This window comes from Falco peregrinus, chromosome 2, assembly GCF_023634155.1.
Source record: "Falco peregrinus isolate bFalPer1 chromosome 2, bFalPer1.pri, whole genome shotgun sequence".
Taxonomy (NCBI): domain Eukaryota; kingdom Metazoa; phylum Chordata; class Aves; order Falconiformes; family Falconidae; genus Falco; species Falco peregrinus.
The window spans coordinates 15800871-15945049 of NC_073722.1; the positions used below are offsets into that span (position 1 = coordinate 15800871).

Consider the following 144179-nt stretch of genomic DNA (forward strand, 5'->3'; position numbering starts at 1 on the left):
GCTTACGCCTTCGAACACATTGGCAGGAGGGTGGTTAACTGATAACTTGGTAGGTCATTTTTAATCTCAGAAATGATAATCAGTTGGGTCCCTTCTACCAGATGCTTAGGCACCTTGTTTTGGCAGAAGGGATGTGAACAGCTGGGAATGGGCAGTTGGAAAGTCCTAAAGGACATCAGCTGGCAGCAGATAGACACTTTTGCCTAAGCAGCACATCTATTTTAGAGGGTCCTTGTTACCTCTCACCTACAGGTGGGCTAGATGCTGAACCAGCTGCTGGTGTGCCTGTGCGGCAATGGGGAAGAAAACTGTGAAAATAATATCCCTTAATGATTTTCTTGCATCAGTTGTTAGCTGTGCTTACAGGACAAAAGAAGTAAGCCCTGCCTGCAGTCCTCAATACTTGCCTCCATACTGCACAACAGTTTTACCCACTTTCAGGGACAGAGGTACCACTGTACCCACTGAGAAAAATCAGAAGTGCCATTTACTCTTTTAGGCCCCAAATTCTGAATTATTTACTAAATTTTTACAGAAGGATGTTGCCCCTCCATTTACAGGAGGACTGTCAGAATAAGCATTTGTCCCTTATACAGGTTAAAGAAAAATAACCTAAAAAAAGAAAACCACTGGCTTATATGCTGTCCTAGGAAGGTCACTGGTTGGTACAGTTTTACAATTTTCTATTGACTATGTTCCAGTGCTTTGATCTTCGAATCCGTTATGTACATTGCACAGTGATTGACTGTACCACGTGAAAATTGATATACATGTTTTAAGAAATGGTCTAAGATTAGGTATCCTGCTGGATTTTCACATTTACTTTTATGTCCTTGTTCAGGAGGTCTTCATCATGAAGGAGTCTTGTATCCCGCTTACTCCCAGATGTAATATTCTTTTCCTACAAAACAGCGTCTCTGCACTGCAACTTGATTTCTGAAGACTTCAACAGCTACTTTTCATGCAGTGGCACCAGAAACTCTGATCAGAGAGGTGATTTCCTTTTCCACTCTCTCACTGGAGAAGTTGCTAATGCAGCTGACACTTGAAAATCAGCTTTCTTTGACTTTGGATGGGAAAATGATGCAATAAAACATAAACATTTATTAATTAGATGTATATCAGAAGTTGAATAACTAGCAGTTTGATAACAAAGGCCAATAACATTTCAACATCAAACCCCCAAATTCTACATTCTTGGGAGAAGACTGATAAATGTCTTTTCCCAGCCCAGATTATACAGAAAACCTAGGATGAGTTTTCAGACTGTTTCAAGGAGGCCAAGCTCATATTCTAAATAAGCAAATTATTAGACAGAGCAACTTGACCTCACTCTGTTTACAGAACCATGCTGCATTTGCAAGCAAAGCTCCGTTCAAGTGTCCAAGTAAGGTGTGAAATTGCTAAATTATTCCTAGTTTCAGTTACTGGATCCCCCTAAGTCTGCAGGCCATGTAAAACTGTTTTCCATGCAATCAAAGAGAAATTACTGCTGGTTTTTCTTTATAAACTTTTTCCTTTTTAATAAATGAACCTCATCACACATCCTTAATTTGGCCATGCTATAGCATACAGTTTTTTAGTTTCAGCATTTGCTAAGTTGCTCAGTAACATTTCTTATTTTTTAGAAAAAGAAAAGTTGAGAAAAAGAAAAGTTGAGCCAGATACATAAAATGCAATCTTTACAAAAAGCAAAATAAATTTTAAATGTTTTATAAAGCAAAATAATGGAAAAGGAAGATATTTTAAACCATGTGGTCCTGTAACTCCAGGAAGCTCCCTATTTTACTTATTCTGACCTGAAATGGGCCTTGTTTTGGTGTATGGTAGTGGAATGGAAAAGTTTGTTTAAGAAATTTTTCTCATCCTGACCAAGCCAAGGAAGAAAAATATCACCGGCACATGACAAAAGGAAACACTCACTAGCACCCACCAAGAGGGAAGAAAAAAGGGACTGAAGGTACACTCCTGTACATCAGCCAGTCATACCTACAGAAGGATGTAAGAGTTGATGCAGATGCTTCTAAATTTTACCTCCCCCAGACTGAAGGCTTTTTCATAATCTTTGTGTCCCCTGGAGAAACATTCCTAAAATGCAAGTGAAAGGAGAGTGCTAGGGAGCCAGGTATGATTGCATTAGGGGCACAAGGTCATGCTTCACATGCTTCTCATGCTTCGCCAAGAGTAGAAAAATACGTATTTTTATGATTAAAAGGTATGTTGACAGTAAGGGGATGAAGAAATACTGCTTTATGTACTGCATTCACAAAACACCCCTTACCAGATCAGCTTATTGCACAGAAGTGCCTCTCACGGTAAATACTCATCTGAAAATAGGACCAACACCATCCAGAGCTATGTTCTTGGTATGTTATTTTATTTTACTTTAAAGCAAGCCAAAATACATATATTTAGCTTTAAAATGGCACGTATTTGGCACAGTTTTGATGAATAGGAGTATACCATGTGGCTATTACTTTCTACAGAAAATAGACTATTCAAAAGAAATAACAAGAGCAGGATGCTTTCTAATATGTTCCAAAAGTAGAGAAAACAAACACACACACAGAGACAAACAAACAAACAAAGGACTTCGTTCAGCAAATACTTTCACATGTGAGAAAACGGCGCTTCGCTGCCTCCACGCCAGTTGTTAGTTTTGCAGGAAGAAGGACCAATTCATTTCTGACAAGGCTAGGATTAATGCCACTGGACTATTTCTTTTTTCTTTTAAAACTCTCTGGCATTAATACAACAGAGCATTCAAATGATGCACACAGACACAGGCATGCATGCCCCTCTTTTCGTGCATTTAACCTGTATTACACCACTGGAGAAGGTGGGGTCAGCAAGTCCCACAAATCCCATTATTTCTGATGGTGAACTTGCAGGGTGAGACTGGCAGGAGGGTTTCTGTTGCAGAAAGACTTTCTTTCCTGCATCACTCTGGTCAATACAGCCAACATCATTTTGGCCACTGTGTACTCCTGCCGCATCTCCATATCGAACATGTTCCTTATGAATTCTCTCAAAAGATTTATTTGCACCTTTACATTCTGACTGAGCAATGCAGTCCTTGGTGATGGTCTGCAACTGGAAAATACAATTGAAATTGCTGGAGAATAATTACAAAGAGTACAGAAAGAAACAATTGCCAAGAACATTTATATTATGATTTCAAACTCTAACCAAGCCTCTCCTCCATCAGTAGTGAAAACAAGGAGACAGGAGGAGAATAACAACAGAAGGGATAAAAAAGAGAAGCAGCTGGAAGAAATAAGCAGGAAGCCCCAGAATGGAAACTCTCTTGGCAGTATCTGTGGAAAATAGATCCATAGCCATAGAGCTGAACTGTATAAAATAATCCATTACCAAATAAAGATTTAAATAATACACATATTTGAACTTTGCTATTAGCTATTCTGCTCAAGTAAATGAAAAAAAATGGACCTTTGATAGTTTAGACCCAAATAAGAAGGGTCAATTGAAACTGATTTTTAGCTCTGCATGGTGCACTTGGTCTCTTCAGGTTTTACACATGGAGACTGTCTTACCAAAACCCTCCTTGTTGGATAGAGTACTTGTGGCTTCCTGAAATCTCATCAGCACTGAGATGTGTCAGAAGCGGGACTGGGTAGTGGAAAGTACAGGAAACAACACCAGAAGTACTCTGTTAAAAAAAAAAAAAAAACCCAAAAAAAACAAAACCCAAAAGACAACAACAAGAAGAGCCAGCATGTTGTTAAACCAATCAAATCCTGACCACACAAAGTATCCTTCACAATTACTCCTAAAGATACTTATAGAGCAGACGATAAACAAAAAGCTGCCATAAGTCAGCTTTCCAAGACAAATCCGTGAAACCTAAAAATTAACTTGCAATGTTCACACATGAAGCTGTACAAGTACACTGCACAGCAGAAACAGCCACTTTACAGCTTCTTAATGACACATTGAGATGAGATAATGAGACCGAATATTTTTTCAGTGGGCAAAAAAATCAGGAAAGTCTAAAACAGATTGTTTAAGTGAATTGGTTTTGACATATCAATTTCTGCAACTGTTTGTTGCATTTGATAAATGCCTCGAACACACTTTGTGACTGGTAGTGCACTGTAACAGATTGTCTTGGTCATCTGCCTCAGTTGCCTCATCTTGAAAGTTAGGATAATACTGGAACTTTTTGCAACTGGTAATTATCTACTATTATTTTTAAAGCTACAGAAAAATTATATATCACTTGATGTTAAAAGTACAGCAGCAAATATACATGTTACAATGGTCATCATCAGCCGTACAGCAGCCTAACACCTTCGACAAAGTTCCTCGAACTGAATAAAGGCAGAATTTTATGACTTTATCACACAGTCAGTTGCAAATCTAACTGCAGGTTCTAGTCACAGAGGAAAAACAAAGAACTACAAACGTTTCTTAAGAGAAAGCATTTTTAGACAGTATCTCAAGTACAGGTATTCAGATTTTGCATAGCTGGCTGTTGAAAACTGCTGAAAGTGAAGATGAAATCAAGCATGACCTGGAACACTGGAAGGTAAAGCAAACAGGCTCAGCTTGGATCCTTCTGTGAGAAGGAAGCTATATAGGCTGAAACCTTGAGTGATACCTCTTAGGAGCTTCCTAGCCAATTCTTGCTAGCATGAATGAATTATATTGAAGTTGCTTTTCATTTTTAAGATATTATATCTTATATATAAGATAGAGAAGCATGTCACCTTGCCTGCGTAGATGGATGCCCTTGCATCTGTTTACTGCCATTAGGCATTAAAAATACAGTTATAGCCATTAAAAAGGACCATGAAGACATGCCATTTTATCTTTAAACCACTGGTGTTCCTGTAATTACTTAGGATCATAATTATTTATTTTTATAACCAAATTAATTTCTTGGGGGTTTGGGGTTTTTTTTTTTACTTCTTTCCTTTTTCACTTCAGCTTTTTGCAGAAGCAATGGAGCTATAAAAACATCTTCAGTCCTATGCTGGCTCAAGTTAGCAGCAATATTGTAATGTAAGTTTCTGTTGCAAAAAATTCATTAAAAGCAAAGATGACAGCTTGACTTTCAGATCACAGGCAGAGTTACAGGGCTGGCATGTAAAGAAAAAAAAATCATATTCTTATTGGATATGCAGTTCTCTGAGATAATAAATATGGAAACCTGTACTGACATTTTCGGTCACTCTCCTGAATATAACTAATAATCAGATAGTCTGCTGTTTCACAACCTTGGCTGCAATTTACAGTTATACATAAGCAGATTTCCCAATTCAACATACCAGCAGCGCAAATAAAAGTAAGATGTGCAGAGGGATGTGAACACTGGGGAAAAGCAAAGAATCCCAGCAGAAATGCAGAGATGGGCGAGCGTTAGATAGCTTAGAAATTTTGTCTACTTTTGTTATTTAAATTTGGGGTTGAGAAGAGAGGGCTGGCCCTCACCCAGGAGGAATGGCATTGCCCCACTGAGGGTCAAGGGAAAGGCTGCCAGCCCCTGGAGACACAGCCTCACCTCGGCTTCCGAGCAGCACCGATGACCAAAAGTTCAGGAATGTTCCCTGCCACCAGTGAAAAAAGTTTCTTCTACCTTCAGCATGTGTTTTAATGTTGGCAAATCCAATGTAACAGCACTTGGAAAAAGGCAATTGAGGTTGACCTGAGTCTCTGAAAGCTCCTGAGAGACAAATGCAGTAATTTTAGAAGAAGGCTACAGTTAATACTATAAACCAATTTCAAATTCACAAAGTTTGAATGCATACAGAGTTACGTATGTGATGTAAAGTCATGGGATCCTCTTAAAATATGATTCTATGATCCTCTTGAAATACATGCAGCTGAGTACCACCTCTTTCAATGTCCAGCTCCCACAATGGGTCTGGTGATTCCTATGTATATAAGACTGTGTTATGTTCTAACAGCTTGGACAACCAGTATCTCACATCATTCATTGTTATTTTAAATCCAGAAGCACAAAAGCTGGTGGAATGTCATTTCAAAATGAGTAGAAATGAAAGAAAGTAGTAAACAATAAAAGACAAACAATACTTAAATATTAGCTGAGTTACAAACTTGAAAATACTCTATCCTGTTTTCTTTACCCGTAATACGAAGCTGTTCATCATGCCTCCGTTAGCACTACCCGTACCTTAGCTATGGTGTATGTACACTGATATGGGATTGTGTTCTGTGTGTTATGGCTGGTTACATATTTCTCAAAAGTTAATCCACTTTGAAATTTATTAAGTAATAAAACTAAAATTCTATTAACCTTAATGGGATTTACACAAGGGAATTCATACTTAAATATGGATGCAACACTGATGCTAAAAACCGTTGCCAGAAAAAAAAAAAAAAAGAAAAAAGAGACAGGCTTAGTGTAGTTAAAGCAAAGCCATCACATTTTCTATTTATGTAGTCCTTCACAAGGGTAATCCTCTGTGTATTAAGGAGAGAAGAAAAACCCACGGATTGGTTAGCATTTAAGCTTCTCAGATGCCAAGCAAGATAACTGCATTTGCCAATAAAGAGTGGTCTTATTGGTGTGGGACTCATAAATATTGATAAAAGGATAGGAACGCATTATCTTGGGGTTTCTTACAGGTCCTGAAAGTGCTATTGCTCACATTTTTTACCATATAAAGCTGGACAGTAACACTGCTCTTTGAATACATTCCCTGTAATATAACAAATACAACAAATTTACATTCTCCCTGTACCAGCCACTCCTGACAACCAAACTAAAGTAAATCTCCCCAGGTTTTTCTCAAGAGAATAATCATCTCTATTGTTTCCAGGGTAAAAATTAGTTGTGGACTAGCCTCTAAACCATGTAGTTAACACATGGGATATGACAGACTTCATTTGGAAAGGTTGAGTAATCTCTGAGTATGTGATTCTGCATTCAGTTTTCCTGGAAGAAATTTATCAGATGCAAAGCACCAAAATGTAAGAACGATGAAGAGCTGAGATTTTAATATGAGAGAACAGGAGGTCCTGAGTTTTGTTCGAAGGGCAGCACTTCATGGTAGGTACATCGGAATGAGGGGTGCACAGGAAAATGGGGACCCTGGGGTTTGATGCCTGTGCCAGGGAGGAAAAGCATTTGGAGTAGACCCTGTTGCTGGAGTGATAGCCAAAGCTAGAGAGCATTTTGGCTCCTGCAGGTATAACTGTAAGATTCCCTGAGCTTTCAAGCTTTGTGGGACGACACAGAGGAGTTGTAACAAGCAGCTAACTCTTCTGAGTGGGGCCATACTTAAGAAGTGGTCTTTGAAGTAGTATCAAGGATTTCAAAGTGTCACATCAGACATATTTTGGGTACTCGTGATAGAAAGGTTGAATTATTTGTCCTGGCATGTTGTCCTAGGAGTACATTTCACTCAAAGCAAGCAATCTTACCCAGGTGGTATCTTGCCCTGGCAGCCTTACATATCAGTTACAATGAAAACACTTGTAACAAGGTCTAATCATCTGCAAAATAAAATCAAATAAAAGCCCTTGGAACAATCATGAAGGAATTAGAAAATCATATGTTAAGTGCTAGAAACATCACAGAGTTCACAAGTTTCCTAATTTGGATTCCCTGACATAAAAATAGCTTAAAACAAAACTACTGAAATAATGCTGTAGTAAAAGTATATTGCTACTTTTAGAACAAACCACATTGTTTCACTTTGAACCACTTTGATATACTGACATTAACATGCAGTCTGAAATGATGAAAAATAATCACTTCCTTTATGCTACTTTTCTTTCATTAGGAATTAAATATTCACAAAATAAAGCCTTTCTCATGCTTTTAGCATCTTTGCTGTGCTTTCACAATGCAACCCTGATACGCTAACACTAACATAAAGCTTTCCAATATGGATTTGCAGCTAGAAGTCCGGTTTATTATTCCATTCATGTCATTCTGCCTAGAAGTGTTTTGAAGACAACCATTTTAAAGTTAGTAAAGTTGAGTTCCTCGCTGCACATGATCTGCTGTGTCAACATTCTTCATTAGTTAAGATAAACAATGCAAAAAATCCAAGAATGAAATTAGATGGTGCAGAGATGAATTTAATGGTAACTATCTTCTGAACACAGAGATAATTTGATTTCAGTCTTACAGTAAGCGTTCTCATACATAGAATCAGAGCCAGGCTACATGTTGTGAATCTAAGCCCGGATCTTTTCTCTCCGTGTGTGTAGAGGGTTCATTTGCAAGGGCATTTGCATTTGAAGATTTGGGGCTTCTGTATTTTGGATTGCATTCTCATTTTCATCACATAATTGCAATAATAGCAGCATGACAGAAAGTGATTCGTCTTTACATGTGTGTGCCAGGAATCTTGAAACAGTGATTGATTTTGGTCATAGCAAGTGGTCTTCCTAGGAAAAAGAACAGGAAGCAAGTTCTGAGCCAATCTTTTAATAAAATGCCTGACGCTGGACAGTCAGGCACCCAAATCTTCATTTGAAAACCCACTCAATATAGCATGAAATAAAAGACATTTTCTTCACAAGCCCACCAAACTTAATGGAACCTTTCCCTGACCTCCAAAACCATAGGATCAAGGCTCTTATTTATAAGCAGCAGCCTGTCAGAGCAGTCCAGACTTAGAGCCTTTCAGCATCCCAGTGCACAAACGCACTAGCTACAGACCACCACAAAGAGGCAGGACCAGGCACAAGCACACGAGTAGTTTTGGTACTGGTTGCCCATGCAGAATATGCCAGCCTCTCATCAGGGTTTAACCACACTTGCTCATGGCCTAGATCATGGGGGCAGGCAAAATGCCTGTGCAGTGGGCGAGGTCTCCAGTCACTTGCTGCTCTTGCAGAGATGCATTCATGTTCCCACCAAACATTTTCAACACTAATTTTAATACCTAGTCCCACATCAGATATAAACAGCAAGTAGGTCCCCAGTGGCTGCACTCTCCAACCGAGGGTTAGAAATAGTGTCTACATACTTAACTGGTTCAGAAAAGCAGACTAACCATCCCACAGACCCTTCTCTTGAACCCTCTAACATGCAGCATGAGAAAACTGAATATTTGTGCCAGTCTCTGTTGCAGCACAAACTATCAGGCTGTAACAAGGCTTTTACCGTTGGTCAGATTCTACTGTCTGTGCTGTTTCATAGTTTGGTTTTTTTTTCCTCTCCTTCCTCAAAAGGTCAGACCACACTACTCCTCCTCCTCCATCCAACACCCTCTCCCACACTCCTCAGGGCTATTTAACCACTTAGTGGAATGAGCTACAGCTGCACATCATCCATGTCCATCAACCGAGGACATGGATTCGAGGCAAGGCCACAGCTGCATGTTATCAGTGCTAATCAGCCCACTGCCTTCATTCCTCTACAAGTCTCCTGCAGTGCCCTGAACATCACACTGAGATCACTGAAACAAATACTGCATTGCTCAAATTGTATTTACATTTTTTGTAGTGATATTGAGGGATATTTTACATTCAAATGTTAACTGTCTTGAATTAATGAGGATAAGAAGCATGAAGTACCTCGCTACATATTTTCAATAGCCCTTATGTTGTTTTCACCCTGTGAATGTTCTTGAGGGGAAATATACCACAAGAAAAGACATATACGAAAGGGGAAAAGTAGTTATACTGAGTTCTGTCTCCCTTCCTACTCATATATCTGTCTTTATTCTTTCTGTGAAATATCCACATGGCTGATGGGCCACATGAGAAAGTATAGAGAGAAATACTGAGCAAGAAAAATAAATTGAAAAGGTTTATTTCCCTTAAAAAACTGTGCAGCACATAGAGAACAGGCACCATAATTCTTTCCTAATATTTTAAATTCTTTACCATCTCTAATCATATTCAGTGAGGACACAGCTACCGCATCTGTACTTCCTTGCTAATTTATCATGCTACACCATTCCACAGCAACTAGCTTTCCCAAATGTCCAGATCAGGCATCATTCTGGATCAACACATATCCAGTCATAAGTCTGTGCTGCTAAAATCCACGTACCAGGAAATGGAGGTGTGAACAGGCTCCTGCACACGGATGCAGGAATTCTGAAGACCAGTAATCTAACAAACACAAAAAGGACATCTGTAGGCTGGGTGTCCAAGACCACTTTAATTTTTGTTTTATTTACTGGTTCACTGGTGTATTTCTATATTTGAGTGTGTGCATGAAATCCACACATAGACACACATATATGCATATATGTAAGTGTATATATATATATGATATTTTCTTTTTAAGTTTGTACCTATATTACCCTCAGATAAACAACTAATTATTATAAGCTTCACTGTACTCTTTAAAATACTACTTACAAGTTTGTATTCATTTAATCGCATCCCTTTTAAAATAAATTCATGAAATTATTTTTACATAACATTGCAATTGATTTTAGTTGAATATTCAGCCTTAATGGAATTAATATTTAACAGATTTCTGCAATCTGTCCAAGACTGTTTGCTAAAGAACAATATTATTTCTTCTGCTGTATTTGGAGGAAGAACTCCTTGAACTCTGAGAAACTGAGTAAATGAGGAGTTCACAACAGAATATTAGATCATGTCCTCACACAATGCTCCTGAAACATGTAAACATACCCACACATCTGGGAAGCCGTTGCTATAAAATCTCTCTCATACGCGTAATCCTTACTCAGCCTTTAGTCAAATTCCAACCATTCAACAAAGCTTGTAATTTCGTGAAAAGTCAACATTTTCTTTCAGAGAAAGTGGCCAGTGAGTCAGGTGATGAAATAGAAATGCTGAAATAAAAATGCAAAATCAGGAATTTAAGAGATAATGCATACTGCTCGATCAAATCCCTTTGCATTTTTTTCCATTTTGCCAATACATATTTTTCAATATTTTTTTTGTATTTTCAATAATTTTTATACCCAGGAGCAAAAAACCCTTCATCAATTGAATGCCAGCACATAGTTAGCAACAAACATGTCCTCTGTCCTATAAGGATTTACTGTTTTATCAGTTGATGAATCTTGGGGAAACATCACTTAAGTCCTCTGTCAGAATTAACTGACCTATATGAATAACTATAGATAAAAATATTTTATGCTTTTGGGGCATCTATACTTTACTGTTCCCTGCATTGTCAGCTCTCATAGATACAAAAAATTATTTAGAATAATTCTGCTCTGAGAAGCTATGAATATTAAACACTGTGATCTGTACATTCATGGTATCAGACATCCACTGTCAGAAAATGGTAAACTTCTGTGCAAACTGCAGGGACTTGTGGCAACTGCTTCTGTCTTCCCTGATCTTTCCAGAGCAAGCAAAGAAACAGCAGCACAGTACAGATTCCCTTTTGGTTTTAGGACTATTATTACTAGCTGATGGAAAGTGGTCTTCTGAATTACTGTGATGGTTATAAGCCATCCATGGATGTAAAGCAAACAACTAAAATATCTGTTAGATTGGGTTTCCTTGTTAAATCACAGTATCTCCCTCCTCTTGATACACTCTATTTGAGCTGACCTCAAATACTGTTTCATTTATGGTCTGTATTTAACCTTATAAATAGAGTAGTTAAAATAATTTCTGTATTTAGGGAAATGTAGGATCCTTCCCTGTTCACAGGAATACCAGAAGGTACTGTGATTTGAGGAAAGGGGACAGTCACCAGAAATGCAAATCGGATAGTTACTCGGATGCCCACTTCCATGAGTGAGTGTATTCTCCCCTTCTGTCGTGCCCCAGTATTTGCTGTATCCAAGGCACGTTCTCCAACCCTCAAAAAGTAGACTTGGAGTAGAAACTGGTTTTTGGTTTTTTGGGGGGTTGTTTTTTTTTTTTCACTCATCATTATTACAGAAGCCTCCTGAAACCTTTGCTTCATCCTCTCCAAAGGCACAGGAGGGAGCCTACTTCTTTCAGGCCAATCAAAATATTTTGAAGCCTTTCTTTTTCAGTCACAGAATGGTTGAGATTGGAAAGGACCTCTGAGGGCCATCCTGTCCAGCCCCCTTGCTCAAGCAGGGCTGCCTACAACAGGGTGCCCAGGACCATGTCCAAATGACTTTTGAATATCTCTGAGGATGGAGACTCCACAACCTCGCAGGGAAGCATGTGCCAGTGCTCAGTCTCCCACAGTAAAATGTTTCTGGATGTTCAGGTAGAACCTGCTCTGTTTCAGTTTGTGCCCAATGCATTTTATTCATATGACCTTCCCAGGAATCAAGGTAAGGCTGGCCAGTCAGTAGTTCCCTGAGTCCTCCTTCCTGCCCTTTTTGAAAACAGGAGTGACATTTGCTTTCCTCCAGCCCTCAGAAACCTCTTCCAATTGCTGTGATCATTCAAAGATAATTGGGAGTGGTCTTGCAATGACATTAGACACTCAGCACTTGTGGGTGCACCCCATCAGGGCCCATGGACTATGTGCCCAGTTTGCTTAACTATTCCTATACCTGATCCTCTTCCACCATGTTTTCTTTGCTCCAGACTTTCTCCGTGATCACCAGGGCCTTGCATGTCTGCAGGCCATTCTTGCTAGTAAAGACTGATGCAAAGAAGGCATTCAGTACCTCAGCCTTTTGCAGGTCTGCCTCATTCAGCAGTGGGTCTGTGTTCTTCCTAGTCTTCTTTTTGCTACTTCGGTACTTGCAGAAGCCCTTTGTGTTGCCTTTGACATCCCTCCCCAGCTCCAGGTGGCCTTTGTCTTTCCTCGCTGTAACCTGCATACTCAGATAGTGTCTCCATACTCCTGCCAGGTTAACCTGTCCCTGCTTCTACCTCCTTTATACTTCCTGTTCGTGTTTGCATTTGGCCAGGAGCTCCCTGCTCATCCATGTAGGCCTCCTGACACTTTCCCTTAACTTTCTGCTCTTTGGGATAGACTGCTCTTGACTAGGAGGAGGCAATTCTTGAATATCAACCAGCTCTGTTGGATTCCTATTTCCTCTAGCAGGCTATCCCACAGGACTCTTTCGAGCAGTTCCCTGAAGGGGCTAAAGTCTGCTCTTCTGAAGTCCAGAGTTGTGATCTCGGTTTTTCACCCTGTCCCTTCTTCTCCAGTTCCTGAACTCTGTCATTTCTTAGTCACTGCAGCCAAGACTGCCTTTGACCTTCACATCCCCAGCAAGCCCTTCCTTTTTTGTAAGTGTGAGGTCCAGCAGACCACCTCTCCTCATTGCTTCCTCTATCACTTTTGTCAAGAAGTTGCCTTCAATGGTCTCCTAGAATGTCCTTTTGCCCTGCTGTGTTATCCCTCCAGCAGATACTGGAGAGGTGAAAATCCACCACGAGGATCAGTCTGTGAAAGCAAGGCCACTTTCAGCTTTCTGTAGAAGGCCTCCTCTACTCATTCTTTCTGATGAGGCAGTCTATAGCAGACACCCACTACGACATCTCCCATCCCCATAAGCTCTCAGCTGGCTTGTCACCCATCTCCAGGCAGAGCTCCAGGCACTGCAGCTACCTTCTCACATAGAGTAACTCCTCCTGGTGCCTTCCCAGCCTGTCCTTCCTAAATAGCCTGTATCATCCCACGGCAGCACTCCAGTCATGTGAGCCGTTGTCCTTTCATTACCAGCCAGGGTTAAACCATGACAGCCATCACACCACGTCTCCACCATTCCAACAAGATCACAGCCCTGCACCTGCACACAGAACTTGAATTTGTCGCACTCATTCCCCATACTGCATGTATTTGCGCACAGGCACTTCAGAGGCACCTTGGGATGTGGATTATTTCCCAGAAAGGGTCAAAGGCATTCCCCGCAATGGTGCCTTGCAGGCACTTCCTTACTTACATGCAAACGCTTGAGGTGCCTCTGCTTAGGCCCTGTTTTGCTGTGTTCCCTTCATTCACATCACCCCAGGCCTTTGCAGAAGACCCCAGCAGCACAGCACAGCCTTGTCCTTTAGCTGCTGTGCCCTCTGTTGCACATAGATCCCGAGTAAAGAGTCACAAACCCTCTGGTAAGGACATTGCCAAACTACTTCCAAGCCTCATGCGAAAGATCTGCCTTACTGCCATGTTTCAGAGCTCTACCCTGTTCATAGTAGTCACTGAGTCTTTGCAATAAAAACTCCTAATGCCCATATGTGGTAAGCATTTGCTGTTTACACAGCCATTAGCCAATCTTTCCAGAAGATTTCTTTCTTGCATGCCATTTTCTTACTTAGGTTACAAGTGCAAAAAACAGAGGCCTGTAGTAATCTGTTTTAACAGGCAAAAACTCAAACATGAAGTCACAGCCACAACTTTTTTTCAGATGTGCTTTTTAGCATAGTCATGGGGCAACAGAAAAAGCCATTTCTATTTTTTTCCCCGCTTTCATGGCAAGATTTAGTTTAAACGATCTTTTCTTTAGGCTGATATCTACACTGAAAGCAAGATTTAATCAAGAATGACATTGCTTAATACTGTTTTGCAGATCTCTGATTGATTGATTCAGCCTTCCCTTACTCATAAGACAAATGACTGGAATAAAGGATGAACGGTCTCCCTATTCAGTCTCTCATGCTCTGTGGTGTCCACACCAGCCTTAGCAAAACTACCTTTTAAGAACTGTCTAAAAAATAGTCAGAGCCTATCATAAACGACTGTATCAAAGAGATATGCAAATCCTTTCTTGTTCCATATTCTCCTTAGCCTCCCACTACAATTATTAAATTACAGGGTATTAATAGAAACTAAATAAAGAACTCTGAAAAGATGAATTCTGAAGATGCAAAATTCACATGCCAAATAGAGAGCATGCAATTAGGTTCTTAAATAATTCTTATCACATTTCATGCTAATATTAGCACTTCCAAAAAAACAATAGAAAACTGCAGTATTCCCAGAGACACTTCATTGAAACAGCATAGTGAGGCACAGAGAAAGGATCCTGGTGAATTCTTGTATTTTGATGTTATGCACAAATAACATTTATCTCCAGTTACAATAGTAAAAATCATTCTGCACTCCAAAAAGAATTTGTAATATTTATATGGTGATACTAAGAAAAGACTATTTTTTTCTGAACCAATGCAATAGCAAAAATGAGCTTCTCTGCTTAGATTTTTTAGAGAGCACAAATTAGCACAAACTTTTACTTAATTGGGCTCTTCAAGCAAGTATGCAGCAATGAGCATTAGTCTCTCCTCATTGCTTTTTAAAACCTTTATGTCTATCAAGGTCCCATAGCCTTACAGATTTTAATGGCCTTAATGAAGAAAAAGAGCATTGTTATTCAATTTGACTCAAGCAGATCTCCATTCAGAATGACAATGTCGCCATTCACAATGCTATTGTTAGCGTTGGGTCATCCTTCCTAATTTAAATCTCCTTTTCCAGGAGTTTTTAACTTGCTGTCATTTTTTTAACTTGAATCTCAGGCTTAGCAAATGAAGTTGGTCAATCTGTCTGTCAGTCTGTCTGTCTATTATCTACATGCATAATCTACATTCCTGCAGTACCCAGTGCTGACTGACAGAATAATCAATTTGGTGAGTTACTCAGAATATCACTGGACACAGCTCAAAATCACTGTTGTTTCTAAGAAGTGAGGTTTGGCTAATGATTTACCCACCATACAGTCAAATCAACTTTGATTACCTGATAACAAAAAGTATCTAACTGAATATCTGCAGAACTGAGGTTTCAGTATTTGCTTCTTACTGCTTGTGGTTCTTAGCATGTGCTAAATCTCCCATATCTTTCTCACCCGGAATGGGTATATAACAAGGAATCACAAACTGAGTGGACATTTTTTCTTTTGATTTAATATCTTATAATATATTAAGCAATTTTATCACGTTCAGGAGCATAATTCTGTATTGGAGATGATTACATACCAGAGCAAGTTCATGAAAATAAAGTTCACTTTTTGTACAGCTGCAAATGTACAAAGGACCAAATCCTCACAATTCAGATTGCAAAGGTTACATCAAGGAAGGCAAAGAGAATACAGGTCCCATCTTTTTTGCTAAGTGAAAATAAGAGTGAAAGCTATTGCATTTCAGGAGGAAATGTCGGATCTGCAGATCCCTAAACTCTCTATCATTTCTCATAGTTCATCTTGTCCATTACACAATTCCTTTTGAGGATGGTCTTGCAGGGAGCTCCAGGAGACTGCGGCTTTGTTGCCTCATGTGCACCAGGTCTGTGCACTATCTCCTTAGACATAAATATTCAGTTTTCCCCTTTTCTTATTAGAACTGCTTTGGCCTCGGAGACAAGGGACCTTCTGTTACTGCGGATGCCTGACTACCATCCTTGAAGAACTTCAGCACATCTACGATACAGGTCAGATCTCAGACCTTCCACATCCTACATTCCCACAAGGTTTTCTTTAGCTAACCCAAACAGCCCATCTGCCTTGCATGCGGCTGGAATGTGAAGAACTTTTCTGTTTCATAAATCTGATCACTACACTGTTGCTTCTACATATTAATGGTGCTAGAACAGCTGCCTCAGATATAAATCTCCTTTGATTCTATGTGCTGTATTGGTAAAACTAAAATGGATTTTCTACTTTCTAAGTGGGCTGTGATCCAAACCAAGAATCTACCATAACCTAGAGTTAGATGCCATCTCAGCATGGTATCAAACATTCCTTTTAGGGTACACAGTTTGCAGTAACATACACCAAGAACTAGTGGGAGCAGGAATGAAAGTTGTTATTAGCTGAAGCATCCTCAGCAGAGCAGCTCTCAGAGAACAAATTATTATATCTAGAAGAAAATATTGCTTTCTAAATGCTGTACCAACTGCTGGGGAAAATTGGAAGGTGAGAGGAACAGATGGCTCTCTCTCAGACCAGAGAAAACTGAAGGGAGATGGTAGGATTGAGAGCAAGTGAAAAAACACTATTATCTGAACTCCCTTTCCCTCATCTTCCTCTCCTCCCTCACAGGAACTAAATAACCCCAATTTGGAATAACTAGTATGACTGCAGAAGACACCAAGAGTACCACAGCCTGGAGAAAAAGCTTTGAGCCCATGAGAACTGCACTCAGAGCCACACTGGATTCACTCAAAATGCTCATTGTAGATGAAAATTGGTTTACGAAAGAAAAGAATTACTGATTGCTTTAGGCTTAGATCTTTGCTCTGGAGCTGACACTCTGGAGGTCAGATTAGATACAGACTTCTTCCGTATCCTCCTTCATTTAAGAGGTGCCTACAATGGAGATTTAAATAATCTCTTCTTTCCTGAAAGTTATTTTTAATATCAGATAGCAAATAGATCAGCTGTTTCACAAAATAAGGTTTCTATACACATAGCTGTATCAATTATGTATATCTATGAAGGCAGCTGACCTGATTTTCTAATCAGAAAGTTTATTTAAACGTGATTTCTTGCTCTAAAAGGTGATGGCTTTCTGATCACCGTTGCAGGAGTGAAAGCTTTCCATTTCCTAGCTGGCAGTACAGTCAGAATACGCTTTGAGCTGACTAGATGTATTATCACCTGTCAGCTATTTAGAGCTCCTATTAAGTTAGAAGATAGACCCGCACCGAGTCGGGGAAAAATACATCTGCTTCCAGACATCAAACTGACATTTCCTGGAAAGAAAACACCCCACCTGTTCACTGTAGTCTTCGGAGCTGCCAATAGGGCAAGCAGGCATTATTTTCAGGTTAACCAACTGAGAACAGATTAGCGAATAATTAAAACTTTGCCACTACATTATTAACTCCAGTACGTTACTCAGGACTGGAAGCATTTGTATTAAATATGGCACCTGCTGGAGACTATTCCAGATACAGGAATAAGGCCAGTAACGATGACTCTGGGGGGTGGGGGGGAAATACCCTGAAATAAATGGATCCCTATTTTCCTGGTACTTTGACTAGAAACAGTATTCTCACTGCTGCTTAGCACTTTCTTATAACATGGCCAATGTTTTATTGATCTATGAGTCTATTAATCCCAAAGCCTGGTTTTATGGGATGTAGCAATGAAAATAACTGCAGGTATGCAGCTTCTCATGCCTCTGTGGAAAATTTGTCACACTCACTAGCCAGTATTGAGAAGTCATCAGGAACTCAAACAATCAGGTCACTAAAATCATTGGTTCAAATTTCTAATTTGCATTATATCTTTTGAAATGTCTTTCTTGATGGTAATGGAAGGAATTTGCTAAGCAACAGCTTTAGCATTTCTTCTTGTGACTGAAACCCTGAGAGCAGTTATAAATACTAGAAAGTGGAACGCCTGGGTCGTAGCAGATATTCAGCAATCTGATTCTTGTTTTATTAAAAATTTCCCTTGACATCAAACGAAGTAGGTGTAAGCAACGTTTTGCCTATAGTACCCAAAGCAAATGCAAGCAGGCATTTTAGAAGGATTACAAAGCATATAGTTTACATTGATTCCAAAGGCAGACAATTCATTCACTAAGCATTTTGCATATTTTAAGACAATTTAATTTTTAAACATTATAGAAAAATAACAATTATATTTGTGAAAACTGGCACACTAACTAGTTACATCAGGCAAAAATAATATAAATAGGTGTGTGGTGATAAACAGTAAATAAGTTTGAAGAGCCAAGAAAGTAGTATTTAAAGAATTTCTGGTTTCATGAAATAGAGCTCAGGTTTTAGGGGTTTGGAAATCAATCTTGCCAATGGATTTCACATTCTAAGGACTGCACGCATGAGTCACAGATTTGACTGTATCAAATTTCTTGACTGTACACATGAAGCTATACTTGTATTTGGCTAATTGAAAAAGTGTTTTTTTTTAAATGAAAAAGCACCTCTAGTACAATTACCTTTCTCCTGAACTCATCCCCACCCCTGCCACTAGCCTTGCTTTTCTTAAAATTATCAGGAAGATACTAAGCTATCTCCAGATAACTGTCTGGGAAGGGTAGGTGGTAACTGTGATGTTAAAAATCAACTGTTGTTTTGAAACCCTGTCTTCCTTACAGCTTCATCATTCTGAGTATCATGTTCTTTAACTGTAATATTGCAGTTCTAATGGATCTAATTTCAGGGTTATACTTGTATCATTCCCAACAGAATTGTGAAATACAGCTCTTCTTGCTCTGGAATTCCAAAGCTTTTAAGTTATTAAAATTGTATGTCTTTGTATTTTGCTATAGATATAATACAGTGCAATAATTTCTTTGAGGCAATTATGGTCCTCTGAAGTCAAGGCTTTGTTGCAACCACTAGACTCAAACGTGAATGTCTTTTTAGAATCTGCTCAGAAAAATGTTAGCACATCAGCTGATTTACTGATTGTATATCTATTCCAGTAATGACAAAAGATGAAGCTTAAATTTTCCTTTTGTATGTAATGTTTTAATAGAGGGACTGAAGGATAACATGGTGCTCCTACTCTACCAGTTCTTCATAAAGAACTGCATGTATTTTACTATTCTATATGAATTATGAAATTCTTTTTCAAGGGAACTCTCAAATGGTAGGCAAGAACAATAACAAAACCTACGTATTTTGTCAGCATTTCTCATGAACGGACTAGTAGTATAGGTAATAAATGGGACCATTTCAATTTATTTCCTACTCAGAAGATGAATTTAGTTCTATATTCTTGTAACTAAAAGCAGTGTTTTTAGATTAAACTAACTTTCCAGCATTCTGGTTAATTTGCAAGCAAAAATGATTTTCACTCCTTTTTTTAATAGCATAGGTTTCTGCATGGAACTATCGGGACACAAATTACCTCTAGAATATTTGCAGAGCAGGACAAATATCTCTTGTTCTGCCATGTTTCTCAGAACTTTAAATTCCTAATTCATGGGCAGAATTCCAGCTAGATTCATACTGGCATCCTTTATAATCTCTTTGTAAGATCCTTGCAGATTTTTAAGATACTTTGATTTTATAAACTCTAACAAAGGCTAACTTGACTCTGGATTTCACCTAGGATTCATATTCTTGGCCCACTAGGTTGATAAGTAACTCCATTTAATCATGTAATTAAAAAAAAAAAAAAATCTTTTTATGATACTGTTTGGTTATCACTCCTTAGAAAGGATTATATCTTGCTTCATGATAAGTAGCAAATGACAATCCAGTAATAAACAGTAGTTAAGAAAAGACCATACAAATATTTTTGGCTGTTATCTTTGATATTTTTAAAATTTGTCTTGGTTCACAATGAAATAATGATACTTCAGTTAAGTAGAACTTTAAAAAAGTGACAGCTTGATTAAAAATTTTCTCATTTATTTTGAAGGGTTTGCAATTTGTATTCCAAATACATTGAAGGAGATTTTTAAACAAAAATGTATCCCTGAAGAATACCGACATCTTTCACTCAGAGGATGTTGAAAAAAGGATGCCAACTACTTCAGTCAAAAATAAAAATATTTTTAAAATCAATAGCTGCACTTTCCTAAAACAATTTGAGGTGATCAAGTAAATAATAGTTATATGTTTAATGTTTTCGTATATTACATATTTATACATAAATGCATGCGTATACATCCATATATATACAATTATCTATCATTACTAAAGTCTTTTGGAAAGTTTGTTCTTAGCAGATGCATTGTGGTTTTTTTTCCAAAAACTGAAATTCTATGCTAATACTAGTCCTTATATGTTGCAATGAATTATGCTTGACACTTAAGAAATACCAGTTTAGTCTAGTAGACATGGATTAGAAAATATCCTAAATCTGCATTTCTAGGGTTCTAGATAATCCTAGAACACTTCAAAACAGGCCTGACACTGAATACACACCCAGAATAATTTGAGTACATAGTGGCATTTTTCTGTAATTCTACCTTAGGCGTGTCTCCGCATCTTTTGAGCAAACGTTCAGATGAACAGGCTTGAGAAATGCAAAGCCTATTTGATTCAATATGAACTCTTCATGATCCATTATCTGTGTTTCAGTGGGCTCAGTTAATCAGATTAGGAAACAGAAACAGAACTGTGAGATTTAATTGACTAGCCACAAACACACATACAGGTCGGATTTCAAACTCCAATTTTGCAAAGTGATGGATGAAATTTTAGAAAACTGCAGCCACTCCAAGAACCTCTTAAACAAAAAATTAGACAAGGGTGGACTTTTCTCAAGTTATTACATCTATTTAATTGCTAAATTATTACCAACCCGCATGGTACATTCACAGAAACACAGGAAAATAGGACTAGAAGGCTTCTTCTAAAGAAATTTCAAGCACTATTTTTCAATTTTTGTGAAATAAAATATTTCCTTTCTGAGCAGCCAAACTGACATTTCCAATATTTTAAAAGGACTTTTAGGCTTTGTAGTAGGCAGAATTTTACTTCAGATTCCTTTGATATCCAGTACAGCTCAGGAAGCTAAGGTGTGCTCTAATGTGAAAAGCCACACAGTAAAAAAGCCACAATTCTCACCTTAAGGGAGGCACTAAGGTGCCACTGCATTATCTACAACTTCTACAAATATTCATGTGGATGTGCAGCTTTTCTGTCCTGCTGCATACCCTGCAAACATTTAGAAAATAAAGGCCTTGCAGCAGAGAGCTTGAGCTTTCCTTTGTGAGTTCAAATGCTGCATTCCAATATGCTTTTCAGAGACACTTTACAATCCCCCAAACTGTAGCAAGCCATACCGCCAGACTAAGACAGAGGAAGAAACAGCTTTGCAAAAATGCAAAGGAAAAAATATAAACATACAGTAGATGTTGCTAGCTGAGCCCACTGGGCATATATTGTTGGTCACAGCATGGATCTGACACTGTGGGGTATATTTACAGCATGGGGCATGGAGAACTACACACACAAACAATCGTGAGAACAGTATATTTTTTCTTATGTGAAATGCATTGAAAATTGACCCTGTTGGGATGTAAATGGGGAATCGGATTGTTGTGGAAATTCTACTGGTTTGTGTGCTTTTTAAGTGTTGAATTTTCTTTTCAAGTGATCAAAAGTGTCGTTGAGTCATAACAGTCAAAGATGGCAAAGACCACATATTGCTCTAATTTTGGTCTTCACACATCTTGCAGAGATTAATGCTTGAAAGATATTATTAGAACTTTTTATTCCTTTATCCCAAAGTGACACCATATGAAAAGCTTGCCATGATAGTTCTTCAATATCTTCTCTTCTAATTTTCAAAGCTATACCATGTAAATTAAACTCAGAAAAATCACATCAGAGCTAAACGAAAGAGTTAATATGCACTCCATACAGACATTCAAACCCCTGCCAGATCCTCTCTTGCTCAGGTAGTAGAACAACCACGCTGCCCCTTGAAGTACAAGTGCTTCAGCCTTACATTTTACATTGCTCCCTATCTGCTTTCTTTCCCCATGGAATTGCCGAGTCCATGTTTACAAAGCTTCTTCTGACATACATGGTAAGACCAACCAATGTTACAAATCTCCTAATCAGTACAACACGGTACTTTCAGGGACTTCTTACCACAGCTTAGTCTAGCAGTGAAAGGACAGGTTGGTGGAATTGTGTCTGTTCTGAGTATCACCAGGAAACCATCTCTGTCAGAGATTCTTTACACCCATGAGATAGCTAGCGACGAGCAAACACACTGCTGGGGGCATGCACCAGCATGTCGTAAGGGACTGCTCTACATCACCACTGAACACTTCCATTGACTTCTTGAGGCTCTAGTTGTAAACTGTGGGCTTCTAAATTAGTTTCTCAAGGAAAGGCTTCTTTTCAAAAACCTCTTGTGACCTTACTTCTCCATTTTAATTAACCACACTTAGCCCATTGCTGTGCTATCAATATTGATACTTTCAAGTTATATATAAATTTCCAAATTTCCAGCAAGCACAGTAACATTAACTTTTTGTGGTATTGCTTCTTTGTTGCAGTAAAACACGGGGGGGGGGGGATGGTATTATTTTACAGCAATAAATGCCTGTATGTCCTGGTTCCATAGAGGAACAAGACTTTTGTAACAGATACAGCAAAAAAATTGTGTCCTTCTTTTAACTGTCAAAAGGAAATATTGTAACACAACCCTAACAGAGAAAAGGTGACTCTGTTATCATTGGTAGTGTTATGCAGTTTAGTATTTATTTCAAATTGCTCAAACGGCAAAATAAAAGTACGGATCAATCACCCATGCCATTATTTAAGTAAGGAAACCATGCCTTCTTTCAACCAAAAGCACTTCAAAAAAATGAATATGAAATACTGTCCCATTTTCAAATATCAAAACTGGGATATATGGGAAGTTGAAATGCTTGCAAAACTTACCACAGTGACAAAATCCAATATGAATTAAACCTTGATGTCCTGCTAATCACTAAAGCAATCTGAGTACAAGAGCTGGCAAATAAATTGAGTAGGAAGATGCATTTTCATATAGTCATTTTTCCGAGGGGAAATGAACATTATCTTCCATTTTCCAGTTAAAAAATACAGTGAAGATTACTCATCCTTAAAAGAGATGTTAGCATACTACTTACTGGTAATGCAGGAGCAATAATAGTTGATATAAGTGCAGAAGTGTTATGAAAACATGCCTTGTATATCAATAATATGAAAAAACCCTACTGTATTTCAAAAAGTTTAAAAGCTTGATTCCTGCTTATTTAAGCATATGTAGAGTTTTTATACTTAGGTTAGAAATCCATGATGCACTGCATCAGAATCTGTAATTTACATATATGGTGTAAAAACATGTCTATGGGAACTTCTGCTTTTGGACCAAATACAATCAACAGTTGAAGGGTTATTTATCTTGGCTTAGATCTTTACCAAATAGTAAAAGCCCTGCCTAGAGATGAGTTGGTAAGTGACTGTTCACTGCTTCACAGCTACCTGCTGAAAGTTCAAGGCATCTCAGAAGCCACAGAAACAGACACAGTAAGCAAAAAAGGGGTGTATGGCTCTTGCAGTGTTTATGAGTATTGATGGTGGAACACACTATAAATTTCCAGGGCTATCCAGAGCTCAAATGGTTATTGGAAGAGGAGTCTCTCAGCTACACAAAGTCCTCCTTCAATAGACTAATTTCTTCTCGATGCAACTACTGCATCTCTCTTGTCAACCAGTTTAATAACTGCTGTAACTCAACAAGATGTAATACTCTGGTCACTGAGCAAAAAAGCTCGAAAGCCCTCCAGAGGTACATCTTCCCATATACATCATAATCTCATTTGAAGATCTGTATTTGTCTCCTCCACTATTCCTGTCTATAGTATAATCAAAATCTGACAGACCAATATGCTATCAAAGATCCGAATAAGCATTTTAAATGAAAAGTCATTATCTAGAATACTGACTAGCATGAAGAGAACATTTAAATATTTCAAGTCTTGGCAGACTTCAACAATCTCACCAAGATGGCACCTGTCTACAAATGTTGCATACCAGCTTTGCTGCATTAAAATCAATGAATTTGAATATATCCAGCAGACAGGGATCCAGCTTACAGAAAGTATAATTCAGCATATCACAGTACTAGTTTGAGCACAGTTAAAGAGTGCTAGTGGTACATCAAAAACAGGGGAAAGTTTTTGTCTGTCTGTCTTTAAAATGCCTTTTATGCCTGCAGGTAAAAAAAATCCTTTTACATTTCATTTTCAGAGGCTTACAGCTGTTAGTCATTAATTATTACTTATGAAAAGATAGCCATGAAAAATTAGTTTAAAAACAGATTCTGCAACTTAAAAGTTCGAGTGAGATAGAAAGTTATTTTTTGAATAATAATTTCTTCAGTACAGCTGCTGTCATAAGGACACTTCTGAAAAGCGACAGGAGAAGGAGACTGGCTTGTTAACACACCAAGGATGACCACGATTGTCTTAATTTCAGTCCAGTGCACTTCTCATCTGAATGCAGCATAAGAACACTGAACGTTGTCTGGACAAGGGATGGCTTCCACTCTCCTGTGCCACTTATTCCTTCTTTCCACCAATCCTCTGACTTATATACACATTTGAAAAATAATCTATGCTTACAGAGACAGATGTTTGTCTTTCACTGTCCTTAAATTCCACATTTCTGTGCAACCTACAGAGTGCTGTCTTTGGGCCAACATCCTAGAAATAGCTTTAGAGTCTAAATGAACTGCAGGAAATTCCCATGAAGGTGTGGGAGTAACTCACAAGATTTGGCTGCTATTACCTGGCAAAGTAACAGTAAAGGGTATAAGAAGTGCAAATCATGGACCATCTCCCATACAGACTTTAGTTTTATGTTTTCTCTGATTCCAAGCTTGTTACACAGAAAAGTCTTCTTATTCTGACATTAAGGAATCAAAACTCCAGCCTGCTACATACTCCATAGTTTTGTGTGGGTGTTTAATATTTTTTTCCCTTTTATTTTCGCCTCTCTCCTGCTCATACAATCCCTAACTGCAGTCATCATCCCTTTCTCACTGGGATCATGCCCTGAGACATGTTAAGTATATCGGCTTAGACTTTACAGTAGCACTGTACCCTCAATGCTAGCACAACCTGGAGAGGCATCTTTATCTTCTGTACTTTTGACCTCCTCTCTTCAGCACATACACTGTGGATTCTTTCTGAACATCCAGAATCATTTGCATGTGAATGTAGAGTTCCTCTACCTACAATCCTGAGGCAAAAGTGGCAGAAAGACAGCTCTGCCACTAAATTTGAACCTTCAAGGAGATGACAACCTTCTGATAAAGAATGAGTCAAGAACTTACAGGTAAAGATTAAAGGGCAAGCTAACATGGGTGACACTGTTGTGGGTGTTAGATAGGGATAGTGTAGGGAGGTAGATAAATGGTTTCAGAACCATGTAGCAGACACCACAGAGAATGAGGAACCTTGGACCCACAAAAGCCAGACTCCACTTCAGTCTCCACCCTCCAACATCGCAACCAAAAAAAGATATGAAGCTTTAACAGCTATACACATCCACAAGCAAGGCCTGCAAGGAGAGACTGTGCTAGCAACCCACGATGGACACCATAAAAAGAAACGCTGAGTGTTTGTAAGCTGTAGGGCAGGGGTCCTCAAACTTTTTAATCAGGGGGCTGGCGCGCGGATGAAGTGGCAGGCAGTCATCTGCGGCTGCTTGGTTCCCCCCCAACCCCCGGTGGGGGGGTTCTGTAAATACCAGGGGCCGGATTGAGGACCCTGGGGGGCCATATCCGGCCCGTGGGCTGTAGTTTGAGGACCCCTGGTGTAGGGTGACTCTGTATTAAGGGACATTGAAAGAGGCTGCCCAGAGCAGTTGTGGGGTCTCCTTCTCCAGAGATATTCAAAACCCACCTGGACATGACTGTGCAACGTGCTCTGGGTGACCCTGCTTTAGCAGGGGGTTGGACTAGGTGGTCTCCAGAGGTCCCTTCCAACTCTGACCATTCTGTGATTCTCAATATCAACACACATAGAAATACCGCTGCAGGTTAAGTGTGATGCTCTGTTGTTGAATTAGTAGGTTTTGTGTTGGAAACTATTGAAAAGTAAGGATTTTATCTCATCCTATGGAAAGCCAATAGGTAAACTAATTCAATTTTTTGAAAGTATGCATCAATTCTTCAGCAGGAGGGGGGGTGGGGGTGGTGGTAAATTTGTCTGTGGAGATGTATATACCACATGTACAGATTCAAATAGATGATGTGAAAGGTACAGCACCTTCAATGCCTTCATTATGTTAATAACCTGAGGGGTTGACATTTTCACTTAATTTCTTAGATACATCTTTTCCATCCATGAAAAGGTGCACCCATGATAGCAGCGCTGTAATTAGGTTCTTCACTTTTGCACCAAGAGGACGAAATAATGTGAAAGTCATTTCAACTGCCTGGTGCTTTTTGATGCTTCTTACAGCAGCAGTGGAAGCTGAAGAAGAGAAAAAAATTTATGACAAAAGTCTTTCCTCTGATATACATCTATAAATGCAATTGACGTTCACAGTAATAACCTGTATAGATAGATTTCCTTTATTACTTAACTGAAACACATTAGGATGGAACAGTGAATTTCTGCAGGTTATATGGTTGGGATATATGTAGGCTTATAATCTCTGGAGCTGCTGGATGTGATTAAAAACTAGGACAAAGCTATCCAGTTTGGAAAGACTTAATTGATTACTGTTGTAATACTTCAGCCAGTTTGATATGCAGATGTGTTCTATAATAACACTCACGAAATAATACAGTTCAATATTTCCTGAGTCCAGTGATAAGCATGACTAAAATTTTCAAAGGTGTTAAAGATTTAGTGGGAGATGAATCTATAATTATTCTTCAGTCCCTTTGAAAATCTTAAGCCTGATACTGTTTATTGATGATAAACTGCAGCACACCTGAATTTAGACCATTTAATTACATGGTTAATAGAAATATTTGCTAACAATATCCCGTTAAAAAGCAGATAGAGCTAAAATTTCAAGTAAGAAACTATTCTCAACACACTTTCTACACTGGTCTTCAACAGAAGCTGATCATAACTTCTTTTTAAAAATGGAACAATGCCAACATGAAAAAGAAGTCCATAAAGGAGCCTGATCCTTTAAGTGTACCTCATACATGTGCTTCTACTGCACTCAGGAAACACGAGTCCTTATGAGACCAAGGAGCTTTGGCACTCACATATGGAGGGCCCACTTCCTGGGAAACCATAGCCTTGTTCCTGACTGCAGGATTGTACATTTCTGGATATGACCTTTGTGTAGCAATAATGAGAATTACCTTTCTAGAAGCATGGCAGGGGCAGGGGGTGGGGTGGGGGGGCAGGGGTTATTTTTCCCTTCTGATTAACATCCAGCTGCAACCCATGGCCATGATACTGACACTGAGGGTAAGAACACCTGTTGCATCCTTTAGAAATGGGAAATGAGCCAAATGCCTTACAGCATTGCATTGCTAACAGTCTTGGTCTTCAACAGTTTGGGCTAAATTTGAACCTACATCTGGAGGCAAAGGGATCTGTATTACACAATGAATAAATTTCAAGGCCAACTCAGCACTAAACTTCCAATGTTTTGTTGCTACTTTTCAATAAAATCACTTTGTGTTACACTTGTTTCTGTATAAAATAAAGTAAATGTCACACTTTTTTGTCATACCATTTTTATTTAACAGTTGGGTTTTTTTATACCCATTAGTTAAAAAAGTTATAACAAGGCAAATCATTTATCAAAATGAAAAATGCTGTACTCCTTGAGCAAGGAAAGGGGAGTCTAAATAGAATGTCCCTGCTCTTAAATTAATGGAACCATGTTATATTTAATATTTTCTCTTAAGTAGTTATGTAAGCACTCCAAGATCATTAATGAAGAAGTGCAGAATCACAATTTACAGCTGAAGGGCAAAACTGCTAAAAAAGCATTTCAGAATCATGTCATCGAGTGATACAGTTTAGGAAAATAAATGTAAGAATCATTGATCTCCGATACCATAATTAAATGTTCACAACACATGACAAGGAGAAAGGACAACAAAGTTCATTAAAACTTGACTTGGAATCTAAGATGCAGAACTAATCAAGCAGATGTACTATGGAAGGGTCAGTATTATAGACAAGAATCATGGAACCACAGGGTGGCTGGGGCTGGAAGGGACCTCTGGAGGTCACCCAGCCCAACCCCTGCCAAAGCAGGGTCACCCAGAGCGGGCTGCACGGGATCACGTCCAGGCGGGTTCTGAGTGTCTCCAGAGAAGAGGACCCCACAGCCTCTCTGGGCAGCCTGGCCCAGTGCTCTGCCACCCTCATGGTGAAGAAGTTCTTCCTCATACTCAGGTGGAACCTCCTGCGTTTCAGTTTGTGCCCGTTGCTCCTTGTCCTCTCGTTGTGCACTACTGAAAAGAGCCTGTTCCACCCTCTTGAGACTCCCCCTTAAGACATTTGCAGCCATTGGTGAGGTCCCTCTCAGCCTCCCCTTCCCCAGGCTCAGCAGGCCCAGCTCTCCCAGCCTGTCCCCACCAGGGAGGTGCCCAGGCCCCTCACCGTGGCACGCGACTTTGCAACAACATCTGCCACCTCCCTCAGCACTCGGGGGGGATCCCATGGGGGCCCACGGATCTGTGGGTGTCAGGTTTGTCTAAGTGATCTCTGACACAACCCTTCGCAACAAAGGCAAAGTCTTCCCTTCTCCAGACATCCTCTCTTGCCCCCAGGGCCTGGGGGTCCCGAGGGCCGGCCTTGGCACTAGACTGAGGCAAAGGCGGCATTCAGTAACTGCCTTCTCTGTGCCCTGTGTCACCAGGGCACCCACCTCATGCAGCAGCGGGCCCATGTTTTCCCTGGTCATCCTTCTCCTACTGAGGTACCTGAAGAAGCCCTTCTTGTCACCCTTGACATCCCTCGCCAGATTTAATTCCAAATGGACCTTAGCCTGACTCACCGCCTCCCTGCACGTTCTGACAACATCCCTACAGTCCTCCCAGGTGGCCTGCACCTTTTAGCACATGCCTTAAGCTTCCTCCTTCTGTTTGAGGTTTGCCAGAAACTCCTTGCTCATCCATGCAGGCCTCCTGCCCCCTCTGCTTCATTTCCTACTTGTGGGGATGCACTTGTGATGAGCTTGGAGGAAGTGATGCTTGAATATTGGCCAGCTCTCTTGGACCCCACAACCTGTAAAGACCTAACACATGGGATTCCTCCAAGTAGGTCCTTGAAGAGGCCAAAGGTAGCTCGCCTGAACACCAGGGTCCTATTTATCGCCCTGCTTCTTCCATGCAGGACCCTGAACTCCACCATCTCATGGTCACTGCAGCGAAGGTTGCCCCCAGCCTTCACATTCCCAAGCAGCCCTTCTTTGCTAGCACAAGGTCCAGCAGCACACCTCGCCTCACTGGTTCCTCCACAACCTGCATCAAAAACGTACCATCAACACACTGCAGGAACCTCCTGGGCTGTGTGTGCCCAGCTGTGTGGTCTTTCCAGCAGATATCAGGCGGGTTGAGGGCTCCCATGAGAACCAGGGCCTGTGACCATGAGACTACCTCCAGCTGCCTGTCGAAGGCCTCATCGACTCCCCCTTCCTGATCAGGTGGCCTGTAGCAAACACTCACAACAGTGTCCCCCATGTCAGCCTGCCCTTTAATCTTTACCCATAAGCTTTCGGTTCTTTCTGCATCCACCCCTAGGGAGAGCTCAATGCATTCCAGTTCCTCTCTTGCATAAAGAACGCTTTCATTTTAATAAAAAGTATTTTAAAATTAGATTTTCTTGTGATTATTTCAATTTAACATAAGATTAATGGTCGATAGTTAGTTTTTTGTAAGGACAATTCATTTTTGTGCAACATCTCCAAATGTACCATTGGCCAGTTCATCTGCTGGCATTTTGATATGTTATGTTTCTGTCCCCTAGAATCAGTGCCGCTGCTCAGTTGTCCTTTGTAAATCCAGCTCTCACTTGACATCCAGACACTAATACTCACATTCCTAGCCTTCTTTCTATAAATTCTTGTGGAACAGATTTGACCAGGCTTTCTTAAGTAATGCAATAACTGATCTTCTAATATACAATAAGTTTATTGCAACAAAAGAAAATTCACAGAAATCAGATGGAATTCATCCCAGTGAGCTAATGGAACTTGCAGAAATAGTGTTGGAGCCACTGGCTATTATTCTTCAGAAGTAATGGAGAACAGCCAAGGTCCCATAGCTGGGAAATTACAAACCATATTACCTCTTTTGAAGAGGAAAAAAAAAGAAAAAAAACAAACCCAGCCAATCTACCAGAGGAATTGCAGAATGGAGAATTCAAATTCGAATTGCCAAGTTAGCAAGTGAAGCAGTCAGTTTGGAACCTGCTACAAAGGCATGCTGAAAGGTTGGTGATAAACAATAGAATCAGGAATTGGCAGAGGCAAAGCATGTCTATAATAATATAACATAAATATTATTGAATGTGGGCCTCCTGCTCAGGGCTGTTGCTACCATTCACCCCCTTAGTACAATCAGGCTGCTTTATGACACTTTCACATGTGCCAGCAAGTACAACAGTCACGTTTTGTCAGACTTCAGGAGAAACAATCTATTGGTCTAATTCCTCATTGTTTCCCAGCACTTGGGCCAAAAAAGTTTATTTTGGTAACGTCCCTTTATACCATTATAATATTTCACAACATTAGACCACCTTACATTTGTGAAAAACTAGGCTTTAAATCGCATGCTAAGTATACTAAAGTGACCTATAATGTGTAACAGAAGACGGAACACAGATCACATTTGTATAGGAATATTCCTATATTGCGATTAGGTCTACAATCTCATTAGTTACAAAAACAGTTTAAGAATCAATTGCCAGGTTTTGATTTGCAGTGGTTTAGGAAGGTCATTTCCGTGCCAGTTACAAGAAGCTTCTCATGTTGAAAATCAAACTATAAAAATAGATTCCTCTTTGTTCCCACAGGACATGGGAACTAGAAACCAGCAAACACAGAAAACTCAGAACTGCCAGGTTTATCAGGAAACACAAAAAAACATTGATTCCCTGTTCAATTTAGCCCTAAAGTACTTGGCTAAATAATGAGTCCATCTTTTCCAGAACACATCACCAAGTCCTAGAAAATAATTAATTTTCTCCATTTTAACAAACATAGACATATCTTTCAAAAAACTCCACCATTTGAACTGTCTTCTTTTTTAAAGCTCCTTCTTTATGTGATCATACCTGCCACTTTATGAACAATCAGACAAACTATTCTACTTTTGCTTCTTCATTACTGCTAGCCTGTTTTCTGGCATGTCATAGCTTCCTGTATATGCCACAAATAAATTCTGTATGTAGGCATTCAGTCTAGACTAGGGACTCATATCCTAACTCCTGTTGAGCTGATATATACGGTGGAAAAAGTATATAGGGAGTGCCTTTTGCAAATTGACACAGGAAAAAAATATCTGTGTTTCTTAAAAGGCAGATAATCCCAGGCATAAGCAAGGTCAAAAACCAGAAGGAACACCAGTACCTTACTAAGCTATTAAGTGTAAATTGAATTAGACAGGCTTAAGTTTCTGCTAACTTAACACCTTTTACCCCATTCCACTTGCAGCGAGTGACTGTTCTCATTGCAAGGACTGGAGCATTTGCTCTGTAATTCTATGTAATAGAAATGCTTTCTACTACTGGAACCAGGTCTGTATCACCTGACTATAAAAGCCACAGAAGCATGTTTTACTTACTTTATTTCTTACTGCTATTCAGAAATTTTCTAGGTGTTATAATTAATTTTGAAGACTTCACTTTAGTTAGCTATCCTGTATTCAATGACAATATCTAAAATGTGTAGAGATATGTATGCTGATCATTTGTTTTAATTATTAATATTAATTAATAACAATAATTCTTTTTTAATGTAAGATAAAATCATAGGCTAGAATAGTTATAGCTGATTAGAATAACCAATAAGACTATAAACAAGAATGCATGCTTGGTTTGTTCACCATCAGTACTGCATCTCTTTTGAAAACTATACAGTGAGGCATTTGTAAAAATATAGCTGTTGTTGCTCGGGGTTTTTTTACTTTTATAATTATTCTCATCCTAGATTTTAATTTTTCTTAAAATATTATGCCCTTATTATTAGAAAACACAAGTTTATGTCTGAATGCTCATCCATATTTTCTGAACTATGATTCTATTAAATACAAGGTATTGCCATTTTTCCCTAATACTTGTAGTTATTCTACGTGTTGTTTGCTTCAGTGGTAAGACAGCAAACCACATCTGGTACCTCACACCACATGCCTCTCTGCATTTGATTTGTAAATATAAAAGGTAAAAAATAATTACCTGGTAGTATTGGAACAGAAAACTAAGGAAATCCACAGAATTTTCCAAGTCCAGCCCAGAGCTCCAGATATGCAGAGATACCAAGAACATAGTGAAAAAAGGAAGGGGGAGTGGGGGGTGGGTGGGGGGTGTCTGTGTTTGATTTCACACTAAAAATGTGAATAATTATTTTTCCTTATGAAATTACCCTTTAAATCTTAAACCATGATTAAATTTTGGATTCTGTGTGAAATGCCATGTGTAACTCTAAAATACGTTTTCATGCTCCATACAGTGAGATAGTTGGAACAGATATACAATACTCCTCTAAATGGATTGTGCTTCTGAAGCTCTGTTAGAATAAACTACATTTATTTTCATCAACATGGCAGACTTGTCTCATTATCCTGATTCATATTTGTTTTCCAGAGGATTTCAATTGTAAGTATTTGGTAGCCGGCTCTGAAAAAAGAAAAAGTGCATTCATCACTCCTCTAATATAGATATATGACAGCCTGAGGTGCAATAAAGTTTGTATTGCCTCCGGTTTAGGAAGACTCTATTAATAACAGGTGGCAGAGCTACAAGTTAGATATATGTATTCTCCCAAACGACTGTCAAACAAAAACTTTATAGAATATTACATATAAAAGAACTGTGCTCTGATATCATTATTAAAGTCAACATTCAGGTGTTAGAATCCTTTTTTTGCATGGGCATTATGGTAAGGTTTTTAATTTCACTATCCACGTGAGTCCTTTCTTCTTCGCTGCATCAAGCTGACAGTGTTCACCTTATGAGCAGCTATTCAGTATCTTGTTTCCTCCTTTTCCAGTGTGTTATCCCATGACTAGATTACTGTACAGCCGTTGTGCCCTGAGCTGAAGATGGAATTAGCCATCTCCTCATGAGCTTTTTCATGGGATTCATCATGAAAATATCAGATGTTCAGAGACATTAGCAAATTTACCTTTGCAACAACCTAAGGGAAGAATGGGTTTTATTACGGCCATTTTACTGCTTAGGAGCTAAGGCACAGAGGATCAGATTTTTCACAATTAAACAAGTACCCAAAAATGCATGAAGGAGCCCAATAGTTTTCCCCAAAGTACCAGAACACTTCACTTCCAGCACACAGGTGCTTTTGAAATGTCTTCTATGAGACTATGCCCATCACTGAATACATCATGCAAATACAGTTTAAAATCTGGCCAAAACAGATTAAGGATGATGGTATCCATGAATTGTGGGTTCCTACTCTCAGACCTCTTCGATTTCATCTTCAGAGTATTTGGCATTCTACTAACATTTCATATCCTCTAAACAGAAGCTTCAAGCTGCAGCAGAAATCTAAACATAAGTTGTAGCTTTGAATCCTCAGCACTTCTGTGTATCAGTCATCAAGATCCCAAGTCAGGCATCCGAAAATACTGAACACCTCTTCAAACACACGTACATAAATTAACTATCAGCAAAAAGAAACTGTGCGGCTGCTGTGAGCAATTTTCAAATATTCTAATGATTCTTTCCCTGAAATTCTCATCACCATTTGCTACATACCTCCTAGGTTGTGCAAAAAACGGAGGAGTCTTGACTGCCATCACTTTTGCTATAAATTCTTAATCTCTTGTACTGAGTGGGGCAGCTATTTCTCACAAATATCAGCGGAAGATCATTACACTATATATATACGTAGAGGCTAATTTGCAATGCAGCTGATGCGCAAACTATAAATCACTTGACTTTGCAACTCCAACAGGGTTCTTTTAATGCTTTGGGGAGTTGCTGGGGTTTTCTTCTGGTAACATTTAAGATATTAGAAAGAACAAGTAGGAAAAAAGTGCCAGACTGCTCTCAAGATTTAATGCACTGACACCCCAGAGTCTCCAACAGGCACCAAGCCTTCTCATCCTCCATATGCATGCAGGTGACCATTATCATTATTTCTGTGACAAGAAGGCAGGATTCATGGCCTTGCCTTTGTGTTAGATGTGCCCAAACCAAACTTCAGGCTTCCACAGCCCTCAGAATAAAACTGCCACTTCAAGTCACTTCGTATCACCTATAACCATCAAAGAAATCCAGTTCTGTATCTAAACAGACAGCTTTTTCTTAAGATAATAATTTTTTTTTTATTATTGCTTCATTTTCTTTGACATATATGAGTTATCCTGAAATAGTTTTATTTGTAGCAGTGATATAAAATCAATAAAACTAGCTCCACACATGGAATCCAATCCCAAATCCAAGACCTGCAGCAATTTCTTCATTTGTTTTTGTCTACTCTTGTATAAATGACCTGAAATATTCCATCATATAAATTTTTATATTATACTAGGTATGAGCTGGCTTTTTACAATTATATAAGTGGTAATTATGAAGTGTCTTTCCACTATCTTTTGTAATTATTACATTAAATCATGAAAATAAGATCTGTTGTATAATAGGACAACAGAGCTTGAAGGACATCAGAGGGCATTTTTGGTCCTGTAAAAGTATTTGCTTATCACATCCATTGTAGACATAGATGTACAGAAGAAATAATACATGAAGAGTCATAATTGAAAGCAATAGAGACCCCTGAATGATCTAATAAATTTCCAATGTACTGGAAGGATACTTCATCGTTGGCTACCGCAGAAACAGAGAGTAATCATATCTTCACCAACACTGAAATATGTGTAAGGACAATAAAACTATATATATTCTTTTGTTCAACATCTTTGACGGAGAACTATCATTTAGAAATAATACATAATAGCTCTATAATGTATAATATATAATTATGTAAATAATTAGTATAATCTTGAGATGAGATGAGGGCTATTAGTGGCAGTGGATACTTTGAACCTTGCACATTTAGTCAAAAAGACCAATGACATCCAATCAAACTTCTTTAAAATGAATTGCAACAAACAATGGCAGCACAGCTGCTATTAGAATTATAATTGAGTTTAGGAGGGAAACAGCAGCTGAATGCAATGCAGATAATTAAGGAGCAAGCTTTTGTTAACACTATCAGTAGGGTCATGATTCTGCAGATTGTGAACTTATTACAGCTGAACAAACTAGTCTATTTTTATAACAGAGGTATATTTCTGCTTTTTATACCAATAAAGCATATTCTGGCTACAAGATAGCTGATCACTTATTTATTTAAGCTATCCATTTAGAGAAATGATAAGCATTTACAAAATCTAAGATTACCATGGAAACCTTATTCTTAAACGCTGAGGATTATGGGAACAATTGGTTATACAATTGGATGGGTAAATAACAAGCCTCTGAGTATGACAGAGACTGTAGCTACGAAATTACATTAAGTAATTTATCTCTTGCAGGCTAATATACATTTTATGTTCACCCAGTACTGAAAGGGAAGCAGTATACCTTCCATTGGTAAATAGTGAAAAGAAAACCTTTAAAGAAATAACATTCATGGTATTCAGACAGAAACTGCATGAATGCAAATTCTTGTGGTCCTAACAGCTAACCCAGGTGTTAGGGAATTACAAAACCCAGGACTGAGAATTACAAGAGTGATCTAAAATTTTATTTCCTGTTGTGTATTGACTAATCTTGAAACAAAGGTTATCCATGCAGAAAAGACAAACAAACAAGAAACACCAAAGCATTCGAAGTTACTCTGAGCTTGCAGCTTGGCATCACAGTCAGGCAAAGTGAGATGCTTGACCATTCATAATCACAAGGCAGGGTTCCAGAAATGGAAAGGGGATCATTAAAATGCCAACTACAACATTACATGCTGTTACCAGTATTACTGTTATAATATCATACGGTCATAAGAACTGGTACTCTTTAAACACACTGAAGAGTGTAGGTCTACCAAAGTTGTTATTATCACCATTATACTAGTAACCCCTTTAACTCCTGTAGCACAGACTCAGGAACTTTGCTTTAAGACAATCCTGCTGACAGCATAGGTCATTTCACTGGCAAATCTAAATTTGAGAGGGACAAATGAGTAATCCTGCTTTGGAATCTCATTGACCTCAATGTGTAAATAAAGCAAGCAGAATGTGTCTGACTGGCAGCAAGCCATTACTGTGCTATGTGCAATAAAAACACTAATATGTCAAAGTGATTTTAAAAATATGCTTTGATATTTCAACCTGCTAAAAATTCTGGGTTTGACCCTGCAACCTCCTAAAATAATATAATAAAAAAGTTTTTTTAAAAAATACTTTAATATTACTAAACATTTGTCTGTGACAAAGTGATTATCGGGTTTTCCATTCCTGGTTCTGAACCTTCTAAGGTCTTATTTTACCTGGCTGTGGCAATAGTAAGCAAAAGGCTGTCCTGATTTGAAACTATTTTTATCTGTTTCTTCAAGAAATCCATTCCCAGCCTCAATATAGAGAAGCTTAATTTGGTCATTATTACAATGACACTCAAATGTGTTTCAGTAAGACTCAAGAATGGTATTGTTTCTGCCCAGTCCCTTTTACGGGAATCTGGAAAAGAAGAGGTATCAGCCAGGAATAAAAACATGCCCTTCTGCTCACATGCACAGCACGTTGTGATCTCTTTGCTTACAGATTAGCTCTCGTATGTCAGCAGAAATTGAAGCACCTTCCTAATTTTATAAAAAGTAGTTTTGATGATTTACTAAAACTTTCTTAATGCTCTCATGTTTGCAGTGGGAGTAGATGCATGGATGTATACCTAGAAACTTAAGAGACAGAGCCAAATGGAAGTGAAACAAACTTGTGGGTTTTCAAAAGCGTATTATAATGGTGACTACTCAAGCCAACATTTGTCAACAGTTAATGACAGCAGAATCTGAGTATATGCTGCCTTTCACTCTATTTACAAAGGGAATTTTGGGGGAAAATTTGACTGATTATCGTCTATACCGTAACTGTAGATGACAGGTTTGTTATTCTGCAGAATTAAGATACCTGATTTCAAATGGCCACCAATATTTTCAAGAGTACCATGGTTAAGAATCATCTTAAAATGTTTTAAAATTAAAAAGAAATTGGAGTCCTGGACTTCCCTATTGTAAATTCTAAAATATTGTAAATAAGTAAATTCTGGGATAGTCTTCTGAAATGGATAGTTTTATCATTTATCTTTTAAAACATGCTATATATTACAGCTGAACAGCAGTTTGAATGAAGAACATAAAATTTTAGGAATTCCATATCTAGTAAATATAACAAATTGTGAAAATAACTAATGGACTAAAATTTATTTTCTGAACATGTTAGAGAACTGGTGTGACTCAGATGTGAATGAGACAATGGCATATAAAATGTGAAGCTAACATTTTTCTAAAGGCCACTAATAAATACATAATGTAGCACCTTTTTACTGGAATACCTGGAAGCTTTCCTCAAGATGATCAGATTTCATTAAGGCAACAGCACTGGGGACTTGTCCCTACAAAGCTTGGCCTGCCTTTGTAACCAGCCTCTACAGTCATCATTTCACAGTTTGCCACTTCAAAGACTTAAAGCCTAACAGAAAATCAACAATACCTCATTTTAGCAATAATTTTTTTCTTTTAATTTAAAATTGAAGACTGTTGCTATGATCACCACTGAAGATAGTGACGCAAAACAACAAACAAGCTAGAGTTGCACTGTTTTACAGCTTCATTAGAATCTGCTGTAATGCAAAGCTGACACATTTGAATACTTTAACATACAAAGCCCTCTGAGAGAAATATGCTGTTCACCAACCAATTAAATCAGCTAGCTTTGAGCATCTTTACATGTCCTTTTCTCTCCAACCTGATATGGTTTTTAGAGTTCCTCAATGATAAAAACAATTTCAAATACTTTGCACAACTTTCTCTGTTTGAATGTCTACCAGAGGCAATAAACTGCTCAGAGCAAACCCTCTTCACTCCTTCACAACCTCCTAGTATCCTCCCCATAGTACCATCATAAAACAGCAGAGCATTCAAACAGACATCTCCAAAATGCTGTGTGAAATATTTTCTACTTGTATATGACAGCCTGATTCAAAGTGCAAAGGTTTCCTGTTTACACTGAGTATGATTATGACAAAATTAACGGAAATTCAGCATTCAATAAGAAAGTAATTTTCAAAAGAATAAGCAGGAGTGCTTTTTCCTCTGTGCAAAAGAGAAAAATAATCAGTCTTGTTAACCAAATAACCTTGTAAAACTTAACCTGCTATAGCAGAAGCATGGACAGCAGCTAACAGACTTCTTGGTAGAGGCAGGAATGTCTGGAAGCAGAAGCAACATGTTGGCAGGCTCTACCTAACAGCTCACTGCCTACCTCAGCTGATCTGATGTTCATCATCAAAGAGTAGGTGAGTATCACTTGTGTCATTACCTGTTGGGTTTTTTTTAAATGTCTCTCTTCAATTAAGAATGCAGGTTTAGGTCTCCCATTCTTACATGGACAAAAATCCACAGTAAGAGTCAACAAAATTCTGGAGTTTTAGTTTTCTTCTTGTCCGCTTTCTTTTTTTGGAGAACTTGGGACGGGGCGGGAGGTGGTGGTGGTGGGGTGGGTAGGATTGAAAGAACTATCCTACTGAAAGTGTTTTATATATGGAAGAAGCCTACTTCCTTTTTGCACACCTGCAATGGATGTCCTAAGGCATGGCATTATCTGTTGGCATCCCAACACTGGATGGTCAGGGCACAGGCAGCATTTCACTTGAATAGATATCAGTGAAAAAAGAATTTGGTCTTCAAGATTTTCACTACCATTAAAGCGTGATTTCTAATAATGCAGGAGGAATAAAAACCAAGCCTGATTTCCTTTGCTGTTGTGGAAATCAAAACCAGATTTACTTATAAGCAGCAAAGGTTTGCTGTGAAATAACTGACACATGATGAAACATGAAAGCCACCTTAATGCAATCTGACAGGATGGTTTTCCAGCTGAAACCCAAGTTTACAACTCCCTTTCCTCCTGAACAGCAGTTAACACTCATTTTGGATGGATCAACAGGTCATATCTGCAATTCCCTTTTTATTGATGAGAGCTTTCTTTCCATAGTGATGTAACTGCTAGTCCACAAAGTGGTTAAGCACAAAGCCTGGAAGCCAAACCTCCCAGATCATTGCACCATACGGCCAGTAAGCTCTCAATGGATGCAGCAGTCTGTAAAGCGCATGTGGACGAACGTGACTTCTGTGTGGAAGTATTAGAGCACACAATTCAAACCTACTAGGGTAATTAGATCTAGTACAGTACAATAATATTTGTCACTTATAGATCACTTTATTATTTAAAAACATCTTATGTATTATTAATAAGCAACCTCCTTAGTATCCTAAGATGTGGGATAACACCTACCCTAAGCAATATAGTGTGGTGTTATGTGGTCTATAACTCCACATATAATACATAACTTAATAAGATTTACTAATGAACTTGACTCTATTCAGATTGTCATCTTACCTTTAGCTACATGGAGCTGAAGCCCAGAAACCTGAATATATTTAGGTATGCAACTTCCATTGACAGCAGTGCAGGTGAGGCAGATAACCTTTGAGAATCTGAAGTGAAATACTTTCATGACATGCATTTAAGGACAGAAACAGTACGGTGTTTCCCTTTTTTCTTTCTCTCTTTTTTGCCCAGTGGGAAAACTATGTGGTAGTTTTCAAAATTATTTTTCATTTATTTATTTTATGTCTGCTGTGCTTCACAGGTTTGATATTGAGGCAAGGTTAATGACACGCAGCTAGCATTTTGGAATTGAAAGTGAAGATGTTAAGGTGGTTCCTAGATCCTGTGGGTATATGGTAGACATTGCCAGAATATACAAGAGATTAAATGATGCTTATCAAAAATCAATGTATACTAATTTTTCCTATCTGTGCAAATTTGCTGGGTTCACAACTCAGCAGGGGTAATGCCTGCATTTCATATATAATAGCTACCCAAATTCAAGGTCAAATCCTAATTTACTTCTTGAGGCAAAACTCTCAGGTACTTGATTAATGTTTTGGCTGTGGTAACACATTAGGTTTCACCTTACGCAATGATTATATATGAGCCACCACTGAATTCTTGTATGGAATCAAGGATGCCTGACTGATTCCTTTAAGGCTGCTAAGGTGTTTCCATTTAAAAATACCTCTAAAAACTGTAGCTGTAATTAAAGGCAGGACAATGGTAACCTCTCTGCATACAGCAGTATATGAATCGGATCAGTAAAAAGAAACTTCAAACGCATTTGACTCACATTTTGTAAAAGATTTCTAAACTGAATATGTGCTAAAAAGAGACATGAGAGAGAAAACTGTTAGCACAAGTAAAACATCTGATTAAGCCACAGGGGAGCCACAGTCAGAACCTGTTTCTATTGATGGTTTCTTGTGTGACTGTTGGTAAATCCCTGATTTCTTCATGCCTCCATGTTCTGATGGTAAAATAGGCATAAAAACTCATCTTTCTTCAGGGAAGTATTATTGAATCCAATAGCACTTATGAGGCATTCACAAACTATTAATATGTAGGGATGGGCGAATAAGATTTTCCTCAACATTTTTTTCCACTCTTGTGACTGCGAGTTAGGCTACATCATCCAGGAAATTTATTTATGTTTGGAAGCTCTCAGAAGGCTTGATTTACAATCTGTGTATGTGGCTGAGTATAGTGCATGTCTCAGTTATGAAGCATATTGACCAAAGAAGTCTTTGCAGTTGAAGAAAGAATTAACTGCTCTGTTGGAGGGCTTCATAAACTCGTTTGTTATTACTGTTGCTCCACAGAGCCCCAAATGTCCAGCACAATCTCCTTCTGACTGTTTTGTCTGCTAAGAACTCAAAAGTTGTTTTGCTGAATGATGAGCTGTTTTTTTGGTGTGGGGTTTTTTTGTTTGGTTTTTTTCTTTTTTCCTATGTAATAATGCATTTAAAACAACATGTTGGGAGCTGTTAGACATTTATTTACCATGGTGTGTTAATCTCATCTGGGGGGGTATAGAAACTCAATCATGAGTGCTACAGTATATAAGCTAATAGCCAGGATAAAACCAAATGAGTAATTACTTAACTTCAGAATGAGGCCTGGGGGAATTCTTCTTTAATAAAGGTTTAATTCACCAGTGATAATGAATGCAATCTCACATACTATTGAACAACACCATTAGCATAATGGCTAAGATACAAAAACTATAATTAGAACAAAATAGAAATGTTAATTACAGCCACGAAGGTACCAAACAAAAAGGGAGTTTTTCTTTACCTGTCAAATGGGTTCCTGCCTGTGTAGCTTTAGTAATCCCTGTGAATGGGTCATCAGTTCTGCTCGGGTGACTGACAGGCAGAAATTAAAAATGGAGGCTTCCTTTGCCTTTTGATTCCAGAGAGGACTGCAATTCACACAGGAGACTTAAATAGAGCACAAGTGAGGGCAGTAAAGACTGTACCTCTAATCACAAAGCTTAAAAATTAAGCTCCCATGTATTTGAATCCAACACTTCAATTCCTTTTCACAAAAAGACAGGCCCATCATGTCAGCTCAGGAATATTAGATCTCTCCCAAGTTTATTTACTACCCCCAGACATACTTGCTGTAGTCAGCACCATGTAGCTGGACAAGGAAACGTGGCAGCCTGTTGGCTCGGTAGCTCCTGAGGAGTTTGCTGATAACCAGCAGCTTCATTTCCGGCACTAACAACAACAATAACAAAAGCTCTTTGTACATAAAATTTTGCACAAACTCCTATACCTTGCTTAAATGAAATCTGCGAGATGTCCTCATAGAAGAACACTCTTTGTGCCATTTCTACTGTGCATTTTCTCTAATCTCGTGCTACACAAATATTAAACTTACAGATTCAAGAACTCAAAGGTTATAAAATATGAGAACTAATGTGGCATTTTTCCCCCTTTCAGGACTTACTCAGTGTATAAAATGGACACTAACTGAATGGGGAGCTATTCAGTTTTCCTTTTTATCTTCATCCTTCTGTGTTTGATTCCAGACCTTATTTAGCACACAGCATCAACACCCTGCACTGAATACAAAATTACCAATTTCTTCATAGGCTTTTTTGTGGTTTTCTCAGCTTTTCTGTGGTGCTCTCAGCTTCACTATAATTAATCTATCCTCCCAAAACCTCTAAGAAATCACATAATTGAAGCACAGAGAGATGAAGGCCACTTTGCTAATTTTTTACTAATTTGGGTGCCTGCTTTGATACAACTAAGTATTCTAGGGAGGGGGAAGAAGTAATTTATGCAGCAGTGCACACATTTAAAATACAGCCCCTATTAATTTGTACTTTAACGTGAGCTTTTAGCTATCCATACACAGAAAACACCCTTAAAAATCTCTGAAAACTCTGACTGAAGAAATCTGATGATGACCTCATTATCATCAGGAGAGGAACTCAGTCTCCTGCAGTGGCACTTGGTCACCTGAACCATGAGACTAACCCTTCCACCCTAAGAGCTCTGCACCGTGCACAGTACAATTTCTGCAGCAAATGAACAGGCAATCCAAAAAGGTTGGAAAGGAAGAAAGAAAAATAATAATAACCTGAGAAATTAGAGAAATTTTTGTTATTGTGTTTTCCAGTTTCCTTGCAACTTGGAAGAATCGGGATGCGGATGTTGGTGGGAAAGACCCTTCTACCGTTCCTCTAACACTGTTTCCATTAAAGCTAATGAAGGCTGATGTAAATACCTCAACCTGAACCCAATTCACAAACCTGGCAGGGAATAAACCTGCCTCACGATGGAGACAGTCACTGGCTGTTCTGTGAGCATAGGCTGATGCAGAGCTACCAATATGGCACTGTCACCAAGATGTCCACGAGAGGGGTTAGTCAAAGTGCTTTCTGTTCTGTAACAGGCAAACGATCAAAGCACTGATGTTAAAGCGTTGGCTAAACCACCTTAGGGGGAGGAGGCTCAAAGTCCATCTGTTTGAATAGATCTCTCACCACCTGGCTACACAGGATATGATACCTTTCCTGTTTAAGCTGGACAACCTCAGCAAAAAATATTCAAGCTTCATTCGATGAAACTGTGGAAAAAACTAAAATCCCAGAACCATGACACGAATTTTTAATGCAGTAAACAGGATACTCTTGTGGGTGGCAAGAAACCTGGGTTATGTTTCTGTTCATATCTGTGTTCTGTATTTTATCTGGTGAGTATTTAACATGAAACGCATAGTAACAATTATTACAGTGTGGACCAGAAACCAAATGCCTCTTCTTCCTAGTCCCTTGCTCCCCTAGCCACAAGACTAGACTCCTGCTGCCCCTAGATCTGTTTCTCTAGTCTACCAATTCATGGAGTCCTTTCTGCTCAGCAGAATTTCAACAGGCAATACAGTCCAACCCACCCAACCAGCCTATATCACAACGATTATGAGATTAATCCAAGAGGCTGGAAACACAGATTTGAATCTTTTCAGGTTAGGTAAAGCATTGTAACATGAAATACCATGCCCCAGGCAAAAACCCCAAATGTATTTACTTAATAAAAGGAAAAACTTATCGGCCATGAGGGCAGTAAAAGAAGGTTCTGCAGTTTCCAGTCCTGCAGGTTTTCAAGATCATATTGGATTAAATGCTGAGCAACCTGGTGTGACCTCATAGTTAAGCCTTCTTTCAGCAGGAGGTGGAACCAGAAACCTCCTGAGGTTCCTTCCAACCTGAATTATTCTATGGTCTCACAGGAAAAGGAGTGGTGGCCTTCCTCAGCAGTTACTCCATGGAAAAAGCAACAACTGAAACCAAGCCTTATGACAGGGGTCCTCAAACTACAGCCCATGGGCCAGATACGGCCCCCCAGGGTCCTCAGTCCGGCCCCCAGTATTTACAACACCCCCCCGCCGGGGGTTGGGGGGAACCAAGCAGCCGCAGATGACTGCCTGCCACTTCATCCACGCGCCGGCCCCCTGATTAAAAAGTTTGAAGACCCCTGCCTTATGAGAAAGAATCTCAGAACTACCTGCAGTAGACTAGGAATGTTTGGCGGAGACCTTCACTCTTTACCCATCTGTCTTATTCTTTTACAATGTCTAGAGAAGCTATTTACAGACAATTTCAACATAAAGTTCTTGTAATGGGATTTTGTTTTCTTCTTTTATCTCATTAATTCTGGTATTAAAGACATGTTAGCCTTATTAGATTGTAAGAATACTTCTGTCAGAGCTGATTTTTACATTTCAGACAAATACTAGTTTTTAATTTTGGGCAGAAATGACCTATTAGGCTAAACTGCCCACTCCATCAGAATTCTGTGCAACTTCAACAGATTTCAATTTACTCTGTCTAAATTATGATGCACAAAGCTAAACAATCTTCTCATATGAATTTGTCTTTCATGCAAAGTAAGGTTTTCTAGAAAAAAAATGCTGTAAAACTAACAAAAAAGAACAAAGGAACAGCTGTAAGTCAAGAGTTCTTATGCCAACAACTGTTCAGCTGGGTTCCACATTCATTTCCATCCCCCACATCAGGCTGATTATAAACTTAGATGCAGTTCTAATGTTTTCATTTAATTCATTTTTTCCATATTTTAAATTCATTGTATTTAGTGAACATTCAGTTTGAAACATGCAATATCAAAAGAAAGCCCCGCAGGTGCAGGGAATTTGAATAATCAGGTCCACATGATCCCTGAACCTCAATCCACTGAAGTCTCCCTGGGACCACTTTAAATGTGCAAAGGAAACAAATGTCCAAATTACTCTAAACAGTTGTGAGATAACAGATGAAATAAGGCAGATGATTAAAATATTGATATATTACAGTAATGCCTTCAGTCCCCCACAGAGATACCAGCTCTATTGTGCCAGGCATTGTACAAGCACACAGGATGGTGCTCTGCCCAGGGGAATTTACAGTCCAAACCTTGATTTCCCACCACCATTCATATGGTAACATCAGGTCAGGAAGAGTCAAAACTGAGTGCTGGGAAGAAACAAAAATGTGAAACAACTATTCAGGTTACACAGTAAGACTGTAGCAGAGCTGGGCATAATTCCCAAGCTTCTGCAGTTCTCTTTCTGTGCCCTGCTTCCCAGAACCAACCGTAAACTAATCCTTTTGTATGTTCTTCTGCCATCCATGGCAGCTAAGCACTGGCTCCAATACATTTTCCAGCTTCATAGATGCTTCAATATTGCTCAGACTGTTGCTGCGTGTCAGAGTTACTTACATTGCTGGATTCCCTACACTGCTTCTCCATTTTAGGATGGTTTTACTTTCCTTTTTCGAAAAACTGCAAGTTTTCAAATTCACAGTTTGGCCTACCATTATCTAACGATGTCCTTTAAGGCACTACTACATTCCAAAGATTAAGAACAGACAAGGATATGCAAAAATGAACAATATGGTGCACACTTAATAAATTCATCTTCTATGCTCAGATTGCACAATTCAGTTGATTTATTGTTGAAATATAGCCAATGACTGAATATAGTCCAAAAAGCTGAAGGACAGCTTTCTCCTAAAAACTGGCATAGTCTGAAAAAAGTGGCATAAAGAAAAAGTTGTCATCTTATTGAAACCTTAAATTCTCTCCTTTGGTATGCCATGTGACATACATGGTGATGCACTGTTGAAGATAAAGTGGTGGCAAATCAACAGCTGAACATCTGGAAGCTTCCATACCTACATTACAAGCTTGACAGACATCTTGAAAGTGGAACATTCAAGCAGTTTCTCTTGACAGTTTTATCTATGGGCCTTAAAGTGCTCCCAGTCTCATATCTGTTATAAATGTATAACCAAATCTGACTATTTTGTGCAGTGGCAATTTTCATTTTATCTATTTACCTTTTCCAAATGAAAATGCCTCTTATTGAACTGAGTGGAAAAGAGAAAGACTTTGCTACATGATAACAGATATGATCTTGATTATTCCAAGAAATGAAGTCTTTAAGCACAAGGACTGCTTCACTAAGGTGAAGCAGTATTATGCATCCCAATATTTTGCCATCAGATAGTCTTTACAAGTTAAAATACCAAGAGGTTTATTCAAACCAGATTTGATCCAAAAGTATCTGCATAGTGCACATGTCCTTCTCATGGATGAAAAACAGCAGAGGTACAGAAAAATACCTGATGATACACCATGTTCCTTATTTATCCGGAGAGTTTCTTTAGATATGGCTAAACCATTACTTTTTATTTGGTACTGTTGCAGTATATCCAATGACTGAATATAGCACATGCCCAGTTTGCCTGTAATGCAACTAGAACCCCTCTCTTTTTGCCTGGGTAATTAAGGACCCAAACAGCTAACTTCCTTACTCTCTACCTGTAAGCCAGGACATATCTATTGGGTTTTAACCATGTCAGGCTATTGCCATTTTTATCTACTCAATATGCCAAACAATTCCATTTGCACACTACATTTTGTTAAAAGTTTTTCTTAGAGTTTTTCACCACTTTTTCTTTGGGGATTCAGGAGGGAGAGTTAGGATGATAAGGATTTTTGTCTCTGAATTATTTCATAAAAAGCAAGAATATAAAACTATGATTCCTCTCTTATTTCTATATTTACTTTATTACACAAGACACTCTCCTTGACTCAGTACTAAACACTTGTGAAAATCAGGCAGGTTCCTAAATATGCATTTAGAAGCCTAAATTTAGACTCTAATCTGAATTGTGTTTGCCTGCAGGGTACCCAAGCTCAAATTCACCCTTAGTATCAGGGAGTGCAGTTCTCTGGCTTCACTTTTACTATCAGTGAACAAGTTTATTCAATCTTGTGAATGTACTTTACCACCTGTCAACACAATTTTTTCTTTGTGATGTTTTTATAATGAAGCCTTACAACCTTCCACTAATTTCCAAGTGAGCTCAAACTTTTCTTAGAACAACCAAAAGCTTTACAATTAGCTGTTGTTGGTTTGTTTCTTTTCAGCAATGTATCTTGCATCTATACTGATTGCTGGGCTTTGGAAATAGACTGAACATGTATTTATTGACTAATCAAAAATACAGTAAAAGTAGAAAGACACAGCAATATTTAAAATCTAGCTGATTACCCTTTGGTGGCAGATGACTAAGAGCTTACCTCAGCAAAGCAAAAATTGCTGCCAAAGGTTTCTTCATAGAAATAATCCTTATTTATTATCCAAGTTCACAGCTGTATACACTGCAGGCAGTAACTAAAAACACTTTAAAAGCACGATGCTAAAAAAACAAACCCCAAGCTTACGTGACTGTGATGCTTATTAAAGGTCCAATCCTTCCTCATTAAAACCAACAGGAGGGGTTCTGCCAATGATTTCAGTGGTAAAGGAAGTCATCTCAGGGAAAAATATTCAGACAAAGTCATAAAGCTGCATTCTGCTCATTAGCAGTAAATGCGTGATTCTCTCTGGCACGAACAGGGAAAGTGCTAAACAGCTCCAAGAATTCTTAGGTTACTCAATAATCTCCTTTCTTGAAATAATAGGACAATAATAAAAGCTATTTTCTGCCCCCAGTGCACACACACAGCCCCAGCTGTCCAAACTCTACTGTTGGGTTTTTTTCAGAAAAAAAGTGATTATACGCAGCTGTTGTAATAGCTCTTTTTGGACTAAATAAGCAATTTTTACATGGAACAGTATTTTTACAAGACCTATTAAAATTTCACATATTAATAATCACTAATCAGTTTGGTAAAATGTATGGAATAAGAGCAGATGAAAAGAGTAATATTCACTAAGCAATTCAACCACTTAATATTGTTTGCCTGGAGGGAACAACACAGGGAAATAGCCTACTATTCTTCTACTATGCACCCCATCTTCCCCTCACATGGCTTTTATTTGTCCTTGCTATGCTGCAGTCTGCAACATTTTCATACAGTTTGCAGGAGCCAAATATAAAATCAAGCAAGGTTAGGTGACAAAATACTAGTCAGTGATTTGAAACAGACCAAAACGAGGTAGAATTAAACAGATTCTACCCCTTTCCTCTCATATCACTGCCACAGAAAATAATTGTCATTATACAAGAAAATCTGATCCCGCTTTTCTTGATGCCGGGTTTGGGAAGGATATTGTAAAGGACACCCGTGGCAGGTGCCTGGTCCAGCAGTTGACCCTCAGCATTGCTCACTGTCTCAGCACTCAGCTGCTTCACGATGAACAAGCCAAAACACCAAAGCTGGGCAAAGTAATTAATAACGTCCCCTGCATGCTGCACAGAGCCTGTGGCTCTGTCAGGACTGGAAAGGGGACTCTGCCACTGAAGATCCACCACTGGAGCCAGCGAGACAGAGAAGAATGGAAAGCTCAGGAGTCTGGATGAGCAAATGAGCCTTTGATGTGAACTGAAGAACAGAAAATGCTGGCAGACTGAGTTTGGAAACAAAATTTAGAATAAGGAAACCATCTTCGATGCCTTTGTCAGTTCTTGGAAGTTAAACCTGGTGACAGCCTAAGAGCTTCCGTGCCATAAAGTTTCCCAAAAAGGGAGCCACCTGAGGGTGTAGCTGATGACCCAGTCCACTCAGAGATCCCGCAGAGAGCTCTGAATGAATTAGCAGGCTGACATATTACCATGCAGCAATACCAACTCAGCTCCCAGAAGCACGGTGAGATTTGTGTTAAGTCTGGACTAATTAGCTATGTCTCTCAGTAAGGCTAATTAGTCCAGGTTCCGCACGTGTGCTGACATGGTGGTATTGTCTTGGTTCAAGAGTTAGCCCTGCAGTGCTATAAACTATACTCTGTCATGCAGCAAAAGCAACCCCTGAAGTAACACACACACACAACATTTAAAATTTTACAAGTTCAAACACCATAAACTGTACTGAAAAAAAAAACAAACAACCAAACAACCACCAAACCAGGAATCAGTTCTGGCTGTGAATGAGAGATGCTTGGTGCATCACAAGACAAACATGAGACACAAGGATTACCACAATGGGAATCGCTTATGAGGCATTCGTTTACAGGCACAGCAGTATTGCCAGCCATTCACCCACAAGCCCTCTGTATAACTAGAACCAGACATGTGAGCAACATATTGCTATAGCTGTGCACACCCTATGCTTACCCACACCACGTCAGTCCAATAACTCAGAGAAAACAACCATTGCTGGCAGCAGGTCCCCAGCAGGTACCATTTCACATCTTGCCAAAGAACTGACTGGGATCCCCGGGGCAGTTGGAGTTTGAAGATTTTTTTTTAAAAAAAAAATTTCAAGTTACTAAGACACCTGTCTTTTTATTATTGTACTGATCTCCCATCCTGTTCCTTCACTGCAGTTCTCTTTCCCACCAATTTTCCAGTTAAGATTTTCTCTTGGTCTAGTTTTTCTGCTCTCTTCAATACACTTCCTGTCTACATTTGTAATGGTCAAAACACCATTCAGACCCACAATTCAATATATTGCAGCAGCAGCTGGAAAATGCTGTTCAGACATTTATGGCCAGCGTTCAGACCTTCTGGTCATGCCTCTGGTGAATCACAAACCTCCTTAGTTTCTTGCACAGGAAACCACCAATGGACCCTAGCAAGACTTTGCAGTTGCCTACACAGCAGCAGTATACTTCCACAAGTGTGGATATACCAGATTTTTTTTACTCTTTCAATTAATCTCCTAGTTATTTCAGTTGCACTTTTGTTTTTGTATACACAGTGTAATGATTTCTGGTGTATAAGGAATTCTACATACAGTACACATGCTTCATCTGCATATTCCATTTTACTGTGGCTAAATATACAACAGTTAGCTCAGGTAAAGAATATTTTCTATATGACAGTATGCATATAGAAAAAAACTAATTACTAGGGGGAGAACAAACCTATTAATTGTTGAAATAATTCTGAGATTATTCTTTTTGGTAGAATTTGGAGTACAAAACATCTACATTGTAACTGTGTTGCTTAATAAGCATATGCATTTCAAGTATATATGTTTTCTTAAAAGGTAACTACAAACAAAAGGACTCTGAGAGAGTAAATTCATATTTGACTATTCTGTTATTATAAATTATGTGATCTTTCCAAATAGAAGCACTGGAATAATTAAACTAATTTTCCAAAATTATTCCAGTATATTCAATTACAGATTTTAATTATTTTGGAGAAATATTTCACAGTGTTAATGAAAGAGACAGTAGTTAGAACCATGGCAGAGTATGAGTTTCATGTTTCTGCATTCCATAAGCCTTATTAGAAATGTAAATCAAATATTTGATGAATACTAAGAGCCTATTGGGACATTAAAATGAATATTACCATTGTGACTCTGAGAATCAGGTTGAAGTCTAACAGAAGTCAGTTAAGGTAAGTGGATTTCAGTGCCAAAGGGAACATTAGCTGTTTTAAAGAGGCCTCTAGAGTATTATCCAGTATTAAATATGAAAAAATAGATGTTTAAATAACACTCAGGTTGTGACACAAACCAACAAAAGACACCAGAATTTCAGAGTTTCAGCTGTTAGTTCATATAAATTAACCTTATCTCCCATGTTGAAAAAAATTAACTGAGGACAGCAGGGTGGTGGAAAACATGTAGATGGCATGTGGGAGTCGACTCTGAGTCTCCTATGTTATCTCCTAATCATTCACCATTACAATTAATTAATGAGAACTTTGCCACTGCCTTTGAAAAGAGTGAGTTCTAGGGATGGCTCTGGCTTATATCTTAAAATATGCTTTTGGATTTAATGTTCTGTAAAAACACCCAAAGCTCACCTACACAAGGCATCTCAAGAGCCTGAAAGGTCAAACAGTTTTCAACAATTAAGCCAGTTCTACATTTTCAGATTTCATACAGTGTAAAGTATTTTGAAAACTGTGCAAGCTGAAATGTATTCTTTCTAGGAGATATGCTTTAGAGAAGGGGTAAATGGAAAACATGGACGAGCTACATCTCCTAAGGCAACAGCCAAAGGCTGTGTCAGCTATTACACATGTTATTCCATTTCAAGTTTTCCGTGAAACACCATGGCCCATTACTTCTTGTGAACATTTCAGACAATATCTATTTCAATTTTATGTTCATTTAAAGTAATAGAGGAGTTTGGAAAAAAGTATAAAAATTCTGTGTGCTTTATTACCTCCTAATTGGGGTATACAAACAAACACTATCAGTAGTCTTGGGGTGAAGAGATCTATGTGCCTTCAACTTCATTTCAGCCATGGATGAAGCCTGAAGATAAATTAGGAACATGTTTGCATTTGACAAAGCCAAGGTTATAAACCGTGATCCTCTAAACTTTAATAAAATTTCTACCTTTAAAGGGGGCAGAAGACAAGCTACTATGCCATTTTTTTCACTATTTGGCTGAAATTTCATGTAGGTGGTAGTTCTTGTGAAATTTTAATCACGTATGAGCTGAACTCAGAAGAATAAAAGAATTTCATATTGGTCCAAATTGAACTTTTGTACTTTTTGTACCAAAAGTCGATTTAAATATTAGGATTCATATTCAGACATTTTTGGGTAGTTATCTCCATTTTCTACATTCTTCCCTTTCCCTGTCATTTCCATAATTATATCTGTGACCAGTACATTTCATGAGCTATTATGTTAAGGTGTCACTGACAATGTATTTAATAACAGAAAATGTACATGCACATTTCTTCTGCATGAAATATTGCTTGAACTACTCCATATTCAATGGAAGGGAAGGGAAGAACCAGTGTAATAAGCACCTTTTTTCCCCTCATGTGTTGACAAAAGGCCTAATTCTGCCCTGGCTGATCAAGGGTCTACGGTTTTGAAGGGTATCAAAGCACAATCCATCACACAGACTAGATATAGCTCTATGAGCTTTTGAAATTCCCACTTTTGTGTACAAACTTGGACTTCTGTTCCATACAAACTTGGCAATATAAAAGCAATGGCTTAAATTTAAGAAATACAAGTTTACACATAGCAATGGCTTCCTGGTCATTTCTGAAAGTGAAAAAATGTATTTTCCTGTATCATTATTGTCAGCAGCAGATTTGTTTTCAACTGCAGGAAGCATAGGCTCAAGCTGTGAGAGTCTAAATAACTTCTAGTTGTTATCCAGGTGCAATTTTATTTTAAAATGGCAAAGATGACAGACAGCAAAATTAATTAAAAAGCAATTTCTATTCTGGATCATGCTATTTCAAATGGTTACATGAGTCTTTAACACAAAAGATACCATTAACCCTGTTAAACCCACACAACAAAACCAGGGTGATTCTCATGAATTCCATTACAATAAAATTCTTCCTCATTAGAATAAAGTTCTAGAAAGAGCAGTCCCAAAACCATCAGTAAAACAGAATATTGTCAAAATATTTCCTCATAATAGGTCACCAATTTTCTCGACCTAGAAATACTGGTGGAATTGATAGATCTTTATAAAATACCAGCATTTTCCAGGGACTTTGCTGCAATTGTTTCTACAGGATTTAAGGGAATGGACCGTAAGTAGAGATGTGTAACACAGATGCTCCTTTTTTTCCAGGATAAAGACATTAATAACAATCTTAGATTTTAATTCTCAGGTTTTTACCTAGGCCCTTTCTGTTACATTCAAATAGCCTTCCAGTGCTGGAAAACCAAAATAGCAAAAGCAGCTTTAGTAACTGTATTCATCATACTAGCATAAACTTTTAATTTAATTTTTACAGAGATTTAATCTGATATCATGAACTGTTTCAAAAAAGGGATATAAGTGGCTTAAGTAATTATTAGTTACTTTCACAGAAATATTTAACTCAATGTGAGAGTATTATACCAATACTTAAATGAGAGTTGCCCATATTTCTCTGAAACTATGGCCAGGACCAATTATTTGGACTGATGAGCTTCATTTCCATCAGTTTTTCTATTGTTTTCATTGGCCTCCGGATGAAACCCTACAAGTGAGGGCCTGTCTGTATATTTAGAAGACAATACACTTTGAAATATCTAACTGACACAACAATTTAGTCTGGAAAATTTTCTAACAAAAGACTTACAGGTATGTTATCCATCATCATATTAAACTCTATTAACTCTGTCCCAGCAAAACCAGGACAACATACACCACAACTGAACTTTCTTGGATAAGAAACTAGGAAATCTAGAAGTAGGTGGGGTTGGTTTTTTTGTAGTTTTCCATTTAAAAGAAAACATTTATTAATATAGAAATGCAGAAAACCATAGTTTTTTATAGTTTTCAAAGTGCAGTGTTTAGCTGACAGTGTTGATAACTTTTCTTAAGAGAATGCAGTCTGTTGATCGGTATCCTACAGTATTTAGTCACCTACCACACAGGGATTTATTAGATGCTGTCTTGAACTACAGCAGAGAGACATCTTGGATCTTATCCTCCACATATGTTCTAGAGACATTGTTTCAAGAAGTTGGATGGTTATCACAACATTATATAAAAAGCATCCAACACAAGAGGTGCAGTTTCAAACCATGGATTTGAAAGAAATTACCACAAATACGTAGCTTTCAGCACAACTTAAATCAAAATAATAATACATGAAGCAGAGGAGAAAACTCCAACAATGATGGTCACAATGATGTCCCCAGTGCAGAAACAGCTTCTTACTGGGTGACAGACAATATTAGTGATACTACACTAAAATTCAGTTTCATAGAGAATAGCAGAACTGACATCAATGTAGTCCCAGCAAGTCAAACAACAGAAAACTGTTACTCGTCATCAAAACTGACAACCAAGTCTGTTTTCTTTAGGGGAAACACAAACATTGATAGCCAAATCACATGCTGGTTATTCTCTAGGAGAGTTTATGGTTAAAGAGGATGTTCTGTGCTGGTTTTGATTTAGCAGATATAACAATTGATAGCCACACAAGTATTTAATCCTTCTACTGAACAGGATGCAAAAGAAAATACAGAGGAAAAAGAAAATAATTACAGATTGAGAAATACTACTTCATTTTAGAGTTACTACAACAGAATGCAAAAAGATCATAATCTGAAAGGAAGCAAAGGTCTTGGTAAGTCTTAAAACACAGAATGTCTCTATGATAGAATTCACATAACTATAAAGATCTTCAATTACATTTTCTGTAGATATGTCATTCTTAAACCAGGTGTGAAAGGGGCAGAATCTCAACCTATAAGCTCAAAATATTTGTCAGGACATGAACTTAACAGAAATGGGTTTATATGAACATGAGTTGTTAAAATCACAAATGTTTGATGCGATGATATTGCATAATATAATTTCACTATGGATTTTTTTTTCTTTAGGTTTTAAGGGTGGATGAGTTGTTTTATAGTGGGCTATTCTTCAAAACAGGAAGCATATCTATGTCAATCAAATGGTTGATTAAGTTCATGCCATCTAACCTTTACATGTTAGATGTAAAGAGAGAGCTTTACATGTGACAATGGATTACAGGAACATGTGATAGGACATTTTAAATAACAAAATGTTGTTACTCAATTTACATAGCAGCAGAAAGAAAACACTAGCTTCATTGATTTAAGGAAAAAAACAAAAAATATTGCTAATAAAGTGTAAAGCAGATGAGAGCATACAACAATCCTGTGATTTTTAATATAAAGTTGTATAAACCAATATTACAGTTAAAACTGCTTTGCTGTAGATCTCATTTGTCCCACTTTACAAGGGGGTTTTGTCACTTCTTTCAACTGGAAAAGGATCCTGTAGAGTAACATAGAATTAATCAGCAAAGTAATTTTAATGGAGCTTCTACTTTTGTAGTCATGACAAAAAGCCAAATGTTATTACTGATAGACTGGCATTTGCCTAAAATGTGTCAAGTTATTCAAAACCTAACAGGAAGAAAAACATAGCAAAATTAGGATTTTAGGGTTCTTTTAAACAAATTGGGCAGTTTCTCTACTTTTGACAACTATTTTTCATCAGAAAAAAGCAAGTCTGATTTTTGTTTAAACGTCTTTGTATGCTACTCAGTCTCGTGCACACATTCACTACTGACATAAAGAATCCAAGGACCATTTTTTCATGAGCGGTAGCTGTCTCAACAGGCAACAAGAACTAGCTGAAGTTGAGTACATGGGTATTAGGTACGCACCTGGGGGGATGACTGGGTATGAGTGTGTATACACATACACATATGAAAGACAGACAAAAAAATAAGCTTGCCCTTAGAAATCACCTATTTGATGAGCATAGGCCTAAGGACCAGTTCTAAGCCAATTTTAAACAATTCAGACCAAATTTCTAAGACCAATTCAGTATACGATCAGAGACAAATAATTTCAACTCTTTTCTTTATTTCTCCATCTAAGAAATAAGAAATGAGAATATACACTTATTTATAACAAAGCAGTATTGGAAAGATTATTGTGCTTTCGAAGTATGGATAAAAATTGCAAAAAAAAGATGAAACTAACATAACATATAAACTAGTACATAAACTGGATATTAGAATGATTCTCCCTTTGTAGTTATCAAATAATATGTTCAAACTCTTTACATTCATTGCCCTGTCAAGAGATCTTGGCATATGGGAGCAGTGATTAATTACATTTCCTCCTGTTTAACAAGTGATTTCTGTTCACTGGATATAGCCCTTTCTTTTATATCAAGTTATATTATACAATGCTTCAGCTTTATTTTTATGTTTGTCGTGGTTTAACCCCGGCTGGCAACCAAGTACTATGCAGCCACTTGCTCACTCCCCCTCACCCAGAGGGATGGGGAGAAGAATCTGAAAGGAATGTAAAACTCAAGGGTTGAGATAAGAACAATTTAATAGGTAAAGCAAAAGCTGCGCATGCAAGCAAAGCAAAATGAGGAATTCATTCACTACTTTGCATCGGTGGGCAGGTGTTTGGCCATCCCCAGGAGAGCAGGGCTCCATCACGCATAACGGTTACTTGGGAAAACAAACACCATAATGCCAAATGTCCCCCCCTTCCTTCTTCTTCTCCCAGCTTATATACTCAGCATGATGCCATATGGTATGGTATGGAATACCTCTTTGTCTAGCTTTGGTCACCTGTCCTGCCTGTGTCCCCTCCCAGTTTCATGTGCCCCACCAGCCCTCTGGCTAGCAGGGCCCAAGGAACTGAAAAGACCTTGATTTAGTATAAATATCACCCAGCAACAACGAAAAACATCAGTGTCCTATCAACATTGTTCTCACATCACAGCCAAAACACAGCACTGTACTACTAAGAAGAAAATTAACTCTATCCCAGCTGAAAGCGGGACAATGTTCTATATGCATTATACAAGCATATCCACTTCTACATAGATGCCTTTTACTGTGCATATATTAAATATATTATAAATATTATACTGTATATTTTATTAGCGGTGATAGTTGTCAATTTATATTGACCATCTCCTCACTGACAGCAAGAAGTCCTTCAAAGTTTTAAAACCTAATATATATCTTTCTTACAAAAATTACTGCAATGATAAATCTTTTCATATATTATTGGAGAATAAACCTTTTTAAATCATGTAAAAGACATATTTGTAGCAATAAATGGTGAACATTTAATTTCTCTCCCACATACTGATATTCTATGCTAGAATTTGTGAATCTCTTAATAGCTACCTAATCTTCAAGCTCATATTTTCTGCTGACTCATTTTTTTTACTAGGGATCAAAATATCTTACTCAAAGGGTGGATAGATACTTTTCTGTCAAAATTGAGATGAAGTACAAAGTGAGGTCTCAGTGAGGTCTGTCCCAAGTCCAGTTCTATTCAGTATGTTCATTAATGACTACTAATATAATGGAATAGAGAAGACACTTATAAAGCTTGTAGATGACACCATGTTGGAAACAGTTACAAGAACTTTACAGGAGAGCAGTCACACTCAAAATTGTCATGATAAATTGGAGAAATGGCCCAAAGTCAACAAGATAAAATTCAATAAAGACAAGTGCAAAGTAGTAAACTTGGAAAGAAATAATCAGAGGTTCAAAAATGGGGGAAACTGTCTAGACAACAGTGAAGATTTGTGCTATAACGAACAAAAAAACAGAACAGCAGTTATCAACACAATTATAAAAAGAGCAAACATCATCCTAAGGTGTTTTAACCGATATGCAGCCATGAAGGCATAAGAAGTGATGAATCTGCTCCATCAGTATTTTGGTGCGCCTTCAAGAGCACTTCATTTAGTTAAGAAACCAAAGTAAACTTCTACATGGAAAAAAGTTTTAAAAGCTAATGCCATTAAGACACAAGTGAACTTGATGAGTTCTCTTACTGGAAGGGACTTCATTTTTTGGTGATTGTTGACAGACAAAATGGCTTCACTAAGGGCAAAATGTGCCTGACAAAACTGGTGGCCTTCTACAACAGGAGACCCTGCACAACTAAGGTCCTGTACATAGGGAGCACTAGTATAGGCTGGGGCTTGCCTGCTGGAAGGCTGCTCTGCGGGGAAGGTCCTGGGAGTCTTAATGGACAGCAAGTTGCCCATGAGCCAGCAGTGAGCCCTGGTGGCCAACATGGCCGATAGGATGCCAGGGTGCATTTGGAGAAGCAGGGCCAGCAAGTCGAGGGAGGTTATCTTCTTGCTCTACTCTGACCTGGTGAGGCTGCACCTACAGTACTGTGTCCAATTCTGGGCTCCCCAGTTCAAGAGACACAGGGAACTATGGAGAAGGTCCAGTGGAGGGTTACAAAGATGATGAGGGGCCTGGAGCATCTCCCTGATGAGGAAAGGCTGAGAGAGCTGGGCCTGTTTAGCCTAGAGAAGACTGAGAGGGGATCTCATCAGTGCATACAAATATCCTAAGGCGGAGCCTCAAGAGGGTGGGAACAGGCATTTTTCAGTAGCGCACAACAACAGGACAAGGGGTAATGGGCACAAACTGAAAACCAGTAAGTTCCTTCTGAATATGAGAAAAACCTTCTTTACTTTAAGGGTGATGGAACACTGAAACAGGCTGCCCAGAGGGGTTGTGGAGTCTTGGAGCCCAGAAAGCAACTGTATCCTGGGCTGCATCAAAAGAAGCACGGCCAGCAGGTTGAGGGAGAGGATTCTCCCCTTCTACTCTGCTCTCATGAGACCCCACCTCAAGTCCTGCATTCAGCTCTGGGGCCCCCAACAGAAGAAACACATCGACTTGTTGCAGCAAGTCCAGAGGAGGCCACAAAGATGATCAGAGGCCTGGAGCACCTCTCCTGTGAAGACTGGCTGAGACAGTTGGGGTTGCTCAGTCTGGAGAAGGCTCCGGGGACATCTTATAGTGGCCTTCCAGTACCTAAAGGCACCTACAAGAAAGTTGGAGAGGGGCTTTTTACAAGGGAATGTAGCAACAGGACAAGGAGGAATGGCTTATAACTGAAAAAGAGTAGATTTAGATTAGGTACAAGGAAGAAATTCTTTATGATGAAAGTGATGAGGCACTGGAACAAGTTGCCCAGAGCAGCTGTGGGTGCCCCAGCCCTGGCAGCATTCAAGGCCAGGCTGGATGGGGCACTGAGCAACCTGGTCTAGTGGAAGGTGTCCCTGCCCATGGCGGGGGGTTAGAATCCAGGGGATCTTTAAGATCCCTTCTGACCCAAACCATTTTATGATTTACTTCATGTGGATACTCAACTCACCAAAAGTCAGAGACTTCAACAGGTGAACAGTATCTAGCCACAGCAAAGAGAAAACTAGAGGCCAGAGACAGATGAGGATGAGCGGGAGACAAATCAGAGGGTGCACACTGCTACAATACTTTCATGTTTGTCCATAATAATGAAATGGGGACTGCCTACTTGTACCAGTTGGTGACTTGGAAAATCTCCTAGAGACTGTAAAATAGACAAAGCAGCATTATCATTATTTGTTAACCATTACTGTGTGGCGCACATGCTGATTTACTTAAACCTTTAAAAAGGTTTGAAAATGTGGGTTCTATTGTATTAAGGGAATGAATTGCATTTGATATTATTGTATGAAATATATTAGCAAACAGAGCCACAAATATTTATATAAAAATATAAATTCCCTCTAGTGACACTAATGAAAACACAAACTGTTAGGTGGAAAGAGTTGTGATCTGATGAAATGGCCTTTCTGGGCCTGACACAGGCCAAAGTGCTAAGAGAGAAGACAAGCAACCTGATCAAGCCACTCTATTTGCAGTGATACTAAACGGTGTCATTAGAAAGAGCAGAGGGAAAAGCATTCTAAGCTTCAGCCAAGAGGTTACACCCCATACATTTGTGATAAGTACTTGCACTGAAAAATGCTGGCCCAGGGAAGGTCCTTGCTCCATAATCTTCAGCCAGATGGTCCCAGAAGCAGTCAGACCAGCATAAACACTGCTCTGTGCTCCACCACTGGCCATACACTGACGGATAACTACTGCAACCCTGTCATGCCTCCCACTCAATAACCTGCCACTGGATTCATTGTGATAGGTATCATCCTTCCCAAATTTGGGTGTAAAGAGATGCAGCTGGCACAGAAAACTAGTCAAATGTAAGGAGTTATACTCTGCCTATATGGGCGTAGAGAAGTTCCATCATTCAAATTTAAAAAAATCCCCAACTTTCTTTAAAGCAGGTTTGAAAATGCATCATTATTTGTACAATCTATGAGTATTAGGATAGTGCTCAGGAGCCCTAGGCACAAAACAACACCCTCAGTGCCAGATTCTAACACAGATGGAACAAAAAGCCAGTCCAAGATTTTATAGCTTAGGTGTAAGAGGAAGAGACAAGACAGGAGAATACAAATAAAGCAGCATCAGTCTGGATGACAGGCAGCAGTGTCAGCATACTACCAGTTCAGCTGTTGTCAACTATCCTGTAGACATTGTAGCAAAGGAGAATTTTGAGGAGAAAATTTGCTTCTCAGATAGTTGCATTGTTGTTCCAAAGTAGATTTTTAGAATAATTCTAAATGTGATGCAAAATGTGAACAGACTTTCAAAAACTCTCTTTATCAACTAAGCAGGACATCTGTTCTGTTTAGGTCTCAACTTTATTATCAAGACATCTTAACAAATCCATGATTATGTTTTGAACTACTACTACTTTCAAAAATAAATAACATTTAACCATGTTAAAACAAGGTTCGTGGCTGGTCTAGGGTACTCTGGTCTGTGTGGGTAACCAAAACTGAATTTCCTGTTCCGATCTGGCAACCCCAGGAGGATCATACTGATGATAGGCTAACAGCAAAACACGCAAGCAAATTATGTTCTTAAGCATTAAATTTACCTTCCTTTCAAAGGAAAAATGGTAAAAACAAAAAAAGAAAAAACAGGCTTATGTTTGTATATGTGTGGTAGATTAGAAAGCATGCTTGTCGACAAACATTCCAGATGTTGTGGGAGCTCTTTAACCTTTTAAATGCATATTAATCTGTAATTCTTTTGGGAGGGAATCAGCAGTTAAGGAGAGGAGCATACTATATTTATGTTATATCCTTTTGCTGCAGTTGACAGTGAATGAGCCACAGCTTTAAGACCGGAAGGGATCATTAGATCAGATATGCATTTAGCCTTTATCCAGCAAACATTATGTAGGAAATGCAAAGCTTTGCAATAGCTCTGTTATGACATTTTATTAATGCATCTATTCATTATCACTAACTCTCTTGTAGAGTTCTTCCATGGTGGAATTTAAATTTCTTAATGTTATATTTGGCTTAAATGGCCATAATGATAGCCTACGTCTGCCTCAGGGCTCGTTACCACATAGGTGTGGAGAACATTATTAAACAACAGTACAATGAAAGAAACTCCTGAGTATTGTGTTCTGCCAGATGCATGAGAGCTGTTACACTTTTGTTCCTATTACAGCTTTCATAGCTTCCCGTTGCTTGTTCTTTAAGATTTTGTTTAATGAAAAATAAACAGCTTTAGAGGCAATTTCCCATGAGTGATGCAGGAAGCATATTTTTCTTTCAAAATGCGCACAGTACTCAGCACAGAAGGGTCCTGCTCTATAAATAAGGCTTTTCTGGCATGAATGCAACAGACGTTGCTATTAGGTGTTGTTTACATTTAACAATTTATACATAAGATGTCACAAATATGAACCACAGTAAGTAAGGAAGAACTAAGAGAGAAAATAACTGCAGGGTGTGTTGGGGTGCTTCAGTCAGACAGCACATTTCTGAGCTCTGAACCCCCAAAAACACCTTTCCAAAAGCCCCAGTAACATTCACCAGTTATAATGAAACAGCCCAGTGGTACTGAAAAATGATGAAGGCTGAGCATGAGTTAAGCTCTGAACCACAGGTTGTGACAAGGGCAGTGTGGAACTGCTCCACTACCCTCTATTAGCTTCATGTAAAGAAGCGTATCCTGGGGACCTTCTGCATCTCCCCTCCCTGTCTGCAGCTTGAAAGGGAATTGGAATTGACTAATGAAGACACACTGCCTTGACATGTCTGTTAGAGGTCATTGTTTTGCACTATCCTTTGTTGTTTCAAACAAGCCAGACCAGTCTGCAACCTAAAAGCTCCTCTAAAATCTTACCTTCCACTAATATATGAAAATATAAATAAATGAAAAATCTGGACACTTCTGTGCTGAAATGAAGAGATGCTTTACTACCTCCCTGCAAATGTAGAACAGCCAGCAATGAGGCAAGGTTGATATAAATTGAGATGGCTTATAGGCAATGGTTCAAAATCAAGTAGAATATGTGATATGCAATACACCACGACACATCCTTAGCCTAAACACTGAATATATAAATACAAGACTAGTTATCAAGATCACAAATACAAAGATGGGAAAATCTGGTTTTCAGTAGAGGCAGCTCAGAAGGGCCAATTGCAGAGAAAATCCTTAATGTGTTTACATTTTATTTGAAAATAGTCCAATTATCAGGATGCTACAACTGTGAACAGTTTGCTTTAACAACATATACCAGGATCAGCTCACAACTATTTACCTAATCCAGTCTCAGCCAGCAAATATATTAAATAACAAGATATTACTGCTGGACTCTTCAGTGAATCCAGAAGCAAAATAACTAGCAGTCCCAGTATCTAACCTACATACATGCATAGTTCCTCTGAAGTCAATGTAAATATTTACCTGAATAGAACATGTAGCACTTTAAATCAATCAGAGAAAAAACAAAGTATATTTAAATATAGGCTAAAATACTGCTTTCAGGAAAACATTTAAAATATTTTTCTTAACAATTAGGTATAACTTCAATGGATACCTCAAAGCACATGGCCAAAATTGATTAGTTCATTACCTCTATTTTTTCTTATTTTATTCAAACAAAGTACAGCAGTGTTGCTCTGAGGTTTTCTCCTGACTGCATTGTGCATGGCATCCTGCTTTTCAGTAGCAGAATGAAGTAGCAGCACAAATTGGATTCAAATATGATGAAATACCATCATTACTTTGTATGAAATCTAAAAATCACTGCACTATGACCTTCATTTTAATTGGCCTTTTCTTGAAATCAGCAGCTAAACCTCACCACTGATAAAAAAACATTCTATTATTTCCAGTCAGTTCCTACCTCCTCGGTGAGCAATGTGTTAGCAAGTAATGCAGTCACTAATTTTTCCTCGCACTGTGAGGAACAATGTATGTATAGATACATCTAGAGAATCATCTGTAGTTAAATTCATTTGATCTAAAGGAAGTTCCCTTTGTTCCTCAGAAGTTTAAAAGCAGATATCAAAAGGAAATCAAAACCATGTTTTTCTGTATAAGCCTCCATTCAGCACTTGTAAGCCCACTCCAGGTACCGGTGTCTTCTTTAGTTCCTGACAATGTCATTACTATGGTCTTGTCTGGTCAAACTATTTTATTAGCTTTGCTTGTATCAAACACAGAGATTCAAAACAGTATTTCTAGTAGTCTTCTATATATTCCATACGTTCTTCTACTCCACCCAATATTTCTAATTTACATTTGGTTCAGATTTTGTAAGTTAGTCTTCTTTCCTGTTTTAATAGCAAGCTCTTTGCTATATAATGATGAATATTAGAATTTTGCTACAAATACTTTTGCCTTATTCTGATATTTCTACTATCTTATCTTCAGTGTCTAACCTTTACATCAAATAAGCAGATCCCATACAAATCACATTTATAGTTATGTATGACTGATGTAATTAAAACTCTCAAGAGAACATGTAAGATATTTCCTCCCTAAATTATTGTTAGCCAAAGACAGTACTCACACTGCAAACGGAAAACTAACAGGACATTAAACATCCGAACGCTTATTTTCACAGACCCTGTTTTTTCAGCAAAGTTTAGATTCATTAAAAAAAAAAAAAAAAAGACAACAGTAAAATGAGATGAAAAAACTTTCAAGAGATCTGTAACTTTTTTTTTTACCCCTCTGTGCTCAGACTAAATAGCCACAAGACCAGTGTCCCTTTTCTTGTTTTAACCTTCCACGGATTGGTCACATGGCCATACAGGATGCAATGTTCACCCAGAAAAGCTCAGTATAATAATTATCAGATCTCTCCACCATTCTGCCCAGATACATACATCCTCCCTCTGCCTTATTCTTCCATTCTTGAATAGCAGTCTGATGGTATGGGATGCTCTGCACTGGCACAGAAGACAGTTGCATCAAATCAGTATTCAGCAATTCAAAACATTCAACCAGTTGCAGTGCCTCTCCCAGGAAATTTAGCAAGGTTATACCCTGTTAATAACTTATCTTCAGAAATAATGACATTTCTATTAGAAGACTAAGAAAGAGAGGGCACTTTAAAGATAAGTGCCATTTATTCAAAATGCTTCCATGTTAGAAATCATATTATGGGTGCCCTTTAGACATAGGCATATCTCCACGTTTCAGCAATTATTCATCATTTACACATTCATAATTTAGAAGAGTTTTGAACTCAAAATTAATAAGAAGCCCACACACTGCCTCAAATGGCCAAACAAGCCTTGATAACATTTCATAACTAAGAGATCCTAAATAAATTAAATAATGAGGAAGCATGAACCTTTCCTAGTCTGACTGTGGACACAGTGAAAAGTCACAATAGTCTCCCAAATCTAGGATGTAAGACAGAAATCTGTCTCACAGTCACAAAATCTCCTGTTACCATAGTGATGGGGACTGAGCAAATGACTAAAAATACCTGGTCTTATTCACACTGTCTTAGGAATGTGACCTAAATGACATGTAATACATGATTTTCCATGAGAAATTAATTGCATTTACTAGGCACCAACACTGAGAAGCAGATAATGAGCAAGTATGATGTGTGGTCAGACACTCAGAGAGACCACCTTATCAAAGATGCAGCTTGAACAGAAAGCTGGCTGGAAGAAAGCATACAAAAAACCTATGATAAAAAGAAACCACATGTAAGTAATTAACAAATCAAAAGCACCAATTAAACATGAGTTTCTCTCACTAAATAAAATTGTACTTTAAAGACATTCTTTGGAACTCCCGATACATAAAATTAACCATAACCTCCAAAGATCACTGTCCCCAGATCTCCCAGTTGTGATGACTGCCAAACACAGCAAGACACAGAGGTAATATAAATTCATGTTTAGACCAGCTTTGGTTCACAGCACCTACGTATGCCAGTACAAACCAAAAGTGTGCTACTAAAGTGTGCTAAGGGAAAAATTTCAAGTGGCATCTCCCATCTCAACTTGTGAGGTGCCTAAAGAAGCTGTCTCCACAAATCCCACCCAGGAGCTGCTGCTGCTCTACAAGAGCAAAGCATTGAAGGCTTCTCCACTGACAGCCCTGGGAAAAAGAAAACCCAGAAGGAAGATGAGACTAGATTTGAAGAACTTAATCAGTTACAATTTCATTTCTATTTTTAAAGGGTAATGATTTCCTATTTACAGTGCAGGATATCTTGATTCCTGCCTTGTGACATCTTATTTTATTTGCAAACACTCACCTATGAATGTTTGTAAAAGTTTGTTGAGCTGAGCTGTTTAAGAATGTTGAAAGGCAAGTGCCACTGACTCTATGAAGGGGGCAAATATTTTGCCTGAAGACATCCACAAGCGCAGACCTGCCACAAAATTGCTCTACACCCTCTTAAGTATATTTCAAGATAGCATGGGATTATTTTCCAGCATTCTTAGACACAGTGAAATTCTAGAGATTATACTTTATTTCCAGTATAATGATAAAATGCTCCATTTTGAAAAAGATCATAATCAGGTAGGGTTTGTCCTGACTATGCTTTGAAGAACAGTAGCTTCTTTACTCACACAAGGAAAAAAACAAACAAGCAAAACCTGAAACCTGCAGCATCTGCAGTTGAAACTTTGTACCATTGCAATACATTTTTTAGAAACCACTTACCTGGACAGACCAACTGAAAGACATGCTGTATTCCACTAGCATACATTTGAATATTGAATATCCAGTCTCTCAAAAATTCAGGCAGATCACTTCTCCCTCTTTTTGTTGAATTCTTTCTTGTAAAGCATTGTTTCATAAACAGAAGAGAAGATTCCATCAGATACATATTTACATTAAGTTTTTAGGCGCTGATTTTGTAAAGAAATATTTTCTTCAGAACCTTTTCTTCTTTTTTAGAAATGCTTTCTTCAGAATCAAATTAATACGCCTGGCAAACTTTGTATGAAAGCTTAGGCCTATGCAGAGGTCATATGATGGGGTAGTTTCACTCTTGCACTAAAGTGAAACTCACACATCACACTGAATGCAAAGGGCAACAGACAGGCTGAAAAACATCTCTTACCCATATCAGAATTTCTCAATATGGAATGGTGATGGACTCTGCAGAACTAGGCTGGCAGAAAGAGGTTGAGGTAAGTAGATAATTATAGTAGTTAACACTCTATTTTACACAGCAGATACACTCAACCTACCTGAAACAGTAGTTTAAACTGCTCACTCTAGGGCAAAAGACAAGGGGAAAACTCACAGTATAAGACATTGTCCCCACTATTAATGTAATGGAAATGCCCATAGATGCCTTGCTGCAGCTACTTACAAAAAAAGAACAAGGAGCACTTATTCTGTAGGCTAACAGTCAAGTGTTTTCTTGATCATTTTAATATATTAAATAATATAGCTTCAGTCAAAGAGACTAATTCAGACATAGGTGGTATATGATTTATCTTTTACTGCTCACAGAAGGAAAAGTACAGAAAAAAAAGAAACTTCACAGTTTAATATACTTTCTTGTCAACAGAACACTTCAGCTGATCTACCTAGCTCACAGATTTTTGCAGACTTGGTGCGCTTCTGGGTGGTTTAGCCCCAGGTGCTGACTAAGCACCATGCAGCCGCTCGCTCACTCCCCCCACAGTGGGATGGGGGAGAGGATCGGAAGAGTAAGAACAAGTAAACTTGTGGGCTCAGATAAAGACAGTTTAATAGCTAAAACAAAAGCTGTGCACACAGGCAAAGCAACACAAGGAATTTATTCACCACTTCCCATGGGCAGGCAGGTGTTCAGCCATCCCCAGGAAAGCAGGGCTTCATCACGTGTAATGGTTACTTGGAAAGAAAAACACCATAGCACTGAATATCTCCCCTGCTTTCTTCTTCTTCCCCCAGCTTACATATACTCAGCATTACATCCTATGGTATGGAATATCCCTTTGGCTAGTCCGGGTCAGCTGTCCTGGCTGTGTTGCTCCCCAGTTTCCTGTGCCCCTCCAGCCCTCTCACTGGCAGGGCTTGAGAAACTGAGAAGCCCTTGACTTGGTATAAATATTACTTGGCAACAACCAAACCCATCAGTGTGCTATCAACATTGTTCTCACACCAAGTCCAAAACACAGCACTGCACCAGCTACTGAGAGGAAAGTTAACTCTATCCCAGCTGAAACCAGGACACTAGCTCATTTACTACTATTCAACAGACTCTAGCTGATTTACTACTATTCAACAAAGGCACCCTTTTTCCTTTAAGGGTTAACAGCAATAGATCTTATTACAATCTACGTTATGCATGAGCATCTATAAGATGTCTCTCTGTCTTCTAAGCAGAGCAAATTAATGTCAATTTAACATTTCAGAAAAACAGCATCTGCCTTTTAAAGGAGAGTTTGCACTCTAATCTTGGAAGACCGTAAGACAAATCAACAAAAAAAGACAATACACGGGGCTGCAACATTTTATCGTATCTATTTGAAGGTATAAATTTAAGACTTCCTATTAAAGCATCAGTGACTCAACCATCAACCAGCATTTCATTACAGTATGAAGAGCAGTACAAACTTTTCAGTCAGTCAGCATTAGACAGTATGTTATGTGTTATGCAGCCTAGCATAAGAACATATCTTGTCAGGAGGATATGTGTTATATCTTAGGAATTAATTACTTTTATTGATACATTTTTTCTAACATATGGGGAAAATCAAATTATATATGCATACATTTCATGTATTATTTTTTTTCCTATGTGATGTTAGGAATATAAGACCTGATTATGGAATTCAGAATTGAAAACTGAAACTATGCCATGAATCTTCAGTTTACATGATTTGCATCAGTAAGGCCTTTGGAGGGAACTCAGAGCCTATCCACTGAATGTTTTCGAATTAAATATTACAATCCTCCTACTTTATACTGAAATATAAAGCTTTATGAATGCAGAAATAAAGGCCTGAATGGAAATGAGAATCAAGATATAAACAATTAATGCATATCAAGCTCAAATGACACAGAAATCAATTAGAACCTAATTGCAGTATTTAATGGGTTGTACATTTTTATTTTTTCTGGAATGCTAATGCCTATTTAAAGGGGGGTGGAGGGGAGCACAGTACATTTCTAACCCTTAGGTATGAAAACGGTCACCAAAGTCCAACTTCTGTTTTGATGCGTGGTTGAAAACTCCTACCAGTTCTCTTTTTCTCAGCTTTTTCCCCATGAGAAAAGCTCTTTTCTAGTGTATGCACCCATCTAATTTTAAATATCCTCATGATGAGATAGCCACCTCTTACTCTGGAAGAGGAATTTGAAGGGCAATAGATCAGACAAAGAGGAAGTTTAGACTACATTTTGCAGTCTAAACTGCTTTTTATTTTCCTTAATAACTTCATACGGTCCTTGGGGTGATAAGGACTGCACAAAAAGAAACATTCAGAAGAATGCAGAAGGCAGTGAGCGGGGCATCTGGAGCTAAGGAACAGGCAGTTTGGGTATCAGTCAACTATTTCTTCTTCTTTCAACACTTCTGTGCTTATGTATGAGGAGCAGCAGTCCTTGTGTCTGTGCCTTCTTGATTCTGCCTTCAAGCTATTGTCATTTATGCTTCTCCTGACCAATGCTTTTTATTCAATTGTGTGTGTGTCCATGAATTTTCTACCACACAGCTGAACAACAACATCTATCTTCTCTACCACACTTGCTTGCCTGTACAGTGAGCCATCAAAACTGATGAGGAAACAGGGGAAACAAAAGCAGGTATAAGTAGTAGTTCCATGAATAAAATATATAATACATGGATTGCTCAAAAAAATCTGCAGGGGATCAGAACTTCTTTAAAGAGGCTTTCTAAACATACAAGTTACTTCTTTCGTTATGGGAGATGTTTAACTGCTATTCATATTCCGCACAGCCCCCTTAAAATTCAATAGGGCAATAATACTAGGAAAAGAAAATCTTGGCAAGTAACGACAAAAAGGATAAAGTTAAGAAAATTTTGATGATACTCAGTTTTGCATTTTCTCACGTACTATCTCACTACAAATCCTTTTTCCTGACAGTTTGTGACACTGTCTACATCATGTAACAGTTAACAAAGTTACAGTCTAAGAATTGCAACACCATGACACAAAGTGCAGATAAAATAATTGATGATAATAGCTAATAATTAATCTTCTTATCAAGTGACCAGGAGAATCTCTTTGTTTAAGCTAAACCTTGAAGTTCTGCAGTGCCAGAATGACAACTTAGAAATGCAGCTGTGCATATGGAGACATGAAATCTTCCTTGCACCAATAATCACTTTAAACTAATTGCATTGCAGACATGGACTTAAGAATAGACAGACTATTGAAATTAAAAGATAATTTTATTTTAAAATGGGATGACCTGCATTTTCTCTATCCACTCCTCTAATTCAAAATACCAAAGTGATATAGAGAGATCCAAAACACCAGCTCCACATTTAACGCAAGCTGTCATTTTGCAGTAGTACCTTACAAATGCTGATAGGGATGGTCCATGACTTGTAGACTGTAGTTACAGATACATTTCACTTTCACTACTGTAAGAAAGAAGTGAAGGGTGACTAAAAAAACAGATGAGCAGGTATGTAACCAAGTGTATAATAAAATCTTAAAAGGACGCAAGAACATTCCTCTGAATTCATATAGACAGATACATAAAAAACAATTACTTCATAGTGCTGATACGGGATGATTCTTTCCAAAGGTGATTGGATAAAACTATTTTGGGATAAACACATTTTATCCCAAATTATGGAAGTAGATAGTGTACTACACATAATCAGAGCCTTGAGGGAAAGACAAGGTTCTGTATCTCAGCAGAGGAAAAGTGGAACAGAGAAACTTGGCAAGGTAAAAAAAAAATCTGTGTTCAGCATTCATTTTTTTGATTTAAAGTATGTCATAGGAGGAAAAATACATATTTGTCTTCTACAGCCCAGGAGTAGATATCAAGAAATGCTGTCTCACCTCACCATTAATTATATTAGCAGCAACAAGTCCCTCTCCTCCAGTATATAAATTGAAGGAGTGTTTTTGAAGGTTGATGATTACCAAATAATATGACCTGATCTTTATTACCCTATCGTAGGACTCTAAAAAACTAATGAAAGACATTGTTTAACAGATTGCTTAGTTACTACTTAACCCATTTATCTGAATTAGGTATAAGTTTTCTTATGGCATACTTCTTATATAAGAAGCTTAGACATCACCAGAAAAATGATAACTGAAGTTAGGCAGCCTACATTAGCACTCAACCTGCAATGTACATAAGCTCTTTCAACTTGTTATAAACTCTGAGATGGAAGACAAAAGTGCATTATTACAGCATTCTAGTATATCATTTCTCAGGAACTGGCATTTCATTTAGCAATACTAGATGACAAACATGAAAAACCGTAATTATGCTATAGAATCCATTACTTATTTTTTCAGAAACTGAAACTTAAAACAAGTTGGAGAAGAAGACTGCAATAAACAGTCTGTTAGTTACAGCCTATTTCTCTACCTAAAAAACTGCAAGCCCCCCAGAATTAACAGTATAATATGCATGTACTCCAAGACTCTCCGAAGGCAGAGGGATCAAGTGGCACACAAGCCATTCTCCCCTAAAAACTAATTGAGAGCCTTCTTGAGATCAGCTGATGGAAATGGGTCCCAGCACAGCACTCACTATCATTGAATTCTCCCTAAACTGGAAAGTGCACAACAGCCATGACAGATGAACTAGCTGAGCATGGGTTTTTTTCTAACAACAAAATCAATAATTCTTACACTACTAGAATATAAGTGCTACATGGATTAAACGATCAAGACATTACCTTAATTTTTAGCCTCTTGAATGCCATATGTTCAAGACACCCTCTTGCAGGACCTGGGTGAGGGCAACCCCCATTATTAAACATAGTCTGGGTGCAGAGTGGGTTGAGAGCAACCCTGAGGAGAAGGACTTGTGGGTGCTGGTGGACGACAAGCTCAACGTGACCTGGCAGTGTGCACTTGCAGCCCAGAAAGCAACTGTATCCTGGGCTGCATCAAAAGAAGCACGGCCAGCAGGTTGAGGGAGGGGATTCTCCCCTTCTACTCTGCTCTCATGAGACCCCACCTCGAGTCCTGCGTTCAGCTCTGGGGCCCCCAACAGAAGAAACACATCTACCTGTTGCAGCAAGTCCAGAGGAGGCCACAAAGATGATCAGAGGCCTGGAGCACCTCTCCTGTGAAGACTGGCTGAGACAGTTGGGGTTGCTCAGCCTGGAGAAGAGAAGGCTCCGGGGACACCTTATAGCGGCCTCCTTTAGGTACTGGAAGGCTTACAAGAAAGTTGGAGAGGGGCTTTTTACAAGGGCATGTAGCAACAGGACAAGGAGGAATGGCTTATAACTGAAAAAGAGTAGATTTAGATTAGGTACAAGGAAGAAATTCTTTATGATGAAAGCGATGAGGCACTGGAACAAGTTGCCCAGAGCAGCTGTGGGTGCCCCAGCCCTGGCAGCATTCAAGGCCAGGCTGGATGGGGCACTGAGCAACCTGGTCTAGTGGAAGGTGTCCCTGTCCATGGCAGGGGGGTTAGAATCCAGGGGATCTTTAAGGTCCCTTCCAACCCAACCAAACCCAACCCATTCTATGATTCTATCTTTGAATGCAAATGACTGTTTTAAGTACTTCTCTACTGCTAGGATACTTTCTACTATCATGAGAACTTTCAAAGACTTCCGAGTGAGTTACATTTCCTTCTGAGTTTGAAGGTCAAGGCATTTGTCACTAGAAATTACAGTACAGAAGATTCATTTTTCAGTTTGGTGCAGAAATGCTTGAACTAGGAATCAAAATCCTAGAAGACAAATTATAATGTGTACCTAAAATAATTACAGAATCACGTAGAATCCTTTTTATTTACATGAACAGCTTTAAAAGACTGAAAAGAAACTGTTGGTCATTTACCATGTACAATTACAGAATTAGCATCCAAATCTCTTGCCAACCGTTCGGCTGCAGCTGCGTGGATCTGCACAATGCCCATGGCTTTGTAAGCTATAAGGATCAAGTTATTATTTTCAACATTGTTAACATTTTGAATTCCTATTCAACTGTAGAGTTTTATACAAAATGGAGAATGCAAGAAGTCATATTTTGTGTGAAAATACACTACTTCAAAAAATGGAATGAGTAAACAAACTTACCTACCAGCTCTTACAATTGAACCGATAATACAAACGGTAGCAGATAGACACAATGAAACTTCAGTGTCTCTTCTGTCTAAATGTTGACTTCCATGGGTTTTATTAATGTGTATTCATTACAGTTGCCAGGAAATTTCCTCCTAAAAGAAAGATTTTATGAGAACACAGAAATTAATCAAACCCAATACCTTTCATAAGAACCCAGCAGGAAATGCTGTATCAGAGATTTTCCTGTCAAAACAAGACAGCAGAAACATCAGAAAAGCCAAGATACTCAATAACTTGAATTCTACATTTATCTGCTACTGTAAAATTACCAAAAGTAATTCTGAAACCCTGAAAGCTCTCAACCTCGTGTTGATAGAGAATGAGTAGAAAGGAACTCTCCAAAGTTTCATCTCTACAGTCCTGTGTGATTACTTTACTATGACCCCAACTAAGAAAATTATCAAAATATATATGATGAATAATGAGAATGCTAGACTTGGCATTTCAAGCAGTGTAACTGCAGAAATACAAACCATAATGTAGCTGAGGATTTTTCATCAACCATGTTTAAAGCTTTCTTTTTTTCTGAAGGTACAATTGTGACTAGAAATAGTAATTTTATAGTTAAGGTCACAATTAGCTCTAAAGTCAGTTGTAATTTTACTTACCACATCCAGATTGTACCAAGACTAAACCAATCTGCTTGAAATATCACTAAATTGAGAGGAAAATGTTTTTTGATGCCTGGTCTTAATTAAGCAAGGTAACAGTCAGATAAAATGCTTGAGAAATTGAGATCTGAATATTCCTCCAAATCTTGTCTTTGCTGGGTTTTTTTTGTTGTTTTTGTTTGTTTGTTTTGAGGTTATTATCTACTGGGGTTTTTTTAAACAAAATTACTTAGATGATGAATTTTAAACTGGTTATTTTCTGGTATTCTGTAGCACTTCCTCTAGCCAAGAGCTTGCAGAATTTCTCATCAGACCATCTTCCTATAATTAAAAAATATCATTTGCACTTATTCATCATTCTGCTCTATGCCACAAAGACAAATCTGTTCCATCAATCTTGATCTCTCTACTGGCTAAAAAATCTTCCAGGTATTTCATATAACCTCACAGCATGGGACCACAATTTCACCACTCACTTATAATCTGATACACTTTTCCACTGAACAAAGAATTGAACCCTCTACTGGGCTCTAATTCAGCTCCATACCAGCAGAGGCTGTGCATTTATTACTTTGCCTAGAGATTCTATCAGAGAACAGCAGCATTTTAATTTTCTTGTAGGGTTTCAATGAAATTGCAGTTTCATAGTTTGCCCAGGAATACCCTCAGTGGACTCATCACCACAACTGTTTCTAGACAGGTAAAGCCAGTTTGCAGATGATGCCTATCTACTCTGAGACATGAGAATGTGCTAAGCATGAGGATATCCAAGGGCTACATCTCTGGACTGATCAAATCCACTGTCTTTGAAGACCAAGGAACAACATTATGTCAGATGGACAGGAAGGGAAGTACCTGACTTATTAGACTCATGGTTATATAGAATACACACAGTATTTCCGTTGATATTTTTTTCCCAAATATTGAAAAAAAAAATTAGCAGAGGCAATCATTTATCTTGGAAGGGCAGGTCCCATTGTGCTATCTTACAAGTAGAAAAGTTTGAAATGTTTTCTTAACATTGTTTTCAGATCCTCAAATCACTATATAAGTTGAAGTAAAGGTAGGTTATTTGGGGATGCTGGGGCACTCACAAGGAGAAAAAGTTCCTAAAATCCACATTTTTTTTAAAATGAAAATGTATTTCAGAACAATTCTGATTTTGCAACCATTACATTCTTTTTTCGATCCATGATAATAAAAATTATATGAAAGATATGGACAAGTGGCTGTTTGAAAGATTGAGTGTACAATCAAATCCTCACTTAGGTACAGCAGCTGTCTGCACTACAGATGTCTTTGTAAAATCAAATTCATGCTGCAGATCTGATGGCAACACATTGAATGGCTCTTCCTACTGAATTATACATGGGGCAATTTTTTTATAATCTCACAATTTAATTTCATGCAATTTACATATTCTGATTAATAGTGCTGTGTAAAGATATATTTAATATGCTCTGGCACTGCTGTATAAATAATGTCTTATATCAGTATTTTGTGCTGTTCTTAAAGATAATGTATTTTAAGGTTGTGTTCAAGTTACACTGTTCTTTCTTTTATATGCCATAAAAAATGCATACTAAACTGCCTCTGGCTTGATGTGATTTCTCTCAGTTACACTATCTCTAATGATGACTTTCACAGCAAAATTTGTTGTTTTAATAGAAGAAAATAGCTAAACAGAAAAAAAGTGGGTTTTATTTAATAAGTGTTTAGAACATAGTCAAGCAGAACAAATACCAAGCAAGATGTTTTAAATTAATTTTTTATCAAACAGTTTATCTGCATTAATATATATTCCATCACTTACAAATTTCAGTTCAGATACTGCTACTAATTAGTTTTGGCTGATATTGGAGTATTTTGTATGCTCCATTTATAAAAGCTGTTTGCCCATCTGTTAATAGGTTGGAAGTGATTAAAGGACACTTATTTTGGCTGTTGCAAAGGCCAAATCATTTTAAAGCTGCAAATATGTGACAAAATCAGCTAAAGGTTTGCCAAGTTCAAGACCTGATTTTCTTAAAGAGTTGTGGTGTCTGCTTCCTTTCCCTCCTGCCTAAAGCCTCTATGAGTTTTCAGTATATATAAAAGCAAAAAATCAGCCTACTATGATAGGTCACACCTACTATCTATTTGATTACACAGAGGTTTTAATAAACTTTGAATGTTTTTCAGATCTCTAGCTAAAAAGCATTTCTTCTGTTTGTATAGTAACTGAAGAATTGCTTCTGAGTTTTTAACTAAAATGCAGCTTACAAGAGTACTCAGGTCAGTATCACTGTATTTTAACACATGTGCCTTTCTGTCTATTGCTTCATCAGTGTGCATAAAATCAGAAAAATAAGAAAAAAATCAATATGGGAAATATTAAAGGAAAAAGAACACAAAAAAAGAGAGTAAAGAATTTGGATGAAAAGGACAGTCATGGACGATGAGCTGGGAAGCAACAGCAAACCAAAAACCCTAATGGCAAGAGATTTATGTGTGCCATTATTGTGAGATAATGACAGACTTCAGTTCCATCTGGGAAGAGTATTTTAGTCATACATTTAACTTAAATGAAGACAAGAATTAGCCTTGTACAGAGAACTAGAATAACTCCTGTATATAATTTACATCCTATGGCCTACCTGAAGGCAAATCTCATGTATTAAATTATACCCTGCTTTTTTTCCATATACTTAACTTGATGCTTTACAGTATCAACACAAAACCTGAGCTGATCCTTACCCAGATGAAAAGTCACAATGGAGTTATGAAAAGAGTACTCAACAGGTATTCTAACCCTGGTTTGTCTGCAAACCCCTAAGTAATTTTTTTTTTCCCCTTGGCTGGATTTGAACTGTAATACCAAAGAGAAAAGACCAGCAACCATCCCTGGACTTATTTGCTTCATCTGCAAATTTAATTTTATAAATGAGCAACATAAAGTGCTACCTACATACATTAAAGACATACCACCTGCTTTGTACTACTTTAATGGAAAATCTGTCAAGCACTTTCTTTAATGATTGTATGTCTTAAAAATTCAACAAATGAAAGGATTACCACTGAAATCATATTAATCTGCAAAGGATTAACAGCCTACTGTTGAAAAGACTTCACGAACTGCAATAGGAGAGGATATTAAATAAAAAATGCAAAGAGCTTTTCACATACATAGTGCAGAAAGATTGTAGAGGTTGAAGCAGCAAAATTGAAAATGGACTGAAACAAAGAATGGTGATGTGAATCATACACTTCAGCACTGAAAGTAAAATCATAGAAAACATGCTAATAAGCTATAACATGCTTATTGTCTGAATACAGTTTATTCATCTTCTTCATAAGTTTCTGTGACCAGTTGCACTCTCGTTGTCATTTGTGATTTTAAACAGATTTAGATATGCTATCTGAAATGTCTTGTTTAAAGAATGAAACAGAATTTATTGAACATTCTGAATTTAATGAAACACGGAGAATGAAGTCTTGATTTCCCACAGACACAGCCTTCTTTAAGGGATAGGAAGACCCCCCACAGATTATGAAATATATTATCTTCAAGAGTACACAGCTTAGCTTTTAGAATTTCAAGAGACAAATAGATTTATTTCTCTATTATGTTTTCCCTGCCTGTAGGACACTAATGAAATCATGGCCAGGCATTTCTTGTTATTTAATGGCCAACAGAGTTCATTTCATCAAACCTCATTCAGTAGTTATCCATATTCATGAAGACACTTAAGGATGTGTTTGATTTTAGCTTTAGTAGGATTTAAGGATATCCTTAAAGTTAGACACATCTTTAGTAGGATTTAAGGATATCCTTAAAGTTAGACACATACTTAAAACGTTATGCTGAATTTGGATGGAGGCAATTGCATGCTTACCTGAGCTAAAGTTAAAATTAAGCATATGCTTAAGTGTTTTGCTGAATACAGATGGAGTGCTGAACTGCAGCCCAGTGATTACTCATAAGTGTCAGTATGTTCTCAATCCAGACATTATCACTTTACAAATAAAATTTGAAGATATACGTATACATAATCAATGTATGTCTGAGTAGAATTTTGATGACCAGCTAATTACAATTAATGCAGACATAAATTAATAAGGTGATGAAACTCTGCTTAAACTCAAAGATATATTTCATATAATTCACTCAGGATGTACACAGAAGATAAATTATGACAGTAAAACAATGACATGAAAAACTACAACTTTCCCTTCCAGTCAAAAACACCATTTTCAACCTCAGTAGGCCCAGTTTAGCTGGTCCTAGGGTCTGACACTAAAATTTTCCTAGTTTCCTGAGCCTGAAATGATATTAATGGTGGTTTATTACACAAATCATTGTAACAGATATTGCTCACCACACAGAAGAACTCAGAATAACCATTCTGAGGTTTTGCAACTTAATGACATTGAGAATCTATGGATTCACAGAATCACAGGATGGTCAGGGTTGGAAGGGACCTCTGAGACCAACTTGTCCAACCCCCTGCCAAAGCAGGGTCTCCTAGAACAGGTCACACAGAATTGCATCCAGGTGGGTTCTGAATGTCTCCAGAGAAGAAGACCCCACAGCCTCTCTGGGCAGCCTGGCCCAGTGCTCTGCCACCCTCATGGTGAAGAAGTTCTCCCTCATACTCAGGTGGAACCTCCTGCGTTTCAGTTTGTGCCCGTTGCTCCTTGTCCTCTCGTTGTGCACTACTGAAAAGAGCCTGTTCCACCCTCTTGAGACTCCCCCTTAAGACATTTGCAGCCATTGGTGAGGTCCCTCTCAGCCTCCCCTTCCCCAGGCTCAGCAGGCCCAGCTCTCCCAGCCTGTCCCCACCAGGGAGGTGCCCAGGCCCCTCACCGTGGCACGCGACTTTGCAACAACATCTGCCACCTCCCTCAGCACTCGGGGGGGATCCCATGGGGGCCCACGGATCTGTGGGTGTCAGGTTTGTCTAAGTGATCTCTGACACAACCCTTCGCAACAAAGGCAAAGTCTTCCCTTCTCCAGACATCCTCTCTTGCCCCCAGGGCCTGGGGGTCCCGAGGGCCGGCCTTGGCACTAGACTGAGGCAAAGGCGGCATTCAGTAACTGCCTTCTCTGTGCCCTGTGTCACCAGGGCACCCACCTCATGCAGCAGCGGGCCCATGTTTTCCCTGGTCATCCTTCTCCTACTGAGGTACCTGAAGAAGCCCTTCTTGTCACCCTTGACATCCCTCGCCAGATTTAATTCCAAATGGACCTTAGCCTGACTCACCGCCTCCCTGCACGTTCTGACAACATCCCTACAGTCCTCCCAGGTGGCCTGCACCTTTTAGCACATGCCTTAAGCTTCCTCCTTCTGTTTGAGGTTTGCCAGAAACTCCTTGCTCATCCATGCAGGCCTCCTGCCCCCTCTGCTTCATTTCCTACTTGTGGGGATGCACTTGTGATGAGCTTGGAGGAAGTGATGCTTGAATATTGGCCAGCTCTCTTGGACCCCACAACCTGTAAAGACCTAACACATGGGATTCCTCCAAGTAGGTCCTTGAAGAGGCCAAAGGTAGCTCGCCTGAACACCAGGGTCCTATTTATCGCCCTGCTTCTTCCATGCAGGACCCTGAACTCCACCATCTCATGGTCACTGCAGCGAAGGTTGCCCCCAGCCTCCACATTCCCAAGCAGCCCTTCTTTGCTAGCACAAGGTCCAGCAGCACACCTCGCCTCACTGGTTCCTCCACAACCTGCGTCAAAAACGTACCATCAACACACTGCAGGAACCTCCTGGGCTGTGTGTGCCCAGCTGTGTGGTCTTTCCAGCAGATATCAGGCGGGTTGAGGGCTCCCATGAGAACCAGGGCCTGTGACCATGAGACTACCTCCAGCTGCCTGTCGAAGGCCTCATTGACTCCCCCTTCCTGATCAGGCGGCCTGTAGCAAACACTCACAACAGTGTCCCCCATGTCAGCCTGCCCTTTAATCTTTACCCATAAGCTTTCGGTTCTTTCTGCATCCACCCCTAGGGAGAGCTCAATGCATTCCATTTCCTCTCTCTCATAAAGAGCAACTCCAGCACCTTGCCTTGCTGGCCTGTCTTTCCTAAAAAGTATGTAGACATCCAGTCATGCAATCTATCCCTCCATGTCTCTGTAACTGCAATAAGATAATGGTCCTGCAACCACACACAGATCTTGAATTCCTCCTGTTCATTCTCCATGCTGCATGTGTTGGTGTACAGGCATTTCAGAGAGGCATTTGAGCATGCAGGTTTCCCAGGAATGGTGCAAGTGGATCCACCATAGCCACACACACCACTGAGGTGGTTAGCCTTCTGGAACTCATCCTGGGAGGCAGCTAAGAACATATGTCACTTCTCTGGTTGGCCCGGCTTATTTCCCGGTTGGATGTGATTGTGTGAGCATTGCCACTTCGGACCCTGCCCCCTCCAGTTCCGCAGTTTAAAGCCTACCTCACCCAGCCAGCCAGTCTGCCACCAAAGATTCCTTACCTCTTCTAGACAGGTGGATCCCCCCTGTCCCAAACAGGCTATAGTCAAAGAATGTACTGTTGTCATAGAAGCCAAAACTCACATGACAGCACCAGCCATGAAGCCAGAAGTTGACTTGCATTACACATATGTCTATTTCTGGCTGTACCCTTTCATCTTGCTGGTAAAATGAAAGAAAAACTAACTTGGGCACTAAAATTTTTCGCTTGCACCCTTAGGGCTTCCTTGATTCTGTCCAGGTTCTGGCTTTTGGTGTCATTCATGCCCATGTGAAAGGGTAGTAGTGGATAGTAGTCTGAGCTCTTAACAAGTTGTGTCACCCTCTCAGCAACATCTCAGACGTTAGCTCCCAGAAGGCAGCATAACTCATGTGACCCCCTGTCAGGCCATCTGATGGGCACCTCAGTGCCCTTAAAACAGAGAGCTACCCAGTACAGGCATGCCACGTTTCTTTTCAAGGTGTCCATAGTGTGCTGCTACCATTGTTCCCCCTTACAGGCCTTGCTTGTGGGTGTGTATAGCTCTTAAAGCTCCATATCTGTTCTCAGTTGTGGGTAGAGATGGAAATGGAGTCTGCCTCTTGCAGGTCACCAGGGTCCAAGGTCCACTACAGGAGCATGGTTCTGAAACCACCTATCTTTCTCCATCTCAGCCCTCTAATACTGAGCAGCCTTTTAGCTGTTTCCTGCAACCTGGCCGTCTGACGTTACAGATCATCAACCTGCACAAACTTTATGCAGGTACTTACCTTTTCTCCAGAAGGAGGATCTGGGCACTCATTTCAATCTTCCATCTATACCAAAGCCTCCTTCCTTACCAGTTCCGTCTGGATGCAAGCATCAGACATCTCAGGGGCCTTCTCCGTAGAAACACTGGTTTTAACTCTGAGGTGAGTACCCACCATTATGACATTCACTATTCTACTTGGAATGGGGTAAGACCTATTCCTGCTTTCTAATACCTTTGTCAGTTTTCAGTACTAATTTGCAAAGGAAAAACATTGAAAAGTAAGTTTGAAAGTATATCAGTTTCATCTGCTGTTATTTTTACAGAAGATGAAGAGCAAAAAAGTACCTTGTATTCCTCCTTTCTGACATAGCACTTGATGCAGTACTCTTCTGCTTGTTGGCTTGGTGTCTACCATAATCTGGAAAGACAGAAGAAAGACCTAGTGAATTAGATATGTAAAATCTAAGGCAGCTCATAACTGCCATAAATTTCAAGGACTGTATATGTAAAAGGTTCTAAATTTAGACAGGACTTACAACTTTACTAAGCAAAACTAAAAAGCTCAAAAAATAAAACTAACCTAATCAGTAACAACAAATGTTAGGGATGAACCTAGCAATACTTTGCTTTAAGCTCAGATGTACAGATTCAAAAAGGACAGATACTGCTTTCCTCTTTCCATCTCCCCAGTGACTACTCTCTGTCCTGCTACTTTATAATTCTGTTTTCCTTTAATGAATTATGGAAAAACAAACCTTATAAACATCTATCTATGTTTAATTATATAAATATATATATGACATATATGCTATCACTTGTATAGATCAGGGTGTTTGACTTTTGTTGTGATGCATTTCTGATTTGGCTAGTTTGTAAAAACCATACACCATCTGTAAAAGTCTCAGAGAAAAAAAAAAAGAAGAACCTGGTATATAACTGAAGCATGTAACTGTAACCCCCCCTTCCCTCCCCCCTGCAAGAAGTTCTTGCCACTTTAATTCCCATGCTCCTGAAAGACAGCAATACACAAAGCATGTTAAAGAATGGATATCTGACATCACACCAAAACAGCACTCATCCCAACATGCTCTTCCTAACAATGGCCAACAAAGGAGCATTGGCAGGTGTAAGAAAGATGGCACTTCCAAAGGTGATTAATCTCCATTACAGACTTCTGATTATCAGCAGTTTAGTGACTAAGCTAGAGGCAGCATCTATACCCTTATGTTTAATAGCCACTGAATAACCAGACATCAAATTGTCTAATCCTTTTTTTGATCTCTTTTTTCAGACTTTGCAACACCTGTGGCTGCCAGATCCACAACTCATTTATTCATTAGATGAAAAAGATTTTTGTACTTTTGTTCTAAATTTACTACCTGATGATTTCATCGTGCCCCTCTGGTTCTTGAGCTAGAAACACAATACATATTATTCTTCATTAGCCTTTCCCCTACCTTCAAGACTTTATTCCTGATCCATTACCTATGTCACCTAGATTTTATGATACTGAATCAATGGATGGTAAAAACAGTACTTGATATCCATTATCACTAAAAACAGCACAAAACATTTTCCTACCGACATTTCCCATCTTATTTAGTCTGTTTTATGACAGAAACTATTCCACACCTCTGGCAATCCCATACTGTATGTTCTAGATGCTTTTTCTTTTTAGGACAGAATGGCTGGCATGTGATATTTAAGACATGGCTGTACTATGGAGGTAGTAAGAACTCTATACCAATCAGCAGCCAGCTACACAGGTACTTTGATATTCTTAGTAAATTCCAATTAGATGATCAGCACTACAGCTGCTATCAAGAGTCTTCCTATCAGTTAAGGACCTGGAAAATTCAATCAGCTGAAGGAAAGACTGCATGCCTGACAGGTGATTTGCTACTATCTACCTCATGGAACTAAGAGTCCTATTGGTTCCATGTTTCCAGATATTTTTGGCTAACTCATACTTCAGATCCTGTCCCCTAGTCTCATTTACTCAAACTAGAGTCCCATTTTCAACTGAACGCTAGCCTTGCCTATTATCTACTTCCTTATATCCTACCATGTTCTATGGACTCTCTGATACTTCAGCCCCACTCCCAGCCATGCTGTTCTCCCAACACTTTGATTCTTCTTCTGACCTGATGTGCTTGGCTTCTGTCACTAACTCCTGACTATGATCTCTCTCCACACTGCCACCAGCCTCGAGGTACACAGATATGGTGATGTTTTCTGTTCGGCTTTATTCCATACCCAACCTCCTACTGTGTTTTGCACACCCTTTGGTTAGCCATTTCGGACAACTAACCACAATGATTCCAAGTTCCTACCTGTGTGAAAATGCCAAATTCAGAGCTCATTCAGGTGTAAGTGTATAAAGTAATTCCCTTGACCAAACATTTTCATTATTTTTTCCATTACCAGAATGTTTTCATGGACAAGTAACAAACATGATTTTGTATGAAAAATCAGATGTGGTACATGCTAGATTAATGTCAGCAATGCATTAAGCGCAACTAAACCACGCTTTCAAGCATCCCATTTAGCAAGTCTACCCACAGAGCCTGAATGCTAGACACTGCTTATCATTTTTTAATCAAAGAATGCAGGTTTTAAAGGCTGAAAGTCAGTGCACTGACTTGTATTGCAGATTTCAAGCAGTGAGGTACGAATTACCCAACTGCTAGAGAAAAACATTCTTCTTCGGAGGCTGCTAATGCACTTCAAGCAATTGCTAGTGCAAACAAACCTGGCTCTGTACGCTTATATATTTTAAGATCATCAGCCACCAGTGCAATGAACTGTTAACAATCTGGTGGGAGATCTAAAACACATGCACATGCTCAGAAGTAGTCTTATTTAGTACCTCATTTTATAGGTGTATAGTTCTTTGGTCATTGATTTATTAAGTTCTGTGTCACCACTGAGCAGTCTTGTCCAGTTTGGTTGCCTTTTATACCATCTTGCTGTATTTTGGTTTTCACTTCTGGTTTTGACCTAGGGATTCAAATCCTCAAGTTGCTCCTCCCAGAACTAGAGTAGCTAAAGCCTATCATTTTATCAACCCTATTCATCTATTTGGAAACCCTGTCAGGCATGTGAGGTATATGCTGAAAGGCAATCTACAGTTTAGTTCATGTGGTCTGAAGCCAAGCCAATGCCTAATAAAGTCACCATCTATGATTTAATATGAAGATGAAATTTCACTTCTTGTGCAACTGAGATGTGACATTATTTTAATGCAGTCTGGATGTTAACACCAGCTGTCTGAGAGAAAACATGAGAAAAGAGTGGACATAGAGGTGCAATAAGCATACTGTCTGCATAAAACCTCAAGAGTCATTCTCCAAAAACGAATTTCTGGGCAAAGGTCCAACACTACAGTAAGTGACTGCACATGTCTGGATATAAATGTATGGATTCAGAGCAAGATAGATACTTGGTAACTTTCTAAGTTACTTCAAATGTATCTTAGTAATTCACAGATTTCCCAAATGCTATTAAGACACTGTCCAAGGGACTCTTAGGGCCTCCAACTGTGATTCTGATTATGAGGTGACAACAGAAAATAAAATCCTACTATGCATGTGATCAGTATGTGCCAAGACCAGATCTCTGAATATCTCTGATATTCATGAATCAAGTTTCAAACACAAGTGTTGTTCATTTCAAAAATGAACATTTTGAGAAGATAAAACTTTGATCAGCAGACTGCTAGCCATAAGGCTTAATACATCTGAGTGAAAACTATTTTTCACCTTACTTTAAGAATACTTAAGTAAGGTATATTTTACCTTACTTTCTAAAAGGAAGTTGACCACATAGCTTGAATTAAGCTCCCTTTTAACAATAAGGAAAATCATATCATCAACCCCTGAAAAGTGAGAAATACACGCAAAAGTCTTTACAATTTACACTAGCCAGGCTATTTGATCCACTGCTATAACAAAGCAGTCAAATTACTTATCTTCTCAGAATCTTCCATATAAAACAGCGTAGTGAAGCATGTGGTTGACTCGGAATGAGCTGTTCCCACTTCACACTATGATAAGCCACTTGCCAATTGAGTTCAGTCTCCTGCCTCCTGCCTCCCACTTGCAAAAGGAATTTAATTGGCTGTTACAGCAATCTGTACTCTGATAAAGTTGCTCAGGAGAGAGAAAAAAAAAAAAAAACAAACCAAAAAAAACCCCAAACCCAAAAGAACCCTATTTCCCTATTTCATCTGAAGACCTCATACATTATTTTTCTTCCACAGCCCTCTGTCTGTGCTGGTCCCCCTTCGCAGTGTGTAGCTACCCTTCGAAAGCCACTCCTCCCCCCTCCTGATTTCAAATTTTTACTTAGGGCAATCCAAAAGTTCACAATTCTTTTCCTTTACTTCCCAAACTACCTTTCAAGTCTCCAGTATGTGGTCCAGTAGGCTGCATATACTATCATGTGAGGCTGCCTCCTCCCTTTGAATTCAAAGTTCTATTCTGCCCAAGACAAGGGTGGCCTGCAATAAAGACCTTGCTTCTACTTCACAAGCCACCTGTTATCTTCCTCGCCAACCTGCCAACTCCTCTATTGCTTCCCCGTCCTGCTGCTCCCCAGCCCACTGTGCCATCTGCACAGCAGGAATTCAGAGATAAGCTTACAAAGTGTTAGAAGTCTCAGCTTTGTCTCAGAGCCGGTGCTGCTTTGTGAGCAGAATAATTATTCTGGAATAGAAGTAACTTTTATTTAAGAATAATGTCTGCATGGAAAGCTACTCCAGAATCAGGGATAGCAAACTGATTCCATTCCAGCTCTGCTAGTCTGCTTCCTCATTTGTCCAGGGCCCAAGATCTATTTGGGCATACCTTAAACCTTCTTACTAGGACAGGATATATATGGATACAATGAATACATTCATCTACAAGAAGAATGAAAAATTACTCAAGATATCAATGAAAAATTTCCAGCATTTCTGAAACTGGGGAGAAGCTGAAATGCAGGACTCTGATGACTCAAAAGACTGTTATGACTTCTGCCCCAAAGTTCAAAAACCCACACTTTTACAATAAGAACATAGATCACTGCAGCCTAGAAGAAATTGGACTAAGAGAGCCATATGAAAAACTGGAAGAGGTGACTAGGTTGCAACCAGAGACAAAATTCAGCTCATCTATTATAGTTAGTGGTACCATGCCACAGAAACTCAAGAACTTAGTGTTGCTTCCAGTGTCCCATAATGCTGGACACTGCTTAAATACAATAAGTACAAAACAATTACTCGGATAATTCACAATTGCAGTAAAAATCAAGAGAAAACAGAGGAATACAAACAGATAAAGTAACACAAGGAAACAATTAAGTGATTTTGATTGACATGACAGTTGTCACAGTATATCAGAAGCTTAATGGTTGTTACTTTAGAACAGACAGTGCAGTAAAGGTTAATCTTAAGAATGAATGTAAAGTGCATTAAAGAGGTTGTTTTGGGTCATCTACAAAGAGTTTTTGCCGAGTCTACAAGGTAGCACAGAAAAAAACACCTGCAGCGGCATGCTGGAACATTGAAACTGGCATCATTCATCAATGAGAAGAATAGAAGCTGATCATTCTATTGTGAATCAGAGATGACAGAGTGGAAAAGGATGTTTCATATTTTGTTCAATTCAAATTATTATGGTATTCTGTCTAAACTGGTGAATTTGAACCATGGAACCACTTTGCATTATAAACATTAGAACTCTTTATCAGCCTTGAATCATAATGCAGAAATGGGTAATTCACAGCTAGCTTTGAAAGAGCTTTCAATTTAAATAACTGTCTCCTGTTTTAGGTCAAGTGCAAAACCCTACTAAAGTGTAAATTGCAAGCAGCTATCTCAGTTAAAACACCACAGCTATATTGTATCTTCTCCCCCCCGAAAAAATAATAATTTAAAATAATGGCATTCTGGTAATGTAACATCTTGTCTATAACCCATTCTTCCTCGTGTGTCTTTAGGGAAATATTTTATTAAACAATTTAAAGTTTAATGAATCACTCTCACTTTTTTTTCTGTTAATTATTCAGAGAATACATGAAACCCATTCTGAAACAACAATACACCTTGCGTGTAGATGTAAGCAAAGCTACAGGCACCTTCCGAGCATACTCACTGTTTTATCCAGATTCAAAAGCTACAGTGATCTCTTTTGCCTTTTCTTACTAAAGAAAAGGCAGTCAAACATGGAAACAGTCTGCAAGGTGATTTTCTTATCCATGAAACATTCAGCAACAAAGATGTCTTTGTGCATGACAGGCTTTCCACTTCTTCCCCAGTTCTTGTCTGCATTTTAATCCAGGTTATTTTATTCTTGGTAGAGTAGACAATGTAACTGGTTTTAATCAAATAAAAATACCACAAAGCAAGCACGTAAGTTTACATGGTAACTTACCTACCAGAAACATGGGTATAAAAAATAGCTGAATTGTTGTTAAAAATAACTGAAAGGATTATTATCCCCCAGATTTATTTGTGAAAACAACATAACTGCATTGGCAATACAGGCCTATCATCAAAGCCTCTTTTGAGAAGGTAGTTTTGCTTTGTTTATACAAGTAAATAGTACTGTCCTCTTTGGATAACACATTCATAGTAGCCTCACTCATAACTTCACATGACGTGTCAAGATTTTTAAGTTTAGTTTTGCTGCAGAACAGAATTGAGAGATGCTACACAGTGGCTAAGGCATTCACTTGTAATGTTGGAAAGCCACATTTAATAAAATGCCTTGAATGAATCAGCGAAGTAATTTCAGCTTCACTTTTTCACAGCCCACCCAAAACCCCTCTGCATGCTTGGTTTCACGAGAGGGTTAGAATTTCTGTTTTTCTCCTTTCCTCCCTACAGTAGATATTCTAGACCTGAGAAATTCTTCCTGACAAAAATGCCCTCGAAACTCATTTCAGGGGGGATGACATTTCAGCTGTACAGCTTCAGGATTTGCCTGAAGTCAGGGCATATTTCCCTGTGGCACATGAAGGCACAGACCCCACATGAGATCCCCCATCGCATACGTAAGTCCTGGTTATATACAATCGCTTCTCCACCTAAGTTCTGCCCTGGAAAGTGCCTACATGCAGTAAAGCACCTTCACAGCCAGTTCACACTCCATCAAGCTGTTTACTTCCTCCATGCTTATCTGAGGAGGTTTCTTCTTCCCTGATACTTAAGCTGTGGGAGGCTTTGGGCATACACCTCAGTGGGAGGCTTTGGGCATGTCCCTCGTTGCAGACAGGTGTGCACATAAGTGATCTGCAGGTGAGCTCAGAGAGCCAGATTTAGGGTTAGTTGTTTCCTCCCTACACTTTAAGGCATAATCACTCTGACACCTGGCACCCAGACAATGAACAGAGCCTTTTCTCAGAAAGGGCCCTTACAATTCCCAGTTACTTGCTTCTTGTAGAGGAAATGCTGGCTAACCCTTGCTGAAAAAAAACACTTTTCAATAAGCACTACGCAGTAAAGTCGGCCCCTGTTCCCAACACAAGTGTCTGCGGTGTAGCAGGAGATACTCTGACTCCCTAAGTTCCATAAACTCATCCTGGGACGTAGTTTCTCAGCAATGTCTGGTCATGACCCTTAGTCATTCCTTTTGCTCATTCCATGGAAGTAGCATTCCATGCTTATCTGATCCTTAACACCAAGCAAGCTTAATAAACAAGAAACTCTTTATTTGACAAAAGACAAGGCCAAGAGTTTTGATGTAAGATTAGAAACAACATGCTATAAATAAACATAAAATGAAATTTTAATTTATACTTAATGATCAGGTGCCTCTCTAGGCAAGATGTCACCTGTTTTATCTAGACTCCCCAACATTCTCCCATGCTGTCAACACTGAAAACTTACTGCATTCAGCAACACTTCTTCCAAATACTATTCTTGATCTAAAGCTGGACAAGGACACCAATTCTATCCCATCCCATCTGATTTTTATTTCTCTTTTTTTCTATTTTTTCCGTATTATCTTTAAAATGTGAGCATAGTCTGTGGACTTTTCATTCTCCCTCAAGAAGGCTTCCTCAGAAAGGTTTGCACATCACCAGCTAGCAAGGCTTACTTCACTCTGTCATTCCATACGTCCACAGGTTTCTTTAGTCAACACCTTACTGCAGCTTAAATTATATTAATATATATTTCTAAGACATTCCAATTGTTAGAATACTTTTAAGGCTGAATGCTACATTTTGCTTTTAGTCACCATCAGTCTAGACTTGTAGCAGAGACTAAATATGACATCTTTGGGCATGTCATTAATATTGACAACAGATTTAGGAATACAATAGTGTCATTGAACTATCTCTAGAGACATGTTGTCGCTGTCACTGTAATCTTGAATGCTTTTTTCACTTATCAGTGTTGTTTAACAAAACATTAAATGAAATATTATCAAAGCAATCTTATCTTCATTAGGCCCATTCCATACCACAAACTATATCTTAGACTCAGAGCCTTTAGTGACAAATGTCATTCACGAGATCTTTAGACAATCACACTTTCTGGTACAGTTTTCAAACCAGAAACAACAGTATAAGCCACCAATTTGCAGATCATTTCTGAGGCCACTTTTAAAATAAAACCATTAAGATGGAGAACAACTAAATCTCAAAATACAACTACAAATTGTTTAGTTTGCATAGGTACACAGTTATTTACCCTTTTAAAGGTGTCTTTTTTTTCAAATACAAAAATTAATTTTTCAGCTATGCAACTGTAACTCTGATTTAGTTTCTGGTTGTGGTTTCTCATTATTTGTAAGGTGGATAAGAAGCTGAGTAAGACAGGCAGTGGTGCACTCATCTAAACAGGAAACTATGAGCTACCAGGAGGTTACTGGCAGATTTTCTACAAAATCTGTGTCACCAGTGAACATAATAATACTACTGTTAGTGCTCAGCATAGAATAAGAGTGTACAGAGTGAAGTGACACAGTACAGCACCAACAAACCTGGAAGACCAAAGCATCATATAGGAAAAGAAGAACTGAATGATATTGTACACTGGAAATAGAAACACTGTTATAGAAACGGAGTGAACAGTAAAAGTGCAAGTTTATAATATGATGAAAGAGAAGAAATTCTGTACAATGTTTTTAGTTAGAGATAACAGTGGAGGAGGAAGGTGTGGATGCCTCAACAATTCCCAGCATGACAATAAGCCATAGCTGAGCAGAAGTAGGTTTGACCCTAGAAATACCAAATGAGGAAAAGCTTAACGGTACTCTGGGGTTTGTTCTATTCTGTATCACTGTGGTTACTCAGCATTCCTGCAAGGTGAATTCTGACTGCTTAAACTACAGAGAAATGGCTACTAGGACAATTACGGCAATGAAGATTGTCTCATATGAGAGGGAAAAAGAAGTGGTTTCACCTTTTTCAGCCCACAGAACCAAAGGCTAACATTGGACACAACTGATTCAGGCAGGAGTGGGCGTCAAAAGTCAAGGAGGGAGAAAAACTATAAAACCAAATGGCAATGTTGACAAAACAAAGAGCAAGTACAAACTCGCCTTGCCTAAATTTAGGATGAAAACTGAAGGTTTCTGATGACCAAAGGAGACAAGAACTGTTTTCCTACGGAAGCAGTGGGAGTAAAAAAAAAAAAAAAACCCAAAAAAACCTAGGTGAAAACTAGTGCTTAATAAATACCTAAATGTCACAGTCGCCTACAGCAAGATCCTGAATTCATTAGGTAAAAATATACCCTTATCAGTCCAAAGTCTCTCTCTTTGTGAATTAACTGACTGTTAGGACAACTTCAGAGAGAACTGAATTACAGTACAGAAAGAAAAGTTTATAGAAAAGTTAGGTTCATAGTATTTTCCAAAGTATACAGAGCACACTTATCTGACTGTGTCTGAGGATGACTTACTTAAAAGTACTTATCATTCTAAGACACTTTTTAGGGATAAAAACTCTCAACTGAAGAGGTGCTGGGATTTCAATTGCCACTATCCAGAATCCTGTCCAAGTCAATTTAAGGTATCAAACCTTTGCTCTTCTTTTATATTCTGCTTTATTCACACATAGATACCCTTTTTTAAGAACAAAAGAAATATTTAAAGAAAAAATAAAAATTCCACTCTTGTTTCTTGCAAGCCTTTCAGTCTTCACAAGTGTTTTCCAAAAGGCTAAAATGTGTCTGAAATTATCTTATTTAATAGGAGGACCTATTCACTTCTAAGGTCAAACAGAAAAATTTAAGTAGGGAAGTTACCTCCAACAGCTGCTTGCTACTTTAAATTACTTTCAACATTTAATCTTTGTACCTCAAACCCATGTAGTTTCTACATCTTGTGTATAGAATGTGCAAAGTTCTGTTAAATGTTTCTGTTGCTTTCTGAGCTTTACCTCATTTTAACTATATGAATTTGAGAACCTGTACCCTTTGCAGTGTTTGGTATTTTTCATAAAATATTTCCTAAAATTGCTATAAGGTATGGTGATTTATATTATCTAGTTTCTGCCTTACATTACATGAGGCTAGGTCAAATAAGTTCAGCTTTATTAACCCACTGGGAAAAAAGCTTACATTTCTGGATACTGTGTTGTAAAAATCAGGTTGGTAAAACAATGAGATAGTGATGAAGATGCAGATACTGGAAATCAAATACCAGTCTACATGTCCCTCTTCTTAAAGAAAGTGTATAGTTAGATAAAGTTAATTCATTTTTAAGCTAGCCAGTGTTATCTAACGCATGGTGACTATCAGCATAACTCTGCGTAGTCCAGTAATCTAGATGTACTGTTTGCTTTAGTTTAAAACAGTTCTTTATATGACAGTCTATATGTAATAACTCATATGCACATATATAATGCAATAGACTTACATTCATAGAAGTTCTGCTCATAGTAGTCCACCAAAACTGAAGCACTGCTTTGTCCATGGTAATGGACTCGTAGTACTCATAATAACGTAAGGATATCTGGTAAGCTGAGAATTTTCTGGACTCAAAATCTTGGCTACTGCTCCAACTATAGACTTTGTTCCCCTGTTTGTATTATAGATTGTTTGTATTATAGGTCCCTGATGTAGAAAGACAAGTTCATTACTAAAATGCAAGCATTCCTCATGTACACAATGCTGATCCTTCCTGATAATACTTGCTCATTTTACATACCTCCTTGCCTTTCATGGGTTTTTTGCCTCACTTGGCTGTACTACTTCACAGGATTTGGTGCAATCACGCCTCTCCAGTCCTGGTATACTTTGCCTGTTGGGAAGATAGTGTGTTTTTGAAAAATACATCATTTATCCAAATTACTTCATGTAATTTATTTGTACTCAAGCTATTGAATTAGAAGCTTCGGTTCCCAGAAGTGGAGTTGACATCTGCTTCCTACTAGGTCAGTCAGGAGTTTCCATAAATCACTTCAAATATTCTCAAGCTTATTGTCTAGATCAATGACAACAAATCTAGTAAAATCTCGAAGTCTGCATCTCATTGCATAGCCTTTAATGCCGTCCCACAAGTATATTCAAAGGAAAAATAAAAAGCGTGACTTTTATCCAGATACCTCTACAGAAAGGCATAAAAGCAACTCTGCATTCTTCCATCCCCCTTACCATGCTAAAAACTAGCAGTTTCCTCTTCTTCTCTTCAAGTAGCTTGGCTGCAAAACTTACTCTTCTTTCATCTCCTGAAAATTACCTAACTAGTGCACCTTTTTTCAGATCAGGGCTGAAACCAGGAACAGGGCTGCTTTTGAAGGTATTTTAAAGAGCCAGTCTGATTTCTTACCAAACGAGAACTCCACCACAGTCAGTATGAGTGCCTTGTGCCAAGTCACAACTTAGTTCTTGTTCTAACATGGTAACATACTCAACCTTCAAAATATTCTGAATTGTAAAATACACATATACTACATTATTTTCTAAGAAAAACCTTCCCTGTCAGCTGCAACTGCATTGAATTCCTGGTTCCTATACAACCTTACTTAATGAAAATGTATGCTTTACTTAAGATCATGAATTGCCAGCTTATATTGTAAGCTAAAGTACTTAACTATAAAGTTCTCAAAAACAATCAGATCATCTAATGTTTTTGTACAAATGAATGACTGTAAGCAGTTATTCTATCAGATGGTTGTGTTTGTAATGTTCTGTATAAAACAATACAAATTTGAAGTGGTAACATGCTTAACCCATGCCACAATAGTTTTGATACCGATGGCAGAAAGAATTTTCTGCTCTAGATTTTTAAAAGAAAATACAATCTTGACTTCAACGAGTGTACTGCAACACCAAGGAGATCAAAGTAGCTTAACCTCCACAGTAGATGTGACCATTTCAGAAAAACAGCATCAAATTTAGCTAACGAAATGAAAACCTTAATTGTGCCAATTTTGCCCATTACATAAATAACAATAGAAGCTGCCTTAGTGAAAGAGGTCTACTGTGCTTCTTGTCCAGGACTCATTCTCCAAAATCAGCACACACTAAACACTTCTGAGAAAATTTTAATTGCAAACCATAATCTCCAATCAACAGAGCTCCTTCTCCTCTCTAGACTGGCTGGGTTTCAATCATGATGTTTAATGTCACTAGCACATTTTAGTATTATAACTAATAATGAGGCTAGCTATCCTTGATATTTTTACATTTTGGTATAAGTAATTTCACTTTTAAAAAAAACTCAAAAAGTAACTGCAGTTTTATGAGAAGTATGGGGAGTTACTTTCTCTTTTAAAAATCCCTTTAGGTTTTTTTGCATTAGGAACAAGAGAGCACATGAAGATGGAATTTGCTTATCCATCTTTTCTTTACTACTCAGCATGCTTGTGACATATGTACCTGTTTAAATGTCCCTATTTTTGTCCTCATTTCTGAAGTTTTTCCCAAGTGATTTTTTTCAAGCCCTTGGACTGTGAAAGGGCCATCCTGCTTCTGCCACATGATTTTTGGGATGTTGTGACCAGGACTGCACACTGTAATTCAGATGAGGCTGCATCAGTAATTTATGAAGAAACTTTATTATTCTTTCTGCATTTTCCATATTAACCCTTAACAACATAATATAATTTATTTTATTTTATTTTATAAAAACTATATAAATATATAAAAATATAATATATAAATATTTTATTATATAAACTTTATTTTATCCTATTGGCCACAAAACATACATTTAATAGCACACCACAGCTTAGCCTTCTACCCAAAATCAACAAAAATTCTGCCAATGATTCACGAATGATAAAAGATGAAAAACACTCAGGAAAGATGACCATGAAAAGAATGCTGTGATACAATACTCAGGCCATGCTCATCTGTTTTCCTAAACTGTCAGATACTTTCTGCAAACTCTGCCAGCCTAGCAGTTGCCATCGCTGCCAGCTAGATTCAGCATTGTCTCTAATGTAACATAATTTTAATTCCTGCAGGGAACTGATGGTAGTCTCATGGCTGCTACCAGGAGAGATGAGCCTAATTACTAAGTTACTGAGGACTGAATGACCTCCTAGACTGTATTTTTTAAAAAACATATCTGTATTTGATAGAGCAGGCACAGCATACCATTAGGAAACATGCAGCTAAGTGATGTTGAGTTAAGCCTCTAGACAAAAGAAATAAAAGGATTTAAAAATACATCTCTTTCTTTTGCACCTTTTGTTTATTTGGTTAAGCATGTTTCTTATTTACACTTCTAATTCTGTCTGTGAATGCCTAACTCGAGGAATCCACTGCAAAGTTCTGTTATCTGAGTCACTTTTAAAAGCCTTGATCATTTAGGAAATACTGCAGAGCGTTGTCTATTGCTTGTATTTGCCTTAATCCCTCCTCTATGATAAGAAATTATATTTTAAAAATGTCTGAGACACCTAGGTGTGAAAGATAAAGGAGTCATGTACTGACCACAGGCAAATACCTTAATGCAGAGACATTCAGAGATCACAACACATTGGGGCTCTCTGCTGTTGTTGATTCCCACAGCTTGGCAACATATTTTTCCATTATGCACAACACCATTTACCCCAGAGCCTGAGAACTTAACAAATATCAGCAATATCAAAAAAAGATTGTTGAGGAAATAACAATGAGTTTGCATCCCTTTGCAATTCCAGGGACCTGTGAGTCAGAATTCAGTTTAAAAAAGAAATAAACAAAATAATATTCTTTATACCTTCCCAAGTTCTCTGACACTTATTTATTAGGTCCCAAACTAACTTCTCTTCTGAACTTCCATTGTGCTCTTTTTTATTGTCAGGCATTGTTATCTAGCCCTTTCCCATAAAGAACATTTCTGTAAGGTCAACCAGGAGTGCTTTTAACATTCATGGACACTTTTGAAAGTCAAGGGTTGTTGCAGGAATCCTGTGAAAGATATATCTATGTGATTCAATAAATAGGTGAGAAAATCCAGAGTTTAAACCAGGCTTCCCACAAAAGCACTCTTTTACCAGTTATAATTTCAGTTCAAAAATGAGTGCGTGGAGGGAAGACGAGCAAGTTGATGAAAAATCACAGCTAGCTAATGCCTTTTTTAATAGGACACTCATTTTTAATCTATAGTACTTACAAGCAGTTATTAGCTAGAATATAGAATTAGCAGTTCATAGTTCATATGAATAATTTAAAGGAGAGGGCTAGTTTAATAACTTCATGTTAGAGAATTAATTCAAAGCATTTCGATTTTATCTATCAAGTTCAGTCTATGAGTGCTTTGAAACAGTGAACAGGAAAAATTGTGGCCAGGATCTAGAAATATAAAGCAGTTATAGAATGCATGAGGTTGAAGTCTGTATCCACTTTGATGTCTCTTACACTGCCAGGCTAGCATAAATAAGACAGTGGCTCATCTGAGCACCAAAACAGATTTCAATCCCTGTCTAACAATTCAACTTCCATTACATTTATTTTAAATAAAGTTGCATAACATGAAATAAGTGTTTTCTGTAAGTCTTCCATGGCTGAGGCTGTAATAGAATTAGGATATTTTTATGCACCTTTATATACATTTATGTAATTTTTAATGTATATTTTTGTGTATGCATAGTAAGAGATTATATGATATAAACACATTAAAAGTACAACTTCAGTGCAGCAAGGAAGTATTTAAATATTCCAGAATGAACATAATGTTATGATGTCTTGCAATTCTCAGGTAATACAAGATATAAAGGCATTCATGAGCCTATTAGAAGCTCATAACATTTAAAACTATGATATCATGTTAATAAATTACTTTTGTTAGGTACTATTTTTGTTTTTTAAACTTCATCTGAAAATACTTGCTGATTAACTTTTTTCCTTGACATGTGATTTGTCTGGGACAAAATTTAAAAGTATACAAAGACTTAGCTATCTGTCTAATGGAATTTTGAGCACTGTAAGACCTTAACTCCCATATGGGTCAATAGAACAATTACAACCTAACAGGTTCTACTAAAATATACAGTGTTCAGACTGCATTTTGTCACGTCAAAACATTAGTAAAGTCTGACTTTTTAACCTCAGTTTTGGTCTATTTTGTGAATGCATTGATTTTGCTTGCCTTTTTGATATGCAGAATGCAAACTTTCCAGAATGGGAACTATCTGTGCCCACGTGTAAGTACAGCAGCTATCAATGCAAAAACTACTGTTCCTAATCCCAAGCTCTTTCATCTCCAACCTTCAACTTCTGTCCCTTCTACTCTCAACTTTCACCCTATGCTAGCTCCTTCGAACTCCTGCAATTTTACTTTATGGTTACGTGTGTAAACTAGATTTAACTAACACACCATGACAGTACTCATCTTCATTTCCCTTTGCAGATACATACTTAGACTACTTCAGAGGTTGTTAAAGAGTTTTTAAAAGCAAGAATTCTGTTCTGTAGTCTAAGCAGTATAGAAATTCTCAGTCCATTTCTTTTATTTCTACCGATTATAAACTTTCATTTCATTTTTACAGATGTACATGTCATTGCAGACAAAGCACTTGCAACACTGAAATTTGTTTTCCTTTCTACTAACCTCTTCTGCTCAACAGAAGGAGGTCTGTTACTCTTCCTAACAGTGCAGTTCCTGCTGGTAGCACACTACCAGCACAAAGCAGCCAGTGCAAGATGTAATGATTCATGGTATAGAAACAGCTATTGAATCAGTACTAATTGTATTCCTGGTGTCAGGTTCAGCAGCAAGAACAAAACCAATCCACACTACCCCACAGAAGTGGAACTGGTCCCTGCCAGACAGAGGATATTTTCTTTTGTTTTGTTGTGTATCATAGATAGGGTTTAAAAACCTGGTTATTTAAAATAAAAATATATTTTGCATTTCCTTTCATTAAAGTATTATGAAATATCCTTCTATAGTCTAAATAAAGATACAAATTTAGCACGTAGTTTAGTGTCTTTGGAAAAACATGGATTTGTTTACAAAAAAACATGAAATGTACCAGACGGACTGTGAATAGAGAAGAATAAGGCTTCTGGAAGTGCACCTGCAAAGGTTTACTTTTCAGGGTTGATATTACAAGTAATTAGCTTGACATTTCATAAATGACATTTCTAAGAACTGCTAATGCTGACTTAACCAGCAAACAGAAAAACCTTGCTTTGTTTAGAAAAGGTAGTTGCATTGCTGCACATTTTATGTGAAGTGTTTTATTCCAGCTCGTGTTGGACACATCTACATGCATGAAATCTTCGAAATAAGCATGCTCTCTGTAAATTGAACTTTCTATTATGGTGCTCTCTGCTTAGCAAAACCGGATAAAATGTCCTGTGGTGAAGCTAGTATATATTGCAACTGAGTAGGCCCATACTACAGTTATAATAAATTTACCCTCAATTAAAGTTGGGTGGTTTTTCTAAGCATCTTTCAAATCATAAAAAATTCAGACTAAGTTTTACATTTTGGTCAAAACAAAGTGGAAGATATGTTGACATTATATGTCCTTACACTTTTCCTAGGCTTTAGGGTTTAACTTGATACTGGCAAGTAAAGCAATTGCTTTGAAGAATCAAGAATGCACGTGTTTGTCCAGTTACCCAACCCAGAGATAGGTTTCTTTACACACAATACATTTCAAGAGCACTTAGAAAACTACAGTAATTCAAGAAATACATCAAAAATTTCGTCTCATTTCCTGCTTGTGTTAAGAGGAATATTAAGTATTTATGTCATGATGGTCTCATCAGCTTTATTTTTGTGAATTAGAAATCTTGAAACATCTTGAAACTGTAATATCACAGTATCATTCACCCAGTTCAGTTGCTTGGTTAGCACACCCACACCTCACCAGGGAAGAAAATGGAGTCTTTAACCTGAATGGCAGAAATCCAGTTATAAATAGGGTTCTCATACTGTGTTTGCAGGCAGCATTTTTGACAAGCATGGATGAGGGGTTGGTGGTTGGTTTAGGTATGTTTTGGTTGGGGGGGTGGGGTGGGGGGGTCAGTGCAGGGGTGGTAAGATGAATTTTACTTCACTGGTTGAACACGGGATGAGGCAGGTCTACAAAGATATCTTGTTTAAAAGAAAATGTGAGCAAAGTTACTGACTTATTTTCTTAATGCCAGAGTTCAATGATAACATGGGTTACTGAACCAAGCAGTGGACCTGTCTCGAGACAGTATTAGCATGTACACAAAAGTCTGTTTGAGATCTGGGGTATGCAATGTATGAAAGAAAGACAAAATGTGAAATGCTAGAAGTGAAAACAATGTCAAATGTCTTTATCTTCTATATTCTTAATATTTTGGAACAAAAGGAAACATACGCCGCCTTCTTTTTCCTTACTTCTTTCACTAATTCCTTTTATGACCTAAAAGGAAAAGAATGTGAGCTTCATAAACATCAAAAAACTTAAAGGGATAAGAAAAATATATTTTCTGGAAAAAAAAACAAAATAAATCCTTGAAAAAGTGATACTTTCTCAAGAAAACTTTAAAAAGGGAAATGCTTAATAAAATCAACAGGTTTTAGTTTGCAGCAGTCTTGAAAGAGCAGAAACATAACCTGAAAAAATAAATGAATAGTTTTCCACTGCTGTGTACAACTACTGCTGGCAAATAATGAAAATAATATGCCACTACACCAGCTCAACTTCACCGAAGCAATGTTGGATTTACAAACAAAACAGAAGTTAAACTAGCACACACCTGAATACCTTGGTGGTCCCTCACTGTCATTGCACTGGCACAGGGACATTGATGGAAGTCAGCCCTAAAACTTCCAGTTCAGAAAATATACTGTGTCTTCACTGATACTCCTTGACATCTCTCCTGCTATACCTTGCAGGTCTTTTGTTGCCCCCTGCTACTCTCCAAGCCTGATCCCATGGTTAATCTCCTCCCTTCAACCCCTTGTATAGCTGATCTCCTCCTAGCTGATCCAGCTCATTTCCAGCCTCCCAGCGATACCTTATTTCACAGCCTTTCTTTACTTCGGTCATATAAACCGTTCCATTAAAGAACTCACTTTCTGCCCACAAGGCACTTCCATGGACCTATTTTATTGTACTGAAAATGCAAACAATGGGGGAAAGAATCTTGTATACACATAAAAGAATTATGCTCCCTCAGAAAAAGCCCTTTGAACTGCAGTTTCTTTCCCTTCTTCCCCATCTCTTGTCACCATGGGTTATTTTTCAAATGTGCTTTCACAGCAGCTCTTCACTGAAGTGAATGGTACTACTTTGGGACCTTGGTATTCGTGCAGTAATTACTATTGTTCTGCCCTGTATTTAATAGGCAAGTGAGAGGACTACTAAAATTATAGCAGTACTCATAAAGATTGCCTGCAAATCCCTTTAGAAATACATACAAAGCCGTAGTCCCAAACAAACCCTGTTTCATTCAGCAAAGCTTTTCTGTTAAACTGTAATGCAAAAACACAAGATGAGGAAGAAATAATACTGGGTCAGAAGAAACAGAAGAAAGAATAAAGACTGTAGTTCAAACAACTATGTCCTTGGATGGGAGAGCAAAAGTCTGTTTTATCACTGCTGCAAACTGTTCTCATATTTTCAATTGCTTCAAAATCAAGCTAACTCTAATTTGCTCTAAACAGCTTTTGATTTTATCAACAAAGCATCAAAAGGCCTGAGCAATACATAGTGTGAATATCTTTCATAAAGGTCAAATTGTTTTCCTGTCTTAGTGAAACCTCCTCACCTTTTTATTTTATGATTCGAGCTGTTTTTAAAAATGCACTGTTTATTCACAGAGCTACAGCTATTTCTTCTCTTTTCCTTCCTGCAAATCTTATTTCCAGCTAACACTGTCCTTTATGAAATAAAACGTTTTACATGCTTTCCCATGAAAAAGCCCCATCAGCTGTGCAGCTTCATATTATTAAAGAGGTATGCTTTTTTCTGATAGATGTATGACCATGAAGTGTAATGAATCAAGCAAGAAAAATAATCGGTTCCAGAGTTTCCTGTTGCAAGATGGAAGTGAGCCATCACAAAATGTAACCTCCACAAATTGTGCTAGGTGGTTTGAATTTATACTTGCAATAGCATTAATTAACAATAGCCCCACCATTTCAGGAACACATAATTGAAAACCAGTTATGCTGGAATCTGAAAAGGGTAACATCACTTTATCTGACACTATTTTTTTTCTTTTTGACAGAAAAATGGGCCATTTCTCTTACACAATAAGAAAAAAATTAGGTAAATGTGCCTGAAGCAGACAGGAGTAATTTGATTGTTTCTTAGAAAACCATTTATATTGAAGACTCAAATTGAATCCCAGCCTTGATTTTTTTCCATTCTACCCAGGTGTGACTGACTACAGATCACCTAAAATGGTGACACAAAAGGGAATTAGAGCTAGACTTATGCTTCTGCTGAAGCTTAGCAACTAGCCAGTGTCCCTTTATAGAGGAAAAAGGGTGTGCAGATGTTTTCACACTGAGCGAACTCAAGAGTGAGTGTTTCTGCAGCCCCTATTTAGTAGTGACCCCAAGCAATATACTAAGGCCTTCAGCTTCTGGCAGTCCTTCAGCTTTGAAGATCAGATTTTCAAAACTACAGTAGTATCACCCAACACCTGGCCTTTCAGTTTTTGACCTCTATTGCACCAAGTCTTTTATTCCAAAAACAGATTTATTAGCATCATCTGATAATCCAGAGAAGGAAAACTGACTTTCATTGTAAAAGTTAGTTTTCATCAGGGCATTCAGAAATACTAATATTAACATTTTTTTTTCATATAGAACCTATACATAGATAACATAGGTTTGGCAAAAAAGTATGGCTTCTGGGATTCTATTTTCTTTCCAGTATCAGATTTGTCATAGTAGATCTATGAAAATATATATTATAACAGTGACTTGGAAAAGGCTCACTATCCCATCACATTAAAAGAAAGGTGAAGAATCTGAATCAGGCTTTGTTGGCCAGGATAAGCCATTCTGGAGAGAGTATTACATTGTTCGGTAAGTTCAACCATAAAGGATGGGTGGCCTTGCAAGTGTTTCAATCATAGCATTATTTTTTCAAAGTATAAACCATAATGGCTTATTTGAAGCACCTCACTCAGCACTGAGAGTGCTGCTAATATGTTCAGTGAGTCTTTCTTCAGCCATGGTTTTGCATGAATGGGCAACATGAGTGTTGTTATCAGCCCTTCCCATCAAAATCCATCAATGCTTTTCCATTATAATGCTCTGTTTTCAGCTGCTTAGAGGAACTTCAACTATTGAAGCTGAAGTTTTCTTTGCTGAGCATATGCATCTTTAAACAAATAAACAAACAAAAAAATAATTTAAAAAACCCAACCCAAACCAGCCTATTAGACAAAAAACGAATTCCAGCTTGCCTCCTCGTATTCTGCTAGAAAAACATTATTCTATATGACAGAAATAGAGGTGGGCAACAGAATGAAAAAGCTGAACTAAGTTCAAACCAGTGTCTGATTGTGACTCATCTCTGTTCATGAATAAGGATGAACCAAGTCAATCCAAGGTTTCTGGCATTATTTCCTTATCATCAAATATGTTTGATTTCTCACATATTTGTCATCAGCTCCTTTGGCTTGGTTTGGTTTTTGGCTGATAGAGATAAGCTAGACCCTTGATTTAACTCACATCTTTAGCTATCTAGCTCATTGAAAGAGAAATATTCTGCATTCTATCACCTTTATATGAGGAATAACTTATCACAGAAAATAAAGAGAAAAAAACTGCCTCAAGGTTCTGTTCAAAAAATTTCACCTTTTGCTGTGAGGAGCAGGAATGAAAGACCGGCTCCAAGTCAACCTGCAAGCCCCTTGGGCTCTTACAGGCCACAGTGGACACCAGAATAAAAGAATCAGGGCTTCTCCATAGTTTACCTTAAACACATCTAGTTCCTCTGTATCCTATTATTCATATGATCTTCATTCAACAAAGGTGGGTACAAGACAGCAAAAGAAGCACTTCTACTCCTCCTCCCTCAGTCTCTCCTCATTTCCATACTTCTGCTCTTGTGGAATGTCCCTAAAGGGTCCTGGAGAAAGGCTGCCAGCAAGAAACGCTGACAAAAATATGTTGCCTCTCCACCATGCAAGATGGTAGTATGAACCTTAAGAGGGTCGTATAAGCTCACAGAACATTAGTAGAAGTTATTCTTCCTGTTATTAATGTTTTTTAAAAGACTGGTTGATAATTATTTGGCATTAACAAATAAACAGATCATAACCATTCTGTACTATCAACAAAGTATCTGCATCCACTTTGCTTTATCTGCAAGCAACGTGGATCACTAGATCTTAGGAGTTCATATGTATTTCTATATATGCCTAGTGATATACACACAAACACTGATGGTAAGGTACAAGAATTGATGTTTCCCTACAGCCTTAAAACTTTTGCCTCATATTTTTAATTGAATGAGTTATTTAGCTTTTTTAGCACTGTATCAAGCTTCTCCTACAAGAGGAATGACAATATTCATAATTTAATATGCAGTTTAGACTCAAAGGAATACAATCAAATCTGTACAAACATTTACAGAATTAGTCAGTTTTTGTTCTCAGAAGATATGGAAAAAGCTCTGGTCCTCTTACTTTACAATACAGCTGGACTAATGTCATCTGTTAAAAACATTTTAGAATTAATCCTGACATTTTAAATCAAATAATTTACTATTTTTTACTGAAGACTTAAGTATTCAGCTAGTTTGACAGTTGCTTGAATATGGTTTGAGGAATACTGGCACTAATCATTGAATAAATTATTAGAAAACATATTTTTCTTGCATATTCCTGGCCATTTTCACTACTATTTATCAGTTCCTAGCTCTTAATGACAAAATCCACTAAACCCAAGGAAAGAATCACACTTACTTCAAAAAGAGGGATAACCTGCAGTTTCTGATCGTTTCGTGTATTTTTTAAAAATCATATTTTTACAAATGCATGGACTTAAAAGCTTTGAAAGCATTAAATAGCAGATTTTTAAAAGCTTTTTCTTTGAAATCAACATTTTTACAGATATTGCAAGGATATAATTATGAGGGTTTTTTATACAGATATGTAACAAACATAATCTCATAGCTGAGCTGATGCTCAGTTTCAGCTTTCTCTTCCTATAGTACAAATCTACAGGGAGTACAAATAAAATAATCAATTGTTTTAAAATATGCGGTCAAATTATATGCCCCTCTCTCATTTCATCCATGATCGCAGCACTGCAATTTAATCTGCCAGCATTTACATAGGGAAATTTGCATGAAGCTAGGGCTTGCATCATCTCAAAGATCTTACATCAGCTCAAAGATCCAGACTGTATGTTTCTGATTAAAAGACCCAAATAGGAGACTAGCACAAAGTAAGAACAACTATCTCTTTAAAAAGGACAGTTACAATCTTTTGCAAGATAGTCTCACATCTTTCTGTTCCACTGAAGCGCATCACGTATCTCTCAGCAACTCTGCAGAGGTTTCTACTGTTCATCGCATATAGTGATGTGCACAGCATGAGTGGTGGGAGCAGGATATCCTGCCTAGTTGGCCAGCAGATCTGGACCAGCTAGGAAGAAAAAGTAATCCTGTGCTGAATAGACTGTAACAGATTGCTTCCTCCTTGTAATGAATGGAGGACCACAGCACAAACTGTAATTGAGAGCTAGCTCCCTGACTGATCTGATCTGGGGGTGGACAACTATAGGCTGCCACTGAGTCAGTTTAAGGCAAGTCGTCATGCTGCAATTTAATCCTAAAGAGAAATCAAATAAAGGTTTTCAGAGCCTTTCTTTGCCTTTTTTAACAATACTTGCAAAAACACATTGTGGACATAGTCTAAACATTCCCATTCACTGAGACAGCAGTATCCTATTGATAGTAGCTTAAATTAGTTCTTCTTTGTCTCCTTGGATGAAAATTTAGATTTTGAAATGTGTAAAAGACCTAAACAGAAGGCATTGGGAGACAGAACGGATGCTCACTCATTCTCAGTACCTGATTGTTTCAGAATCCATTGGCCTTTCATAGTCCTACTTTTCCTTATACCAAGATTATAGAGTGCAGAGAAAAAGGGAAGATCCAAGCAGACAGATCATTTTGCTGCTAGCAACAGCCTACCTGGGGACTTTCCAGTGCAGTAGATTAAGAAAATGTTTAGTGACTATCATGATTCAGAGCCCAGTTAAGTCTGTGAAAGCCCTAAACATTTAGGGAAAACATATTTTTGTTATTGTTTCTGTTTATCACAGAAAAGTGTGGTCAGATAAGTGTCTTACTTAAGTGTCTTACTCTGATAAGAGTCAGATCTTACCTATCTCTCATTGCCTTTTGACTGAAAAGGATGGAACTAAGTTCTGTAAGTCTCAAAAGCATTAAGCCTCTAATTTTGCACCAGGAGCTTTTACTGCAGATCTCTTTCCAGTCACATTACTTTTAGTGAGTTTCCATGGAGGAACAGGAGTTCAGTCTCTCAGCCAGTACTTAAGTTACAGCAGCTTAGGCCAGTAAAAAGCTAATACAGGCTAAAGTCAAGATACGAGCAGTCAATGCTGGCAAAGGGAAGACTCAGCTGCAGGTTATGAGATTCATCCTGCAAGGTGCAGGTGTCAAAGAAGGCCAGAGCAGACTCAGGTTGGCAGCAGGAACAAGCTGGGACAGGAGGCAGGACAGAGGGATACATACCCAAGAGTCAGGATCAAGAACCAAGGCTACAGCAGGTAGAAGCAGGTGTTAGGTCCCAGGATCCCAGTATCGTGGACCAGGGCTATACTCAAGTGCCTGATGGGGAAACCTGACTGATGGGAAAATCATAAGCCAGGCTCTCAAGTCAGTATCTAAATCCCTGGGGAACAGACTGTGGCCAGGCCTTTTGACTGTTTTTTGGATTGATGGTGATCAGGTGCCCAAGTATCCAAAGTTTGGAAGGGGTTTGGTGCATGCTAGAATTGCTTAAGATTGGACTTGACAATAGTACTGTCACTCAGCCAAGTCCTTGGTGCCTGCTCATGTATACAAAGAAATATGTGCAATAGCTCACAGGACAGACACCTTTCACTTTGCGTTTGTAGGACAGAGCATCAAGGTTTCAAGTAAGCTAGCAAAGCCTATTCAGTAGGAGGGGATTAGGAGATAAATACGGAGTCTTGTCCTTGAGATGAATAGACTTACAAAAAAAGTCTGAAATTAAAAAAAAACCAAACTAAATTTGTCTAGCATCAGTGCTGTAAAGCTTTTAAAGATTTGCAGAACATTAGAAAGAATACACTCAACATGAGGAATCTTTTAAAAATACCTCTCTCTCCAAAAACTCGAGATAACTTTAATACTCAGTATAGGTTAATCATATTATATCTACTCTCTGTAACAGAACAGAATTTTCTCCTCTTTACCTTTGTATGAGATCTGAAACACAGGAATGCCCTATGGTCTAGAAGTAGTACAGGGTAAATCCAAAGATCTCCTTTAAAAAAATAAGAACAAAGCAACATTTTATCTTTTCTTTATCTCTACAAGCTTATATAGTAGGCTAAAGTCTCGTTCTGTGTAAAATATCACTTCAAAATAAGTGTTTAAACACTTAGAAGTCAAAATTAACCATTTGAATAAACACTGGCTTCTGGGTTGGGGACTTTTTAATGCTAGTGTTTTAATTTCTAAATCAGTTGTTCTCATTGGATGTGCTTAAAGTCATTACAATCTAAAACCTGCTTTCTGATACTAGGAAATAAACTGATGGCTTCATTCTAGTTCTTCACAGACTGATTTCTGTCATTGTGACTGTGATTAGCTACTTTTCATGTTGGTATTGTGGGTATGGAAGTCAAACAATGAAGGCAAAGAAATATTTTGTATTGTAGCTCTGCAAAACACAAATTTGTCCATACTGGTAAAGAAGACTGGGCAAGTGGCATTGCCTACAGATGTGCTGTAGCTGTTATGTGAATAAGAGATGTCAGTGAGACAAGGAGAATGACTTCTGTGAAGTTTCATTCTCCTTTGAATGGGTGAGAGCAGGTTGGTCTGGCTTTTGCTTCTCATGCCAATCTGCCTGCTCATCTGTTCACGGACTGCTCTGTGGAGTAATTCTGTCAGTTCCAGATGTTTCATTTATTTTACCATTAAACCAATGTGGTGTGTAGCTGTCATGGTGGGTAACTTAGAGAAATAAAAAAGAATGTTCTATTTGAAAAATCTGTTACTTAAAACTACTCACTGTTCATAAGTACCAGTCACATATTTGCTGAATTTAAATTCAGTCACTGAGATTGTGCTTTTGGACTCCAGTAAATATACTAATACACTATATTAACATAAATAAGTTTATCTAACATGTTTTAACCTAGCTACTTAAGCATGGTTAATTTTGCATAATGCTGGATACATAAAACATACTCATTCCAAGGAACATGTTTGTTCCCATGGCCAGTTTCTACAACTGTTGTGAAATAACTAGGAGCCACAGGAGCCTCCATGGGATAAGCACAGCTGAGTTTCTGCTCTCTCTTGGAAATAAGGGTATCAAGAATTGTCATAGTCAACAGTAACACAAAGTACTTTTAAAACTTGAGCTCAAAAAAACCCTTGAGCTTTAAAACCATACCTGCTGTGCAAGCACGGTCACAAGGATCCAGACAAGGATCAAAAGATCAACAGGAAATTCATGGAAAGGAAATCACTATCGCAACACATGTATGTAATTGCATTTGGTATTTAAGCATGTCATCTTGTAAAGAATGCTATTTTTTCCCCTATTTTATTTTTTCAATAGCCAGATTCATGTTAATGAAGATCTAGGGTACAATAGATATAGAAAGTTACTAGAGGCTTATCAGATTTCAACAGTGTTAAATATATTTAACCTTTTGCTTACCCAGTACCTTGTGACACCCACCAAGAACAATTATCATCCAGAAACATAGTGCCCAGTTCTGCTTTATTACTGAGATATGTTAGACTTTCCAAAAATAAAATCCAGATTATATGCCTTAGTTTTAAATCTCTTATGTTCTTTTACAATATACTCCAGGAGCGATCAGGAGTTTTTTGTGAATTCCAAGTGCAAAGGAAAAGTTACATGAAATAGTCAGGCTGAAAAGAGTTTACACTGAAAGCAACACAAGATGAAATCACAAGTATAGCTGTAGTTTATTTCACATAAGGATTTCCAGTAAACAGGGCTGTGTCTGCAAAACATTGTCATAAGGGTGCAGATAAACTCAAAGTAATCAAAAAGAAGCCCAAATATTCAGGATTATAGACCTCAACGCAACATCCATTCACACATAGCCATCCTTCCCACCTGTTTTTTCTGCTTTATTATGGTCTTTGTTACTCCCTACTTCCTCCCCTCATTATGATTCCACTTTTCTATCTAGGTGCACACACGAAGTGGGGGATGGAGAGGGGATGCTAAACAGTGGAAACCCTTCAAAATCATCAAATAAACATTTTAATAAATATATTAAAGTTTGTTCATTTTAGATGGAAGTACGACCAAATGAAAGGTGTTTCATAAGCTATAATTTTGCCTTCCTTTGAGGATATGTAGAAAGAAGCAGCCAAAGCTCACTGATACAGCTGAACTGTTTTCTGTGAGCAGCGATTTCATTGTGATCATGCACAGCAAATGTAATTACCTTGAAAAACAGATAAAATGATAACTCTAAAACTACACATGTAGATCTCTATATTCTCCTACAAATATTTTAATCTCAATTCAAAACTGAAAATGTTCCACTAAGAATGTTCCTTAAAGGGGCTGGAATTCAGATGGTAAAGGGAAGTTATTGTAAACAGTTTGGGGGCATTATTAGAAAGGTGTCTGAAATGGTAATAAGAATGTTTGAGAAATCTTTAAAATTATCAGAAGTATAGAGCAACTTCTGGGGAGATTCAGCTCACAAAGTATCAGCCAAGACTGCTAATAAATATACACAATGGGTTAGAGAGTGCTCCATTACTCATGTTGGTGGGTGGGCTTGTGTCCATACACATAGTCTCATCAGAGCACATGGGCTGCAGCATGAGCCATAAGTAAATACTTAACAAAACAGTTAAGAGCTGCACAGCCCAGGTTTATGGAGAATCACATGAAGTGGCACTACCACGAAGGAGGAATGTTCCACAGAATGATTATGCCATGCTGATAGGGAAAAGCTTAATTTTTGGGAGCAGATCTTGGGTCAGATCTTCTGCTACCGTAAATGATCACCACCTTGTTTAGGTCAAGACAACCAAAGATCTTGTTCTTTTTGTAGATACAATAGGTTATTACATATCTGATGTTTAAAAAAGGCAAAGCAAGTACTCTAAAAATTATATAAGTGCACTTGGGTTTTTTCCAACTTACATTTCAGTAGTGTTTTACTACATTTCAGAAGTGGTTTATTTTAGCTATAGGGCCTGACCAGAGATCACAGGATATAAATATGAGTTTGATCACTAAAATCAATGAGAAAAAAAATCAGGAGTATAAAGTTTATACATATAAAAAGGAAGGTTCAGTTCTTCTTACTATAAGAACTAAAGTCTTTGAATTATATCATTGGAAAAACAGCTCATCCTACATTTTTCAGTAAGATCTTGGGAATAATCTATATATTGAAGAGACAATAGTGAACTCCATAAAAATAAATGTAAGCAAGCAATCAAACTTAACTTTTATTCCTAGATTTTGTAAAGCTTTATAATCTCTCAAAGACTATACAGTAAAAACGTACCAGTAAATATAACATATAACCTGTAAAAAAGCAGAATCAACTTCTTACTTGGCTTCAAGATAAAAAACAATTAATAGCCCAGTCAATTATCTCAGTTCTCACCTGAAAGATGACAATTTCTCATTTTTCTCTTTCTCTAAAGCTCTACTCAGAGTCAATCCCAGACAACTCAGTTATTCTTTCTATGAAAAAGGCAAGTGATAGAACAGAGGTTTAAAATGTATTTATTTCTATACATATAAGCACAGCCAGCTCAAGAGTCATCTTGTTTTTCCACAAGACTTTGAGAAACTTCTCAAGAAAACTACAAACATATGTACATACTGCAAACAGACATTTTCTCCATTGTCACTCTGCATTTAATTTTGGACTCCAAACAATTATGCAAGTGGACCACACACTCCACATAGTTTTGTTTTATATTCACAAGCATGGAGAAAACTAAACCACTTTTAAGCACAAATATTGCTTTAGAAAAGATCTTATTAGAAATGTACACATACAGCAATGGTTTTAGAAGTACCAAAGATTGCAAAAACGTTCAATAGCCTTCAAATATGTAACTGTAAGTGCCACCCCTTTCCCCTCGCTCCCTTCAGAAGCTTTCCCTAAACAAGAAAAATATTCCCTCTCTATTTACTTCCTATTTTTTTTTAAATCAGGGTATATTATTTTGAGGAAGTAAAAAGTTTTACATTTTGTATTGTGCTCATGCAAACAGGCAGATGAATTTGGAAGATTTCTGTTTCTTTTAGTACCCATATAATCATATCACAGTACACTATGGGCGAGGTATCATTATTTAAGTTTGTTGCAATCACTCATACTTTTCAGAGAGAAACAAAAACCTGGGAAGAAAACAAATGAAGTCCCTTAATTTCAGTAAGAAAAGTGGAATACAAGTGTGAACTGTAACTTGAAAGTAAATAATATAGGGGGATCCAGAAATCAGTCAATTCCAATTCATCATGTGAATGCCTCTCACCTTGCTGCAGCAGATGCAGTGCAGTGTATGCAACTTTCACCCAGTAGCAGTGCACTCCCATTAGCCTGGCAATACGCACATATAGTCTTACCACACTCAAGTATCTGACAGAAAAAAATACCACCAGGGCATGTATCTCTAGTAGATAGAGTGCCAAACGCAGAGTAGCAGCGTTGATGCCTTGATTTGTGTCTGCTTAGGAATACAAAGTTCCCCGATTTATATTGCACATTACCACTACCACTCTGAAATCAAAGATCATTCCTCTTTTGCATTTAAAATGTGTGGATATTGATTTTACACAGGTAAAAGTTTCTTCATTTTCATTGCCATAACACATATTCTACAAGGGGAGTTAAGCAGGCTGCATGTATTTGGTCTTATCTTTATTTTCAATATTTCCTCAGTTTTGTGTTCAATACATTTATGCATTTTTGCAAATTCTGTTTTAAACAGAATGACCCTAAACCCATTCTCCTCTGAGCTGCACAACTTTCAGTCTCTTTGTTCATGTGATTATTAACATGTCATTAGCTCCTCAATCAGCAGAGAATTTTCCTTGACAAATTTGAATTTCAAATGTAGAAACCAAGCAGAAAAATTCTGTCTGTGGCATAAACCTTTCAAGATTTCTTTACATATCATCAAGTACAGGCTTTACAGGACATCTGTAATTTCCACAGTATGCAGTACACTACTGTTCCAAATGCCAGGTACACACACATCTTTTATGAGAAGACTTAGTACTAGCATTAATCTCATGACTTTTCCAGCTGATATTTTCTTTCTTCTTTGCACGCAAGTTTGCAACATCTCTCTCACATTTTGGCACTTTCATTTCATACTTTCACAGTTTTATTAGCACTTTGAGCTTTAAAAGATAGCTCATTTATTTGCTATATCTAGACGCCACAGAACCTTAAATACACTATATAAAGATGTAGAGCATGATAGTGACGGAGTGCAGTCAGACACGGATAATTTTCCTGAAAGCATTCCAAAAATCGATCTCTTATAACTGCCCTTTGTCTAGAGTAGCAAAACCAGCAGTCTTGACAGACTGCACGTTCCTGTCTGACAATCTGCATGCTCCATTGTTTGTTTGCAGATCAGCTGTTCTGATAACAATACACAAGATACAGCGTCAGGTGATGACAAAAGTTCCATCAAGACTATGTTCTTTAATATATTTCTCTTACATAACCTCTATACAAATACACAAAATTTGCACAAACACAAGCAAGAATGGTTGCAGTCTTTCGCTGCTAGATTCCTTTTCAGCCATGTCCCAAATGAGGGGTGTTTTAGGTCACTACTGTTTCCTGACATCTGCTGTCTCCTTTTCTCACTACCTTCAAGACAGCTTTTTCTTCAGCTCTGTCTCTTCTCCCGCCCTATATCTCTCCTCCCCTCAGCTGGCCATCACGGCAGATGGCAAGCTGAAATAAGTGGACCTTATTGCAAGTACATCTAGAGGTGTTCAAATCCAGAAGCATTATTGTCTCTAAATGAAGGGCAGAAAGTGAAAGGAAAGGTTTGATCAAGATTTGGGTGGGGGGTGGCGGTGTGTGTGTGAGGTGTATCAGTTAACTTTGAATAAATGGTGCAAGTTCTAAACAAACCTATATGGGTCTGATAAAAGCAGGTCTGTTTCTGCAGCATTGCTGCTTTTCTGCTCAATGAAATATTCAGTAACAGTAATTCTCTTGCCTTTTGCAGTGGGAAGGGACCTTACTCTCTAAAAGTACAACCACGTAACAGCCAGAAACATTGGCCAAGACTAATGCTAAGGCAGAGCATGAAGTCATAAACATGCACAGATGTTACTATTTGGAAACATTAAAGAGGTACTGAAGTTCCTGAGCACATCCCAAGTTGTGTTGATTTCAGCAGTAATGAGTCATAAGGGAAGAAGATACTACTAAAATTACATGCCTGGGACACTTTCCTTTGCCACTTACGTTTAGAAAAAACCCAACAGTGTCTTTAGAAAACTTAATGGGGAGACGAGCACTTTGAAAGACTGCCTTTACCGAAGGCTGAAATGAATAAATCTGCTTGCCTGTATTTATGCAGTTAAACAAATACAAAGCTAATGTGTTACACATTTCTGATGGTATCATGGAAGGCTCAGGAGATCTAATTTCACAAATATCTAAAAAAGGTTAGTGCTGAAGGTTACAGGAAGTTATGATACTGATTATTTTAGGGAAACATTTATTTAAAGGAATTTGGGCAGTTTTATAAACATAGTAAAGAAAGTGGGACTGCTCACACATTCTGTGCCAGTCCTGCTCTGATTAATAATTGCATTGAGTCTACTGAAATATTCAGTTAGGTGAGAGAACACACACAGGAGGTCTTATTTTTTCAGAAGTCCCTGAACCTTTTCTGAGTTCGCTTCAGTAGCAGCTCAAGCCTACTCCAACATGTGAAAACAGGGATTTCATGCTGAGCATGAAAATTTACCATGGTGCGCTAATACAGTTATGCTCATGCTATCCTTTCTGTATCTATCTTATCCTGTATTCCAGAAGAAAGGACTTCCAAATTAAAAAAAAAAGTATGAAGAGATGCAACCCAATAGCTCTGCTCACTTTGGCAAGTACGATTCAAGGTTTCAGAAGGCTTTCTTTAGGAGGGAAAGTAAAATCTCTGAGAGCTGCTTTGGCTCATTATCTGCTAGAGAGCTGGAATTTTAACTGAGGCAGAGAAGAGCTAGTATCATCCATTTTACACTTTTACCAGTACAAGAATAAAGACACACAGAAAAAGAGCTAATTTAAGCTATCACTTTTACTAACTCAAGGAACATGGTACCAAAACTGGAAGAAACTATAAGTTCACAAAAATATAAATTTCAGGGGGGGGTCCCCTTTTGTGTTGTGGTTTAGAGATTATTTTATTGACTTTTCTCTGTTGCTTAGGGATTCTCTTGGTAGAAACAACTTTGCCCTAGACACTGGCTCTCCAGAAATGCTCTCCTTTTCTCTCATGCCTTCTTTCATGCCTAGAAAAAACTACTTAACCACACAACCTTCAGCAAGATAGCAGGTACCAGTCAACATCTCCTTCCTGTGCCCAAACTTAGCTAATCAGATAAACTAGTAGAAGTTCCATGTCACCTTTTACAAAGCATTCACTTACGTATTCACCTACCTATCACAGTATCAGTCTCATCTACCTATTCTTGTTTGCTGTGGTTTGACTGTAGATATTTAGATATCTAAATTTAGCTAAATACATTTAGTTTTAGTTCTCTCTCTAAGTATCTAGATGGATACTTATGGAGAAGATGCTTTGATTCAGAATGTAAATGAGGTGCAATCCACCAAAGGCAGGTACACTTTTTGATGGGGGGAAAAAAAAAAAAAAAAAGAAAAAAAGAAAATATCAAATCTAAAGGTAAGAGTGGATCTTTGGGGCTTCAGAATTACCAGGTAGTCTTTCTCAACTTTATTAAATTGCAAATACCTCCCCCTCCCCACCTCAGAAATTGCCAAATTTCCTAATAGTGTGGGACTCCGGTCACCTACACGGAAACAGCTAAAAGTCTATAGCTGGATTTGATTTATATCTTGCAGTATTTAGTGGCTTCATTCCTTTTATCTCTAAATAAATACAAGCCAAAGGAGTAACGCTTGAAAGCATTTTCCCCAAAATGCACAGTTTTCTCAGTGTTGAATGGCTTCAACATTTACTCTGCAGAAAAGGAAATTTTCCTTCAGAGATTTGCATCCAGCAGCCCTTTATAACCTTATATAAGTGCTGTTTAACTTCCAGTAGAACTAGTTAAAGTTGATAAACTTATCAGCTGGCTAGGTCTGAAAATGCTGGAAATATTTCTATGATGTCTATTATTACAGTAGCTTTCTTTTTTAGCAGATGGCAAGGGAACACACAAAGCCAGGACATTCATGTTTAAAAGAGTATTAAATTCCAGTCTTCAAACCAAAATCAACACAAGATGTGTGGATGATGTTACCTTCTGAAACACAGTTCAGGGTCTTAATGAAAAAAATTCTTTAACTTCACAAAAAGTGAAGTTCCCTTCCACATCATTGAAAAATAAATTGAACCCAAACCAGGACCAAGCACATCACATCACATAAATGCCACAGAACATTCACATGACATCTTGCTTCATTTTCTTCCACATCAGAGTGGAAGAAAACATGAGAAAAAAATAATCATAGAATCATAGAATCATAGAATGGTTTGGGTTGGAAGAGACCTTAAATATCACATAGTTCCAACCCCCCTGCTGTGGGCTGGGACACCTTCCACTAGACCAGGTTGCTCAGTGCCCCATCCAGCCTGGCCTTGAATGCTGCCAGGGCTGGGGCACCCACAGCTGCTCTGGGCAACTTGTTCCAGTGCCTCATCGCTTTCATAGTAAATAATTTCTTACTTCTATCTATTCTAAATCTACCCTCTTTCAGTTATAAGCCATTCCTCCTTGTCCTATTGCTACATGCCCTTGTAAATATTCCCTCTTCAGAGCCATCTCTTCTCCAGACTGAGCAACCCCAACTGTCTCAGCTGGTCTTCACAGGAGAGGAGCTCCAGGCCTCTGATCATCTTTGTGGCCTCCTCTGGACTTGCTGCAACAGGTCCATGTGTTTCTTCTGTTGGGGGCCCCAGAGCTGAACGCAGGACTCCAGGTGGGGTCTCATGAGAGCAGAGTAGACCTGCTTTGACCTGCTGGCATGTTTTTTTTTTGATGCAGCCCAGGATACAGTTGCTTTCTGTACTGCAGGTGCATACTATTAGGCCATGTTGAGCTTTTTGTCCACCAGCACCCAATTCTTTCTTCTCAGGGCTGCTCTCAATCCAGTCTCCACCCAGCCTGTACTGATTATGGGCATTGCCCCATTCCAGGTGCACGACCTTGCACTTGGCCTTGTTGAACTTAATGAAGTTCACTGAGGCCCACCTCTTAAGCCTGTCAAAGTCCCTCTGGATGACATCCAGTATGTCAGCTGCACCACAGAGCTTGGTGTTAGTGGTAAACTTGCTGAAGATGCACTCAATCAAAATGTCCGTGTTGCCAACAAAGATGTTAAACAGCACCAGACCAAATAGTGACCCCTGAGGGACACCACTCCTCACTTGTGTGCACTTGGACATTGAGCTGTCGACCACAACTCTTCGAGTGCAACCATCCAGCCAATTCCTTATCTACTGAGTGGTCCATCCATCAAATCCATGTCTCTCCAGTTTAGAGACCAGGATGTCGTGCAGAACAGGGTCAAATGCTTTGCACAGGTCCAGGTACATGATGTCAGTCACTCTTCCCTGATCTGTCAATGCTGTAGCCCTGTCACAGAAGGCCGCCAAATTTGTCAGGCACTATTTGCCCTTAGTGAAGCCATGTTGGCTGTCACCAGTCACCTCCTTATTTTTCATTTGCCTTAGCATAGTTTCCAGGAGGATCTGCTCCACGATCATGCCAGGCACTTAAATGAGACTGACTGGCTTGTGGTTTCCCAGGTCTTCCTTATTTCTCTTTTTAAAAATGAGGGTTATGTTCCCCCTTTTTCAGTCCATGAGTACTTCACCAAACCCCCACAACTTCTCAAAAATGATGGATAGTGGCTTAGCCACTTCATCTGCCAGTTTCTTCAGGACCCACAGGTGCATCTCAGCAGGTCCCATGGACTTGTGCACCTTCAGGTTCCTTAGATGGTCTTGAACCTGATCTTCTGCTACAGTCAGCAGTTCTTCATTCCCCCAGTCCCTGCCTTTGCCATCTGCAACTTGGGCAGTGTGGCTGGAGCAGTTGCTGGTGAAGACTAAGTCAAATAAGTCATTGACTACATCAGCCTTCTCCATGGTGCTGGTAAACAGGTCTCCCATTTCCTTCCAGAGAGAACCCACATTTTCCCTAGTCTTCCTTTTGTAACCAAAGTACCTATAGAAGCTTTTCTTGCTGTCCCTGATCTCTCTGACCAGTTTTAATTCTATTACAGCTTTAACTTTCCTAACCTGATCCCTGGCTGCTTAGACAATTTCTTTGTATTCCCCCCAGGCCATCTGTCCTTGCCTCCACCCTCTGTAGGCTTCCTTGTGTTTGAGTTTGTCCAGGAGCTCCTTGTTCATCAATGCAGCCTCCCAGCTTTTTTGCCTGACTTCCTCTTTGTCACTCCTGAGCTTGGAGAAGGTGATTCTTGAATAGTAACCAGTTTTCTTGGATCCCTCTTCCCTTCAAGGCTTTATCCCATGGTACTCTACCAAGCAGATCTCTGAAGAAGCCAAAGTGAGCTCTCCTGAAGTCCAGGGCAGCAAGCTTGCTATGCACCCTCCTCACTGCCCTAAAAATCTTGAACTCCATTTCATGGTCACTGCAGCCAAGGCTGCCCTTGATCTTCACATTCCCCACCAGCCCCTCCATCTTGGTGAGAACAAGGCCCAGCATGGCACCTCTCCTCATTGGCTCCTTTATCACTTGGAGAAGGAAGTTATTATCAGAGCATTTCAGGAGCCTCCTGAATTGCGTATGTCCTGCTGTGTTGTCCCTCAACAGATATCAGGATGGTTGAAGTATCCCATGAGGACCAGGATTTGTGAATGTGAGGCTGCTCCTGTCACTCTCATCCATTCAGTCTTCCTGCTCGGGTGGCTTGCAGCAGACCCCACTATAATGTCACCTGTCCCTGCCCTCCCTTTAATCCTGACCCATAAGCTCTCAGTTGGCTCCTCATCCATCCCCAGGCACAGCTCCATGCACTCCAGCTGGTCACTGACATAGAGGGCGACACCCTCTATTCATATTCAATATATATTATATAATAATTTATATTCCATATATTATTAAATTATTATTTATATTCAATGCAAAAAATGTTGGCCGAAAAGATACCATTTTGATGGAAACTGGACCTTTTACCAAGTGAATATTTTATATCCAAATTATCTGCTTTCAGCAGAGTTACTTGTGAGAAACAGAAAACAAAAAAATAAAAAAACCTTTCCAAAGTTGTGCTGTATTCATGATTTTTTTCACTGTGCTGTTTTGCTAGTGTGTGTTATTTGTAAATCAAGCCACACCATACTTGCAGACCAAGATTATAATGTAGCTTATCAGCTGCATAAATCTATCGATGGACATGAAAAAGTACCAATGTCGAGTCACATGAGCATGTGGCCTCATGACAAAAAAGTCAGCGATGGGCAAACAGTAAAGTGCTGAATTTCTGCCCATTTAAAAAAATTGCACATGAAGGGAAAACTTGTCCCCTTCTTGCTCCATAACACACTTTGGAGACAGGCAGATGAAGCTTTATAACTTTCGACAGCCTTCTCAGGGATGTAGGGCTGAACGTTACAGAAAGACATCTTTCAGGTAACTTGTACAACCTTTTCTTTAACCAAGAATCTTGCTGAAAAACAGCTTGTCTTTCCAAAAGCTTTGGTGTCCTAAGAGTTGGCATTATTTTCCAAAATAGAGGGTGCATTCACAGGAGTCTGAGTTGAACTCTAGCTGCAATAAGGTACAGAAAGTTGCGGGGAAGATATAGACCCATTACATTTCTGTTGATAAAGTGAATATATAAGCTAATAAGATTACGATAGTTTTAAATTATTTCTTTTGCACTGAATTATCTCCAAGCTCCTGATACCAAATTAGGTAACAGTGAAATAAACACTTAGTTATCTCAGAAATGCCACAAGTCCAACAGTGGCCTTCCCTTATGAAATGAAATGCACCATCTGACTTTTTATTATTTATTTCCATTTAAGAGAAATTGTTGATTTTGTTGAATTACAATCACTAGCCTGTTTTTAAATATAAGTATGAAAAAGGAAAATCAATAAATTGAGCTGCAGTTTTCAGATCTTGAAACTTCTGATTGCAAAATTTTTATATATAGGCTAAGTGCCCAAATACGAAAATCTTTGGCAAGAACCCATCCATCCTTGACCCAGAACTCTGAGATTAGGTTTTTCACCTATTTAACAGCTGGTCACTTAGCACTGGCCTATTTTATGCAAATAGTCTTCCATTTAAATAACAGTAATTTCCATTTATTAGAGTAATTCAATTTTCTAAGGACAGCCTAATAATACAGCTGCCCCATTATGCCATGGATGAATGTCATCAAATACTTGTAATTATATTTTAAATATGTTACTGCTATTTAGTATTCTATCACACCCACAGCATGGTTGATAGCTCACAGATACGAAGTACAGAGATCTCTGTCATCTAGAGAACATACAGCGTAGGTCCCTGTCTAACAAGGATCACTATACTTGTGCATTTTGTAATGCTCATGTAGGCAAAATTACTAGAGCATTAATGAGGAAAAGCTTAATTGTAATCATTTTACACACATATATATACGTAGTTCAGCAGAGGTGAATTACTGTAGTAATTGCACTGTATTTTAGAGAGCCATGCTTCTATATAAATTCTGACCCTGGTTTTGCTGCAGGCTGTAATACCATAAAATAGGGGTGAGTTCACAAGGATTCACAAGGCCTCAACTACAGTTCCTGCTGGAACCAGTAGGAAAAGGCTGTAGAGAGAACCAGTCTCTGTGCTGCAACAGACAGCACAAACCGGGCTTTGATAAGGGTAGCAGCTGAGCAGAAAAAAAACCAAAGGGAGAGAGGTTCTGTAAGACAGATTCAAAAAGAAATGGGTCACGTATAGCAACACATTCAGTGTCCCAGAATGTCTAGCTTCAGTCAAGGACACAAACAAGTTCCCACTGGTGTCAAATGATACCAAAATTCTCCCTTTTCTCTCACTCCCCTGAAAACAATGTCCTTGATAAAATGTGCCAAACATCCCATCTTAAGTTCTACCCACTATACATCCTGACACAGCCTTGCAGCGACTTCCTATGCTCCTGCCACGGCCTCAACACCTCACAAACGAGTACCCCAAGCACAATCCTGTGGAAGCACATCCTTACAGAATGGCTTCCTGGCCATGCCTTGAGTGTAACCCATCCCTATGTCCCTGCCTGGTGATGGCAGCCCTGCTCCCCTCACTGGGGTTGAAGGATGGGACCTGCTGGTGGTCCCACAGCAAGCTCCTGGCTCCTCTCCTTTTCTGAGCTGCTTGCTTCCACTGCACCCCAACAAAAGCTGCTCTGTATGGTGGCACCTGCTTCTCCAAGCTGTTACAAGCAAGTTGTCCACATCTTTCCATGGCAAAAATACAGTAGGCTAACATGCTCGAGTTATGCCTGGACTGCCCCTCCCCATATGAATATATGTTAATAACAATTTAATAGTCACGGGTGATGGAAGGTGAAGGAAGCAAGGGAGATAACTTTTGACCATTTCTATGACAATTCATATAATCTGAGTTTTAATTCCTCAAGACCTTTATCCTTAATCTGAATTTGTTGTAGGCTCCTTGAAGCTCATGACTTCCTCCCCTGCCAACTCTCTGTTCAAGATGCAGTAAGAGAGACTTTTCTCTTATTGATTCTCCTGTTGACTTCATCCCTTTGAAGGGGCCACATTCCTTCCTTTACCCCTTCTTTGGTGCCCACATGAAAAAATTTTCAATGGTCGAAAACAGTATTGTCTTCTGCTTGGTAACTTAGAGGTGCCAGGTGATATATACACTTCAGAATCTTGTTGACCTAGTGATGCCTACTTGGACTCTGAATTGGGGGAATCATGTGACTTTTCAAGTATTTTAATAAAAATCACTATAACAATGCACTGTTTGGAGAAGGCAGCTAACAGTTACTTGGCTGTATGTGCTAAACACGGCAAGTAGTAATGTTAAATATTTTACAACAATGATGGGTTTTGTTCTTCATAAGTCAAGAGAAGCTTTTATAAAAATTATCTGCATCCTGGGCTAGTCACTTTCCAAACTTTTACACAGATGCGATCCCAAATTCAAAGCACTTGCAATCAAAGGCAAGCAACATTAAATGAGAGGGGAAAGGAAGAAAATGCATCTATCATCAGCTGCCTTCTCCCTGAACATTACAAATTAATTATTTTCATGGGACATTTAATTTGACACCAGCCACAGAAGGGATGTGCAAAAGGGAGCAGTTTCCTACACAGCTTGCCTCAAGAAGTGTACGATATTGTCAAGCATAGGAAAGGCACAGATATAGCACTTATGAAATTTGTTTTCATTACAGAGGCTTAGATGATGTAAGTCATAGGACAAAAGTAAAACTGTGGAAGGAACTCAAAGATAATGAACAGAAACAATGTAATTTAGCAAAAAGGAAAGAGACAGTAAAAGAATTGAAAGGGTGTGATGGGCAATATAGATGATTTGGAGAGATAATACAGTCTGGGGATAGTAAAGCTGGAGACAGGAGGAGTACCTAAATGGGTGATGAGAACCAAGATTGGTAGTTGCAGGAGATGGGTCAGAAATAAGTCATCAATATAAAAATGGTAGTGGATGCAGTGCAGAGGAAAGCCCTTTAGGGACAGATAGACGGTCCCTGGCATTCTCACAGCATGAAAAACAACACACTGAAAGAGATGCTGTAGAATTAAGCAGAGAGGTGGGCAGAACACTAGAAGACTGTTTCACCAAACCCTGCAAAAGATTATATTTTCAAAGGAAAGACTGAACTGAAAGTGTCAGTGGCATAAAGAAAATAAAGGAGAGAGAAGAGAGTAAGACATTCCAAGCAATTCCAAGATTTGGCTAGCTGAGAGGAGTTTCAGGGAAGTGTTGAGACTGAAAGCTGACTAGAGGTGTAGTTACAGAAATGAAGTAAATCTGTTTGCAGAGCAAATGAATTTAGATTTCTAAAGAGATGGAGCAGTGGAAATTATTTGAGAGAAACTTGCCTGCATGTTACAGCTTGAGATACTGTGTATAGATAGATAATTATGTGGCCCACAGCATTTATAAACTGCTTAATCAGATTGAACCACTCTTTTTATAGTGTATGTTTCTATGGAAAACAACAACATGTATTTAATTTCAGATCACTTACTTGTACAAAAAATTAGCTGTGAATGCATGTCACTTCACCTTGTAAATGCCCACTACATCACACTTCTCTGTGTAGTTTCTGTGTTTACTCAGGTAGCATAGTTATGTTGATTACAAACAAAAAATTAACAGCAAGATGGTGCCTGAATGACAAAAATTAATGTGCAATATGATGAAGAATGATTTATCTGTTTTTCTTACAACCGCCTATACATTTGAACTATTTTGGAGCACTAGGTCCATAAGGAAATGTTGCAGTTGAGTAAATTCTTCCTATCCCAATCTATCATTAGCAGAAAGGTAAGTCCCATTGACTCCAGCAGAAAACAGAGCTGGACAAACCCAAATGTTTTTTCAAGATCCTGCCAGTCTAAGATTTGGAAAATCATGTGACTCCAGTTTACAAAATTGAGAGGCGCAGCAGACCTAAAAGAAATGTGCACAGGCTGCTAAATCAAATTTACACTGATGACCTTTTTCAGCTCAGGTCATGTTCTCACAGTCCTACTGCACAGCTGAGCTGGCCAGGTTCCTGCATCATCATCATCACCACCATCGTCATAGTTTTGAGCTAGTTTCACTCCCCAAGCCTGCTTACCACAGATCCAGATGAACACTGGTATTGATACAAAACATGCAGCACTGTGCAGTGGGAGGGGAAAGGGACTACAGCAGCTCAGACTTACATTAGCTTACTCTGTTTTGGAGCTGCTTCAATAGGAACAGACCAATAAGGAGGACAGAGGTGCTACCATCCCCATAACCAAAACATCTGACACAGTTGTTAGCTTTAGATTTCATCTTCCATGGTCCAGCAGGGACATCATAATGCAGTAATCTTCTGCAAGCTTAGAATGAACTGCTGGTTTAAAATTTAAATAACAATGTGGAGCTTATATATCCTACTATTAGAAAAAAGGATTGTGAGATGTGGCTTTCTTTTCTTCCCCAAAAGTTTAATTGATTTTATGGAAATGGGGGATTGTACTTTGAGCAGTCTGGCCACAAGCTTCAGACATTTTTTTGAGAGAAGAAATTGGTTGATATACTGTACTTACTTGACTGTAAAGTCTTTGGCTTATTTCCACATTCTGAGCTTCTATATTCTTGCTGATTTCTTGGAGTGAGGTGTGGACAGTATTAAATACAATAACATAAATGGCATTTAAATGATTGAAGTTTATTTTTTTAATTATTAATTAGTTATTAGTGATAGTTGCCATAAATATACCTACATTCCTCTTCAGCTATAAAGGAGGAATGCCTTGTCTAATCACAGTATTTCTAATATGCACTAGCCAGTATCTAATCTTAATTCCTAAGTATCATTTTCAATGATCTGGAAGAAAATACAAAGTGATTGCTGGTAAAACTTGGAAGAGCATGCAAAAACTGGTGGAGTGGCAAGTAATAAGGCAAATGTTCTATAGAATAATCTGTCTCGACTGGTTAGGTAGTTTTATTTGAACAAGATAAATTTTAATAGGGGAAAATGCAAAGTCATAAATCTAGGCACAGGGAATGCAGGTTATACATATAGGATGGGACACTGAAAAAAGTGATTCTGAAACAGTAGGTAGGTAAGAAACAGTGAACTCCCAGTGCAAAGATGCTGGTAAATAAACTAATTTGATCCTTGGAAAAGTAAAAGAATATTGAAAAGAAGGAGCTGCTTTTCGTTATTTCCATATTCAAAAACTGATGTCACCAATGCTGGAATACTATGTTTAGTCTGGCATTCGCATTTTTAAAAACATATTAAAAAATTGAAAACATTCAGAAGTCAATTAAAGCATATTTTGACACCTGAAAAATTTGCCTTAGGGCCAGAGAATGTCAATATACTTAGTTTAATCAAGGGAATGCTAGAAAATTATTTACTTATGTTGAGAGAAGCTAAAGTAAACCAGCAGAAAGTGTGGAAAGCAATAAGCTTTTGGAGGAACATGTAGATGTTATATATACAGAATGCATATAGATAGATAGCAACCAAAAGCTGTTACATAGTTTATGTACCTGCAGAAGTTGTTTCCCCTTGCTTTCTGTTAATACTGTTCAATATAAAAGATATCGTTCCTCTTAAAATAAGAGCTTGGCTCATAACTCCAAGTGTTGTTTTCCAATAAATCAGGAAAAAAGGCAATACCAGAGTTAAGAAAGGGATGTTACCTTAGCACCCACTCATGTTTACACCATGCAGGGAAGAAACAAGCTTAGTCACTTAGTCACAAGCAGAAAACACTATGAGGAATATGTTTTCTTTCACCACTCCTTCAAAAAGAAGGGACAAAGGAACCTGGATTAGCCAGTCCAAGGATTAAATAAATTCAGGTATGAAAAGAGGATGAAACAATATAGAGAGACATTAAATGGGGGTCAGAGGTTGATGGTGTGGGTTTTGGGGTGGTTTGTTTTTTTAAAACCACAGCACTGAAATCAAGAAAAATCCAGAGAAAGCTGAAAGGACAATTCCTTTAAAACCACCCCATCAAATACAGACAATATCTCTACAGAAATCAATAAAAAAATTTTGCTTGCTTGCTTTGCAAAGCAAGAACATTTACTGTGTTACTCCCAACAAACAAAGATTCAGTAAACCCTGTGTGTCAACTATTAACTTCCCATTTCCTTATCTACAGTAAGGGAGAACATCATCTTTAATAACAGAAGATGGTTTGTGCAACAAATCACTGTCTGCATGTGCCCACATGGAAATATTTCAAATAGTAACTAGCTTTTTAATCAGAGAGGTATAGCAAAACTTAACATGTAGAATTAAAAAGTGCACTTGTCTACAGTGAAGGTACCTGTTACAAGATAAAACTCACAAAGAAGTGTTAGATTTTCCATAATCTGAATCTTTAAGTCAAGTTTGGATGTTGATCTAAAACATGTATTTCAAAAATTATGGCATCATGCAAGAATTTCTCAGCCATGTTATGCAAGAAGCCAGTCTAGTTTATTTTTCCAGCTTTGGATTCATCGAAACTGTGAAGAATAGAGGGATTCCTAAATCCCACTTCCACAGAAAACATGATGCATCAGAGAGAAATGGCAGCATATACACACAGACTGTATACTGAATGAATCCTCAGCTGCTGGAGAGGAGTAGGTGACCCAACATTTTCTGGCTTTCTTGAAAATATATTTTATAAGAGCAATGGGGGGAAGGAAGACTCAAAAGGGTAAGAGGGGCATATGAATTTAAAATGAACATCCATATGTTTTCACATTTCTTCAACTGCATCTAGCAATTTCAAGGATGCTCATAATTAAGCAAGGATCTAGCATTTCATTTTCAAAGTACTGTACAGACATCGACTAATCACCTAGAAATGCTTTTAATTTGTTATGCTTTCAGCACCAGCTTCATTTAAAAGGTTTAAATATTGTCTGAAGTATTCTGTGTGATGTTTCCAAATATAATTTTTTGTATCTTTAGAAGATTCTCTGTTATAGAGAACAGTATGAAACATTAAGCTGCAGTAATGTATTTGAGATTATGCGGATTTTATTTTGTCAAATACATGTTATTGTTTGTTGCAATAAATAATCATAATAAAGTAGATAATTTCTACAGGGAAAGAAAAAAAATATAGCAAAGAATTATGTAAAAAGTAAAATATAATATTTTCATGACAGCACGTTCCATGACAAATAGCTGGTAGGAGGCAAATCAGAGGGAAGCAAAGGAGCTGAGAGAAAAAGTATCAAGTGTTTTAGATGTATGACACAATCACTTTCTTCACGAATATGAACTACCGTATTTGAAAATAAAGCTTTGATCAACATCCCTGTCCCTGAATTTGAAGTTTCATGGGTGATTTTTCTCAAAAATCAACTTAGAATTACCACACAGGTGAAAATATTTTTTAAAAATGTGAAAGGGAACGCAGAAAGTTCACCTTCAACATTCACATTGTGGCAATTCCAGCCAAAACCAACACCACTTTATGACTAAATTCTGCAGAGACTCTACTTCTCTCTTTTCCCAAAGATGTCCTGAAATATAACCTGTTTCCTTATCCTCCCATCTGAACAAAAAAGTAATGCTCTTTCCCTACAACATCAATTTTTACCTCTTTTGTGACGATTTATAAGGTTGCAGTTTTCCTTTTATTCTGTCAGACTTCTGTATTCTCATTGCAGCTGACCTCTGAACGCACCATAGGAAGCAGAAAAGTTTGATACCATCACTGCAGGGTAACTTCTTGTTATTGAAACAATGACTAGTCAAGCAGCGGGAGACTCTGTGAGAAACTTCTTAAATCTAATCATTGAAAAGACGACTTCTTTATCAAAATGACCCTAGAATTCCTGATCTAATTCTTGAAAATGACAATGTTGAAGTAGCAATGTTTAGTCAAAGGAGGATTGTACTATGAGTGGATGCAGTAAGCAGGGCCTTATTTTTCTGGGGTGTCCCTGAGAAATTAATCTGCAATTCTTTATAAATTCACTGCACTGTTTTTACCCCCAAACTATTATTTTAACCCAGATTAGACTCACTCTGTGGTCCCTACTGCATTCCTATCAGTTATTAAATACCAAGGAATAACCTTGGAGTGTTGTCATTATATTGCTTCTTACAGTATGTTTGCAAGTCAGGTAGTGGGAAGGTACACAACATGCAAGTTGAAATCAAAAGCAGACTTTTGGGGAGACTCTCATTTACTTCCCCTTTCTCCTTCCACTCCTGTTTGCAGAAAAACGCTTTTATTCATATACATACACACATGCAAACATGCCTTAACTTCACAAGGACAATTAATAAAATGATTGTATGGAAAAAACAAAAGAGTTTTTGTACGTAGTTATCTATGAAGGGTATACGTTATCCACAACTGACAAGAAATAAACCACTAAATTTGCATCAGGATAGACATAACTTAATTTTGAGGGAAAAGAATTTAATAGATAGGAAACACTGGAATGGATTGTTATAGGAATCTGCTGAGCACCATTATTAGAGGTTTCACAGTTTGTTTTTAAATAAAGCCATGGAAAAATACAGCTGAAAAGACCCTCATGAGGACTTCTGGTGCAGTATTAGTCAACCTCCAAGCAGCTGATCCTGTTTTTGGATGGTCACTTAGCTATATATAACTATCTTTGTAATTAATGAGTTGATGATGGAGTTGAGAAAGAGAGGGTCATTTTCTATCTGTTTTACCTGGCACATTCCAGAAGAAGAAAAAAAAAATGTTTACGTTTTAGGTAAACAAACTAAGTCCTTTGCAAAATGTTGTTTAATGGAACATTCTGAGTTTTTTTAATGATGATACCTGAGCTTTTACATTTCAGCAGCTCAGGAGTATATGTGCAGGGGTTTCAGATTGGGGAGTCATTTTCTAGATCACCTTACGGAAGCTTTATGGGCTACCACAGATCAGCTGCTTGCAGGTTGACTCATACTGCACCAAAAATCCTCATGAGGGTCTTTTCAGCTGTATTTTTCCATGGCTTTATTTAAAAATAAAATGAAATAAAATATTTTTTTAAACAGATTGCTTGGAAACCATATGACCTGAAACTCCTGGCAGGCAAAATCTTGACATTATCACTCCTTGTTAAGATAAGATTGTGTGATGGTATGAGACTGAAAAGATCTGTCTTAACACAGGACTATCAGGAAGCCTTTCTGAAGTTCCAGTCCCAGCTCTGGCACTTCTTTTAGGTGGGTCCTCAACACTCACTCTGAAGCCAGGGGAACGTCTATAAAAGCCTCTGTGTCTACATGTAAATAAGCAAATGGTGGTCCAGGGCCAAGCCCCAGCTTTGAGGCCAAGGGATGCTGATTTCTCTTAGGGAAAGCTGTTTGGAGTAGTAAAAACCACAGCCAGAGGGAGTCCTTGAACTGGACTGTTGTTCTTTTATTTGGCAGTATGGATAAACATGGGCTCAGAGGAGACTACAGCCAAGTGCCCAGGAAGGTGGATGTGGCCGCTCTGTTCCATTTGCCCTCAAGGACCAGAGAAGAGGTCCTGGCCTTCATTTTATTTAGTAGTATAGAAACAGAAATACACCCAAATGTGACAGGTGTTTCTCTCACAAGTCAAAGCTGAAAGGTACCAACAGGACAAAAGCAGCTCCTGTAAGAAGACCAGCATGTGGCAGGGGTAGTAGGTGGGCTTAGCATCTTGTAAACAGAACCTTTCCTGTAAATAGAACCCTTCTCCCTTTGAAGTTCCTTGGGTGATTGGCTCAAGTAGAGCTCAGTAGCGAAGTGCCTGGAATTCAGTCAACCCCCTGAAAAAAGGACCAGGGCTGGGGGAAACCGTGACTATTCATAGAGCAGACATGCTCAATACTTCAGCTTTAAAGTAGTTTATCTTGTTTTTATCATCTATAGAACACTGCTATGGACACCACCACAACCCCTGGAGCTGTTGCAAAGCATTCTATAGCTGTTACAATGTTAACAATAGTCCTGAACATCACCCACGGCCCTCATGACTTCCCTTGGCCCTGCACTAGCTTTGTCATGCCTTTCCCAAAATATACAAAATCAACTTCTTACCATTTACAAAAGGCTTTGCTAATCTGGTATATTTAAACAACTAATATTTGTAATAAAGTTTCTCTTAGTTGTTTTTCTAGGAGACCTCTGCTCAGTTGGGGTTTTTTGTTTGTTTGTTTGGGGATTTTTGTTTAATTATTGGTTTGTAATGAGGGAACAGAGACCAGAATACTCTGCCATCATTGCAGACAAATACAACAATGACATCATGGTAATGCTACCTTCTGCAAAGTTGCAGATCAATCTCAAAATGGTATTAGCTCTAGCAGTCATTTGGGAAATAAAAGTATTAGGGTGACTCATAACTGCAAATGTTAAAGGCAAAGAAAAAACAGGAAACTATAGAGTCAGCTACAAGTATCTGAACCTGCTGGAGAAAGAAAAGCAGCATGAAAATACTGCATGTCCAAAAATAATTGCTGGTGAATATTAAATACTGTGCAGGTCAGCTGGATCAAGTGGCTCCTTTCCAAAAATAAAAATTAACAGGTAAAAGAAGTTTCTCTTTCATTGCCAAAAACCTGTCTGCCTTTCTTCATTTATGGGATATGACTAGCAATAAGCAAAGAAATACATTTACGTCTAGAAAGAACTATAACTTCCAAAGGTATAACTGAAATTCTCTCCTGTCTATAGCATTGATACCATAGGTATTAACACAGATTCAAGCACTGAACTGTCAGTTGAAGGAACATGTCACCCTTTTTCTGCTCTCTGATGATTTATGTTTAAGGGAACACTAGGCCTTCAAAATCCTATGTCACTTTTTCTTTGGCTGTATCTGGGGGTTTAGGAATCTGTGTCCCTCCTGTTACCTCAACAGTGGAATGAATCTACTTTGCTTTTCTCTTTAGCTTCCAAGTGCTGAGGCACGGTTACCTCCAGTCATCAATGCCCAAGTCTCCCTAACATAAACAACTGTTCAAAACAAGTACCAGGCTGTAAACATCATAATGGAGGCAGGCGGGTGGGGGTGGGGGGTAGCAGGCCTTAGTCTAAAGATACATGTATGTATGGAAAGGAAAACTAAGATAACAAGCAGCAATGCAGGAAAACATCACAAGAGAATAGGTACCACACCACAGACACATCTAAGATAGAATGGTGTTAATAGCAAGACGCACAACTATGAAAAGTCCAGCATGGGAGAGAGACAACGTCAAATATAATAGATATGGCTGACAAAGGGAGCAAAAGGCAAAGCAAAGGAACTCTGAAGCAAAAATAAAGCCGTGAGAGATGTTAGTAGCAGCTCTGAGCACCTGTAATTTAACTTTTCAAAACAGAACTTCTGAGCTTTCCTAAGGGCGGTTTGAGGTGATTAAAACAATCACTATTCACAAATGTGTACAATTGTTTCCATTTGACAGTGTATAGATGGTTTGTATCTATGCCATAAGGATATGCGGGGTAGTCCTTCATAAAGAAACACCAAGTTCAAGACATAACATAAAAGACCTAAATTTAAGTTCTTCAGAAACAACATGTACGCTTACAATCTTATGACACTGGGTCTTGCAATATTCAGAAATGCAGAATAATCTTCTGCCTCTGTTTATCTAAATAGTTTAAATAATTAAAGTTTTAAGAAATCTGAACTTGAGATTCACAGGTCAGTTCAACAAATATTTAAAGTAATATTACTTTCACCACTCCATGAACAGTACCAGAAGTTAACATAGCATATCTTATTAATAGATAAATCCCCCACAATGACAGTCATCTAGCTACTTTAAACCTCCAGGCAGGAGACTTTCTAAGAATTTTGTTAAAGGAAGCAGAAATCATTAATTAAAAATGGCTTCTTTAGCACAGCCAGGGACATACAGGTATCTTAAAATCTAATTGTCAAACAATGTGTAAAGGAGACTCTCCCAGTCTAGCTCGTTTTGGTCAACCAGGTGCCTTCAGTAACCATTCTACCCCATGCTGCAGAATCTGTCCTACCACATAACATGGAACATCACATTTCCTTTTATTATTAATTCTGTGGAAATCAAAATGTCTCTACAAAGTCCCGATTGCTATTGACTCATTCTGAAGAAACCTGCTTTGTTTGCTCACCTCTTCTTCTAGCCCAGCACCATTTAGACATTACTGTTCTGAGGCATACTCTCAAGTCAGTAAAGCCCACAAACTTCTCTTTTCTGCAAATTTAGCTCAACTCTTCATTTTTTTCTCCACACCTTATATAAAAAAAATAATATTAAAAATAAAAACAGTAACTGCAACAAAAGATATTAAGATATCGGAAAGGTTACCTCTTTTGAAATAACTTCTGTGAAAGTGGAATGCATAAAGACCTCTGGTTCTGGAAAAGAGAGAGAGAAAAGATTAAAAATATTTATTTTCCTGCTCATCTGTTGCCATTTTAACCATTGCAAACTACCATTGCAAACTTTTAATTTAGAATTATTCAGAAACAATTTAACTTATGAAGACCTTTCTATTCAATCTCTCAAAGCCAAATGTCACTAAAATTTGAAAAGCTAAGAATTAATTAAAATATAACAAGATTTCCTTCCTCAGAGCCTCTTTGTACTTTCTATGCTACACCTGAGGACTGGCCTCACTGTCCAATTGACTATCACCATCGGAATTTCATCCTTGAGCTAAAATAATACTAAAGTACTACTTTGGCAGCAAAAATATTAAAAAGAACAATAGCTATATTAGTCATAGTCACTGATCTTCTGCACAGCCCTATAAAATAGTGACACGGCCTTGTATACGAAAAAGGGACTTTTCTAGCACTGGCGTCTTATGTAAAAAATTACCCATCTATTTGCAAAGCGGCAGCACATTTTTCAGTCTGAGATCTCCAAATAAACAAAAAGATACCTCTAAACTTATACTCCATTTTACAAGTCCTATTAAGTCTTCTCTCCATTGATTCCAAATCTCATTAAACCACCAATTAGGTCAATATTTAGATGGTGTAATACAAGACCTTAGTTTCTCATAAATTTTCTCTGCCAGCTTCAAAAGCAAAATGCATGAGAAAGGTCAACATAACTAGAGCATCTGACTTCACTAAATGTGCAAGTTCCACATCCTAAAAGGTTGTGCACTTCTAGACTAGGATAAAGCTGAAAAGAGCTGGGCCTTCAAAGTGGCAGACTGCAGGGACAGGTCACAGCCCAAGGTGGAGTGGGATCTGGGACACAGAAACCATGAGCTTGCTCAGTTACTGAGATCCTTGCGTATTTTTGGCTTACACCCATAAACCAGCATCTTCCTGTCACTTTTGGACCCACATCCACCATTCTTCCTCACAATCTAAGGAAATGTTTAGTTTAATCACTGCATAAAGACTTCTGCATTCTTTGACACTCTACTCAAATGGCTGAATTTTGTGTGAGATTCTACAAGGAAGTTTGAGGTTTCTTCATGAGATAAAAAATTTAATAAATAAAAGCCTATAGAGACTGCATGATACCACTTCAGCAACAATATTATTTTGATTCACTGGAGCCGAGACAAAAATTGTCAGATGCAACTGAATGTTTATAGACACAGTGAGCTAATGTTTGTAGTTTCAAGTTGAAACCACAATCATCACTTGTTCAGCTAAATTTTATGAACATTTTCATAGAACCGTAGAATCATTTGGGTTTGGAAAAGGCCTTCAAGATCATCAAGTCCAACCATTAACTGAGCACTGCCAGGTCCACCACTAAACCATGTCCCTAAGCACCACATCTCAGTGTTTTTTAAACACTTCCAGGGATGGTGATTCCACTGCATCCCTGGGCAGCCTGTTCCAATACTTGATCACCCCTTTCAGTGAAGACATTTTTCCAAATACCCAATCTAAACCTCCCATGGTCAACTTGAGGCCATTTCCTTTTGCCCTGTTGCTTGTTACTTGGGAGAAGAGACCGACCCCCACCTGCGTATGATCTCCTGTCAGGCAATCGCAGAGAGCGGTAAGCCCCCCCAGGCTCCTTTTCTCCAGGCTAAACACCCCGGCTCCCTCAGCCGCCCCTCACAGCACTTGTGCCCCAGCCCCTTCCCCAGCCCCGCTGCCCGTCTCTGGACACGCTCCAGCCCCTCAGTGTCCCTCCTGCAGCGAGGGGCCCAAACCTGAACACAGGATTCCAGGGGCGGCCTCACCCGTGCCCAGTGCGGGGGGACGGTCACTGCCCTGGTCCCGCTGGCCACGCTGTTGCTGACACAAGCCGGGATGCTGCTGGCCCTCCTGGCCACCTGGGCACGGTGCTGGCTCATGCCCAGCCGGCTGCCCACCAGCACCCCCAGGCCCTTTCCCCCCAGGCGCTTCCCAGCCGCTCTGCCCCGGCCTGGAGCGCTGCGTGGGGCCGGTGTGACCCCAGGGCAGGACCCGGCACTCGGCCTTGTGGAACCTCATCCAAGTGGCCTGGGCCCGTGGATCCAGCCTGCCCAGACCCCTCTGCAGAGCCTCCTGCCCTCCAGCAGATCAGCACCCCTGCCCAGCCGGGTGTTGGCTGCAGACTCGCTGAGGGTGCACTCGATCCCCTCGCCCAGATCACAGACCCAGATCACACGAACCAGGACCGGCCCCAGCGCTGAGCCCTGGGGAACACCACGTGTGCCCGGCCGCCAGCTGGATGTGGCTCCATTCCCCACCCCCCTTTGGGCTCGGCCAGCCAGCCAGCCTTTTACCCAGCCCGGAGCGCACACGTACAGGCCGTGAGCAGCTGGTTTCTCTAGAAGAATTTTAATTATTAAGCATATTTTAACCTGTTGCTCTTACCAATATAGTAACTAAAGAAAGATCCAAACTAAAATAATGGATTTTAAATTGGGGTTGGGGGGAAGTGTCAGGGGAGAAAACTGATTCAAATCCAAAGTCATTTTCAGGGACATTGATGTTGGAGGTGTAATGTGAAAGTCTGGACCTCCTGGCAATAGGTGTCCTTTCTCTCCTCTCTCTCTTCTTGCTTTGAACAGGAAACATTAGATCCTTACATGCAAAAGAATAGGAGACAGGGACTTCGCATCTGTAAGGGTCAGGAATGGAACCTTGGTGCACAGGGGACTGCGCTGTACCTTCCAAGCACTACTAATTTTCAAACTCAAACCAGAAACTTCCATCTCTATAAAAGTTAAAGGGTTGCCTAAAACTTCAGCTTTTAAAATACCAGTTGGCAAGAGAGCATGTATATGCGGAATATTTTAAAATATTAACATTTCTATGGCAAATTAATACCAAAATATACTGACAGATTATGTTAACCTGTTATTCTGTCTTGTTTCTGTGACTTCAGCAAGGTATGGCCATAGTTGCTTATGATATCATCAGAACATGTCACTAAAATCAGAACCTCCTGGAATAAGTCCTGGGAGATTCAAGTTAGAAGTCCAGCAGAACTTCCTAATCAGTAGATTTCTTTTTAAAAGCTACTTGGATTAATAAAAGAACAATTACTTTCACTCTCAATTTTCTTCTAAGTTGTTGTAATCTTGGATAAATAGCATTTAATGAGATCACCTTATGCTAAATTGAATTTTCTATTCTACAAAGTGCTTTTCAGTTCAGAACTCAGAAATACAGGCAATGAAGTTATCATGATCAAAATATTACTTTCAGTATATGAAATGTGAAGACATGCACAGTATATTGCTTTGCTATGAAATTCTAATATAAATGTGGGTAATTTCTATATTCAGATTCCTAAAATGAATGTTTCATTCCTTACAATAAATTAATTTTTTCCCTTTTCAGTGGAGGATTTTTCAAAAACAGATACATTGCTTTTGAAAATCACATATATCCTCATAAGACAGATAAAGTCATCTTATGTTGAATTGAAGTCAGGACCTACGAAATCTAATACATTTTTTGAATCAAATATATGATCTACTAAATCTTATCAGTATTATGTACATTGAAAGCTAAATGGATGAATCACTGCATAAATTAGATAGCAAATGTGTGACAATATAGTATTTATTAAAACGGATCAGTGATTCGTTTCAGTTTCCAGAACTTCATATATCAATTTCTGAATAATTCTTTAAAATTGCAGAGATTTTGTAGAAAGGCAAAAGACACGGGTAAAAACAGACTAGAAAGGGCAATCTGTGTGTGGTGATACTGTGTGCTGTTGTTTTACTGGGGGGGATGTTTTCATTAGTGCTTTCAAAGAAATGCAGCTATTCCACTATTAATTGGACATAGACATTTATTTGGGATTTTACACTTAACAGGTAAAAAACAGAAAAAAGAAAAAAAATGCAACAAACCCAAAAAATTACTAAATATTTGGAAAAAAAACCTTAATGTAAGGCTCAGTAAAGTAAATCTGTTCACTCAAGGAAGTAAGAATAAGGTATGGTAATATAACCCTACATTTGCATTTTTTATTTCAATCTCTGTTGATATTATTTAGACACCGTGTTCAACAAGTTAATGACCATTACTAAAAAGACTCCAAAAAATCTTAAATTGAGTTCTAACTAAAATGGCCTATCTCAAATCTATCTATCTGATATCAAATCTATCTCAACGGCCTATCTCAAATCTATCTATTGCCACTCTACTTCCAGAATATCTGTTCTGGAAGTTCCAGGAAAGATCTAAGAATTCACATCCTTCATGTTGTTCACTAATAATAAGATCTCCACCAGACCAAAGCAGCAAAGCACTCCTGATTTTTTTTAAATATAATGCAAGGTTACAAATAGGTCATAGATCAAATTCCTTCACAATCTAAAACATGCAAGGAAAATATCCATGAGAATGATGAACAAGATAAATGTAAGTTCAATATTTAGAGAATTTTAAAAGCCCAATTAGATAATGGAACAAGTGGCCACAGCTAGCTGCAGAATTGTCACTAGTGAAGAATGGGAAAATGCTTTGGGTCAGGTCATATGACATACTTCAAGATCCTTAGAGCTCAGCAGAACCCCAGGTGGATATTCCTTTTAACATCCACTATTCTCCTGGGAAAACTGAAATCTGTGATTACACTGGAACATTAGTTTCCTTAGCATCACTCGATTTCCACCTTCGTGAGGATTCATGTGTTACCTGAATTATCTGTCAGAATAAATGGTCCATGAATTCATTCAATTTACACACCTGCTGCATTTTTTGACCTTTTTAATTAAAGAAGACAGGCAAATAGAAGTTTATAGTTGAAATGAAAGACAGCAGCATGATAAAATCCAGTACAATATGGCCAGGCACTGTATTTCTGGTGGTTTATCTTAGCCATTAAAAAGAAAGCATTCAAAAATATTTATATGGATTATACCCCTAACACTATTTTCTGTGTATTTGGAGGACAGATTATTTCTCTAAATACAGGCTGAGGTAGGGCTGGTGTATCAAGTGCATTACAAATGAGCCTGGGAGTTGGTCTTTTCTGCTCTCACCCTTAAGTGGAAAGTAAGTTCCTGAAGATCTGAAGGTGTCCTTTTTGCCTACATAACCTATCTCCCTACTTCAATCTTCAAATACAAGAAGTGGAAACAATTTTTCCTGGTCTGGCTGATGATCAGGCATAGATGTATTTTTCTTCAAAGATCTAAATCCCTTACTGAATTAAAAAAGGACGTAAGTGTGCAGCTATATACTGAAGTCAACCAAGTAGCCCTCCTGTACTATACAAGGGATCCTAACTTGCTCTGCTGAACACTTTCTCAGAGTAATCTTACCTGGTAGGTAGATCTTAGCCAACAAAAACAGAAGTCTGGGTTCTCTAATAAGGCCTGCCTCTTTTCTTATATTTCCAGTACCCTGTAAATAATTAGTCATAATTAATTTTACTGAGAATTTTCACAACGCTAACAAGTGTTTAAAAATGGAAGAATCACCCACTATGTTTTCTCTACACAAAACTTCCCTTATACAAAATAGTGTAGTGTACCTTTAACGTCATGTTGCACTATTTCTAACTGTGCAGTCACGCCTTTGTCTACTGATGGGTAGACAGCTGATGTGTTAATGCAACCAGCCTCACCTGTACTCAGCTTCCTCTGACAATACCCAATTTTATTCTCACTTGCAAAGGCAATTAGACCACAACAGGTCTGGCTCCCTTGACCCTCTCAGTGTCCTCCAACATAGACCTGTGAGGCTTCACATGCCTGCAGGAAGTGTTGTAACTCACTGAACCAAACAGACTCCCTGGAAGAGCACCAGTGCAGTTAGGAGCTGCCCAGCCCTTTCCCATGGCTAAGCCCAGCCCTTCAGCAGCCACAACCTGCAAGGGCTGTCCCCCAGAGCTGCTGGGATGAATGCTCACGTCAGTAGGAAAGAAGAAATAGTTTGCCTTTTTTAAAAAAAGGCAACCAAATACAGCAACAAAGCCACCTGAGAACAGGAGTAAATAGACTGCTGCCAAGGAGACATACATGGTCTGGTATAGAAGGCAACTGTGGCAAGCATGAGACTATGGTCAGCAAAGTCTCAGCACACGTAATAAAGTTGCAAGCTGTGAGAGTGCTGCAGCGCATGGGTAAGATTTTTGCTCAGCATGGGACAGAGCAAACTTCTTAGGCTGCAGAAAGCCCAGGCAGGTAAGGCCAGACAGTTCTGGACATCCTCTAAAGAAAACATATTTGCACACCACCACTCAAAATAGGTCACCAGAGCTGACACCAAGGCCCTGCCCATGCCCAGGGTGGGAACCTGAGTAATCACTCCAATGCTGCTAACAAAGACAATAAAAACCTAGTCACTTGATGTTGTCAGATGTAAGTGAAGGGCGAAAACTAATGGGTCAGTTGTATAAAAAAGCATTTGTTGCATCAAGGTAATTTTATGCTCAAAAAAAATCACAATGGCTGGCTTCTCAACTGACCTGCCAGGGCACAGCACAGCATGTCTTTAGGCACCTAGATTTGAAAGAAATGGCTAGTATATTTATGCTAATTAACTTTGCATATAATTTGTAGGGAAAGCCCAAGGGAATATTCATATGCTTGCCTACTGGGATGTGCTAGAGAGCCTTGCTACAATAAACTCATTTAACCTTCCATTCTGTGTTCTCATATATGTCTGCACAAAGACTTCTGCTACTAAAATTTCTAAGCAAACTCTCCTACAGATTAGAGCATTATAAATAGGTGATAAGGCAAAACAAGAACTAGCTCAATGGTTTCAACATCTCCAAAATCTCGTATTTAATTTTCTCTAAACTAAAACACCAAGAATACTGTGAAAGAACAGTGAAAGATAAGAAATAGGGCCAGTTATTCAACCCAACTGCCAATATGCTGTATGAATTCGTGGTTTCCATATGTTTTGAATTTATCTTCCTCATTTTTCACAATTTCTGTGTTATTTCTTAGAATGAAGCCATTTCTATTAGAAAACATTCATTCTCATGCTGCCAGATTCTCATTAGTGTTCTTGATCTGTATTTTTTGCAGTTTGGATGCCCTAAGAGATTTTTGTTTTGTTTTGCAGAGCTTGAAGTCCTGCACAGGATTTAAGATGCTAATATGTTTTATAAAAGGTAGTTATTTTGAAATCACTCTCTCTGTAGTTTATACCTTTTCCCACAACTTTATTGTTCAAACTATCTCACAAAATAATAGTAAAATGATAATCTCTAAATGGGTGTGTACTGCAACAGCAAAATGAGAAAATGGGAAAGCTTAGGCTAGCATAATTAGAGTCAGTCATCACTATCTGTCCTTCAAAAATTAGTACTTGAATAAATACTTGCATGATAAGGGGTCAGTATTGCTGGCATCTTAGTTGTGGTACATTCAACAGTTTTCTTAATGGCTCTTGCTTATTTGCCAGGTTTCGTCATTTCTGCAGTAATAAAGTGGTGCTGCTGGCATGGGATAGCCAGCAGTCAGTTTGCCACCTTGTTTTAAATGGATGTTGATAAACAGAATACAACAGACTGCAATGGTAGTATATATAATCATAGAATCATTTAGGTTGGAAAATAACTTTAAGATCATTGAGTCCAAACTTGAACCCAGCACTGCCAAGTCCACCACTAAACCATGCCCCTAAGCACCACATCTACACATATTTAAGCACCTCCAGGGATGACTCCACCACCTCCCTGGGCAGCCTGTTCCAATGCTTGACAACCCTTTAGGTGAAGAATTTTTTCCTAATATCCAATCTGAACTTCCCCTGGCACAACCTGAGGCCATTTCCTCTTGTCCTATTGCTTATTATCTGGGAGAAGAGACCAACTCACCTGTCTACAAGCTCCTTTCAGGCAGTCGTAGAAAGCAGTAAGATCCCCCCCGATCCTCCTTTTCTCCAGGCTAAACAACTCCAGTTGCCTCAGCCACTCCTCCTAAGACTTGGGCTCCAGCCCCTTCACCAGCTTTGTTGCCCTTTGGACATGCTCCAGCACCTCAGTGTCCCTCTTGCAGCGAGGGGCCCAAAACTGAATGTAGTATTTGGGGTCTGGCATCATCAGTGCCCAGTGCAGGGGGACAGTCACTGCCCTGGTCCCGCTGGCCACACTGTTTCTGATAAAAGCTAGGATGCTGTTGCCCTTCTTGGCCACCTGGGCACACACTGCTGGCTCATGTTCAGGTGGCTGTTTACCAACACTCCCAGGTCCTTTTCCACCAGACAGCTTTCCAGTCACTCTCCCCCCAGCCTGTAGTGTTGCATGGGTTTGTTGTGACCCCCCCTGTACATGCTGTGCGTTGGCACTCGAGATGATCTGCTCCATAACCTTCCCTGGCACTGAGGTCAGACTGACAGGCCTGTAGTTCCTCAGATCCTCCTTTCAGCCCTTCTTGTAGATGGATGACACATTTGGTAACTTCCAGTCCATTGGGAACTCTCTGGTTAGCCAGGACTGCTGATAAATGACTGAAAGTGGCTTGGTGAGCCGTTCCCCAGCTCCGTCAGTACCCTTGGGTGGATTCTTTCTGGACCTGTAAACTTGTGTGTGTGTCTAAATTGTGTTGCAAGTCATTGACCATTTCTTCTTGGGTTATGGTGGCTTCATTCTGCCCCCCATCCCTGTCTTCCAGCTCAGGGGGGCTGGGTATTCACAGGACAACTGGTCTTACTATTAAAGACTGAGGCAAAGAAGGCAGTAATTACCTCAGCTTTTTCCTCATTCTTTGTTACTACATTTTTCCCCACATCCAATAAAGGATGGGGATTTTCCTTAGCCCTCCTTTTGTTGCTAATGTATTCATAGAAACATTTTTTAGTATCTTTTATGGCAGTAGCCAAAGTTCTAGTTGGGCTTGGGCCCTTCTAATTTTCTCCCTGCATAACCTCACAATATTCTTGTCATTTTCCCGAGTTGTCTGCCCCTTCTTCCAAAGGTCATAAACCCTCCTTTCTTTCCTGAGTTCCAGCCAAAGCTCTCTGTTCAGCCAGGCCAGTCTTCTTTCCCATTGCCTTGCCAAAAGACAAGACATGGGGACAGCCTGCTTCTGCGCCTTTAAGATTTCCTTCTTGAAGGATGCCCAGCCTTCCTGGACTCCTTCCCTCTTCAGGACTGTCTCCCAAGGGACTCTGTCAATCAGCTTCCTGAACAGGCCAAAGTCTGCCCTCTGGAAGTGCAAGGTTTCTGCTGACCCCCACCTACCCCCTTTCTCCAGGAACTGAAAACTCTTACCATTTCATGATCACTATGCCCAAGATGGCCTCCAGCCATCACACCACCCACAAGTCCTTCTCTGTTCCCAAGACACAGGTCCAGCAGGGTGCCTTTCCTAGTTGGCTCACTCACCAGCTGTGTCAGGAAGTTGTCCCACACACTCCAGGAACCTCCTAGGCTGTTTCCTCTGTGCTGCACATCTGGTAAGCTGAAGTCCCCCACAAGAACAAGGGCTAGAAATTCTGAGGCTTCTCCCAGCTGCTTACAGAATATTTCATCTGTCTCTTCATCCTCATTGGGTGGTCCATAACAGTCCTATCATGATATTGGCCTTATTGGCCTTCCCCCAATTCGTACCTATAAAAACCCTATCATCACCATCATTAAGCTCTAGACAATCAAAACACTCCCTAACATTAAAAGCTACTCCTTCACCTCTCCTTCCTTGCCTATCCCTTCTGAAGAGCTTCCCATTGCAGCACTCCGGCTGTGCAAGTCATCCCACCATGTTTCCATGATGGCAACTATGTCATAGTTTTCCTGCTGTGCAATGGCTCCCAGCTCCTCCTGCTTTTTGCCCACACTGCGTGCATTTTTGTAGATGCACTTCAGTTGGGCCATTGATCCAGTATTAATTATTGATCCCCTAATTCCTATGTGATAGTTCTCAGGCACTTCTGTGGTTTCTAACACGTCAATAGCCCTTGTGCTTTTGCTGCTGCATGGATCTCCATCCCCTGCCTCCACTGAGATGGGAAATTGAAGGACCTCACTAGCGCACCATGCCTCAAACGTTGGTGTGCTGCCCCCAGGCTTATCTCTAGTGAACCTGATTTTATTCCTTACCCCTTTAAATATTAAATTAATTTAAAGCTCTTTCAATGGGCCATGCCAACTTCTGTGCAAAGAACCTTTTTCCCCTCTGACACAGGTGTGCTCTGTCTGTTGCTGTCATGTAAATGCACCCATAATCAAAAAAACCCAAATTCTGCCAGTGACACCAAGCTCAGAGCCAGGTGTCGATCTGCTGGTTCTTCCCATCTCTTTCCTTATCATCCCCTCAACTGGAGGCTCAGAGGAGAACACTGCTTGTGCTCCTGATCCCTTAACCAGTCATCTCAAGGCCCTAAAGTCTTGATGGTCTTTGGACTTCTTGTCACAACTTCATCGCTGCCTACCTGAAAAATCAGTAATGGATAACAGCCTGAAGGCTGTACCACAGTAGGCAGCTTCCTCTTTCACATCTTTAGACCAGGCCCCAGGGAGGCAGCCGACTGCCCTAAGAAGTGGGTCCCATCTGCATACTGGGCCTTCTGTTCCCTTCAGAAGGGGGTCTCCTGTGACAACAACCCATCTTTTTTTTTTTTTTCTGTGGAAGCAATTTTGATGCAGTGTATAGGCTGACAACCCCAGCAGCACCTCCATGCTAGATGAACTACTGTCCTTGTTATTGTTCAGTGCCACAGGCAGAGCCTCACACCTGTCATGCACAGGCCCCTGGGCAGGTGGGGTGGCCAGAGCCTAGAGAGGCCACAGCATTCTGCAGGGTGGACACCTGGCAGGGCTTCAGTGCCCTTCCTGCACATCCTTCCATGCCAACTACAGTGTCATGCCCTTGCTGGTGTGCCATGTCCTGTTCCCTAGCACTCCCTAAGGGCTCCTTTTATAGGTGGGAGGGGGCTTGGCCACCATTGCTTCTGGCCCCACACAGGTCTCATCAGCTACTGTCATGAGCTGCATGCTCCTGGCAGCACTCACAGCTCCCCCTGAGGTTCCTCCTGTTTGGGAAACCCCCCTGTGCACCATAGCGTATGTGATACAGTACAAAGACAAAAAGTATGAGAGCTATATTGTATAAAACATTTGAAAACTAGAGAATAGAAAAGCAAAATACCATGAGACAATATTCAAAGCTGGAGATGTTTTTCAACTTACTGATCAACTGAATTGCTTTAATACAAACTGCTATTTGGAAAGACTTGCAAGATGCATAACAAGTAAATTCTTTAACTGTACTCTGATTTTTGTGATTATAATATCACACATTCATATATAGACATATGTATTTACAATATATGTAATTCTTATCTCCCTCCCTGCTTAGAATTAATTTAATTATGCCTCTCACTCAAATTCTGCAAAAGCATGCTTACACTTTTACCTAATGTAATGCCCTACTAAGTATTTCTGAGTCTTTATAAAATGACATTCCTTTTATACCTCTTTAATTTTATGGCTCCTACTCTCTTCTATAATTTGTTAATAATATCCACTAATTTGGGTTGTTTTGTGGTGTTTTTTTTTTAAATTTGGCAGTAAATCTGAAATGCATTCTGCTTTCCGATAGCAGAGGAAAAATTCCTATTTGTCCTGTAAACAAATTGAACACCTACTTCAAAAAATGTAGCACACAAATGTTTCATGATCCCACTCTCAGTATAATGTTGGGATGAGTCAGTTTATCATTTTGAAGAGCTTGTGTCTTTCATGGTCCTCTGTGGGTAAAACTTTTTAACATTCCTTAGGAGTTTATATCACATTTTCACAATTATGAGTTTTGGAGCCTAATTCTATTTGCTTTGAATGGAAGTTAGGCTTCTGAATATATTCCCTTTAAAATTAGGACACTGAATACTTTTGAAAATGTTACTCCAATGTGACCATTCTTTTTATATTTACTGCCTGATAATTAAGGCAATTAGAATATCTTTTACACTGTCATTAGCATGCATTTGACATACTCAGCTAATTTTTGGATACTGGACTACTTTGTATCTTTATATTTCTGAATTAACATCCATATCATCAAAAGTAGCATCTTCTTCATAAAAGTTAACAGCAAGCTTTGAGGTACAACAAATTGATAATACAGTTCCTGTTCACCGCGTGGTACAACTCACAATGCAGTGACAAACTTACAAAAGTGACAAGGCAGTAGTCTGTATGTTATGAGGGTTTTTACTTTCTTTTATACTAGGTTAGAATTCGGGGGGGGGGGGGGGGCGGGCGGGGAGGCTACGGTGAAATTGTAAAAAATTCGCATAGGAAATAGCAACCATAGCTCAAGATAAATCTTATAATCATCATAATTTCTGTTATCAGGTTACCTTTAGCATAGCTCATCAGAGAAGCACATTTCTACAGTTCTATTTCTTTAAAAATTCTATAATGCAGGTATATTAAAACATACACAGTAATGATTTCGCTGAGATGCAGCACTGTGTCTACAATGGAGTCCTTCCGTGACCTTGCCAAGTTTACACTGTGCCAATAACAGAGCTGGGATTAGAAAACTGACTGATTAAAATTTTGCTCACTAGGATAAAACACTTGAAATGAATCATCTAATTTTCCAGCATGTCCTCAGGTTGCTGCAGGCACAATAAATTACATTCATATAATAGCAAACAACTATAAAAAATTAGAGTTAATACATTGCATATATATTGTAACACTATGTCCTATTTTTTAAATTCTCGATTATCTTAAATTTTTATGTTCACAGATAATGAAATATGGCCAGTACTTTTCAGGGTGAAATTTCAAAAACATCAGCCTGATCCAAAATGCATAGAACTCCACTGAAATCTTTCTCCTGACTCAGTAGACTCCAGAACAAGCCCTATCTGCACATTTCCGATTAACATCAAATGCTGCCTCTAGTATCTCCACAAAGAACAGACTTGCAGAGATGCTGAATGTTCTGGGTATAACCTTGCACTCCAGTGAAATGAGCAGAATATAAATAGAAAACAGCAACGAGCAATTGCAATGGAAAATAATCAGCAGAAGTAGTAAAGGAAGTAATGGCTGCCAAAGCCTTGCACATTATGGCAAAAATGCAATCTATCATGCAGATGTTCGTCATTCTTGCAAGGGGTTCCAAAGGGCTAAGGTTCACCTAAGGAGGCAAACTTCATGGGTTTCCTCTCTAGTAAAGAGATGTAGGGTCCTCCAGAAGGAGATTAAGAGCAGACTCTTCCAGTTCCTTTCTCAAGGAGCCCATCTACTCCACCCACTGTAAAGATGGCCTGAGATTAGCTGCCATGGGGTAAAAGCCAATTATTTGCAAAAGCAGTTACACAGAACTCAGTTTTTCTAGTTGAGTAAATGGTCAACATCTGCATGTATGTAACAACCTCTAACTTTCATCAAGATACTGACAGAGCTACTCAGCTAGTTTGGTGGTCCACTAAACAATGTAATCAGCAGTGCTCTATTTTATAGCTCTTAAGATCTAAATTAAATCCTTTTACATTACCAAAAATATTATTTCTCATTGTATCCATTTTTTCTGCATCTGTTACAGTAGTTCCCAAAAGTTTCAGAGGGAATGATGGTGATGATGTATAAAGACATCACAAAACACCACAGTATCTCCTTAAACTTGTCTTCTTTTTCTGTTCATCTCACGCCATAAGTAACTCCCACAATTGCTAAAAGGTACAGAAGTTACATTTTGCACTCTGTGCATTAATTGGATTTCAAAGCACTTGAACACACATATATGTCAGAATACCAGCTATCAGGCAAATTGGGGAAATGCCAAACCAAAAACAAAAAAGTAAAAATGAAAGAAATGCTGCAATTCTAATTGTGCTCAAAATTTATAATAGGCTTTTGAACCAGATTTGAAAGCATATGTACACTCTTAAAAGGAGCATCATCATTTTTTAACTCCTGAAAGGCAACTTCAGTATAGTCTACCATTCAGCTGCACTGGGAACCTTGTACCTCCAAGGTATGCATCTGCGGGTCCAGAGAGAACTGGCGGGTGAAGTGCTAAGCCACTGTCCATCACATTTAAGAAGTTGTGGCAGTCCAGGGAAGTTCCCACTAACTGGAAAAGGGGAAACATAACCACAAAAGAGAAATAAGGAAGACCTGGGAAAGCACAAGCCAGTCAGTCTGATTTCACTGCCTGGCACAAGCATGGAGCAGATCCTCCTGGAAACTATGTTAAGGCACATGGAAAATAAGAAGGTGACTGGTGACAGCCAACATGGCTTCACTAAGGGCAAATAGTGCCTGACACATTTGGTGACCTTCTGTGATGAGGTTACAGCACTGACAGATCTGGAAAGAATGACTGACTTATGCCAAGGTTTTGACCCTGTCCCACATAACATCCTTGTCTCTAAACTGGAGAGACATGGTTTTGATGGATGGACGACTCAGTGGATAAAGAATTGGATGGATGGTCACACTCAAAGAGTCGAGGTCAGTGGCTCAAGGTCCAAGGAGAGACTGGCATTCCTCAGAGGTCTATACTGGGACAAGATGATGAGCTGCATCAAAAGAACCATGGCCAGCAGGTCAAAGGAGGTGATTCTCCCTCTCTGCTCTGCTCTTGTGAAACCCCACCTGCAGTGCTGCATTCAGCTCTGGGGCCCCCAAAGTAGGAAGGACATGGGCCCGTTGCAGCAAGTCCAGAGGAGGCCACAAAGATGATCAGAGGCCTGGAGCACCTCTCCTGTGAAGACTGGCTGAGACAGTTGGGGCTGTTCAGTCTGGAGAAGAGAAGACTCTGGGGAGACCTTAGAGCAGCCTGCCAGTGCCTAAAGGGGGCTACAAGAAAGCTGAAGAGAGGCTTTTTACAAGGGCATGTAACGATAGCACAAGGGATAATGGCTTATAAAAGAAAGAGGATAGATTTAGATTAGATATTAGGAAGACATTCTCTGCCGTTAGGGTGATGAGACACTGGCCCAGGCTGCCCAGAGCAGCTGTGGGTGCCCCATCCCTGGCAGGGCTCAGGGCCAGGCTGGATGGGGCTTTGAACAGCCTGGGCAGGTGGGAGGTGTCCCAGCCCACAGCAGGGGGGTTGGAGCTAGATGATCTTTAAGGTCCCTTCCAACCCAAATCATTCCATGATTCTATGATAAGTAAGATTGCTGTTGTATCATGAAATACTCTACTGTCATTCCAGAAAAGGACTGTGGGGGAATAAAACTGAT

General features: G+C 38.7%; 1 protein-coding gene across 1 annotated transcript; it reads right to left on the bottom strand.

Annotated features, from left to right (window-relative positions):
• Positions 1–945: 945 nt before the first annotated feature.
• On the bottom strand, positions 946–118410 carry IQCM (IQ motif containing M). The gene is given in 19 exon segments (XM_055798034.1): positions 946–999; positions 1001–1086; positions 26557–26712; positions 65728–65843; positions 69446–69585; positions 70901–70949; positions 71710–71809; positions 71812–71840; positions 78515–78982; positions 80466–80538; positions 83923–83997; positions 84678–84732; positions 91311–91354; positions 104909–104979; positions 116441–116501; positions 116504–116543; positions 116546–116624; positions 116626–116756; positions 118246–118410. Coding segments are annotated over 19 exon segments (1992 nt in total).
• Positions 118411–144179: the final 25769 nt, after the last annotated feature.